Here is a 144,179-nt window from a genome sequence, read left to right on the forward strand (position 1 = left end):
TAACTAACAAATCACAACACATGATTTTTTTAGACAAAATTCAACACAACAGGCAAAATAAACAGTACGGTACAGAAATGGCAACAGCTGCATTTGAACAGAACAGTTTATAAATTGAGTTCAATCCCGACAAACAACACTGATGGTATAGAATATTCTATACACTGTACACCAAGTTTATGATCCATACAGTCTCTGTTCTACTAATATCTGCATTAACGGTTTTGATAATTAAATCAGCTGTTTCTCGGTGTACTGCATTTAAGTCAACAGTTATCTTATGCCATTTTTAAAGTGTCAAACACTGCTTCCACAAGGATTAGTTACCTACAATGAAACTTTGAGACTCGTGTAGCGGATACCTGGGAGAATTTTTCAATGTCATTATAGATGTGGCACTCTTTGATATGGTCTTCTATCACCACACAAATTTTAAAAACCATTTCCTCAGCCGTCCAAGAGGATTTCCGTGTTGACAAACGCATAAGAGACCTATAAGATCTTCTCTCCTTTTGCTCGCTCTGCTCTATACATGGTTTTACAAGGAAATTGAGCTATTTAAAATATAAACCAAAATCGGAATGCTTTTACTAGAAGAGCTATTAAATACAAATCTATCTTCCACATACTCATATATTATATCCTTATATATAATACGTGAAGGAAATTTCTACGAAACACTATTCCTCTGTTAATAATGGATGGATTTTTACAAACAATGTGTCAAAAATAAGTATTTTTTGTCCAGACACCACCTTTCACCAATTCCTACAATAAAAGTCCTCGGGATTTTCCCCACAGGCCATCAAAATCACAATGTATTTTTTATGATGAAAAGTTTTTGTTTACTTAAATAGACAAATAATTTGTATTAAATTGCATACTAAAACAGCTGTTCATAGTAAACTCATGATACACACAAGAGCGTTCGTTTTCAGAGTGAATTCGTTTTCAATTTCAATAACTGGAGTGATTGATTATATTTTCTTTGAGTTGACTTCAAGTCGTCAGAAATTATCACTTTTATTCGTTTTGAAACTAACGCCAGTAATACTTCGCAATTGCTCGAATTCGAGCAACAGGTGCATAGGCAAACATGACTTTTTATGATAATTGTTTTGAAGTTGTCACAAAACCGATCGCCATGTTCAAGGTGTCGTTGGATAGGTTGATTTGCCACCAAACACAAAATTTTGAAGTTCCTAAAGACCTCTGCCCTAATTGTCTTCTAAATTTCAATGTTATCCTTGTGGAGAAAATGTTTGATTACATTTAAACAGATAAATAGGCCAACTTCAAAATTTCTACTAATATTTTTAACAGTTGATTATATTCCTGTTAATCTTAATAGCCTACATAGGCTATTAAGATTAATTTAATTATACTTCGGTCACAATATTTTAGGCAATTAAAGAAAGAAATCCATCCCCTCCACTTGACCATTTCCTTGAAAATAATAGCTCAACTGCTGATTAAGCAACAATGTATGGGAAATACAAAAAAATGGTGGGGGAGCTTCCCCTCAAAGCGCCTTAATTGTGAACAAATTATAATTAAAAATCAAGAGATTTACTGCACTAATTGTTGTGTTTTAGCGAATTTCCCTATAGGGAAGTAGCTATAACCGTAGGTGGCACGTTAAGACCTAGACCCGGGACCGATTTGCTTTTAGCGAATTTCCCTATAGGGAAGTAGCTATTACCGTAGGTGGCACGGTAAGACCTAGACCCGGGACCGATTTACTTTTTCATTTTGATGTCCCCAGAGGCCAGAAACACTATTCGTTCAAATTTTTATATATGTATATATATATATATAGACTTATATATATATACGTCCGTGAACGCGATAACTTGAGTAATTTTTGTCCGATTTTGATGAAATTTGGTTTAAAGGTGTAAAGCGGGATAATGATTTCTCTTTAGTCCTTTTTAAAGAGCTTAAAAAAACAATTAATTTAGTATATAAAAGTATTTTTGTTTGGTTAATAGTAACGAAGAAAATTAAAAAAATGTAAATTTAAAATTCCCATGTTATTCTTATGGAGAATATTGTCAAATGTTGTAGTTTGCTTGTTTATGGATATATTTTGTATTTTGATCAAATTTATTTATTTTGTACTAAGCTATCAATATTTTATAAAAAACACACTTTATTAGTTTCCTTGTAGCAGCAAACCTAGGTACTCGTTAAACCTAATGTTATTAAAATATATTTAATTGAAAATCACTTAAGACAAATGGAAATTCGCTTAGTCGGCAGGTTTGCTGCGGCGGGGTATTTAAGATATGTTTTACTGCAGCATGACTAGCATGATCTAATTTGTTGAGGATACAATATCAAAAAACTTATGGCTTTTTATCCAGTTTCATCTATTGTAAGGGATGGCACCTGCAGTCTCCTGTGTGATTATTTATGATAGGTGCTCCAGAAACATGATCAGAAGTTCTTGATATTAGTATATTACAATATTATCCATCATTGAAAAGAATATTTGATGGAATCATATAGGTAGCGATGAATGGGTGACAAAATTGTAGGAAGTTTTCAGGGAAAATGTATTTTCAATCTTCAAAGGGGATTACATTTAGTTTGGGATTTTCTCGGGACGGGATTTGTTCCAACCATCAGCGATTTTGCGGCGTCGTGATTAATGATATGATAATGCAATCGTGGAGTACGTTCACGACTTTGACATGATGGCATTACATGTTCACGGTGGTCCCAAGATCGAGGGGGAAGTTTACGCTTTCTGTTCAATCGTTGGAGGGGTTCACACATTTGCTGTGATCCTGGGAGATTTTACTAATGTTATTGGAACACGATGATGATGTCCTCCGTGGTTGTGGGAGCTATATAAGGTACAAAATAGGATTTTAGACTCTAGCAGTATTACATCTGTTACTGGCTCACACAATTAATTAACTATGTTATTTTTCAATGAATAAATGGCAACGGCTGATTCATAGATGAAAAGTCTACTTCAGTATCGAATAGTCAATGGTGTAGCAATGTATGCTACAACTTTTGGAATCACATTAACTGTTTTTTATATCGTCCAAATAATTGGTTTTCTTGATGTCATTGGACATGGAAAAACTAAAGAAAAAGACAATCCCTATGTGGATCCACGAATCCTGTCTGTTACTTCAGGATGGTTTCTCAACTTCCTGTACAAATGATGAAAATCACCGTAAATTTCCCTTCCAAAGTTCACAGGATTACCTACTCATGGCCATCATAAAAAGTCTTTGAAGAATAACATTTTATCATTGCTCCTCGTCAAGACTTAATTATCATGAGGTGCTTCCATATTGAATGATATCACAACACAAAGCGAGTAAGCATAGAGCGAGGATGTGTCCATTCCAGTTAGGTAATCATCTTGATATAGTAATTGAGTAAGCTACCATCCTAGCTATCTGTGTACAGCCAGGCACAGCTGTTTACATATCCTAAGGCTATACACCCACTAGAGTTATCTATAAGTATAAAAGAGGATGTTTGTATATATATTTGGCAGTGATAAACTCAGACACCGCTGAACGGATTGCCACGAAACTTGGTACATACGTGTAGAATTTCATGGAATAGGTTTATACACCATCAATTTCGTGATCCGTCCAATCGGCTCCGCCCCAGTGGCTCTGGAGTTTCCCATGTTAACCTTATGAGAAATGGAATTAATGAATCTTAACAGCTGTTTCAATTAAACAAGTTGGTTCTGTTCTATGATGTTCAATAGCATTAAAGTTACAAGTTTTCAACAGGGTGCAGCACTATTATTTCTTTTACATTTATGACAACAGCTAATTTGCAACCAAAAGGTGAGTGAGCATAGCGAACGAACTTCAACCTGGAGGCGAGTTAGCGTAGTGAACGAGCTAACCTGAAGGCTAGTGAGCATAGCGAACGAGCTAACCTGAAGGCAAGTGAGCGCAAGGAACGAGCTCCAACCAAAGGTGAGTGAGCGTAGCGAACGAACTTCAACCAGGACGTGATTGAGCCATGCGAACGAGATCATCTTGAAAATTAAGAAGTTAAACGGGGCAAAGCCCGCGGGTTACAGCTAGTCTGTATATAAATTATTATTATAACTGCAACGATGTATTTTGTTTCTAGAACCAAACGCACACTGTCTGATGTCTGTAGAGAGAGAGCAGGGAATTTAACAAATACTGCCAGTTCAGCATATACAAGTTTCCGATGCATGTACAGCTATGCCGCCTAAAGAAGGTACAGTTATTTGCTTAAATATTGTATTAATAATCGAAATACTGTAAAGTTTACAAAAGGTATATTTAACACTAATTAAAAAAAAAATTAAACAAATAATCGAATAAACCAATAATAACATTTTACTTTGTGATTATGGGACCTCTACTTTAAAAAATTCTTCTCTTAGAAATTAGTTTGAATTCAAGCGATAACTATTCATTGGTAATGTAATATATCCCTTTTCTACCAAGCCTAATTATGAATAGTAAGTAAACCAGTATTAAGAAGATGAGTGGACAAAACCAATAAACTGAGGTAATTAGATTAGGCATGTGTGGATTTTCTTAGACATATCTTTGTCTAGACATTTTACTGAGCCGTACTATACTTACTTACTTACTTACTCCTGTGGCCATGTAAACCCAAGGTGGTTTTTAGCCTCGCCAACGATCCGCCTCCATTTTTCCCTGTCTTCAGTCAATTCTTCTCTTTTTTCTTATCTCCCAATTTTCTTACATTGTGAGGTGTTTATTTCGGGTAGGGGCACCTATCCTAAACTTACCTCCGATTTGCTCGGACAGCTCGAGTAGTCCAGGGTTCTCGCTAACAGTATCCGTCGCTCGCTAACCGCTTCTCGATCTTCGTAGATGGTACCTTCGTCGTCCTACACGCATGAGTATACTATGGTTGTATGTCACCACAACGACGTACTGACTAAGACTATATAGGCACTAAATACGATACTTCGATGTGAACTAAATTACTTGACCAGCTTCTAGGCCTAACAAAAGGAATCAGTTCTCAAAATAAAACTAAAATAATTTTCTCGTAATAAAAACTCTTGATCTGAATTAAAACAAAACCGCTGTGGATACCTAAAAGAAGGCGTAGGCTACTGCGACACTACACTCGGAGCGTCGGTCGATAAACTACGATATTCTATAATAAACTACGATAAACGGCCTAGAATAGCCTAATAAATAACGTAATTTCCCTCGCCAAAGTGGATATGAGGAGGGATACAACGTATACGCTAGCTATATACAGTGTACTTACGTGACACGATACTTCCAGATTTGCATCCAGATTACTCACGCCTTCGTCCGGATACTTTATTAGGTTCGCTCGCTCAGCCTAAGGAAGGTTGGTGTGCACGAACCTATCGCTCGCCGCCGACTGCCTGCTCTTGAGGGAGGGTGTTTGGCGAACAAGCGCTCGCCATAGACTGTCTCAAGAAAATACCACTGTCCGCTGGTCTCGGCTTCTCCCCACCACGTCTACGTCAGAGCCCCGAGGTCGCGGCGGCCAAGTCACGAACTATATAAGACACTGACCAAGTGGATCATTGTTGCCGTCGTGACGAATCGCCGCGCTCTAATCGTTTTCGTATATAAAACAAAAAAATTTACCCCTAACACAATTTGACCATTACAACCCCCTTTCCACTTTGGCGAGAAAAAAAAACAAACAAAAAAAAACTACCTGTCTGCAGGTGTCAACTCATCGGACTCTCGGGCGGGGAGAACACTCTCCTCCTGCCTCCTTAACGAAACGCAAAACAACTCTCGAAAACAAATCTAACATAATAGCTTCTCGCTTTAGAAGGATACATCGCTTTAATTCTGGCGGTACTCGTCCTTCAAGAACTTTCGCCGGTAGGTGGTCCCATCTTCTCGTTGGAAGCGCACCCGGTACGTCTTGCGGACTCGTTTCCTCCATGGGTTTCGGAACCACTGATGAGATTCTCGTGGATCAGTAGCGGTCGTGGGCCCTTGGGCAGACGTCGCTGGTCCCATTTCCGCCGATACGCGCTCCTCTCGATAAGGTCGGGGTTGGCCCCGTGCCACCGGGTCAAAATCCTCGCATTGATCGTGACTGGAAATGTCCGACAGTATCGGTGACCCCATTGGAATCGCGTTTACCGGGATTATCACTTGAAATCCCCCCTCACGAGAAACCGCAACCACAAGCAGTACACAGACACGTAAGTTTGGTGAACTAAATGAAGCTACTATGAGTCGAAATGCACCTCACTAAGCGATAAACGGTAAAACTGGATTAGAACTCTGACCTACTTATCATCCGCAAGGAAAGGTTTAAGGTCCTTTACATGGGCCACGGTGGTTTTCCCCGTTGCCATGTTCTTTATCACGTACAAATTATACCCTCTCCTTTTGCTCACTAGAAAAGGACCCTCGAATTTTGGCGTGAGTTTGCTCGCGATCGCGTCAACAGCTGACGACAGTACATGGGTCCGCTTTAAAACCTGTTGACCGATTTCGTATCGAACGTCACGCCTTCGTAGATTATAAGATCTAGCCTGTTGGTCAAAGGCGGCTTTAAGATTTTTCTGAGTGGTGTCATACGACCTCCGGAAACGGTCCATACGTTCCATATGTATGTCAGCCGGCGTCGGCTGTTCACCTCTCCGACTCGCGACGAACAGTGGGCCTCGAAGTGCCGCAGGGAGCCTAAGTTCACGCCCCTAACACAACATCGCGGGGGTACACTTTGTCGACTCGTGGCACGCTGTGTTCACGGCGAACGCGATCTCCTTCAGATTCGCGTCCCACGTTTGGTGATCGCCTTTCACGCACTGAGCGATAAGAGTCTTAAGAACGCGGTTACGTCGCTCGATGGGATTAGATTGCGGGCTATAGGGCGCAGCCGCCTGTAACTCGATATCCCATTCCTTCGCCATAACTTTAATTATCTTCGAGGTAAACTGAGTACCGTTGTCTGTGATGAGTACATCAGGCGCGCCAAATCGATACAAGAAGAGGTCCTTGAACTTAAGCACCACCTGAGACGCAGTCGCGTCCTTCAAAGGGGCTAGTTCAGTCCACTTACTGTATTGGTCCTGAAATGCGACAACAAAGCGATTACCCTTCTTTGAACGCGGGAGGGGACCTAATAGATCCGCGGAGACAGTATGCCACGGCCCACCAGGTGGGCGAAAGTGCATTTGGCCAGCGGGTTTCATTTCATATAACTTTATTCATTAAAGTACAATACATAGATACAGGAATGGTGTCAAGAGTAATTTAATAAAACTAACTAACTAAAACACTCATCATTATCATGCATGTCATAACAACATACCATCAATATTAATAGCTTTTCAGATCAAATAAATTAAAACAAGCAGTGCAATATGAAAGTTTATACATGAAAATATCAAAATTAAAAATATAGATAAAATTATTTTAAAACCAAAAGTTTCAATTGATATGAAACAGAGCAATTAATAACTTAAAGAACTAAAATTCTTCAAAGGAGTACATAGCCTTGTTGATAAGAAACTTTTTCAATTTTGATTTAAATTTATTTTTGGAAGTTTCTAATTTGATTTCTTTAGGAAGTTTATTATAAAATTTGGAACCGGCATATTTAGGTGTCTTCGTAAAAAGTTGCAGAGTATGTGAGCTTGTGGCCAGGTTTTCTCGATTTCTAGTGAAGTAATTGTGATAGTCTCCAATAAGTTGTAATTCATTAAATCTGTCTTTTACCGATAATACTGTTTCATAGACATACATTCCATAAACAGTCATAATATTCTCAGTTTTAAAATATTCTTTGACTGAAGTTCTGCGTTTTAAATTGCACAAAATTCTAATAGCTTTCTTTTGCTTTTTTAGAATTGATTTTAATTTTTTCTTTTTTGCTGCACCATAAAGTGAAACTCCAAATGATATGATTGAATGTATGTACGAAAAATATATAATTTTTAAAGTTTCCTTTTCACATAGGGGTTTTAATCTTGTTAGCGCATAAAGGCCAGATGAAATTTTAGAAAGTAACTGATCAATATGATGATTCCACTTCAAATTTTCATCAATATCTAATCCCAAGAATTTAATGTGGTCTTTATTTTGAATTATGTTGTTATTAACTACAATTTTTGGCAGATTTTGCGGTTTAGTTTTTCCTGCTTGGAAACACATAAAATTAGTTTTATCTGTGTTCAAACGCAAATTATTCGAATTAAAAAAACCGTTAAGTAATAATATATCAGAATTGGCCTTGGCTTCAAGTTCAGCATAGGTTCCTGCGGCTATTTTTAAATTTGCATCATCAGCATATAGGCAAAGCTTGCTAAAATCACTGAGTTGAGGAAAATTTCTCAAATAAAAGATGAATAAAAGAGGGCCTAGGATCGATCCTTGGGGCACCCCATATTTTACTTCCCGAGTACAAGAATTGTAAGAAATTTTATAATTTTTGTTATTACAGTGACTCAGTTCTACGTATTGTTTCCTATCAAAAAGATATGACTTGAACCAGTTCAAAGCAGTACTATTTAGTCCACTACTACTGAGCTTTGAAAGCAACAACTCATGAGAAATTGAATCAAAAGCTTTGCTGAGGTCTTTTGGGTTTCGTCTGTTCAACCTTGTAACGTTGACATACGGGACAGTTCCTTACATACTTACGCACATCACGTCTCCAACCGGGCCAGTAGTACTGTTCGCTTACTTTTCTAGCGGTCTTCTTAACGCCGAAATGTCCAGCCGCAGGGGAGTCGTGCACCTCTCTCATAACCACCGCTCGTTCGTCCTTAGGAACACACATTTTCCATCTCTGTTCCCGGCCATCTCCTTCCGTAGCTTGCCGACCAATCGATCGATATAACTTGCCTTCCCGAATGACATATTTGTCGTTCATTCCGGAATTGACGCTCATTTTATCCCAGAGTTTCTCGTACCACTTGTCCGACTGATTACTCGGCCTTTCTGGACCGTCTCCTGCGTCGGGACCTCCATCCAATTGAAGTGGACAGACCGCTGTCTCAATGGACGTATGCTCGGCGATAACGCCCTACGGGGTGCCGCGATAACGCATCCGCCACCCGGTTGGCGATGCCTTTCCTGTGCTGCACCTCGAAATCGTGCTGCTGGAGTTCTAACACCCAGCGAGCTAACCGGCCTGTCGGCTCCTTGAGTCGTAACAACCATTTCAACGCTATATGGTCTGTGACGGCGATGAAGTGGTACCCCTCAATATAGGGTCGGAACTTCCTCACGGCCCACACCAACGCCAAACACTCCTTCTCTGTCACGGTAAATTTACGTTCTGAGTCAGAGAGAAGTCTACTCGCATAGCCGATAACTGCTGGACTGCTTTAAGGACTGCTGGAATTAGGTATAAGTAAACCTTCACACTCCTGATGACTCAATTTTTTTGTCATGTAACAATGTTGTATTTTGGGAAGATTCAGTTGTTTTATGTAAATACAGATGTATTAGTTTTATCTATTAGTTTTAAGTCTTTATTTAACCATTGACAATATGTCCTGTTATTATAATGTAATGACATGTAACTCAATAAATAAATAAATAAATAAATAACGTTCTCCTTTCCGTCCTTCTTCTGTGTGAGCGCGGCACCGAGCCCGTCGTCCGACGCATCATCTTGCAGTAAGCTTCAGAAAGTTGTTCTATTGATTCTGAATCAATGATCAAATTGGGTTCAAGTTTCTGTTTACTTTGTTTAGTCAAAAAGGACATAAAGTTTGTCTTTGTTGTATTAAGATTCAAATTATTATTTTTTAGAAATTTTTGTATCCATCTCGACGATTTCTTTAGTAGACACGTCAGTGGAGTAGTAAGTCGCGCGAACTGGTCTATAAAGCGTCGATACCATGACGCGAGTCCTAGGAAGCTACTGAGGCTCTTTACGTTAGTTGGACGAGGAAATTTGGCGATTGCTTTAACCTTTTCTGGGTCTGTGCCAATACCGTTCGCACGACGTGGCCGAGATACTTCAGTTCAGTCCGACAGAACTGGCACTTCTCAACATTGAGCTTTAGCCCCGCCTTTCTGAGTCTACCCAGCACTTCGCATAACACATCGAGATGCTCCTCGAAGGTTTCAGAGATCATAACGAGGTCGTCCAGGTACGCGAACGCCCTAGGCTCCAATTCCGGACCAACTACCTTATCCAACAACCTTTGAAAGGTTGCGCCAGCCGAATGAAGACCGAATGGCATCGATGTGAACTGATACAGCCCGCGCCCAGGAACCGTAAAGGCAGTGAGAGGCTGGCTCGCCGCCGCCAACGGCACTGCCAATATCCATTAGCCAAGTCAAGTGTGGAAATAAATAGTGCCTTTCGCAACTTTTCAAGTATGGCATATATTCTAGTTAGGGGGTAAGCATCCTTCTCTGAACAATCATTCAGACGTCGAAAGTCTATACAGAAACGATATTTTCCACTGGGTTTCTTAATAAGAACTACAGGGGAACTCCACCCACTAGTAGATGTTTCGATTACCCCGTCACTCAGCATACGATCCACTTCAGCGTTTATCACTTCCTGCATAGCGGGATTTCGCGGGTAATACCGCTGCTTGATTGGAGTAACTCCTTTCTCTAAACGGATTTCGTGTTGGACCAGTTCCGTGCGGCCAGAAACGCTTTCAAATAAAGGCAATTCGGCCTTTAGAAATTCGCCTAATCGTTTCTTTTGGCCCTCAGTCAAGTCCGATACTGCGCTTAATTCGACAATCTCGCCGGCGACGTTCGTCCTACTAGTTTCTAACGCGACGTTATACGTCACCAAGTCCAGTCGTTCTAGAGTGTCGATACCGAGAACCACGTCACTAGTGAGAGTGGGGAGATACAATGTATAGAACTCCTCATCGCGACCTTGAATCGAACCCTTAAAACGATAGGATTGGTCCGATTTCGAACAGCTACCGTTTGCGAGTCTCACTACCGTGGGAGTCGAAACTAAATTAACAAAAAATAATGAAACTGTTTATTCAACTTGGGGGAAAGTACCATGTGGTGTGCCTCAGGGGTCGATACTGGGCCCTAGTATGTTCATAATCTATGTTAATGACCTACCTCAAGTCTCCAATATGGAACTCTTTCAGTATGCAGACGATACAATGGTGCTATGTACGGCACCCAGTATCGACTCCCTGCGACACACACTCGACAGGGAGGTGCAAGCGCTCAGAGACTGGTTCCAGGTGAATGGGTTGGTTATGAATGATGATAAAACTCAGCTTATAGAGTTTAGTTCTAATAATAATCAATATAAAACAGGTAAAATTACAACATCAAAATCTAAAATGCCACTGCAGCAAAATGTGAATTTTTTAGGTATAACTGTCAATGAAAATCTTAACTGGAAATCACAAGTTGTTAATTTGATCAAACGATTAAACCGCTGTATTTTCTCTCTTCGTGCAATCAGACAAGCTGTTGACTTGAAGACTCAGCTTATAGTTTATCATGCTTATTTTTCTTCAACAATGACATATGATATTCTGGTTTGGGGAAACTCATGCCACTCCAACAAAATATTCAAACTTCAACAAAAAGCAATTAGAATTATTGGGCGAGTTCCTCGTAGAACTCCTTGTAAAAGTCTTTTTCAAACATTTTCAGTTTTAACATTTTATGATCACTATATTTTAGAAATTTCAAATTGGGTTAAAGAAAATCTCTCCTCATTCATGAACCAACCCATTCATTCCCACCACACTAGATTTAAGAGTTATATTAAGCCTGAAACCAATAGATTAGAGAAATTTCATTTATCTCCCCAATATATAGGCCCACAAGTTTACAATAAGTTACCACTCCGCATAAAAAATATTGATAGTAAAACACAGTTCAGATCCACCCTGAAGACCAGGTTAAAAACAAAAAATTTTTTTTCTATCGAATGTTATTTAAATAGGGACGTTAAGTTAGATTAATAAAATAATTTAGTAAGACATTTTTGTTATTTCTTAGTTTTAGTATTATCCTGTAAGTTATATGACTTTATGTCCTGTCAAATGATGTAATGACATGTAGTGAATAAATAAATAAATAACAGACATAATTCCAGACTGTTCCAAGTGACGTGCCACCACCGGATCAACGTGACTACGGCACCTGTATCTATTAGCGTGGCGAACTCTCGCCCTGCTATTGTCACTGATATGTGCGGTCGTCTGTCGTTAATCTGAATCTGAGCGTTCTCGGTTTCCAGGAATTTCTTAATTTTCTCTAACCAAGCCCACCAGTCTGGGGAGGTCTTCGTAGAAGGCACTACTGAGGATTCAGGCGACCTCATTTGGTATTTTCCTCGACACCGACAATCGTGGGTTCGGATACCAACCGTTTTGCAATAAAAACACTTTAAAGTTCTCGGCATACGGCAGTCACGAAACATGTGACCTTTCTTATCGCAGTTCCAACATGTGAGATACGATTTTTCTCTCATGTAATTCGGCCATCGCGGAACTGCGCTGTTTTCTCGGGGTGAACCTTCGCGCTCACGCTTCAAGCTACGTCGTGGGTTCGTAGATGACGAGGTCCTCGTAAAATTACCCGTCCGGGGGTTCGGAGAGTTCTCTCGTGACCTACGTGGTCTTGTTTCTGACCGGAAGCCTACGCGCTTCTCGGTTAATCGTCCCGTCACGCCGTTTGACGACTGACACTCGCCAATCGTCGAAACTCCGAAATTATCTCCTGATTTATTATCGCGTCCTCGTCTCGGGTGATAAGCCATTTCGGGGACCAACGCTGCCGACGGAGGGGGAGGGGGACGGAAAAGAGATTTTCCCCTAAAATAGCTCTCAACGTGTTCCGCTTGTCTGAGCATTTCGTAGACCGAGAAAAAGTCGTGTCTCCTCATCGTCAACTTATATTCAGGTCTCATATTCGTATAAAAAATATTCAATTGTTCGTGGAGACTGAGGGTTCCCTTGCGTCGCATGAGAGTAGTTAAAGCCACAACAAAGTTTCTAAAAGCTTCGTTGTCACCTTGAGTCCGATGCCGAATTTCTTCATCTAGATTTCGCTGGTACCCCGGTGGTAGGAATTGTAGCTCAAAACTCGATCTAAATGACTCATAATTGTGCCAGGAGTCTTTATAGTTTCGATACCACAACAGTGCATTACTATGGAGTAGTTCAGGGAGTGCTTGTATAATGTCGTTCTTATTAATTTTGTAGGCTTCCATAAGCTCTTCCAGGCGTTCCAAGAAAGAAACGGGGTCTTTAGAGCCGTCAAAACAAACGTTCCACTTTTGAACTAGATTACACAACGCCGAGACGTCAACACCAACCTTACGAACTACGTTAGGATTTTCGTGAGACGAAGGCAAACCAGTACTGAATCCGTGATTCACGCTTGCTTGTGTAGGAATACCTAGTTGCTCGCTCGCGAACCCACCGTACGGTCGCTGACCGGTACCGGACACCGTAGGTCGATGAATCGAATCTGTAGGGTGGGAAGTGTCGAAAGCATAGTTGACACCTGGTCTGGAACCCCTCGGAATTTTTAAAACGATCTGATTGTGTTATATTGACTGGATAATTACTAGCCTGATTGTTGGCCTTATCAGCGTGCATCGTTAGGCTTGATAACGAACGACAGATCCCGTACTCTGTCAAGTTCCGCACTTCGTATGTCACTGTCACCCGTTCGCGAGTCGACATATCCCGTGTCATAGCCGAGTGGAAGTGCAGACACACCGTCCACGCTAACATTCACGTCCTTACCGTACACTGCTTGGGGAATGCCATGTTTCCAAAATTTACAAAAAGATTTTCGAAGTTCCTTGACTGTCCCCATATTAGGCAAACCGTATCGACTCATTTCGTAACGAAGTTCATCCTTGGTTAACGGGTGAATCCACCCAATTCGCAGGTCATCCTCTTAGGGACTCTTAGACGTCAACGTACGATCAGTCATAGTAAGTAAATTTAAAGTTGTTGGTACCATTAACTGTGACGTAGTTGTAGCTACTTGAGGCTGAGTAGCCTCTGCGGTCGTAGTGGGAAAACTTAAATTCGATGGCACAGCACAGTTGGTTGTGAAATAGTTTGTGCTACTTGAACTTGTGAAGACCCGGCAGTCGTAGTCGTGGTTGTCGCTGTCGATTCAGTCACCGCTCTGACCGTTTTAGGCGTAGTTTTTGCGCTCACACTCGATCCTACCATTTTCGCTTTTTCTTATATTCCAAAGAAAAATCACTACAAGAATCGATTCTACCGTTCGGGCGCCAATACGTGAAGTACGTATGAATATTACAATAATAAAGAAAATTTCAATGTCCCTGTTCGGAGGCGCCACTTTGTGAGGTGTTTATTTCGGGTAGGGGCACCTATCCTAAACTTACCTCCGATTTGCTCAGACAGCTCGAGTAGTCCAGGGTTCTCGCTAACAGTATCCGTCGCTTGCTAACCGCTTCTCGATCTTCGTAGATGGTACCTTCGTCGTCCTACACGCATGAGTATACTATGGTTGTATGTCACCACAACGACGTACTGACTAAGAATATATCGGCACTAAATACGATACTTCGATGTGAACTAAATTACTTGACCAGCTTCTAGGCCTAACAAAAGGAATCAGTTCTCAAAATAAAACTAAAATAATTTTCTCGTAATTAAAAGAAAACGACGCTAACTCGCGATAAGTAAATAATGAAATAAAATAAAACGTAGAAAGCTTATATGCCAATTCTTCTTGGCTTTAAGGAAAATAAATAAAAACTCTTGATCTGAAATAAAACAAAACCGCTGTGGATACCTAAAAGAAGGCGTAGGCTACTGCGACACTACACTCGCAGCGTCGGTCGATAAACTACGATATTCTATAATAAACTACGATGAACGGCCTAGAATAGCCTAATAAATAACGTAATTTCCCTTGCCAAAGTGGATACGAGGAGGGATACAACGTATACGCTAGCTATATACAGTGTACTTACGTAACACGATACTTCCAGATTTGCATCCAGGTTACTCACGCCTTCGTCCGGATACTTTATTAGGTTTGCTCGCACAGCCTAAGGAAGGTTGGTGTGCGCAAACCTATTGCTCGCCGCCGACTGCCTGCTCTTGAGGGAGGGTGTTTGGCGAACTGAACAAGCGCTCGCCATCGACTGTCTCAAGAAAAGACCACTGTCCGCTGGTCTCGGCTTCTCCCCACCACGTCTATGTCAGCGCCCCGAGGTCGCGGCGGCCAAGTCACGAATTATGTAAGACACTGACCAAGTGGATCATTGTTGCCGTCGTGATGAATCGCCGCGCTCGAATCGTTCGCGTATATAAAACAACAAAATTTACCCCTAACACAATTTGACCATTACAACATCTTTCAAGACTTGGTCTCTCCAACGCAGTCTTGGCCTTCTTTTGGGTCTTCTACCATTTGGTCTACCCATGTATACCTGTTTAACTAGACTCTTCCCTTCTTAAAACGTGGCCTAGCCACCTCAATCGTTTACTCTTTATTAAAGCAATTAGGTCTGGCTCATGATATAAGTCTCTCAGTTCACTATTTTTCCTTATCCTCCACACTCCTGCTTCATGAATAGGTCCGTATATTTTCCTTAATACTTTGTTTTCAAAAGTAATTAGCTTTCTTTCGGTACTTACGTATTATACGGAGGCCACTTATTTTACAACGCGCTGCGGCGGTTAGGTTTGGTCATCATGAAGCTTTTATGACTTGTCTGGTTCGATTCATAACGAAAGTAGGAAAGTCCTACAAACATATTTATAATAGACCAACCTAACCTAACCACCGCAGCGCGCTGTAAAATAAGTGGCCTCCGTATAATACGTAAGTACCTTTCTTTCTGAATACTTTGTTAAAGCCCAGATTTCACGGCCATATAGTAATGACGGCAGCGAATCGAACACAGAGAATGCTCTAGCGGTACATCGCGGAACCTTCTTTCAAGAAGTCAAATCGTATATAACAATCAAGCCTTTATTTCAATTGAGCTCTAAAACAAACAGCAAACCTACAAATAAGACTATTATAACTACAATGTGAGAGCCGACTACAGAACCGATCTGGAGGCAGCGCATTCGCTAATCTAGGTTCCCTGTTTTACGTTAAACCTTTGAAACCTGAATAAGAGAATGAACTTCTCCTTTTTTACTCAAAAATGATGACTAAACGACAACCCCTTTGACTCCCAAGTTATTCTGATAGAACAAAACTGAACTCTACTCATTCTCTCAAAAACATGACTTAACTTTTAAAACTCCCCGTCGGAGCTGACCCCAACAATAGTAATTACTACATACATACGTAATTACTACTTTTGTAATCATGTCAAAACATTGGTTTGAGTATGTCAATTATTCGGAAATAATAGTTAAAAACATTGTTTGTTGCAGATATCTCACTGTTAATACCTCACCTGGACGAGTTATGAACCGTAAATAAAGATCAACCGTACCATCTCAACACTAAGGTGATTCAAGACTCGATAGTGTGAAGGAAGCAGCAATCTGGATTCCCCTGTTTGCAGGTTTTTAGTTACTGTCATACTAAAAGTATTACCTTTATTTTTATACAGGGTGGGTCTTTGGCAATCACCCTTTAGATTGATTCTTAGATACACACAGAAGAAATACTGGTCAACTAGAACTGGTTGTTTGACAAATGGCTAAAAAGAATTGCAATAGCAGTTATCAAAGTTGTTAAAACACATATTATAGTGGTGATATGAACTACGAAGAAATTAAGGGGTACTTTGGTCTGGAAAGGTTATGAAATACAACAAGTAGTCAACAATTCCTTATTTACCCTGGAACGAACCGACACTTGGGACTGTGATTTATATAGTTCTATGATTCTGCAGTTTGCAAGTTATCTGGGTCCTGTCCTATCAAACTTTAACGTGCATGCTTGTGGATTTGTTACGAGGGGAACCGATTACCTGTAATCTTGTGGACTCGTAGCACTACATTTATTTCAGACTCTAAAGTCAGTTCATCCCAGAGTTCAGAAGGTCTTGAGCACCGTGTGTTTGTGTCCATTTATTGCATGTATATATTGCTTGTTATTTTTTGCATGTATATATTGCTTGCCTGTTATTGCTTGCCGTATTTATAGCTTGCATTTATAGCCTTGTCTACCCTGGAACGGACCGATACACGGGACTGTTATTTATGCAGTTCTATGATTCTGCAGTTTGCAAGTTTTCTGGGTCCTGTCCTATCAAACTTTAACGTGCATGCTTGTGGATTTGTTACGAGGGGAACCGATGACTTGTAATCTTGTGGACTCGTAGCACTACATTTATTTCAGACTCTAAAGTCAGTTCATCCCAGAGTTCAGAAGGTCTTGAGCACCGTGTGTTTGTGTCCTGTATTATTGTCTGTATTTATTTATTGCATGTTATTGCCTATTTTTTTTTGCATGTACATATTGCTTGCCTGTAGCTTGCCGTATTTATAGCTTGCATTTATAGCCTTGTCTACCCTGGAACGGACCGATACACGGGACTGTTATTTATGCAGTTCTATGATTCTGCAGTTTGCAAGTTTTCTGGGTCCTGTCCTATCAAACTTTAACGTGCATGCTTGTGGATTTGTTACGAGGGGAACCGATGACCTGTAATCTTGCAGACTCCTAGCACTACATTTATTTCAGACTCTAAAATCAGTTCATCTCAGAGTTCAGAAGGTATCGTACACCTCTTGTTGTTCCTTCATAACTCTTCTCAGCCAAATTTTCAGGTGATGAATCTCTAGCAAACACAAGTTCCAAGTATTACCATTTTATATTACTACTCTATTACATATGGAAATAGTCTGGAAAAAATCACAGACAATGTGAAATTATAGTGAAAGAAAAATTTTGGAACTCATATCTTCTGAGCCAAATTTTTAGTAGAGAAATCTACAGCAAACACTAGTAGAGTAGAGACAAAAAGTTATACAACAAAACTAAGTATGAATAAAGGAACAAAATAATTACTCTTATAGGTTCTAGTGTAATTAATATAACTCTTGCCCTCTTCTAAATCTTGTCTTTTTAGACTTTGTTTTAGATTTTCAAATTGTATTGAGCGACTTATCTATCAATGGAAATTCGTATAGTTCTTTCTGATATCTTGGAACTTTCTACACGAAGATCACATAAGCTCCACCTCTTGCAATAAGTGCTAAGGTAATTTTGTTTGATTTTTTAAATAATTAAATAAAATATAATATCAATGTTCAGTTATGATGAACAACTAAGCAATATTATAGTAATTTTTAACAAAATTGTCTTCAATATTGCAAAAATGTTTTTGTAATTTTTTTCAACAACAAGAGAAAGGACACTCTAGACTTGTTTGGTTTGATATCAAAGAATTTATTTATCTATTTATATGTACATACCAACGGCAGAGCCATTTGAATTAAAGTAATAGCATTAATAGTAGTATAATTATTTAATAGTAAGTATGTTGTACGTCTAACATTTTGACATTCCTTGTTGCAGTCATATCACTGAGGTGACAGTCAATCGTAGCAAAAGTTTATCGAGGGAAGTAACGCAACTGTAGCCTGCACTACGTCAACCTCCTCCAACACTTAAGTCGCAGGTGAATATCCTATGTTTGATAACCTATTAGAAACAAATTAATCGATGGTTGTTTCATATACTGACACTGTAAAAGGTTTCTTGAGCTAAAACATGAGGAGTTTCCTTCTTTCTAAAACATAATACAGTATACTTTTTGTCATACTGTTGCAAAATCAGCAAATTATAGCTTATTGTTTCACTCCTGTTAATAGTTCAACATATCAACAGTATAATGTACAATAACATAATATAGGTCGGCCGCTTAGAAAACAACCTGCGCAAAATTTTTAGGTAACGGCGAAGGAGGGTATGTTTGCCCTCTCCGCCAATGTCCGTTTTCACACTGCACGACATGACACCGCGGTAGGACACCGATATACAAATTGTATATTGTAATACAATTTGGAAAATTTTTGTATTTCATACAAAGTTTTCAACGATTCAATTAAAAAAACATCTTTCCTGTAGCAGCAAAGCTAAGTGTTCATTAATATTAAGGTTATTTGAAAGGTAATAAATCTGGTAATTTTAAGGTAATATTTTATTGGGAATCTAGATAGGCAAATGGAAATTGGCTTAGTCCACAGGTTTGCTGCGGCGGAGGTATAATGATATTTAAAATTATTTTTAGATTACAAATCAGTCATAAACAGAAACAAACAATCAATATTGTAGTATAAAAGTAAGTTTGGTGTTTGTCTAACCTCTGGACGTGCATTGTTGCAGGCATATCACTGTGGTGTCTGTCAATCAACGCAACTATAGCCTTCACAACGTCCATCTCCTTCAGCACTTTGGTGCCAGGTGAGTAGCCAAGGTTTCATATCCTAATAGAAACAAACAAATCAACAGCTGTTACGTACATTGGCACTGTAAAAGGTTTCTTAAGCTACATAATATTAAGGTCATTAGCTTATTTTGTAGATAGGTTCTTGCTCTGTTGAGCAGATCTGTTTCCCGTATAATGTTCAAAGACTTGATTCAGCCAACTTTACTTAAATAAATAAAAATGTCTTTCTTCTCAATAGAAGAATACATTCTTTATTCTGAATACAAATCAAAGCTTTAGGACAATAAGGCTTGTCATAGTATTCAAAATGTTGTAAAAGAAGAAGAATTACTACCTCCATGGTAGTACTTTTATATGTCAATGAATAAGTTGTTAGGTAAAAACCAAATTCACCATTTTTATTCACTATTCACTGTAAACACACCACACATTTAACTGCCTAAATAAAATTCTAAACTAGGTTGATTGTACAAGAAATGTATTAATTAGTAAATGTGGTTATTATGTCTAACCTCTTGACGTATTTTTTTGTAGGAATATCACTGCGGTATCTGCGAATGATTAGCAAGTCTTTTGATGCAGCTGTATTCTGCCCCAAAGTCAGGCTCCTTGATCTCAAAGGTGAATATCCTAATTGAAACAAAGAAATCAATTGTTAAAAGTTGTTACACACATGGACACTGTAAAATGTCTCTTAAGAATTTTTAACATTTTTGCCATATTGAGCTGATCTGTTTCCCACATAAGATTCAAGGAAACTCTTTCAGTGGTGGAGCGAAATGCTAAACTACATAAAGACTATAACCTGTTAGACGATATGGATAGAACATTTAGTTAAAAACAGATAAGAGTCATGCCCTTTTTTATGGATCGGTGACTGATATCAATAGCTGTTGACCACTGAGACCACACAAACCCAATCACAGAACAATATGAAACTGTCAATTTTTGAAACTATGTTTTTGAATACCAAACAAATACAGAATTTCCATGACTAATAATCTTATATTAGTGGGACCACAAAAAATAGTAGAATCATTTTACACTAGTAATTAGAAGTGTGTGCCGGTCAAGTTAGGATGCATGTTAATAATTCTTTGATTCTGTTTTAGATCTTTCCGACTTTTCGTGCGTGTTAAATTTTTCAAGAGGATCACACATGAACTTCCTATACGTAGATGTTGACATCAGGTGCCTTCTGTAAGAATTAGAGGTAATTTTTTTATATTTCTTGTAACTAAATAGATAAAAATCAATTGGATGAAAGATATTTAAAAAAACGCAAGTAATACGAATTCAGGTGTCTTATTTGAATTAGCCTGCTTTACTGGGACGTCAGTTCGATGGAGACTTTATCTACGAACAAAGTAATAATCTTTCATTAAATTTAAACCAACCTTTTGGTTTCATGGGATCTTCTTTCATGCATTTTGCATTGAAGTATACATGTAATTTGCAATAATATATTCTATATATAATTCAGTTTTAAAAATCTTTGTACAACTAAATCTAGAGTTCTACTGGACCGATTTTATTAATTAATGGGTCGTTGGAAAGCTTAAGTCGTGTAGATTTGCAAATAATTATGAAAGTTTGTTTTTGTTATGATTTATGGTCATAAATTAAAGAAAACGTGCTTTCCATAAGAAATACATTGAAAACGGTGTTTTTCACACTTTTTATTTGGGCGCGACTTTTAGCTGCCATTTTTGAATATTTCCAAGAAGTGCATGGTATCAATTTGTAGGAAATTTTATTCTCCTTCAGAATATCACCTTCCATTTGGTCGATTTCCTCACCATTTAAAAGTTATTTTCACCACACTATCATGTTTTTGGCTGTATTACATACGTTAATTGGTGGCCAAAAGTTACGTTTTGCTGGCGATGCCAGCTGTCCATAATTTGGGGACCGAGCAGGTTTTTACAGGCCGGGGCCGCAAAATCAGCTGTCCGCTTACTTACTTAAAACATGAATGCATTTTAAATACACAATCAAAATCCATAGCATTGCAATAGAATTGTGTTATTGTCACCGTTGCCTAGCAACTATTTATTTTTATTTTTGCTGATTCCTCAAATTATTTCTTCACATAACCTTAAAGTTGTAGTTGTGTTGACTATCAGTGTGCATTATTATAGTGGTGAATAGTGGTAATAGGGTAAAGTGTGGTGAAAAATAGTGTTCGTACCACGGACCGAAATGGTTTTGCAGCTCTCGATCGATTTAAGTTCTCGACTTCGTCTCGAACTTAAAAACTATCTCGAGCCGGCAAAACCTCATTTTCGGCCCTAGGTACGAAATATACTATTGCAAAAAAGCTAAGCAACCTCCGAATTTATAGTAATGAGAAAATATTGAGTTTGGAATATTTTTGTTAAACTTTGTACAACTAAATCTAGACTTCTACTGGACCGATTGTGTTAATTAATGGGTCATTAGGAAGCCTAACCCATGTAGATTTGAAATAATTATAAAATTGTGATTTTATTAAATATTTGTGGTGAAAAATTAAAAATAACAAAAATACATTAAAAACTGGGTTTTTCAAGTTTCTGTTTTCAAGATTCTATTTGTAGCCAGTTTTTGGCTGCCTTTATTATGTATTTTCAAGAATTGCATAGTAGTTATTTGTAGTAAATTTTATTCTCTTTCAGAATATCACATTCATTTTGGTCGATTTCCCCTCCATTTAAAAGATATTGGCAATAATCTAAGTGATCTCCAAATATATAGTGGTGAGAAAATACTGGATTAGATATGTTTTTGTTAAACTTTGTACAACTAAATCTAGACTTCTACTGGAACAAATTTGTTACTTAATCGGTTGTTGGAAAGCCTAATTTGTGTAGATTCGCAAATAATTATGAAAGTTTGATTTTATTAGACATTTAAGGTAAAAAAATAAAAAATAATACATTTAAAACTCCTTTTATTCTAGGTTTATGTTTTCAATTTTATATTTGTAGCCAACTTTAGGCTGCCTGTATTGAGTATATTCAAAAAATTCATAATAGTATTTTTGTAGGAAATTTTATTCTCTTTCAGAATATCACCTTCCACTTTGGTCGATTTCCTCGCCCATTCAAAGTTATTTGCAAAAAACGTTAAACAACCTCCAGGTTCATAGTAGTGAGAAAATACTGAATTAAAGATGTCGTTGTTAAACTTTGTACAATTAAATCTACAGTTCTACTGAACCGATTTTTTTAATTAATGGGTCATTGGATAGCCTAATTTGTGGAGATTTGCAAATAATTATGAAAGTACTGTTGAGGCTGCAAGCAAGATCGTTTGGCTATAAATCGATGATAAATAACTCCACTTTTTGAACAATTTGTGTAGGTCGTGATTTAGCTGCGTGCTTTAATGAAATGGAAGCTGGTATTTCAATGAAGGTTTTTAGGTCAAAACAAATAGAATAACGTAATTAGAATTAAGTAAATGTATCTAAAACTAAATTCCATATCCAAGATATAATCAAATTTATATTTTCTGATTGAGCGATACAGTATCTTGAACTTAACTTTAACTTAATTAAAACTATCAATATCTCAAGTGAAAGCCTTTGAAGTATTTTAAGACCAAGACATATAAAATAACTTAAATAAAATTAGAGTTACGTATCATTGATAGGTAGGTAGGTACTAAAACGATTGTATTTATTGTTGATTCGTGATTCAGCAGTGTGCTTTAGGTAGTCCGATCTTAATAATCAATAGCTCAAATGAAAGCTGGTATTTCACTAAGGTTTTTAGACCAAAATGTATAATGAAATTAGAACTGGTGGAATACATCTTTAATTGAAGAGAGAAAAAAATCTTTCGTCGAGTAATACATTAGATAAATAAATGATGATGCTTGATGACAAATATGTGCTTGCATAGCTTTAATTTAAGACCAAAATTATGAAAATCGGGCAGGTAGAAGAGCCCTCCTGTAAACCATCGCCCGCCTGCGAAACATTGAACTCGAAAAAAACCAAATTTAACTCCCATAAGAAATGTACAGGGAGGCAGTTTGTACATAACTCGAAATATACGTCAAAATGAATGCCTATGCTTGATGGCAAATCCGCAGTACGTCCATACCTTTAGTGTAAGGCCAAAATTATGAAAATCGGTCGGGTAGAAGAGCTAACCTGACTCGGAAAAGAACAACCAATTATTTTATAGATGGCAGTAATTGGTTTACCAGTATGCATAATCTAATCACGAAACATGTGTTAATAATTCAACAGCTTATTGTTATATTGTTATCTAATTAATTTTTCTTTGATAAAATGTTGTCGTTAACTGAAGTGTCTTCACCCTGACGTACCTTCGTTGACACGGTGCTATCCTTATACACTGTAACTAAGTCACTACGTCGACCTGACGTCTTACACTACGGGAATCGGGAAGTTAATAAGCACTACGGTTTAACACTGTAAACTGCTAACGACCGAACGGGCCGGAGTTACTCAGGATGGAAGCTGGCTATAACTGAGGTGTAGAGGGGTCGGTTAACATGGACTCATGGGTTGGGGAAGTGGCGTGACCCGATCGTCCAATAGCATTCGTTTATTCAAATATTATTAACTGGTAGTGGGAAATACAAACGGTTACAGTTCAACGTACATATTTAAATATTGCCAACATAGCCTTGTAAATTATTAAATAGTAAAAACTGTTATATTACTTATATAAATATATTACATTCCTCCCCTTTAAATCTGACCATAAAATGTGACCAATAATTATTTTTCAATTTCAGTATCAGTAAACAGATAGAATATAAACGCTGACAAACAAATACATAAATAAAACAACCTAACAACACACAAACACAACAACCTTTATATGACAACAAAACAAACTAATTATAAATCTATTCTCTCGACTGGTTTCCTAGCTCTCATGGGATAACGTCTCTGTGGTGTAGTGGACGTACGATGTTGTACAGGTGTACGGTGTACAGCTGGTGGTGAGTTGCGATCAGCTGTTTGTGGAACCATAGAGCGCCGCGGAGTGGTGGGAGAGAGGGACGAGCGCGTACTATGTCCCGGAAGCTCGTGCGTCATAGGACTGACGTCACGCTCAGCTGGTGTACTCTGAACAGCTGGGCGCGCGATGACTGTAGTTGCCGTGGGCCTGTTGTCTGCATCTGATGTCAACACTGGGCCACTGTCGATAGCTATCAGCTGATCAATGTGTCTTTTCCACGTAACACCCGAACTTAACTTAACTATATACATAGTTGGACTTATCTGTCTAACCACACATCCTTCAATCCACTTATCCTTAGATCAATAATCTCTAATCAATACATTTTGGTTTTCAAACAGATATCGAGTCTTACTACCCCTAGCATACATCTTTTGAGCTTGTTGTTGTCTATTTACGGTCTCAGACAAATTAGGTCTGAGTAGGTCTAATCGGGTTCTCAAAGGTCTGTTAAACATTAACATAGCAGGTGTCTCATTAGTGGTCATGTGCACAGAATTGCGATAGTCAAAAAGGATTCTACTTAAGGCTACAGAAGTATTTACATTTTCCCTAAATGCACATTTTAACTTTGACTTAGCATACTTAACCGAGTTCTCAGCCTGTCCGTTACTTTGAGCTTGGTACGGAGCCGATGTTGTGTGCTTGATACCGTTATGTTTCAAGAATGAGGCAAACTCCATTGAACTAAATGGAGGACCGTTGTCACTATGGATTGACTCTGGCAAACCAAACCGTGCAAACAAATCACGAAGGTGATTTATAGTGTGATTGGCTGAAGTCGAACTAGTTTCGAAAACTTCCAGCCACTTTGAATGTGCGTCAACTACTATCAGATACAACTTTCCCTTGAATGGGCCTAAGTGATCTACATGTAACCTAGCCCATAATTACTTGCATCTACTGTTAGTATTACTGGTGCTTGGGGGTCATAGTGTGCTAGCACAGGAGCCGTACACAATAGCTCTTTAACTTTCTTAAACGATTTCATACACTCGTCATCAAAACAAAATTCTACATCTTTCTTCAAAAGGTCATACAAAGGTCTCAAAACACCCGCAATATTAGGGACAAACTTAGAGTAATAGTTGACTAGACCCACAAATGATTTTACTTCTGTCACATTTCTTGGTACAGGGGCATCGACAATCGCTTTTATCTTGGCTTGCGAGGTGTGAAGCCCATGTTTGTCTATAGTAAACCCCAAAAACTCCAATTTTGATGCAAAAAATTTACACTTATCTTGTTTCACTGTGAAACCTACAGCCTTGAGGCGTGAACAAACTTACCTTAGTCTACTTAAATGTACTTCGTCATTAGGTCCTGATACAATTATATCGTCCAAAAAACATTTCACACCTTGCAACCCTTGCAAAGCTTGTTCGATGACTCTTTGAAAGATACCTACTGCTGATGCTATGCCATAAGGCAATCTTTTGTACGCAAACAACCCCTTGTGTGTACTGATTGTGCACAACTTTTGTGATGACTCATCTAATCTTAACTGCATATAGGCTTGACTGAGATCGATCTTACTGAAAAATTCCCCTTTTTGTAGTTCTGTAAACAAATCTTCGACCCTAGGAATGGGGTACCTATCAATTTCTAATTGTGCGTTAACATGCCTAAAGTCCCCACAAATCCTAATGCTACCATCCTTTTTAGGAACTGGCACAATAGGCGATCCATACTCTGAACTGCAAACTGGGACTACAATATCGGACTCCACCAAACGTTCTAGTTCTTTTTCTACCTTAGCCTTAAGGGTGTAGGGTAGTGATCTGGGTCGATGATATTTGGCAATGGCATTTTCTTTTACAAACAGCCTTACGGGCTTACAATTGCACTGCCCCAATCGATCTGAGAAAACTTCCGGAAACTCATTTACTAGTTCCTTAACTAAACTTTCATGTTTACTCTTTGATTCAGTTTTAGCAACAAATAATTCCTCAATATTTTTGAAAGAAATTTCTACCCCTAACTCCTTTATCCAGTCTCGTCCCATAAGGGGATGAGCTCCGTCCTTAATTACGTACAAGCTTAAAGTTCGGTTTTTATCCCTGAACTGAACATTTACCTCTAGCTTAACCACAGGGTAAATTGGTACATTAGTGTAGGAGCTTAACTTTATGTCAGTAGGAAACAATTTCAAAGTACTCAAATTATCTTTATAATAAGCCTCGCTTACTACAGTTACTGACGCACCCGTGTCAACTTCAAAAGTTACTGATTTGTTCTCAAGAATAACCTCTGTTTTGAAAGGATCAACCTTAGTTATTTTACTGGACCCTTCACTAATTTCAAACAGATTACCTATACTCTCCTCAATATCATCATTTACGCTTACATCATCAGATACCTCATCTACATAGTTATGCTGCTTATTTCTATTATATCTAAAATCACTCTTATTACTACGGAACTGAAACTGTGACTTACTGTTTTGCTGAGATCGACACACTTTTGCTAAATGATTTTTCTTACCGCACTTGTGACATGTCGAACCTTTAAAACGGCAATTCCTGCCGATGTGACCGAAGTCACCACAACAAAAACACTGCCACTGCACTCTTATCATTTGATGTTGACGCCAACGCCGCTGCAGACGATGTTGGCTGTTGCTGTTGTCTACCTCTTCCGGTGTTGTGATGCGCTGAACCTCGTGGGCGGGGTTGCTGACCTGATGGGCGTGGTGAAGCTGAAGCTGATGCCGCTGCCATGCGTTTGATCCTCCCGCCGTGACCATCGCTGCTTCCCGCCGAAAGTGACGCCGCGCTCTTCTCCGCCATCTCGAACTGTGACGTCATCTGCACTGCCTTCTCGAATGTTAAATTTGATTCCGATAAAAGTCTCTGCTTCATTGAATCACTTCTAATGCCGCTAACCAGGCGATCTCGTAGATAGTCATTTAAATTCGCGCCAAATTCGCAATGTGTCGACAAATGCTTTAATTGCGCGATATACTGGGAAACACTCTCGTTTTCTAACTGATTTCTCAAGCTGAATCTATATCGTTCCACAATGAAAGATGGCGACGAGGACAATTGGAGCAGTTTTTAACGTTCGGGAGTGAAGCGTCGGTCTACGTCCGGTACTGTACGCGTGGTGTAAATGGCTTGTTTTAGCGCCATAAAAAGATTTTCGTTAGTTTGTGTGGGGAAGGAATGAACATAGAGAAGCTATTTAGTGAAGGATTTAAGTTCGGACATAAAATGGCGGGAATTATAGGAAGTGTCGGGGAGTTCGACCAACACGAGGAAACGTGGGACTCGTATATTGAACGTTTCGAACTATTTTTAAGTTGTAATGAGGTCAGTGAAACGAAAAAGGTTAGTACGTTACTCACAGTAGTTGGTGTAAAGACGTTTAAACTTTTGCGAGATTTGTGTACACCGGACAAACCGTCTAGTAAATCGTACGCTGAATTAGTAAAATTAATTAAAGACCATTTGTACCCGATCCCATCCTCGTCGCCACTGAAGTGTCGTCACCCTGACGTACCTTCGTTGACACGGTGCCATCCTTATACACTGTAACTAAGTCACTACGTCACCCTGACGTCTTACACTACGGGAATCGGGAAGTTAATAAGCACTACGGTTTAACACTGTAAACTGCTAACGACCGAACGGGCCGGAGTTACTCAAGATGGAAGCTGGCTATAACTGAGGTGTAGAGGGGTCGGTTAACATGGACTCATGGGTTGGGGAAGTGGCGTGACCCGATCGTCCAATAGCATTCGTTTATTCAAATATTATTAACTGGTAGTGGGAAATACAAACGGTTACAGTTCAACGTACATATTTAAATATTGCCAACATAGCCTTGTAAATTATTAAATAGTAAAAACTGTTATATTACTTATATAAATATATTACATTAACAATTTGCATTTATGTTTAAAGTGTGTTCCTTATGTCAAAATGTGTGATTTTAATGTTATGTGTTTAAACTGTACCATTAATATTAATGAGTAAAGTGGTGTATGGATATCATAACCATTATTTTACTAGAGACCGTTGTATTTAACCACAACGGCACTGTTGCTAGTTACATATAATATACAACATTTCAGTTTAGTATGTAAATAGATACCAAATAGATATAATTTAAAAGGCAATATTGGAATATCTTTGTAATTATAAACTCACAAAATCTAATTTTTAGATGATGTTTGCTAACTTGGACTTTGCCATTACAGGTTTAGAGTTGCTGTCATACCAAAGGTAGGAACTTTCCTTTTGTGTGCATTATATGTTCTGCCATCATTCATCGGATTGAGTCTTCGCTTCGCTGAAGAAATCCCCGTCGTTTAGTTTTAGGTGAATACAAAGAGGTTAGGGATGGTTAGAGATATCACAGATAACTAAATTCATTTTATTAAAATTTTGATTAGATCAGGGATTTTCAGGTTTTTTCATTATACAGTGTTAGGTGAAATTTTACTTAATCTTATCATGAATTGATTAGCCATAGGCTTTTAGAACAGATTAGGGATTTTCAGGTTTATTTATTAGATAGTGTTAGGTGAAATTTTACTTTATTTTTTTCACGAATAGGTTAGCCATAGGGTTTTAGAACAGGTTAGAAATGTTTAGGTTTTTTAAAGTATATAGTGTTAGATCAAGTTTTACTATATCATCTCATGAATAGATTAGCCATAGGCTTTAGGACAGAATAGGGATTTTCAGGTTCTTTTTATCAGATAGAGGGTTAGGAAGATAATTAAGATATTATTACAGTAGCTCACAAAGGCTTTATAGCTATGATAGGTTAGTGCTAGGCCATCCTCTACGAGACATCTTCGAGAGCAGATCTTCAAATTCAAGACGCTTAATTACTTGTTTGTTTTGTGTGTGTGTGTGTGTACTTATATATTTATTTTCATGTCCAGTTTCTAATCAACTGATATTGTTGCACGAACATAGTGATAAACGTTGATTTGACGCGATTTCAGATATGAGTCATAATGTTGGATAGTTTGAGTAGATTGTTAATATTAGTTAAAAGAACCAGAAGAAGAAGAAGATTAAGGAAATCACAAATAAAAAATTAGAGGTAAGTTGCGTAGTTTTTTGTAAATTCAAATTTTATTGATTCCTTAAAAGTTGCATACTGTACATATATTTTTATTATTAGATATTGTTTTCCTTAAACTAGGTGTTATTAATACGCCTTCTTTTTAAGTTAAGGAATAATTGTAGGATATACATATATTTTGTATTAAGTTATTTATTAAGTAATTTTTCAGTAGCCTGGTAAAATTTTAAGAAGTTTAACCATGAAAAGCCATTATATAACTCTTATCTACTTAGGCAATGCCAGTAAATAGGGAATTATTGTCGCCTTCAGCAGATGGGGACATCAATTGACCAAAAAATAGATATAAAATAGATTCCTATGGGATGTTTTGCATGATTAAACCTCTAAGATTCTTACCAGGGGTGGCAAGGAGGGATAAATGGGCTTCGACCCTCAAATTATTTCAAAACTCATATCGTGCGATATATTTCATAAAATTAAAAAAAATTTTTGGAGTTTTGAAAACAGTTTTTGATTAGTAATACACTCCTTAGGCTTGTGTTACGGCCCTACCACAGTTCGGTAATATTGTGGTAGAAACAGGAGGCCCTCCAACTGAACATGGCCGAGGGGGCGCTTGTGGGTGGAGAGAAGAGGAGGATCAAAATAATTGTGTCTGGACCTCCTCTCCCTACCACGGGTGTCCTTTATCCAAAGTATCCCTTGAACCTTATTCCAACCCACTGACATGATTTCCTTACTTTCTACTCTTCATCCTGCTAGCTTCCATAAAGGCATCGTCAGAGCTGTATTCGACTACCTAAGTAAGTATCTTATCTACTCTACAAACAGAAACAATAAGGTTGTACCTTAGTGTAAGTAGATAGCAGAAATTTACTATCTCATAGAACAACTCATAGCATATTTAAAGTATCCAAGTTTTCTGGGTCCTGTCCTATAAAACGTTAACGTCCATGCTTATGGATTTGTTACGAGGGGAATTGATGACCTGTAATCCGACTGATTCCAAGCACTACATTTATTGCAGACTCTAAAGTCTGATCATTTCAGAGTTGAGATATATATTATTACTCTATTACATATGAAACTATTGAAGAAAATTTCACATATAAAGTGAAAACATAGGGTAAGGGAGAGTGGAAATTCATAGTATGCTATGATCATATTTTACTACGGTACTTGAGTTTATACAAACACAGTGCATCTCGTTGTTTCTCCATGACTCTTCTGAGACAAATTTTTCAGGAGAGCATTTTACAGCAAACACTAGTTTAGTGTAGACCAAATATTTATCATGTAGGCCAAAACTAGGCATGAATATAAAGTACAAAACATACAAAGTACAGGAACAAAAACAATTACTTGTAGGTTCTTTTTCAGTTGATATAACTCTTGCCCTCTTCTAAAAACTGTCTTTTAAGACTCTGTTTTAGATTTTACAATTCTTGTGAGCGACTAGTATGACCAGGGGAATTCGTAGAATCTGCTTCCTGACATCTTAGAACTTCCTATACAAAGGCGATGTGAGACTCTGCCTCCTCTGATAAATGCCAAGGTAATTTTGTTCGATTTTGAAGAATATTCCATTATAGAAAATTAATGAGCTATAACCTTACCCTAGGTGTCGTGGTAAGACCTGGACCAGGGGCTGATTTACCGTTTTGTTTTTAGGTCCCCAGAGGCCAAAAACACCATCTGTTCAAATTTATCTATACATATTCATGTCCATTAGTGCGATAACTTATGCAAAATGATCGGATACTTCTAAAACTAGGTACAAACTATGAAACGTATCGTGTAAACATGTTTATTCAAACGAGGTTGCAAACCAGTATGATCTGACTACAGGAACAGGAATTTATAGGTCATTTAATGGGATTAAGATAGGTTATTCCCATTTTTACCCTAAAAATGTACAATTTAGCAATTTATTTCTGATTCATTTTATAGAGCTTAAAAAAGTGCATTAAGCGTTGTTTTACGCCTTACCGTTATGGAGAAAGTAAAAAAGTGTAAATTCAACATTTCTATGCTCATTGTTATGGGGAATAAAGTAAACTGCTGTAGTTTGCTTGTTTATGGATGTATTGTAATACAATTTGACAAACCTTTGTATTTCATACTAATTAGCTATCAACGATTCAATTAAAAACACCTTCTCTGTAGCAGCAAAGCTAAGTGCTCATTAATATTAGGTATAATAATTAATATTGTAGTATAAAAGGAAGTGTGCTGTTTGTCTAACCTCTTGAAGTGCATTGTTGCAGGCATATCACTGTGGTGTCTGTCAATCAACGCAACTGTAGCCTTCACTACGTCCATCTCCTTCAGCACTTTGGTGCCAGGTGAGTAGCCAACGTTTCATATCCTAATAGAAACAAACAAATCAAAAGCTGACGTACATTGGCACTGTAAAAGGTTTCTTAAGCTATATAATATTAAGTCATTAGCTTATTTGGTAGATAGGTTCTTGCCCCGTTGAGCTGATCTGTTTCCCGTATAATGTTCAAAGACACCCTTGATTTAACCAACTTTACTTAAATAAAAATGTCTTTCTTCTCTATTCAAAGCAAAGCTTTAAGACAAAATTAAGCTTTTTATACAAAACTAGCTGTACCCGCGGGCTTTGCCCCGTTTAACTTCTTAGTTTTCAAAGATGAGCTCGTTCGCATGGCTCTATCACGTCCTGGTTGAAGTTCGTTCGCTACGCTCACTCACCTTTAGGTTGGAGCTCAATCGCTGCGCTCACTTGCCTTCATGTTAGCTCGTTCGCTACGCTAACTCGCCTCCAGGTTGAAGTTTGTTCGCTACGCTCACTCACCTTTTGGTTGCAAATTAGCTGTTGTCATAAATAAAAAAAAAATAATAGTGCTGCAACCTGTTGGTAATCCTTGTAACTTTAATGCTATTGAACATCATAGAACAGAACCAACTGGTTTAATTGAAACAGCTGATAAGATTCATTAATTCCTTTTAAATATGAAAAATCATAAGGTTAACATGGGAAACTTCAGAGCCACTGGGGCGGAGCCCGAGAATCCAATCAGAATAAAAACAACTTAGTTTTCCTACTTAATGTCTAAAGAATCGGTGTACGAAATTTCAGCCTCCTAGGTAAATGGGAAGTGGGAGAATTAGTGATGAGTGAGTGAGTGTGTCAGTGAGGGCTTTGCCTTTTATATGGGAAACTCCAGAGCCACTGGGGCGGAGCCCGAGAGTCCGACAACTTAGTTTTCCTATTTAATGCCTATAGAATCAGTGTACCAAATTTCAGCTTCCTAGATAAATGTGAAGTGGGAGAATTAGTGATGAGTGAGTGAGTCAGTGAGGGCTTTGCCTTTTATATATATAGATTGTGAAAGAATTTTATGATTATTTTGATGTATTAGTTAAAAACTTGGTTTGTTGCAGATAAATCACCGCTGTTACCTCGGTCTGGACGAGTTATGAAACATAACAGAGGATCAACCATATCATTGTAAGACTAAGGTGATTCAACAATCAATAGTGAGAAGGAAGCAGCAATCTGGATTCCCCTGTTTGCAGGTTTTTGGTTACCGTCTGTACTAAAGGATTGTTGTTATTTAGAGTGGGTGTTTGACAATCACCCTTTAGATAAAATCTCAGCACTTTTACTGAAGAAAGACAGGTTAACCAGCACTGGTTTTTATACCACAATCTTTGAACAAATGTTAAACAAGCCCATAAAATACGAACATCAAAGTGATGGGGTTGAATAAAAAAAATACAGAAGTATTTTAGCCTGGAAAGGTTGTGAACTACTACAAGTAGTCAACAACACCTTCTTTCCCTAGAACATGGGATTGTGTATCATGCAGTTGTTTTATGCTGCAGTTTTACAAAGTATGTAATTGACCATACTTTACTACAAATCTTTCTGATGAGCAACACAATTGTTCAATAGTAGAGACAGATTTATAAAGTTGGACAAAATTGGAGAGTAGTTTGCAGCAAACACTAGTTGAGTGTAGACCAAATATTTATCATGTAGGCCAAAACTAGGCATGAATATAAAGTACAAAACATACAAAGTACAGGAACAAAAACAATTACTTGTAGGTTCTTTTTCAGTTGATATAACTCTTGCCCTCTTCTAAAAACTGTCTTTTAAGACTCTGTTTTAGATTTTACAATTCTTGTGAGCGACTAGTATGACCAGGGGAATTCGTAGAATCTGCTTCCTGACATCTTAGAACTTCCTATACAAAGGCGATGTGAGACTCTGCCTCCTCTGATAAATGCCAAGGTAATTTTGTTCGATTTTGAAGAATATTCCATTATAGAAAATTAATGAGCTATAACCTTACCCTAGGTGTCGTGGTAAGACCTGGACCAGGGGCTGATTTACCGTTTTGTTTTTAGGTCCCCAGAGGCCAAAAACACCATCTGTTCAAATTTATCTATACATATTCATGTCCATTAGTGCGATAACTTATGCAAAATGATCGGATACTTCTAAAACTAGGTACAAACTATGAAACGTATCGTGTAAACATGTTTATTCAAACGAGGTTGCAAACCAGTATGATCTGACTACAGGAACAGGAATTTATAGGTCATTTAATGGGATTAAGATAGGTTATTCCCATTTTTACCCTAAAAATGTACAATTTAGCAATTTATTTCTGATTCATTTTATAGAGCTTAAAAAAATGCATTAAGCGTTGTTTTACGCCTTACTGTTATGGAGAAAGTAAAAAAGTGTAAATTCAACATTTCTATGCTCATTGTTATGGGGAATAAAGTAAACTGCTGTAGTTTGCTTGTTTATGGATATATTGTAATACAATTTGACAAATCTTTGTATTTCATACTAATTAGCTATCAACAATTCAATTAAAAACACCTTCTCTGTAGCAGCAAAGCTAAGTGCTCATTAATATTAGGTATAATAGTTAATATTGTAGTATAAAAGGAAGTGTGCTGTTTGTCTAACCTCTTGAAGTGCATTGTTGCAGGCATATCACTGTGGGGTCTGTCAATCAACGCAACTGTAGCCTTCACTACGTCCATCTCCTTCAGCACTTTGGTGCCAGGTGAGTAGCCAACGTTTCATATCCTAATAGAAACAAACAAATCAACAGCTGTTACGTACATTGACACTGTAAAAGGTTTCTTAAGCTATATAATATTAAGTCATTAGCTTATTTGGTAGATAGGTTATTATTTAATACTGCTTTAGATCTTTGTCTATAGTTTTAGAAAATTGTCTATAGTATATAAACAATAAATTAACACATTATTTGGTATTGAAAACAAACAATTAAAATTACCTGACAGTTCACTACTGTAGTATTGGCCCAGAAAAATCAGAAGAATCAATTTATGGTGAAAGAATATATGGTAAATAAAATTCTAAACTAGGTTGATTGTACAAGAAATGTATTAATTAGTAAGTGTGGTTATTATGTCTAACCTCTTGACGTATTTTTTTGTAGGAATATCACTGCGGTGTCTGCGAATGATTAGCAAGTCTTTTGATGCAGCTGTATTCTGCCCCAAAGTCAGGCTCCTTGATCTCAAAGGTGAATATCCTAATTGAAACAAAGAAATCAATTGTTAAAAGTTGTTACACACATGGACACTGTAAAATGTCTCTTAAGAATTTTTAACATTTTTGCCATATTGAGCTGATCTGCGTCAACAATATAATACAACTTAAAACTAATCTAAGGTTGAGGCAAAATAATCTTCTATTTTATAAAAACAGTTTTTTAGTAGAATTATCTTGATGGCTACTTTAAAAACATTTAATGGTAACTTTTTTTGACCAGGCCCAAAATTAAAAAATCCCTCTCTATAAAGTGCAAGAAGCATTTCATGTAACAATTGGGGAAACAACGTTTTTAGGGTATTTCGACCCTGCTGAGTACGAATCTGCCTGTTGCCAACGCGAAATTTGAACCGGAAGTGCGGTATCCAAGATGGCGACCAAAACTCTATTTGCCCCATATCTCCCTTGTTAGTTGGCCTAAAATAATGGTTTAAACGTGTATATAGGGGGTTTTCAGATGCCAAGCACATTAAAACACTCAAAATTAACTTAAATGAAGTTTTGAGGGCATATCTTCCAAAATGGCGTCCAAGATGGCCGCCAAAAACTCTAATTTACGCATATCTCCCTTGTTTTTTGGCTTAAAATAATTATTTAGACGTCTGCATAGGGGTTTTCTCCGATGCCAAACACATTGCAACACCCAAAATTTACTTACATTAAGTTATGGGGGCATATATTCCAAGATGGCACCCAAGATGGCCGCCAAAAACTCTTATTTCTGTATATATATATCCCTTGTTTGTTTGTTTAAATTAATTATTTAAACGTCTACAAAGGTATTTTCTCGCATGTTAAATCACATTGCAACACTCATTATTTACTTCCTTTGAGTTTAGATGACATATGTTTCTAAGATCGCAATAAAAACTTTATTGTGCTTACGTGAGCTCCGTTTGTATTATTGTATTTAGTGTTTAAGACCAATCAGATATCTATTAGTGGCTGAATATTTGCTACTATTTTTGAAATACCAATTGAAATTTAGCAATGTTAAAGTAGAAGGCAAATTGTTTAATGTACTCTGGTGGCACCGTAGATAACGCGTAGTATAACAGAACCTGTAATTAAGTAATTGTAGAATTAATTGTGTATGAAGTTGACGAATTTATCACTTACTTAAGGTGTCCAGTTATGTAAATAGATATTTATTGTAAAATATGACGATACCATACGTATGTTTTGTATGTTTTACGGCAATAAATAATTTGATTTGATTTGATGTTATTTGAACGTTTAGTCCAACAGAACCTGTAAAAATTATTTTTTAGACCATACCTAAAATCCGCAAGAGGTGGTGCATGTAAATTAAGTTAAACAAAGGTTCTTTATAACACATTAATAAATAATAGCCTAATAAACAATTTGGTGACAATATTAACAATGATACTGTACTGTTATATTGTATTGATCTTGTGGTACCACCCATCAATGGAGGTTTGTTTACCATGGGTCTCAATGGATGAAATAGATTTTTTTTAAGTTTTTTTTATGGCAGCATTGTGTTGGCTGCACTGATCAACATTAATCAGCAAACAATTCTTCTTTTTAATATCTTATGTAGGCCAACCGTCTATAAAAGTTAGTTTATGAAGAGAAAGTAAACAATTGTATGTGTACAAAATAGTTGTTAATAAGGTAACATCTTTTGTTTCCCAACCGTCTATAAAAGTTTGTTTGTGAAGAAAAAGTAAACATCTGTATGCATTTCTACGAAATAATTATTTGAGGTAAGTACAATTTGTAATCCTTAGTTTATTTTAACTTATCAATAAGGAGTTTTTGAACCATTTGTTAAATAATTACGGTAAACGCTATTCGTTATGTTTTCTCGTTTATTAAATGTGAAAATAACGTATTGCGTTTACCGTGATTATTTAACGAATGGTTCAAAAACTCCCTATTGCTAATTTTGAATAAACTAAGGATTTAATACAAATTATACTTACCTCAAATAATTATTTATTAGAAATTTACAAATGTTTACTTTCTCTTCACAAACAAACTTTTATAGACGGTTGGAAAACAAAAGATGTTACCTTATTAACAATTATTTTGTACACATGTATACAATTGTTTACTTTCTCTTCATAAACTAACTTTTATAGACGGTTGGCCAACATAAGATATTAAAAAGAATAAGAATTGTTTACTAATTAATGTTGATCAGTGCAGCCAACAAAATGCTGCCATAAAAAAACTTAAAAAAATCTATTTCATCCATTGAGACCCATGGTAAACAAACCTCCATTGATGGGTGGTACCACAAAATCAATACAATATTTTAGGTATGGTCTAAAAAATAATTTTTACAGATTCTGTTGGACTAAACGTTCAAATAACATCAAATCAAATCAAATAATTTATTGCCATAAAACATACAAATCATACGTATGGCATCGTTATATTTTACAATAAATATATATATTCACATAACTGGACACCTTAAATAAGTGATAAATTCGTCAACATCATACAAAATTAAATTCTACAATTACTTAATTACAGGTTCTGTTATACTACGCGTTATCTACGGTGCCACCAGAGTACATTAAACAATTTGCCTTCTACTTTACATTGCTAAATTTCAATTAGTATGTTAAAAATAGTAGCAAATATTCAGCCACTAATAGATATCTGACTGGTTTTAAAAACTAAATACAATAATACGCACGGAGATCACGTAAGCACAATAAAGTTTGTATTGCCATCTTAGAAACATCTAAATTTAAAGAAAGTAAATAATTAGTGTTGCAATGTGATTTAACATGCGAGAAAACACCTTTGTAGACGTTTAAATAATTAATTTAAACAAACAAACAAGGGATATATATATATACAGAAATAAGAGTTTTTGGCGGCCATCTTGGGTGCCATCTTGGAATATATGCCCCCATAACCTAATGTAAGTAAATTTGGGTTTTGCAAAGTGTTTGGCATCGGAGAAAACCCCAATGCAGACGTATAAATAATTATTTTAAGCCAAAAAACAAGGGAGATATGCGTAAATTAGAGTTTTTGGTGGCCATCTGGGCCCCATTTTGGAAGATATGCCCTCAAAACTTAATTTAAGTTAATTTTGAGTGTTTTAATGTGCTTGGCATCTGAAAACCCCCTATATACACGTTTAAACCATTATTTTAGGCCAACTAACAAGGGAGATATGGGGCAAACAGAGTTTTGGCCGCCATCTTGGATACCGCACTTCCGGTTCAAATTTCGCGTTGGCAACAGGCAGATTCGTACTCAGCAGGGTCGAAATACCCTAAAAACGTTGTTTCCCCAATTGTTACATGAAATGCTTCTTGCATTGCCTTTTTTTGAAAACGGGCCTAGTCTATTTAACTTTAACTCGTAACTTGTTGTACAATTTAGTAGCGGTATATTTGAAGCTAGCTTGAGTGGTGGCATAAAGGCACTGATCTATTCTTAAATTATTACAATTCCTTGTGGCATACTTGTGCACATCCTTATTACAAAGTAAAATATCACAGTTGTTTTTAATATATAACAGACATTGAAAGATATAAATACAGGTTAAGGGCATCACAGACAATTTCTTAAATATAGGCTTACAATGACTACGTGGTGGAGCATTACTTAACAGTCTAATGGCTCTTTTTTGTAAACAAATAAGATGTTGGCATGGCTACAATTAGCCCAGAGAATGGCACTATATACTAAATGACAATGAACATAACTAAAATACACAGTTAACAATACATCTGGAGAAACAATTGATTTTAAATTTCTTAAAATAAAAATTCCTTTGGAGAGTTTTGGAGCTATAAAATCAATATGGGAAAACCATTTTAGGTTGCTCTGTATCATCACACCTAAGAATTTGACTGGAGTTTGAGAATTCTTAGAGTTACCATAGGTCATTTCTAGATTTTGAGTTTGTTTATGTTAAGAGACAGCTTATTAGCCTTACACCAGTCGGACATTGTTTTAACAGACTCAGAAATTACACTGTCCTGCATACACTTAGTAGACTTGATATTCAAACACACGTCTGCATACATAAAACATGAAACATCATTACTTTGGACATTAAAAGGTCGTTTACATAAATAATGAAGAGTAGGGGGCCTAAAATGGACCCTTGTGGAACTCCGTGGGGAGTGTGTTTAAGCTCTGACAGTGAATCCTGGAAATAAACAGCCTGGAATCTGTTGCTCAGATATGACTCAATCAAAGACACAGCATTATCACAACAACCAAATGACTTTAGTTTGCCTAGTAAAACACTGTGAGACACAGTGTCAAAGGCCCTTGAGAGATAAAAATTTTTTAAGGAAACACCTTGTTTTCTTTCTATGGCCTCTAGAGTGTCCTGAATGTAATTTAAAACCGCCTCCGTAGTGGATCGGTGCTTGCGGAAACCAAATTGCGCACACAAAAGCAAACCGTTTGAATCCAGAAAGTTAATTATTTGCCATGAAAGCACCCTCTCAATGACAGAGTGGGTACCAAGGCCACAGGCCTATAATTGCTATCATCCAATCTATTACCTTTTTTTAAATATTGGAACTATCTTAGAAATTTTAAGTTTGTCTGGGAAAGTTTTCCCCGTAATACAGGAGTTAATAATGTGTGCAATGACTTCACATAAATAATCACTACCAAACTTTAGAATCTGAGAACTTAAACCAAAAATATCAAGACTGCTGCTGCTGCTTAAAGACAAAAGACGATATGGATAGAACATTTAGTTAAAAACAGATAAGAGTCATGCCCTTTTTTATGGATCGGTGACTGATATCAATAGCTGTTGACCACTGAGACCACACAAACCTAATCACAGAACAATATGAAATTGTCAATTTTTGAAACTATGTTTTTGAATACCAAACAAATACAGGATTTCCATGACTAATAATCTTATATTAGTGGGACCACAAAAAATAGTAGAATCATTTTACACTAGTAATTAGAAGTGTGTGCCGGTCAAGTTAGGATACATGTTAATAATTCTTTGATTCTGTTTTAGATCTTTCCAACTTTTCGTGCGCGTTAAATTTTTCAAGAGGATCACACATGAACTTCCTATACGTAGATGTTGACATCAGGTGCCTTCTGTAAGAATTAGAGGTAATTTTTTTATATTTCCTGTAACTAAATATGTAAAATGGTTTGATAAAAATCAATTGGATGAAAGATATTTAAAAAAACGCAAGTAATACAAATTCAGGTGTCTTATTTGAATTAGCCTGCTTTACTGGGACGTCAGTTCGATGGAGACTTTATCTACGAACAAAGTCATAATCTTTCATTAAATTTAAACCAACCTTTTGGTTTCATGGGATCTTATTTCATGCATTTTGCATTGAAGTGTACATGTAATTTGCAATAATATATTCTATATATAATTCAGTTTTAAAAATCTTTGTACAACTAAATCTAGAGTTCTACTGGACTGATTTTATTAATTAATGGGTCGATGGAAAGCTTAAGTCGTGTAGATTTGCAAATAATTATGAAAGTTTGATTTTATTAGATATTTAAGGTAAAAAAATAAAAAATAAAAAATAATATATTTAAAACTTCTTTTATTCTAGGTTTAGTCCCCTGTCAAATGTACATATACAGGCTCCCGTGTGCTCCTTAATGAGGCAGGTGTGGGAGTAGTCTTAATCTCTTCGTTTGACCTTGGAGAAATACAATTTCGATGGTGGCACTCTTGAAAATAGTGCGTTTGAACGCTGTGGGTAAAAAACAAAATGGCCGCCATCGCAAACTTGTTTTCTTACTTATATCAGTAACCGTTAGAGTTATGAAAATTGTTGATACCAAAATGTAGCTATTTTAAATCTGCACAAAAAAGATTATTACAGTTTTTATGTAGGATCAACCATTCTTTCATAAAACATAATTTTATATTTTTCATAAATAAAATTAATCAGGGTGGATGTAATGTCCCAGGACAGTTAAATATTTCAAAAAGTAATAAAGGGTGTTTCAGTAAAGCGTGATGGGCTATGCAGATTCAGATTCTATGTGCAAAAATAAGAAGAAAATGTTGTATAACATTGTTTCGATTTCGGCTTAGTTAAGCCGAATTCCGCCATTTTGTATTTTTTGAAAATAATTCATAACTCAAAAGCCCTTAGAGATATTTTTATGAAACTTGGTATAAACTTTAAGTCTACAACTATAAACATTCTCCGAAAAAATCTTTGATCAGGCTCTTGGAATTTCAAAATGGCGGCCATTAAAATTCTTTATAGTCAAATTCCATGAAAACCAGCAATTGAAACAAGACTTTGAAACACAATATGTTAAGTCCTTTTTATTACAAATCGAACGACACTTTATTTGCGAAAATCGGATTATAAATAAAAAAGTTATGTTACTTTTATTATGTTTTTGTCACTAGTTTCTATGGAATTTAACTTTGTGATTTCAAAATGACTGCCATTTTGATAACTACTATTTATAATAAAAGTTACATAACTTTTTTATTTATTATCCGATTTTCGCAAATAAAGTGTCATTCGATTTGTAATAAAAAGGACTTTAAATAATGTGTTGCAAAATTTTGTTTTAATACCTGGTTTTCATGGAATTTGACTTTAAACGTTTTAAATGGCGGCCATTTTGTTTTTACCCACAGCGTCCAAACGCACCATTTCCAAGAGTGCCACCATCGAAATTGTATTTCTTAAAGGTCAAACGAAGAGATTAAGACTACTTCCACACCTGCCTCATCAAGGAGCACACGGGTGTACATTTGACAGTGGACTAGGTTTATATTTTCAATTTTATATTTGTAGCCAACTTTAGGCTGCCTGTATTGAGTATATTCAAGAAATTCATAATAGTAATTTGTAGGAAATTTTATTCTCTTTCAGAATATCACCTTCCACTTTGGTCGATTTCCTCGCCGTTTCAAAGTTATTTGCAAAAACGTTAAACAACCTCCAGGTTTATAGTAGTGAGAAAATACTGAATTAAAGATGTCGTTGTTAAACTTTGTACAATTAAATCTACAGTTCTACTGAACTGATTTTATTAATTAATAGGTCATTGGACAGCCTTATTTGTGGAGATTTGCAAATAATTATGAAAGTACTGTTGAGGTTGCAAGCAAGATCGTTCGGCTATAAATCGATGATAAAAACTCCATTTTTTGAACAATTTGTGTAGGTCGTGATTTGGCTGCGTGCTTTAATGAAATGGAAGCTGGTATTTCAATGAAGGTTCTTAGGTCAAAACAAATAGAATAACGTAATTAGAATTAAGTAAATGTATCTAAAACTAAATTCCATATCCAAGATATAATCAAATTTATATTTTCTGATTGAGCGATACAGTATCTTGAACTTAACTTTAACTTAATTAAAACTATCAATATCTCAAGTGAAAGCCTTTGAAGTATTTTAAGACCAAGACATATAAAATAACTTAAATAAAATTAGAGTTACGTATCATTGATAGGTAGGTAGGTACTAAAACGATTGTATTTATTGTTGATTCGTGATTCAGCAGTGTGCTTTAGGTAGTCCGATCTTAATAATCAATAGCTCAAATGAAAGCTGGTATTTCACTAAGGTTTTTAGACCAAAATGTATAATGTAATTAGAACTGCTGGAATACATCTCTAATTGAAGAGAAAAAAATTCTTTCGTCGAGTAATACATTAGATAATAAAATAAATGATGATGCTTGATGACAAATATGTGCTTGCACAGCTTTATTTTAAGACCAAAATTATGAAAATCGGGCAGGTAGAAGAGCCCTCCTGTAAACCATCGCCCGCCTGCGAAACATTGAACTCGAAAAAACCAAATTTAACTCCCATAAGAAATGTACAGGGAGGCAGTTAGTGCATAACTCTAAATATACGTCAAAATGAATGCCGATGCTTGATGGCAAATCCGCGGTACGTCCATACCTTTAGTGTAAGGCCAAAATTATGAAAATCGGTCGGGTAGAAGAGCTAACCCAACTACGAAAAAAACAACCAATTATTTTTATAGATGGCAGTAATTGGTTTACCAGTATGCATAATCTAAACACGAAACATGTGTTAATAATTCAACAGTTTATTGTTATATTGTTATCTAATTAATTTTTCTTTGATTAAATGTTGTTGTTAACAATTTGCATTTATGTTTAAAGTGTGTTCCTTATGTCAAATGTGTGATTCTAATGTTATGTGTTTAAACTGTACCATTAATATTATTGAGTAAAGTGGTGTATGGATTTCATAACCATTATTTTACTAGAGACCGTTGTATTTAACCACAACGACACTGTTGCTAGTTACATATAATATACAACATTTCAGTTTAGTATGTAAATAGATACCAAATAGATATAGGGTAATTTAAAAGGCAATATTGGAATATCTTTGTAATTATAAACTCACAAAATCTAATTTTTAGATGATGTTTGCTAACTTGGACTTTGCTATTACAGGTTTAGAGTTGCTGTCATACCAAAGGTAGGAACTTTCCTTTTGTGTGCATTATATGTTCTGCCATCGTTCATCGGATTGAGTCTTCGCTTCGCTGAAGAAATCCCCGTCGTTTAGTTTTAGGTGAATACCAAAGAGGTTAGGGATGGTTAGAGTTATCACAGATAACTAAATTCATTTTATTAAAATTTTGATTGGATCAGGGATTTTCAGGTTTTTTTTATTATACAGTTTTAGGTGAAATTTTACTTAATCTTCTCGTGAACTGTATAGCCATATGCTTTTAGAACAGATTAGGGATTTTCAGGTTTATTTTTTAGATAGTGTTAGGTGAAATTTTACCATATTTTTTCATGAATAGGGTAGCCACAGGCTTTTAGAACAGATTAGATTTTTTTAGGTTTTTTAAAGTATATAGTGTTAGGTCAAGTTTTACTATATCATCTCATGAATAGAATAGCCATAAGTCCTAGGACAGAATAGATATTTTCAGGTTCTTTTTATCAGGTAGAGAGTTAGGAAGATAATTAAGATATTATTACAGTAGCCTACAAAGGCTTTATAGCTATGATAGGTTAGTGCCAGGCCATCCTCTACGAGACATCTTCGAGAGCAGATCTTCAAATTCAAGACGCTTAATTATTTGTTTGTTTTGTATGTGTGTGTACTTATATTTACTTCCATGTCCATTTTTAAATAATCTGATATTGTTGCACGAACATAGTGATGAACATCACTTTACGCGATTTCAGATATAAGTTATGAAGATGGATGTTTGTGTTGATTGTTAATATTAGTTAAAAAAAAACCAGAAGAAGAACAAGAAGAGGAAGAAAATCACACATAAAAAGTTACTGGTAAGTTGTGTAGTTATTCAAAAGTTCAAAGTTTATTGATTCCTAAAATATGTAGCATACTGTACATATATTTTTATTATTAGATATTTTTTCCTTTAACTAGGTGTTATTGATACGCCTTCTTTAAGTTTATTTTGTATTAAGTTATTTATTAAGTAATTTTTCAGTAGCCTGGTAAAAGTTTAATGTCCGGTTTCAAATCATCTGATATTGTTGCATGGACATAGTGATGAACGTTGATTTGACGCGATTTCAGATATGAGTCATAAAGTTGGATAGTTTGAGTTGATTGTTAATATTAGTTAAAAGAACCAGAAGAAGAAGATTAAGGAAATCACAAATAAAAAAACGAGGTAAGTTGTGTAGTTTTTCGTAAATTACAATTTTATTGATTCCTCAAATGTTGCATACTGTACATATATTTTTATTATTAGATATTTTTTCCTTTGAATAGGTGTTATTAATACGCCTTCTTTAAGTTAAGGAATAATTGAAAGATATACATATATTTTGTATTAAGTTATTTATTAAGTCATTTTTCAGTAGCCTGGTAAAAGTTTAATGTCCAGTTTCAAATCGTCTGATATTGTTGTACGGACATAGTGATGAACGTTGATTTGACGCGATTTCAGATATGAGTCATAAAGTTGGATAGTTTGAGTTGATTGTTAATATTAGTTAAAAGAACCAGAAGAAGAAGATTAAGGAAATCACAAATAAAAAAGTGGTAAGTTGTGTAGTTTTTCGTAAATTACAATTTTATTGATTCCTCAAATGTTGCATACTGTACATATATTTTTATTATTAGATATTTTTTCCTTTAATTAGGTGTTATTAATACACCTTCTTTAAGTTAAGGAATAATTGAAGGATATACGTATATTTTGTATTAAGTTATTTATTACCGAGTCATTTTTCAGTAGCCTGGTAAAAGTTTAATGTCCAGTTTCAAATCGTCTGATATTGTTGCACGGACATAGTGATGAACGTTGATTTGACGCGATTTCAGATATGAGTCATAAAGTTGGATAGTTTGAGTTGATTGTTAATATTAGTTATAAGAACCAGAAGAAGAAGAAGAAGATTAAGGAAATCACAAATAAAAAAGTGGTAAGTTGTGTAGTTTTTTGTAAATTCCAATTTTTTCCTCAAATGTTGCATACTGTACATATATTTTTTCCTTTAACTAGGTGTTATTAATATGCCTTCTTTAAGTTAGGGAATAATTATAGGATATACATATATTTTGTATTAAGTTATTTATTAAGTCATTTTTCAGTAGCCTGGTACAAGTTTAATGTCCAGTTTCAAATCATCTGATATTGTTGCACGGACATAGTGATGAACGTTGATTTTGCGCGATTTCAGGTATGAGTCATAAAGTTGGATAGTTTGAGTTGATTGTTAATATTAGTTATAAGAACCAGAAGAAGAAGAAGAAGATTAAGGAAATCACAAATAAAAAAGTGGTAAGTTGTGTAGTTTTTTGTAAATTCCAATTTTTTCCTCAAATGTTGCATACTGTACATATTTTTTTTCCTTTAACTAGGTGTTATTAATATGCCTTCTTTAAGTTAGGGAATAATTATAGGATATACATATATTTTGTATTAAGTTATTTATTAAGTCATTTTTCAGTAGCCTGATAAAAGTTTAATGTCCAGTTTCAAATCATCTGATATTGTTGCACGGACATAGTGATGAACGTTGATTTGACGCGATTTCAGGTATGAGTCATAAAGTTGGATAGTTTGAGTTGATTGTTAATATTAGTTAAAAGAACCAGAAGAAGAAGATTAAGGAAATCACAAATAAAAAAGTGGTAAGTTGTGTAGTTTTTCGTAAATTACAATTTTATTGATTCCTCAAATGTTGCATACTGTACATATATTTTTATTATTAGATATTTTTTCCTTTAATTAGGTGTTATTAATACACCTTCTTTAAGTTAAGGAATAATTGAAGGATATACGTATATTTTGTATTAAGTTATTTATTACCGAGTCATTTTTCAGTAGCCTGGTAAAAGTTTAATGTCCAGTTTCAAATCGTCTGATATTGTTGTACGGACATAGTGATGAACATTGATTTGACGCGATTTCAGATATGAGTCATAAAGTTGGATAGTTTGAGTTGATTGTTAATATTAGTTATAAGAACCAGAAGAAGAAGAAGAAGATTAAGGAAATCACAAATAAAAAAACGTGGTAAGTTGTGTAGTTTTTCGTAAATTACAATTTTATTGATTCCTCAAATGTTGCATACTGTACATATATTTTTATTATTAGATATTTTTTCCTTTAAATAGGTGTTATTAATACGCCTTCTTTAAGTTAAGGAATAATTGAAGGATATACGTATATTTTGTATTAAGTTATTTATTACCGAGTCATTTTTCAGTAGCCTGGTAAAAGTTTAATGTCCAGTTTCAAATCGTCTGATATTGTTGCACGGACATAGTGATGAACGTTGATTTGACGCGATTTCAGATATGAGTCATAAAGTTGGATAGTTTGAGTTGATTGTTAATATTAGTTATAAGAACCAGAAGAAGAAGAAGAAGATTAAGGAAATCACAAATAAAAAAGTGGTAAGTTGTGTAGTTTTTTGTAAATTCCAATTTTTTCCTCAAATGTTGCATACTGTACATATATTTTTTCCTTTAACTAGGTGTTATTAATACGCCTTCTTTAAGTTAGGGAATAATTGTAGGATATACATATATTTTGTATTAAGTTATTTATTAAGTCATTTTTCAGTAGCCTGGTAAAAGTTTAATGTCCAGTTTTAAATCATCTGATATTGTTGCACGGACATAGTGATGAACGTTGATTTGACGCGATTTCAGATATGAGTCATAAAGTTGGATAGTTTGAGTTGATTGTTAATATTAGTTAAAAGAACCAGAAGAAGAAGATTAAGGAAATCACAAATAAAAAAGTGGTAAGTTGTGTAGTTTTTCGTAAATTACAATTTTATTGATTCCTCAAATGTTGCATACTGTACATATATTTTTATTATTAGATATTTTTTCCTTTAAATAGGTGTTATTAATACGCCTTCTTTAAGTTAAGGAATAATTGAAGGATATACGTATATTTTGTATTAAGTTATTTATTACCGAGTCATGTTTCAGTAGCCTGGTAAAAGTTTAATGTCCAGTTTCAAATCGTCTGATATTGTTGCACGGACATAGTGATGAACGTTGATTTGACGCGATTTCAGATATGAGTCATAAAGTTGGATAGTTTGAGTTGATTGTTAATATTAGTTATAAGAACCAGAAGAAGAAGAAGAAGATTAAGGAAATCACAAATAAAAAAGTTAAGTATTTTTTTGTAAATTCCAATTTTATTGATTTCTCAAATGTTGCATACTGTAGGCCTACATATATTTTTATTATTAGATATTTTTTCCTTTAACTAGGTGTTATTAATATGCCTCCTTTAGTTAGGGAATAATTGTAGGATATACATATATTTTGTATTAAGTTATTTATTAAGTCATTTTTCAGTAGCCTGGTAAAAGTTTAATGTCCAGTTTCAAATCATCTGATATTGTTGCACGGACATAGTGATGAACGTTGATTTGACGCGATTTCAGATATGAGTCATAAAGTTGGATAGTTTGAGTTGATTGTTAATATTAGTTAAAAGAACCAGAAGAAGAAGATTAAGGAAATCACAAATAAAAAAACGAGGTAAGTTGTGTAGTTTTTCGTAAATTACAATTTTATTGATTCCTCAAATGTTGCATACTGTACATATATTTTTATTATTAGATATTTTTTCCTTTAAATAGGTGTTATTAATACGCCTTCTTTAAGTTAAGGAATAATTGAAAGATATACATATATTTTGTATTAAGTTATTTATTAAGTCATTTTTCAGTAGCCTGGTAAAAGTTTAATGTCCAGTTTTAAATCATCTGATATTGTTGCACGGACATAGTGATGAACGTTGATTTGACGCGATTTCAGATATGAGTCATAAAGTTGGATAGTTTGAGTTGATTGTTAATATTAGTTAAAAGAACCAGAAGAAGAAGATTAAGGAAATCACAAATAAAAAAGTGGTAAGTTGTGTAGTTTTTCGTAAATTACAATTTTATTGATTCCTCAAATGTTGCATACTGTACATATATTTTTATTATTAGATATTTTTTCCTTTAAATAGGTGTTATTAATACGCCTTCTTTAAGTTAAGGAATAATTGAAAGATATACATATATTTTGTATTAAGTTATTTATTAAGTCATTTTTCAGTAGCCTGGTAAAAGTTTAATGTCCAGTTTTAAATCATCTGATATTGTTGCACGGACATAGTGATGAACGTTGATTTGACGCGATTTCAGATATGAGTCATAAAGTTGGATAGTTTGAGTTGATTGTTAATATTAGTTAAAAGAACCAGAAGAAGAAGATTAAGGAAATCACAAATAAAAAAGTGGTAAGTTGTGTAGTTTTTTGTAAATTCCAATTTTTTCCTCAAATGTTGCATACTGTACATATTTTTTTTCCTTTAACTAGGTGTTATTAATATGCCTTCTTTAAGTTAGGGAATAATTATAGGATATACATATATTTTGTATTAAGTTATTTATTAAGTCATTTTTCAGTAGCCTGGTAAAAGTTTAATGTCCAGTTTCAAATCATCTGATATTGTTGCACGGACATAGTGATGAACGTTGATTTGACGCGATTTCAGGTATGAGTCATAAAGTTGGATAGTTTGAGTTGATTGTTAATATTAGTTAAAAGAACCAGAAGAAGAAGATTAAGGAAATCACAAATAAAAAAGTGGTAAGTTGTGTAGTTTTTGTAAATTACAATTTTATTGATTCCTCAAATGATGCATACTGTACATATATTTTTATTATTAGATATTTTTTCCTTTAAATAGGTGTTATTAATACGCTTTCTTTAAGTTAAGGAATAATTGAAGGATATACGTATATTTTGTATTAAGTTATTTATTACCGAGTCATTTTTCAGTAGCCTGGTAAAAGTTTAATGTCCAGTTTCAAATCGTCTGATATTGTTGTACGGACATAGTGATGAACATTGATTTGACGCGATTTCAGATATGAGTCATAAAGTTGGATAGTTTGAGTTGATTGTTAATATTAGTTATAAGAACCAGAAGAAGAAGAAGAAGATTAAGGAAATCACAAATAAAAAAACGTGGTAAGTTGTGTAGTTTTTCGTAAATTACAATTTTATTGATTCCTCAAATGTTGCATACTGTACATATATTTTTATTATTAGATATTTTTTCCTTTAAATAGGTGTTATTAATACGCCTTCTTTAAGTTAAGGAATAATTGAAGGATATACGTATATTTTGTATTAAGTTATTTATTACCGAGTCATTTTTCAGTAGCCTGGTAAAAGTTTAATGTCCAGTTTCAAATCATCTGATATTGTTGCACGGACATAGTGATGAACGTTGATTTGACGCGATTTTAGATATGAGTCATAAAGTTGGATAGTTTGAGTTGATTGTTAATATTAGTTATAAGAACCAGAAGAAGAAGAAGAAGATTAAGGAAATCACAAATAAAAAAGTGGTAAGTTGTGTAGTTTTTTGTAAATTCCAATTTTTTCCTCAAATGTTGCATACTGTACATATATTTTTTCCTTTAACTAGGTGTTATTAATACGCCTTCTTTAAGTTAGGGAATAATTGTAGGATATACATATATTTTGTATTAAGTTATTTATTAAGTCATTTTTCAGTAGCCTGGTAAAAGTTTAATGTCCAGTTTTAAATCATCTGATATTGTTGCACGGACATAGTGATGAACGTTGATTTGACGCGATTTCAGATATGAGTCATAAAGTTGGATAGTTTGAGTTGATTGTTAATATTAGTTAAAAGAACCAGAAGAAGAAGATTAAGGAAATCACAAATAAAAAAGTGGTAAGTTGTGTAGTTTTTCGTAAATTACAATTTTATTGATTCCTCAAATGTTGCATACTGTACATATATTTTTATTATTAGATATTTTTTCCTTTAAATAGGTGTTATTAATACGCCTTCTTTAAGTTAAGGAATAATTGAAGGATATACGTATATTTTGTATTAAGTTATTTATTACCGAGTCATGTTTCAGTAGCCTGGTAAAAGTTTAATGTCCAGTTTCAAATCGTCTGATATTGTTGCACGGACATAGTGATGAACGTTGATTTGACGCGATTTCAGATATGAGTCATAAAGTTGGATAGTTTGAGTTGATTGTTAATATTAGTTATAAGAACCAGAAGAAGAAGAAGAAGATTAAGGAAATCACAAATAAAAAAGTTAAGTATTTTTTTGTAAATTCCAATTTTATTGATTTCTCAAATGTTGCATACTGTAGGCCTACATATATTTTTATTATTAGATATTTTTTCCTTTAACTAGGTGTTATTAATATGCCTCCTTTAGTTAGGGAATAATTGTAGGATATACATATATTTTGTATTAAGTTATTTATTAAGTCATTTTTCAGTAGCCTGGTAAAAGTTTAATGTCCAGTTTCAAATCATCTGATATTGTTGCACGGACATAGTGATGAACGTTGATTTGACGCGATTTCAGATATGAGTCATAAAGTTGGATAGTTTGAGTTGATTGTTAATATTAGTTAAAAGAACCAGAAGAAGAAGATTAAGGAAATCACAAATAAAAAAACGAGGTAAGTTGTGTAGTTTTTCGTAAATTACAATTTTATTGATTCCTCAAATGTTGCATACTGTACATATATTTTTATTATTAGATATTTTTTCCTTTAAATAGGTGTTATTAATACGCCTTCTTTAAGTTAAGGAATAATTGAAAGATATACATATATTTTGTATTAAGTTATTTATTAAGTCATTTTTCAGTAGCCTGGTAAAAGTTTAATGTCAAGTTTTAAATCATCTGATATTGTTGCACGGACATAGTGAGTGATGAACGTTGATTTGACGCGATTTCAGATATGAGTCATAAAGTTGGATAGTTTGAGTTGATTGTTAATATTAGTTAAAAGAACCAGAAGAAGAAGATTAAGGAAATCACAAATAAAAAAGTGGTAAGTTGTGTAGTTTTTTGTAAATTCCAATTTTTTCCTCAAATGTTGCATACTGTACATATATTTTTTCCTTTAACTAGGTGTTATTAATATGCCTTCTTTAAGTTAGGGAATAATTATAGGATATACATATATTTTGTATTAAGTTATTTATTAAGTCATTTTTCAGTAGCCTGGTAAAAGTTTAATGTCCAGTTTCAAATCATCTGATATTGTTGCACGGACATAGTGATGAACGTTGATTTGACGCGATTTCAGGTATGAGTCATAAAGTTGGATAGTTTGAGTTGATTGTTAATATTAGTTAAAAGTTCCAGAAAAAGAAGAAGAAGATTAAGGAAATCACAAATAAAAAAATGAGGTAAGTTGTGTTGTTTTTCGTAAATTACAATTTTATTGATTCCTCAAATGTTGCATACTGTACATATATTTTTATTATTAGATACTTTTTCCTTTAAATAGGTTTTATTAATACGCCTGGAATAATTGAAAGATATACATATATTTTGTATTAAGTTATTTATTAAGTCATTTTTCAGTAGCCTGGTAAAAGTTTAATGTCCAGTTTTAAATCATCTGATATTGTTGTACGGACATAGTGATGAACGTTGATTTGACGCGATTTCAGATATGAGTCATAAAGTTGGATAGTTTGAGTTGATTGTTAATATTAGTTATAAGAACCAGAAGAAGAAGAAGAAGATTAAGGAAATCACAAATAAAAAAGTGGTAAGTTGTGTAGTTTTTTGTAAATTCCAATTTTTTCCTTTAACTAGGTGTTATTAATACGCCTTCTTTAAGTTAGGGAATAATTGAAGGATATACGTATATTTTGTATTAAGTTATTTATTACCGAGTCATTTTTCAGTAGCCTGGTAAAAGTTTAATGTCCAGTTTCAAATCATCTGATATTGTTGCACGGACATAGTGATGAACGTTGATTTGACGCGATTTCAGATATGAGTCATAAAGTTGGATAGTTTGAGTTGATTGTTAATATTAGTTAAAAGAACCAGAAAAAGAAGAAGAAGATTAAGGAAATCACAAATAAAAAAACGAGGTAAGTTGTGTAGTTTTTCGAAAATTACAATTTTATTGATTCCTCAAATGTTGCATACTGTACATATATTTTTATTATTAGATATTTTTTCCTTTAAATAGGTGTTATTAATACGCCTTCTTTAAGTTAAGGAATAATTGAAGGATATACGTATATTTTGTATTAAGTTATTTATTACCGAGTCATTTTTCAGTAGCCTGGTAAAAGTTTAATGTCCAGTTTCAAATCGTCTGATATTGTTGCACGGACATAGTGATGAACGTTGATTTGACGCGATTGCAGATATGAGTCATAAAGTTGGATAGTTTGAGTTGATTGTTAATATTAGTTAAAAGAACCAGAAAAAGAAGAAGAAGATTAAGGAAATCACAAATAAGACAGTGGTAAGTTGTGTAGTTTTTTGTAAATTCCAATTTTATTGATTTCTCAAATGTTGCTTACTGTACATATATTTTTATTATTAGATATTTTTTCCTTTAACTAGGTGTTATTAATATGCCTCCTTTAGTTAGGGAATAATTGTAGGATATACATATATTTTGTATTAAGTTATTTATTAAGTCATTTTTCACTAGCCTGGTAAAAGTTTAATGTCCAGTTTCAAATCATCTGATATTGTTGCACGGACATAGTGATGAACGTTGATTTGACGCGATTTCAGATATGAGTCATAAAGTTGGATAGTTTGAGTTGATTGTTAATATTAGTTAAAAGAACCAGAAAAAGAAGAAGAAGATTAAGGAAATCACAAATTAAAAAACGTGGTAAGTTGTGTAGTTTTTCGTAAATTACAATTTTATTGATTCCTCAAATGTTGCATACTGTAAATATATTTTTATTATTAGATATTTTTTCCTTTAAATAGGTGTTATTAATACGCCTTCTTTAAGTTAAGGAATAATTGTAGGATATACATATATTTTGTATTAAGTTATTTTTTAAGTAATTTTGAGTAGCCTGGTAAAAGTTTAAGAAGTTTAACCATGAAAAGCCATTATATAACTCTTATCTACTTAGGCAAAGCCAGTAAATAGGGAATCATTTACGCCTGCAGCAGAGGGGGACATCAATCGACCAAAAACTAGATTCCTATGTAAGGTTTTGCATTATTAAACTTCTAAGATTCTTACCAGGGGTGGCAAGGAGGGATAAATGGGCTTCGGCCCTCAAATTATTTCAAAACTCATATCGTAAGATATATTTGATAAAATTCAAAATTTTTTTGGAGTTTTGAAAACAGTTTCTGATTAGTAATTGACACCTCAAGCTTGTGTTATGGCCCTACCACAGTACGGTAATATTGTTGTATAAACAGGAGGCCCTTCACCTGAACATGGCCGAGGGAGCGCTTGTGTGTAGAGAGAAGAGTTAGATAAAAATAATTGTGTCTGGGCCTCTTCTCCCTACCACGGGTGTTCTTTATCCAAAGTATCCTTGAACGTATTCCAACCCACTAAAGTCAAATGCCACTAAATGAAGAATTTCAGGTAAATAGAAGTAAGTTTTGGCCAAGATAGGATTACTTTTAATAGTTTGTTGATCCTGTTTCAGATCTCTCCGATTGTAGCGGGTGAACTTTCCTGAGAAAATCTCACAGCAAGTAATTCAACTACTTCCAAGTATGAACTTCCCGCTTCGAGAAGCTGTTAATATCAGCTGTCTTTTTATCATTTGCAGGTAGTTTTTTACATATCTAATAACTAAATGGTTAAATTGATAAGAATACGATACTCAATGGATTTACGTTACGACGTACATGCTATGTAAACGTAACTACACAGCGCTCCCAGTGGTGTGTGCCATAACCTATGGTAACCGCAGCTCGGCTGACAGTTTATATTTAATTGTTTTAGTCTATGAAGATACACAATGGATTTACAGATCAGCATTACTAATTAAACAGTAAACATATATGTTGATAAATCGATGTATAATTTGGAAAAATAAACTAACAAATAAAATAGATCTCATGATAGATTTAGATTACCTAACTGAGTACTGGCGTTTGTCCAGAATAATCAGTAAATCCTATATAAATCAAAGATATAATAAATTAAATTCTAGACTTGGTTGATTTTACAAGAAACTTATAGGTATATTTAATCATAATTGTGTTAATCCTTTTAACCCCTTGATGTGCCTTGTTGCAGGAATATCACCGTGGTGTGCTGCTGTCTGCCAATCGTACCAAAAGCATAGCATGGGATTTAACACAGCTGTATATTCTGCCCCACGTCAGGCTCCTTGAACAGTTTTGTCCCTTAAGGTAACTATCTTACAAATGATTTACTACTTAAAACAAAGAAATTAATAGTTGCTAAATACATAGCCACTTTAAATGGTATCTTATATTTTTTAAGGTTCTTGCTATATTGAGCTTATCTGTTTCTATATGAGGTTCAAGAAGAATCTTGTCAGTGGTAAAGCAAAAGGCTAAACTACATAAATACTCAGGGCTATATTTCCCTAACAGCGGACACGGCAGTTGCGGGGACCTTGGCCTAGGAGGGGGCCCATCTTTTTTTTATAAATTAAGTTCACTGATATAATCTGTTTTTCCGCTGTTGAGAGAGACGTTGATAATCGATAATGTCCACATGGTCGCGGGAAAAAGATAAGAATTTCGCTTCATTTGCTGAAAACGATGATGATCTCCATATGACCGTGGGAGATGATTACCACTTTGCCGCAGTAGCGGGAGGCAATTACTATGTCCACACATTTGTCCATACGACCGTGGGCGACGATATAATGATTTCTACACAGCTGCGAGGGGTGATCAGAATTTGACCTCCCCGGCTATCGCGCAAGACAATATTAATGTCCACACGAGTGCAGAAAAAGATCAGAATTTTGCCTCATACACGGTAGACGATGATAATTTCCCCAAGACGGCGGGATTATTTCATATATTGCCATGATAATGGAAGACGATAATAATGTCTACACGGCCGTGGAAAATAGTCGGAATTTTGCCTACAGGACTGCGAGGATGATCAGAAGATTACCACAATCGCATGCAAATACAATCACTATTTTTTTATTTACAATTTTTTGTCGCTCCCCAAAAAAGCCAATTGCCTCGCACCTTATATCGGCCTGCACATTCCAATTAGTAAACCAATGGATCTTATGAGCGCTTGCCCACTGTACTACAGTCTAACAACCACATCATTCTGTCGTGGTGCATTTGTCCACTGAATCTGTGCTCGCAATGGCGTACATGATTAAATGGGCGTTCACCCACACCACAATTTTTTTGTCGGATGTCGTGCGTTCTCCTTAATATTCCTAGTTCTCGTTGCACCTTCTCTCTGTGCACTTTGCATACTGCGTTTGTTTTTTGGAGTGAATAGTGACAGTTGTGAGTGGAAATGGAATCAAATGAATTATCGTATAGATCGAAAATAGCAACTGAAGTGATAATCGACAATGATGATTTGATTTAATTAGGGGAAGCAAACCCAGTACTGTGGGATACAACTTTAAACTATTATAAGGACAGAAATTAAACGAAAGATGCGTGGAAACTAGTTTGCTCTGCTCTGAGAGAGGATTTTGAACAATTGGAGGGTAAAGAAAAAAAAGTTGTTTTTTTACTCAATTAATAACTTGATTAATTGGGTGAATCCAGTACTTCCACTCAATCCTACGCTGCCTAATTCTGCGCCACATTGCAACATCACGTAAAGGATTCATTGTTTTACTATTTTTGATATAGAACCACTGTTAATACATTGCACAATACACACTCACTCGTCCACAGCTACCGAGCAACTGGTCATTTACCCGATAAAAATACAGTAAAAAACAGTAAACATGCAATTGTACATAAATAAACTGATTTATAAATTGGAAAAATAAACTAACAATTAAATAAGATCAAATGATAAATAATTCTAGACTTGGTTGATTTCACAAGAAACGTATATAATTAATTGTAATTGTGTTAATCCTTTAACCCCGTGATGTGCCTTGTTTCAGGAATATCACAGTGGTGTGCTGGTGTCTGCCAATCAAAAGTGTAGCATGGGATTTAATGCAGCTGGATTCTGCCCCACGTCAGGCTACTCGAACACTTTTGTCCCTTGAGGTAACTATCTTACAAATGATTTACTATTTAAAACAAAGAAATTAATAGTTTTTTATTAGTTGCTATAGCCACTTTAAATGGTATCTTATATTTTTTAAGGTTCTTGCTATATTGAGCTTATCTGTTTCCTGTATGAGGTTTGAGAACAATCTTCTTGTTACAAGTAGAATTCAAAATATATTTCTAACAGTGCATTTAGAGTGGAGTCAACATTTTAGTAGCCCCAGTTACCAAGCTTTTGTGTTTTAAAAAAATACACAAATACCAGCTGCCTTGAAGCAAAACAGCTGTTAGATTAGAACCCTATTTGCGACATGCCACTTCAATGGCTGTGGCCTGGAGTTAAAGGGGAATGTAAAAGAATATTACAATAAAATTTTTAAATTACCTGTATCCGTCATGTTTGTAGTTAATTGACTACAGCCGTTTCGAGTTGTAAAAACATATCTTCAGGTCAAACGTACATTGATTTATTCCATGGTCGTGATAAGGTTTAAAGTTCACAGAAATAACACATACACATACTTGAAACATTAAACATAAATTGGTCAATACAAAAAATACAAAAACGCCTATGACCTACCTTCTACCGGCACCGTATGTGTCCGATGTCTATTACGCATTTTTCGTATTTTTTGTTTTGGCTAATTTATGTTTAATATTTCGTGTATGTCTATGTGTTATTTTTGTGAACTTTAAACCTTGTGACGACCATTCCATGGAATAAATTAATGTACATTTGACCTGAAGATGTGTTTTTACAACACAAAACGGCTGTACTCAATTAACTACAAACCAGGATCACTTGACGGATACAGGTAATTTAAACCTTTTATTGTAATATTCTTTTATCCAGAGGCTATAGGCTACCATAAAAATGAAAAGAATATTCATTAAAAGAGACTATGTACAATTAGTTAGGTCCCAGGTCCTACTATCAGAGTAGCGGTGGTTAGATATGCGACACATGTATTATGAGTGACTTATCAGTATTCTAAGTATCAGGTAGTATGTCCCTGATACTATTGATGATGTTGTCTTTCTTCTGTTAAGATGTAGGGAGAGTACTAGTTGCCGACTTGGACCTGCTCTGTGTCGCCGTCACAGGAACAGTATAACCACAGGCTGTACAGACCGACTCGCCACTCTGAACGACTTTGGAAAGCAAAGTATTGGAACATGCTCTGTTTATTTCTAATCTTTTTTGTATTAAACTCCGTTTACAAAATTTTGGTGGTTATAGGGGGTTCTTTAAATTTAACTCTAATAAAATTTAATTCAATTTAATTTAATTTATAAATTTAATTCTTTAATTTCTTTATTTTTGTCTATTGAAAATTCATTAGACTTGACTTGACGAAAAAGTATATTTTTAACTGAGATAAAACTACAATGAATGAACATTAAAAGTATAAGTGTATTTATTATTTATTTATTTATTCATGCAACAAAAGATTATAAACAAAATACATTTCATACAAAGCTTCAAACGCCTCAGTAGGCTTGTCTGCAGCTATAGATAGAGTCCAGTTCAAAGTCCATTCACAAAATGCCAGTCACTTGTCAGACAGATGTCAATAAGCTTAACCGCTTAATCAGCTGTAACATACATTAAGAGAAAAGTAGTAGGGAAACCCAGAAAAACTTCCCCTTAAACTGCCTGCATTTTGTCAACGGACTAAAGTGATGTGATTATTGTTTGTATTAAATTATTGTTTGGTACCGGTACTGTGTTGTCCATTCATGTAAGGCAAGCATATAAAAAATATGCTATACTCAAACACCGTTTGCACAGAGTGTTCCGTTTTTTGTTTGTAACAATATTTTGGTGCTAGATTTAATTAAATAGAATCGGAAAAATTCACAGATGTATGACTGGAATGGAGGAGCTACGAAAAGGTTAATACAGCGCTGTGCCTCAATAACTCCCAATACCCTTTCCTAACCCACCCGAAATAACAAGACTGGATCGTAGTCTCCTCTATTCCGAGTTAGAGCTCTGAGAGGTAAAATATAAACAATAAGTAAAATGTTTAGGGAGATAACTGGCTAAGCCTAGATTGCCTTGTTTAGAGAATAGCCGGCTCTCTAACCCAGGCTACTGAGCCAGAGTTTATGTTTTTTTCATTATTCTTTTTTTATTTTGTGTAACTTGTTACACAAGTAGTTTTGGGTTACCCATGTCTTTTATGTAAAATAATCATTTGTACGGTCTCATGTAGCACATATACTTAAAATGTATAATACAGTACTCTAGTTTTTTGTGTTATAGTGTATTTACGTATGACTGTTTTTAAGATAATCAAGTTGATACAAAAGGGACTTAGTAGACTAGCCATGCACAGGAGTTCGGTGAAAGCTCCTGCGGTGTGTGTGTTCTTCACAGAGGGAACAGATAGCTTTCAAAATATAAACTGATGCGCTCGAACGCACCCATTAAGTATATATTTTCCGACTGTTACCAAATTTCCGTTTTCCAATATAGGGGATAAGCTATTACCGTAATATCCGGACCTGGGACTGGTTGACTTATTCGTTTTGATGTCCCCAGAGAACAAAAACACCATCCGTTGAAATGCATTCATTCCATTAGGATGATAACCGATAACTTCGTAACTATAATTCGATTTTGATCATATTTGATGTAAACATTTAGTAAACCTTACGTTTATTCCAATGAAATTGCGAATCAGCATGCTTGGGCTATGAGGATGGAGTTCTAGAGAGCTGCGGTAAAAATTGGTTTTTCTTTTTCATTCCTAGAACATAAAATGTTTGAATTGTTTTTCAAACATTTTTGTAAAGCTTGGAAACCCAAATGATGATTTAGTAGATTAAAGTGTACGTACTTTATATGGTTCCGGAGAAAAACGGTAAATCTGAAATTTCCATGTTATTTTAAAAATAATAATAATCTTAAGTAATTTTCTTTTATGGCAAATTGATTTATTTCATACTCGACTTTTAGTATTTCACTAAAAACACACTTTACTGTCCTGTAGTAGCAAACCTATGCACTCACTAAACCTAATGTTTTAAATAGGAAATACATTTTACAAGGTAAATTAAATATTTTAAATATCTTTTGCCATACCAGATTTCAAGAACTTGAATTATACGCATTAGATTTACCTTTGTTGTAGTTACCTGAGTTCTTCTAAGTAAGATATTTGTGACACCCCATGAATTTCTCCACCTTGTGTTTCATCTCCAGGTGTTTTCTTGAATTCATCTTCTTATTACTACACTAATTTATATTTACACACATGGTCACTAGTATTGGGGTTGGGTCGATCGGACGGCGACGATGTACACGTGGCGGAATCATAGCGGATGGTCTTTCTTTCTCCGATTCATTTCTAGACTTAGGGATGTCGGCATTAGGGCCGATCGACGGTTGAGGGTAGTTTGACTCTCCTGGTTTATGGTCGGTGCTTTGATCTCTGTTGTTGCTGATGGTTTGGTGCCGTGTTTCCAGTTTTGTCCGTTTCAATGAGGCTGTCGTATATTAATTTGAAAATTGTAGGACTGGTGTAGTCTTCTTTTTTGTTTAGGATGGTGTTCGATCCATTTATATTTTGTAGCTTTCTTGTACTTTTGCTAAGGATTTTGTGTCGGTTTCGTTCTGAATTGTGAGGGAATTGGGAATTGTTGAATTGTAGAGCTGTTATGATGACTTGTGTCATGCTCTTTAAATCGTTGATAAACTGTTCTGTTGGTATTAGTTGTTAGATGGTGGTTATAGGAAATATTTTTGTGACTCTCCCATTTTTAAATTAGCCTGTCTTTTATATAAGGAATTGCGTAATTTGGAATGAGGTTGGTTTTCACTTTATAGGTAGGTGTGTCCAACTCTTTTGGAATTTTTAGGTTGATTTGCCCATATAGTTGGTGGATACGTACGTATCTTTTGGTTGGGTCATGTACGTCTGGTTGTTTCCTTTTCCATTTGGTTGGTTATCGTGTCAAACCTCGAATGGTCTAATGCTGACAATCCTAGTACAAGAATTGAAACAGAGGAAGAAAGACCTACTGCCATGACTACGCCACTTACTCATCGACGCGTTGTCCGATCGACCCTACCGCTATACTAGTGACCATTTATGTATCAATATTTTTGTAAATTTAGACAATAGTGTAGTGTAATAAGGAGATAAATTCAAGAAGACCCCTGAAGACGCGGCATAAGGTGGAGAAATCCATAGGGTGACACAAACATCTTACCTGAAAGAGGTCAGGCAACAACAACAAAGGTAAATGTGAAAATTTTTTGTTAAACGCCAATCAGGCAAATAAAAATGTTCTTAGTCTGCAGGTTTGCTGAGGCAGGTGGTATTTATTCCTCACAATTTCTAAGCGATTTACTGGCAAGTCTGCAGGTCCTTGTGGAATGTAATTCAATTTCTATTTGGATTTGAGGTATATATAAGTTTTTCTGTTTTTGTTAGCTGATTTTCTGTTCTGTGTACTGTAGTTATTTTTGTTATTCATTCACTATATTTAGGAGGTTTTAGGGGAAGAATCCCCTCCACTTGACCCTTATCTTTGAAATAATAGCTCAACAGCTGATTAAGCAACATAAGGTACATTAAATACAAAAAAGTGGTGGGGGAACTTCCCCTCAAACCGCTTAAATATTGTGAACGGAGTAGTAATGCAGACTCAAAAATCATGTACACCATGTAGTTATAAGTTTCTTTTCTCTTTGTATATTGTTCTGTTAACATTTTATTCTACATGATAGATAATGCTATTAAATTAGTTTGGGAAAAAGTAAAGTTTGTAAAGTCAGTAAATCTTAATGTGTTATTGTAGTCTGGTAAAATCGACATGTTAAGAAAATTTTTCTTGTAGGTTTATTTTTTGTGGTATTCAAAGAAAAGAGTAAGAGATGTAAGCTCAAAATTTGAAAGGGGTCAGATTTTTGAAAGAGGGCAGAATTGTAATCTGCCAGGAGCAGAAATCATATTCAACATATAAGTATCCAAGTGATGTTTAAAACCTTCCAGCTTAAAATTGTATATTAAAAAACGTTTGCAAGTATCATGACAGATAGCCTGACCATACTACTGGACCGAATTAAACGCGGGTTGTACCAAAAGAAAGTTTATCGGTCCTATGCAGATTTTATTTGTATTTAAAATTTTTTTTTTTGTAACTGGGTCAAATATGGGAATTAATCTTCATATGGAGATTTAATATGGGGCCAAATTTCTAAGCTTACGACAGCCACCCTGACCATACTATTGGACCTATTTACTCGTTGGTTGTACAAAAATAAAGATTATCGGTCCTAAATGTGCAGGTTTTATTTATATTTTGAGAATATGTGTGTAAATTGGGTCGAAAATGGAAATTTCTTTTTATTTTTGAGATTTAACATGGGGCTTATTGTGTATATTAATAGACAAGCGTGTTTTTTTAAACCCTTTTGTTTCTCAGCTTCTCTGCATCGCAGGGAAAACTGTTAGGAAGATATTTGCCTGTAGATGTGCAGAATACCTTTCTAAAATAAAAGAGGCACAAAAATAAGGACAAAAATGAATTTAAACTTTTAAAAAACTTACATGTGCCTTATGGGTTGCCATTTTGGTGATTAAATAACAACAAAATATATACAGAAAATTAAAGAAAATGGAAAAAATTTCAATCACATATTTTGTTTTCAGCGTGGGGTAAAAATACCGAAGGTTGCAACAATACATACTTTTGGTAGAGTTTTTGACCACGAGGTGAGCTCTAGTTCTGACCGTCATAATTGTACACAATTTATTATTTTTTTTTAGTTTATTTATTTATTTACAATCCTAACAAGACGTCATGGCCTGTGGCAGGTTATACTGTATTATAAATTTTGCTTACTCCCCAGAATGTGGTGACTTAAAACTACAGCAGCGTGAAACCCAAGCTGACCACAATTAAAGAAATAGGTTTATTATTAACAATTGAAAATATTGAAAACCAACCTACGGGTAGGTCCGTGCCGCGACTCTCTTACTTTTTCCTCCCTCTTAAACTGTATTGTATTGTAAACTATTAATGTCTGATTTTACTTTTATTTAGTTTCACTTTGTTTCAAACTGTTTTCATTAAACAAAATGTTTTTATTTTAGTTAAGTTAATAAATTGTAAATCTACTTAGTGAGTTTTTCTTAATCTTCCCACTCCCGTTGGATTAAAGAAGCCAGCTACTACTCGTAGATAGAAAAAAGTCATTTACCGTTCCTTTGGGGACAGCTTGATTTGCAAATATATATGCTGTTTTATTATGACTCATTCCAGTGATAAATTGATTGTAGTTAGAATAGTTAAAAAAAAATTAAATTATTTAGAATGCCAGTCCAGAGTATTTCCAGAGTAGGTAATGAATTAACCTAAATTTGCATAAAAAAACAGTGGCCAGTAGAGTTAAGGGTTGAGTTTGAAGATCAAATTTATTCCCGAATAACTTGGAAGAAAATACATAATGCATTGTCGCCACTTTAGCAGAGATGGTGTTATGAAAGAACTTTGTGATTTATGAGTCAGTGTCAGATGGCTGTTTTCTTGCTTCCTTGTTGCTGGAATTCAGTTTGAATTTGTCTAATGAATGATAATAAAATATTGCATTCTTGTACAAAATAAACCCATCTAAAACAAATAGTTAATTGGATTATTCATGATTACATTATAGTAGTTTATAAAGCTTGTTTGAGTAAAATTTGAGGAGCCAACTGTTTATTTTATCGTTCAGAATAATCAGATGATAACATGTTTTAAAGTATGTTTGTGGAAACTAGAAATATGTTGCATCTAAGGTCTAAGGAAATCTGGGCTTAGGCCTAATCTTTATTTGCATATAAGTATCGCAATTTTTCAAACAACTACTTCCATAAGAATGCTAATCAACTCCTTGTGTAATGTGTATAGAAAAAGAACATAATTATGTTACATCACATATATAAACAATTACAGCTGAAATACAGCCTTGAGTAACAATTACAGCTTTTTGAAACAGTGGTAGGATTGACTGCCAGTGGCTCTTGAATCAAATGTAAAATGAATTAAAATCAAACTGTCAATTTGAAAACTACAGCCATTGAACATTCTGAGTTCATATAACAGCAAAATACAAAGATAAAAAGTATTTTTTTTTTTTTTTGTTAATTATTACGTATTTTATTGCTGACAATATTCCCGTGGCGGAGCACTAGTTAATTAATTATTTGCAACTTATAACTGATGTACATTATTATAAATTATTTTTATTATCCTCCCTGGTAAAACAACTTGAGAGTTAGCAGAAATCGTAAATCTACCTCACAAAAATAAAATTAAGTCAACATCATAGTGTATTTTCAATTGTGTAATTTAGTTACTGACTAAGACCAGCTGTTTATGGCGTAGGGGTTGGCGATCCCATCGCCCGGTGGCTTTCCATCGCAACCAGCCTCCCTGTCTCCCTACTCTTCATCTGAGCAGGGGCTGTACCATTAATCCATGTTTCTTCAGCTTCCTAACACATGGATTAACTGTATTCACCTATCCATCTCCTCTTAACCTAAACTTCTGCTCCCTTTCCCCAAGTTATGTCACAGACCACCAACCTAAGATATCATGTGGACCGTGCTGAGGGGTGGATGGCACCAGGAGGATTTTTGAGTGTCTGAAATGATACCTGCAGGTGTGGGATACCAGATGACCTCACCGCAGAGCCTATGGTTTCCTAGACGCGTAATAGATGCGCTGCACTTTTCATCCATGTCTCAAAACGCAGACGCCGTCAGTGGTTTCCTAGACTGCGTATAATACATACGGTTGGTGCATAACGTAAGTTCACAGGAGAGATTACTTGCGGTTGCTATAATGTTATACGATGATTTAGATAAGCACAAGGGTATTTTGGTATTACAAGCTTCGAAGATGCGTAAGCAGTGCAGTATATCTGTACATGATTAACCCTCGAGCGGGCACTTGCGGAGTTTTCCTCCGCACTTGTAGTTTTGGTTAATATAAATATGCATAATGGGTGTCTGCAGTTGTGTCCGGCTCTCCAATTCACGCACCCCATCCTGGGAATGCCTCTAAGCTATTTATACTCCCGAATTCCTCCTCATTTTGTTGTCAGTTGCAATTCACTGACGCGGTGTCAGTTTTCGGAGGTTTACTCCGTGTGCGCCCTATCGCGTAGGTCCTTAGCGCAGAGTTCATTTCCTCATGCACTATTGTCAAACTGTGTGTATATTTTATACATACAAAATTATAAACATGTTTAAATGTATTATTTCATTTATGATTACTATCAAATATATTTTGTTCGCGTGTATATGTATAATTGCATTATTGTGGAACAAAACTCCGCACGCTCCCTCTCTCGTAACACCCACTTTATACTAGAAAATTACTCAATATGATAATTTGATATATTACTCATATTACTCATCAAAAGAATAGAATGCTAGATTTATTATATGCTCTTTTAAAATGTTCTTGAATTTAGATAGGTTCGTTTCTTTTTTTATGAGTTTAGAGACAAATTTTAGAAAATCGTTACCAGCGTATGAGGATAAAAAAAAAACATAAATCTATAGAGTGACGTCACTAACAAGTGATTAGTTGGGATAGAGACAAGAGTGTTAAAATGTAGAGGGCGATAAGTCTGATGGGTGGTTACATGGTAATTAAACTATTCCAGCTTTGAAATGTTGTCTTGTTAACATTTTTATTCCATCAAAGTTGGTTTTTCTCCCATGAGGTTAATATGAAGGAATCTATTTAATTGGAAACATTGTCTCCAATAATTTGAGAAAACTGCTTGGCTTAGAAGCTTGGTAGGGATGCCCAAAGAAAGGACTCGGTCTGTAGATAAGCCATCTAAAGAAAAACAAAGTAAATTAATTAACTCGGGGCTCTGCCATCTGAGCCTTAAAAGTCCACTCCCCAGATTTGTTTATATTATGGCCATATTCATAATTTTCACTACATTTTAATGAAACAGCTGTTAATATTTAAATTGTATTTTAAACATCACACATAGTTCGGGAAACTTAGAAAACGACCTGCGCGCTAATGCTAAACCAATGCTGGAGGAGGTCGCTTTCTAAGTGGCCAAACTATAATAAGGAGTTACTGAATTATTCAAAAAGAAGTACAGTATTTGCAATGTTATTTTCTGATTTTAGCGAATTTCCCATATAGGGAATAAGCTATTACCGTAGTACTCATGGTAAGACCTGGACGCGGGACCGATTTTTTTTTTCGTTTTGAGGTCCCTAGAGGCCAAAAACACCATCCGTTCAAATTCATATATATATATTTATATATATATATATATATATATATGTATATGTGTCCGTCAGCACGATAACTCGAGCAAAAATGATCCGATTTTGATGAAATTTGGTACAAACGTGTAAACGTACGTTTATTCTAACGAGTTCGCGATCCAGCATGATCGGACCATGGGAACGGGGGTTTACGGGGGGTTTTATGGGGTAAAAATAGGGTTTTCCCATTTTTGACCCAAAAAACATAAAATTTAGCAATTTCTTTCCAAACCATTTTGTAGAGCTTAAAAAAACAAATAATTTAGTATATTGAAGCGTTATTATGCGCCTAATGGTTACGGAGAAAATACCAAAAAATTGTACATTTAAAATTCCCATGTTATTCTTATGGAGAATAAGTAAACTGTTGTAGTTTGCTTGTTTGTGAACATATTTTGATCAAATTTGGAAAATGTTTTAATTTCTTACTAACTATTCACATTTTACAAAAAAAAAAAAAAAAAACAGTTTTACCCTCCCTGATGCAGCAAACCTAAGTACTTGTTAAACTAATTCTATTTAAATCAAGAATAAATGTTATATTTTTAAGTAGACATTTCAGTGTAAATCCAATCAGTCAAATGGAAATTCGCTTAGTCTGCAGGTTTGCTGCGGCGGTATTTAAATTTATTTTCTTCTGCATCATGTCATGTTTTGCAATAAAACGTACCATTACGAAATCAGTGGAAAATCTTAATACGGTATCACACTAAGTCTTAAAATTATTTCTTTTTGAAATTATCATACATCTATATCTATTGCTTATATTTTATCATATTATTCAAGACAGATCATCATAAGTTCATGAGATTATTGTCATACATGTTTTCAATCATTGGAAACATATTCGGTTGTGTAATACAATACAAAATAAAACAAGTGCAGAAGAGCACATTGCCCATATGAGCCGAGTCCATATTTTGTTAAATCAATAGTGGTTTACAGCACCTGAATAAATCTTTTAATAATTATTGAGTAGAAATAATATGTACACGATTTAGAAAGTCTTTAAGCTAGAATACGTACTGTGTATTTCCATGTCCCGTTGAAAGAGGTAGCCTACAAATGTACCACATTTCGTTGCACAATCGCGATTTCAAGTACACACAAATTTGGGTTTGTTATATTAGTTTGAACGTTTGAAGAAGCAAAACCGCCAAAATACACACAAAATAGGGGTAATTTGTGTAATCTAATTGTTAATACAAATTTCATTTATTTATTCCTCTAACATAAGTCATAAGTATTTTATTGCATAAAACATTCTTCATTACAAAGGCAATACATTCATAGTTAATATACATTTCTATTATTTGATATTGGTTTCTTATAAGTAGGGATTGAGGTTTTAAGGGGTAGTTTAGGATAGACAGTGATTTTGTGTTTTAAGTTATTCTTAACTCATTTTTCAGTAGTCTGGTAAAAGTCTCAGAAGTTTAATCACGAAAGGCCACTATACTATACATCAAGGGTTATCTACAGGGACAACCTTGTTAACCCTTTCAGTGCTATGAAACGATATATCGTTGTTTTAAAAAATCTCTAAGGGATATAGAGAGGAAGGTTATTTAAAAAAAATAGCAAAACGGCCATGTTCATAGGATACACTAACAACCACTTAGCTAAAAGATTCGCCCAATCCGATGATTTCGAGGTGTATGTCTAAACCAAGGATTTTGAACACCTCACTATGCCCCAGTGGTTGTAGTATATCGCTACAAACACACAGGTCACCAATTATTTGCCACACAGGACGGGATTCGAACCCGAGCAGACTGCCACTGGCCAAGTGACACACGCCCTGGCCTTCTCGGCTATCTGTGCTTGAAGACTGAGGAGTCAAAAACCGGTATTTAAGCTGTCGCCACCGATTGCGAACACATAGCGCTACAGATGGTTGTTCAATGCGTTACTAGGTAGCAGCACCAGTTAGTTACGGACTATTTAGATGAAATTTTTTAGTTGAAACACAACACTGATCATAAATGTGTTCCTGAGACTTTGCTGCAAATTATTAGTTTTCCTAAAATTGTTATATTATGATAACCCCGTCCAACTAAATCAAAGTTAAATTCAATATTACATTGTAAACTATATGTCTTTTGATTTTATGAGATTTTGGTTTCAAACAATGCTATCAGAACATAAAGATTTATAGGAAAACCAGGAAAATTACAACAAAACTAAGTTTTATTTAATGATTACTACAAATACCGGGATTTATCTTTGTTATATATTTTTTATTGTGTGATTATTCAAAATTAGCCTAATTAATAAAATAGTAACAACATGACAGTTAAAATTCAACAACAGGTAATGGCATTAAAAGGCAAACAAAAAATTCTAACGAAATATGAATTATTGGCCTAGCACTGAAAGGGGTAAGTAATTAGAAACTCCTCCCCTCACCCAAAACAGCATAATTTTAATTGTGGGCATAACTCCTAAACAAAATTCACTAACTTTTCCAGATTTCCTGATAGAAAACCGGGTTTTCCCAGTCGTGATTACTAGTCAACCAGTGTATCTTTTACTAGTTTTCTGCGAGTACTCCATATTTTTGGATCTGGTCGGCCCTCGGACCAACGGTTTGCACGAGAGGTCTGTACGGACTGAAAACAATTATCAGGTCAAGCTTGGATCAAGTCGAGCCGAGCGTAAATTTCTGTGACCACTGAAAGCGTTTTGAAGATACACGTTCAAAAATTAATAATTTTACCCTGATCGTGGGGGACGAAGTAATGTCCAAGATTTTTTCTTAAACTCAAGAGTTGTGAATGATTTTGCTAAGTCCATGTATGAAGTTCTCAATTTCGCCATGACGGCAGAAGATGTTTTCGATTTTGTAATGATCGTATACAATGATCTTGATTATACTGTGACGGTGGAAGATGTTTACAGTTTCGCCGAGATCGCAGATTATGTTCTTTATTTTGCCATGACTAAAAAGATGTTTCAATTTTTCTGCGACCATGAAAAAAGTTGATAGTTAAGCCGAATTCCCGTATTAGCAGATGTTCTTATTTTGCCATTACCATGGAAGATGTTCTTGATTTTGCCGTGACCTTGGAAGATGTTCTTGATTTTGCCGTGACCTTGAGAGGTGCTAACGATTTTGCCATGACCACGGATGACAATCACAATTTTAACGAGACTGCAGACTAAAACGGGTTTCCCCAGTGCAAATTTAAAATTCCCGTATAGTTCCAGATTCAACATGAATTTACACAAACTTCCTCAAACTCTCGGTCCGTATGGTCACCCTGGTGGGGTCTCATAGGGGGGCGGGCTCCTCGCCCATATCGATGGAGGCGCATGAATACATTAAATGGTAAGTTTAAATAAACTCTTTAAGTATGGTTTTGCATGATTAAACTTCTAAGATTCTTGCCAGGGGTGGTAAGGAGGGATAAGTGGGCTTCGGCCCATAAAAAATTCAAAACTCATAAACCGCGATAGACATTTGATAAAATTCAAAATTTTGTTTACAGTTTTTAAACCAGGATTTATTTTTTACCTACTAAGTAGTAATAAAACATTTGTTTTAGGTACTTTGCGTAATCTTGAAGCAGACAATGCGGTTTCGGTTAAACTACTTGGAATATCCATAGACTCTAAACTCTAACTCTAAACTAAATAAATGGTAGAACCACAAACAATAAAAAAATCAATAGTTTTACAGGTAATAAAAGTTATAATAATGTTCACACAAAAAACACTGTAACAATTTATCACCAAAATTGTCAAAGCCTTCTGAATAAAGTCAATACATTGGAATTGATAGCAAAAGAAATGAATTTAGATTTTCTTTGTGTAACTGAACACTGGTTAAAAGTTAATGAAATTAACATATGTTCAATTAGCGACCTTCATCATGTAACTAGCTATTGCCGAACTTCTAGAATTCATGGGGGCTCAGCAATTTTTTCTCGCTATGACCCATCATGTATCAAAGTAATGGATGATATGAATAAATTATCTGTTGATTTAGACTGTGAAATAGCAGCTGTTGAAATAATAAACATGAATTTATTGCTAGTAACCATATATCGTAGTCCTAATGGAAATGTGCAAAATTTTTTTACCATCTTAGAAAAGTTACTAAGCCAAATCAATCGGCAGAAAAAACAGTCAATTGTATGTGGCGACTTTAACATTAACTTTCTTAGTAATGATAGTGACTCTGTAAACCTTTTAAACCTTTTTAGTATGTATGGGTTGCATATGACAATTTATGAGCCTACGCGAGGTAATAATTGTTTGGACAACATATTCACCTCATTAGAAAATAATTATACAGCCTCTGTGGTTAATAAACATGTTAGTGATCACCTTGCTCAAGTTTTTACTTATAATTATAGGGTGGAAGAGAAGGATTACTTTCCTGTATGTAAAGGTAAAACGGTCACAAAAATAACTGAGGCTGGTATAAGAGAACTTAAGTATTATTTAAGAAAAGAAAATTGGAAAGAGGTATTTTACATTAACGATGTTAACTTAGCATTTAGTAGTTTTATAAATATTTTGTGTTTTTATTTTAACCCTAGTTTTGTAAAACATGTAAAAAAATGTCAAAGGAAAAAGAAGACCTCCAACAAATGTTCTTGGTATAATTCAGAGCTACAAAAACTTAAAGAAAGATTGGATTCTCTCTACCATTTATATAAAGACACAAATGTTGTTTGGTATAGAAATGAGTACAAAAAACTTAAAAATGTGTATAGATGTAAGATTAAAAATGCCAAAAAAAGGGAAAATGCTAATGCCATAGAAAACGCCAAAAATAAAACAAAAGCTTTATGGAATATTGTAAATAAACATAAAAATAAGTCAAGCAAATGTAGAGTAGATAATTATTTTAAGTCAGATGAATTTAATGAATATTTTGTGAATACTGCCTGTGGTAATGTAAATTCTAGTCAAAATGTAGGAATAAGTAATTGTTGTAACTTTACTCATTATTTAAGGAAAAAAGTAGTACCTGATAGTGTTAGAGATTTAGTTTTTAAATATGTGACGGAAAATGATGTTTTAGATGTAGTAAAACAGTTAGCTCCAAAAAAAAGCACGGATCATTTTGGAATGACAAATGCTCTCATTAAGGAGACCATACCTTACTTAGTAACCCCATTAACAATTTTGATTAACAACTGTATGGCTCAAGGTGTGTTTCCTGATATCATTAAAATAAGTTAAGTTCATCCTATTTACAAAAAAGGAAAAAAAGATGAAATAGGTAACTATAGGCCTGTTGCCATTGTTCCTGTTCTGTCTAAAGTTCTTGAAATAGTTATTGGTAAACAGTTAATGCAATACTTAGAATCAAATCAACTCCTTTGTACAGAACAGTTTGGATTTCGTAAAGGGCTTTCAACGACACATGCCATTACTTCCTTGGTTGATGAAATTCTCGACTGTTATGAAAATAAGGATTTTGCTGCAATTACATTCTGTGATCTTAGTAAAGCTTTCGATCGAGTATCACATGAAATTTTGTTAAAAAAATTAGAGTATTATAACATTAAAGGTAAAGTGTTAGATTTATTTAGATCTTATTTGTCAAACAGAACACAGTATGTAGTTTTGGGAGAGGATGCATCATCTATTAAGCCTGTGTATTGTGGAGTTCCCCAAGGATCTGTGCTTGGGCCTCTGTTGTTTTTGGTAGTAGTTAATGATTTAAGTGTTAATATCCCTGCAAATATTGTATTATATGCCGACGACACAACCATCATTACTAGACATGCAGATCATGAACAACTTTTGGTTGACTCTATGCATAATCTAAAGCTAGCTGAAAACTGGTTAATTTCTAATAATCTTGTTCTAAATAATGATAAGACAAAAACTGTTTTGTTTAACCTTCGTGAAGTACACAGTAGGCCAATGGATGAGAGAAATCCAAAATTTTTAGGATTAACTTTTGATTCTACTTTGACCTGGCATGACCATGTTATAGTTTTAAAAAATAAACTGAGTTCAAGTATATTTGCTCTTAAACAATTATGTGGCGAACTAGAACGGCCTTCTCTCATACAGGCATACTATGGACTTTTTCATAGCCATATAAGCTATGGGTTGCTTGTTTGGGGGTCTTCTGCTCATGCAAAAGAAATTTTCAATTTGCAGCAAAAGGCAATAAGGGTAATAGCTGCTGTAGATAGGCACCATGATTGCACTGAATTTTTTAAAGAATACCAAATATTAACACTGTTTTCTCTATTTATTAAGCAATGCCTGTTATACTTAAGACCACAATTAGATAAGTTAGATTATAGGAGAGATATACACTGCCATAATACTCGCCATAAATGTAATATAAATCTTCCTTATGTTAGACTTGCTAAAACTGATAAAAAACCATTAATTTTAAGCAGTAAATTTTATAATAAGTTACCAATAGCCATAAGATTACTTAATGATAAGGATTTCAAGATTAAAATAAATAACTTTCTTTGTAATCAGCCATTATATTCAATAGAAGATTATATGTCAAGAACACTGACTCCACTAGATTTTAATTAATGTTATATCTTATGACTAATTTGACGTGCCAATGTATTTGTATGGAATATTAACTGGCAAATAAAAATCTCATTCTCATTCTCATCTCATTCTCATCTCATTCTCATTCTCATTCTCACTTGGGAAATACATACCAATAATATCATTTCAAAATTGTCAAGAGTATGTTGTTTGATAAGATAACTTAAAAATTGTGTTTCTAAACCAACACTTTTAATTGTTTAGGTACCACAGTTTATTTCACTCACACTTGCTGTATGGCTATATACTGTGGGGTAATATAAAATGAGGTTACTGACCTGTCGTCAATCAGTCCTCTATTGTCTTCGATAACAATAGTTTCGGGGTTAAAACCCCATTTTCAAATCTTCTCTTCAGTCGTCAAATGTCAAACATATTCTCTTGCATAAGCCATCGTCAAAATTATTTCACACATACACATAAACACACACGAAAACATTTATAATTACAAATCATGTACATGCCCGTGAGGCCGGCCAAGGACAAAACCAGACTGCGGGGTTTGATAAGAGTGTGCGAAACCCCGCAGTCTGGTTTTGTCCTTGGCCGGCCTCACGCGCATGTATATGATTTGTAATTATAAATGTTTTCGTGTGTGTTTATGTGTATGTGTGAAATAATTTTGACGATGGCTTATGCAAGAGAATATGTTTGACATTTGACGACTGAAGAGAAGATTTGAAAATGGGGTTTTAGCCCGGGAACTATAGTCATCGAAGACAATAGAGGACTGATTGACGACAGGTTAGTAACCTCATTTTATGTCAATAGCCTGGAGGCAAATTATGAATAAAATGTGGGGTAATAGCTCAGGAGCTCACCGGGTCTTTACATGGCAAAAGAAGGCTCTCAGAATTATGTTTGAAATTCTAGATAGGGTTAGTTGCAAAGCATTTTTTGCTGAAAATAGAATCATGACACTCTCTAATATTTCAATTTTTAACAATTTAGTTTCCGTTAAAGACAATCTAAATACATTTGTTCCTTGCAACTCAATCCATGGGTATATCACCAGACAATCAAAAGATTTATATATTCCTCAAGCCAGGCAAACAAAATTTATCAAAAGTTATAAATATTTGCAAATAAAACTATTTAATAAACTTCCAATATATTTTAGAAATCAGGAAATACACCATGTTTCTCTTTTGATGGCTCATCTACAGACCAAACCCTTTCTTTAGACACCTCTACCAAGTTTATACGCCCAGCAGTTCTCTCAAATTAACTGTCACAAAGAAAAACAGTTTCAAATTAATATATAGATTCATTTGTAGGCTATTAATAGGTCAAAATTATGAGACTGGCTTACAAGTCGTGCTTTTTATTCAGTCGATTAGTTTTTGCAGAATGTAGATTTTTCAACTCTTAAATGTGAGGCCAAGTAGTCTTGACGATTCTTTGTTCTTGTTAAGTTTTTTTCCCAGTTAATTTCAAAGTTTTTTATTATTATTGATGCTTTATCCTTTTAAGATTCATTTAACTTTATTTTAACACTAGCTGTAACCCGCGGGCTTTGCCCCGTTTAACTTCTTAATTTTCAAGATTATCTCGTTCGCATGGCTCAATCACGTCCTGGTTGAAGTTTGTTCGCTACGCTCACTCACCTTTAGGTTGGAGCTCGTTCGCTACGCTCACTCACCTTTAGGTTGGAGCTTGTTCGCTGCGCTCACTTGCCTTCGGGTTAGCTCGTTCGCTACGCTAACTCGCCTCATTGTAATTACATCAGATTGTAATTTTTATATTACCAAATGACAATAAAGATTTATTATTGTTATTAATATACGCATTAAGCTTGTGTTACGGCCCTGCCATAGTACGGTAATGTTGTGGTAGAAACGGGAGGCCCTCCAACCCAACATGGCCGAGGGAGCCCTAGTGGTAGAGAGCGGAGGTAGATAATTGTGTCTGGACCTCCTCTCTCTATCTTAGTTGTCCTTTATCCAAAGTATACCTTAAACCTTTTTCCAACCCACTGGCCTGGTTTCCTTACTATCTTCCCATCATCCAGCTGGCTGTTATCAACGCTTCATCAGAGAAGAAGAGCTGTATTCTACTAACTATGTAAGTATCTATTCAAGGAATAACAGTCATAGGGAGTAGAACCTTAGTGTTAGCTAGAAACTACACTAAATATAGTGGAGCCACAACACGTTACATGAACATCATTAGATCTTGAAGAAGACAAAAAAGGCTATATTTTACAAGGTTGTTTGATTGCTATGGGAAGATTTGTTATGTTAGGATCTAAACCTTTTTAAGTCCAAAACGTGTAATATCCGCACTTAACACTTACGGCTGAACTGAACCACAATTGCATATTTTAGAGCTCAAGGAGAGTAAACCCATAGAAAAAATGTTCAGCGAATAAGGTTTTAAGTGAAATATCCTAATTATATTTTTAACTGCTATTTAGTGAAAGTACAAAGATAACTGTCTCTTCAGGATTTGGAAGAAGCTACAAAGACTGGCTTTTTACACACATATTACTGTTTTAAGAATTAAACTATTGATCATTGACAAACTATGTTAACCAATTCTACAACTTAAAACAGGTTGCACTCAGTGACATAGCCAGGGGGGGGGTCCTGGGGGTCGCCCCCCCCCCCTTCCGGTCTTATAATATTTTTTTGTTAAATTAAATGTAAAATTATATAATCATACTATATTCACGTTGGGGTTGATTATTTTCAATGCCAAGAGAGCTTAAAAGGACCGTTTTAGGGCCTTAATTTTTAAAATTTTTCCCGGATCTCCCGGCCCCCGGTCGGTCGACCCCCCCTATTTTGAAATCCTGGCTACGTCACTGTTGCACTGTCTAAAATAGGTAATTAGAAGTAAGTTTCGGTCAAGTTGGTATACCATTTAAGAATTCTTTGATACTGTTTCAGATCTTTTAATGAGTGTCAACTTTAGCAAGAATCTACTTAAGCGAGAGTCTACATTAGTGAGATGATTGCATAGCGGTAGTACAAAGTCTGGCCTTTCTTTGAACTTCCTTTGCAAACATGTTGTCATCAGCTGGCATGTCTTCTGTAATTCTAAGGTAATTTTTAGCATTTCTTGTAGGTAGCTGAATGTGTAAATCATTTATGTTTACAATAAGTAACAGTTAAAATAGAAAATATTTTAAAAATGTAAATCCATAGGTTTTTAGATAGATTTACTTGAGCGACAGAACCAAATGATAATTTTGGTCAGATATAAGACCGCACGCGGACATCGGTTTGCGCTATGTTTTGATGAGGTATTTGGTATTAATTAAATAATTAGCCGAGCAACATTTAAGTTACCAGTAGTTGCAATGAAATTCTCTATACCATAAGAATCCCTAGAAACTGTTAGAGTAACTGGAATGCACTGTTTCTAATATGAAAGAAAAATATTGAAAAATTCGTATAGTCCTACTAGTAAATTATATCAAATCAAATTACCATTTATATCGCAAAAAGGAACTAGGCCTTTGCGAAATTATCACCCACAAAGGAGAATTTATTTACTCCTGTGTGTGGAAGAGCTAGTCGTTATATTTTTTAAGATTTTTTAAAATTTAGGGATGAAAAATTAGATTTTTGAACAGTTAAGAAGCTACGCTGGAGGGCTGAGTGATTGGTGGCAGACATGACAACTGAATAAAATGCAAAAATTTTCTCTCCTCCCCCTCCATCCTTTCCCGAAAAGACAAATTAGCTATGTAAAAATTGAATCCCAGTGATCAAAAGCATACCTTGATTTGGTTTCTATAGTTCTTGTATTTGTTTCTCTTTGCAGTATATATTAGTAGAGATTACATCTGTTTAGTATCATGATTATTTGTTGTTTTATATATGTTCTTAGTGTAAATAATATTGTAAGTAAATAGTTAACCAATTCATGTCACATTTAAATTCAACGGTCTTCCTGCTAGGCTATACTTGTCGGCTTTTAGCACAGAGTCATAAACCTAGTCCTTCTGCGAAATGACGGGCCCTTCCTCACCAGTTCTTAGAAAGTTGTAACCCCAATCTGAATGAGGGAGGTGCCTTTTGTGAGTGCATCGACGAGCAGGACATTGTTCGGTTAGCATAGCTTCATATAGGACGTGTGAGGCAGTTCCTTCCACGTATTTCACATTTAGTTAAAACCGCATTAGTTCATTATAGCAATTTATTTCATCACAGTTCAATTATACAGTCCACTAATATCATTTGTTCATTTCTACATCAATAAAAGCATAGTTCATTTTCAAAGTGTTAGTTTTTTATTATTACCAAAACATTGGCGAAACACGCGCCGCAACAACATCATTATAGATAACGTCAGTTTGTAAACAAATCGGCATATTAATCGAAAATGTAAACCAACAATTAAATAGAAGCCATGATAAATTAAAATTACCAAGAACTGTACAAGAATCAGGAGGAAACTGTACAAGGAAATCACTGTACAGTGTGTAAATTAAGTCTTGAAACAAATCTGTATTTTTAAAACCGAAATAGTTAGAAATATTCTGTTTGTGGCGTTGATTGCTAACAAAGGTTCCGTAATTTTTTACATCAAAAATATTTTTTAACCTCCCTAAAAGGGGAAGGGGGTAGGGGGTGACTTATTTTTTCAAAAAGCAACCCCTATTGAGTGACCAATCATTTTGAAGGATTTGTCAAAAGAAACACTATGACGGAAACCCGATGTGGATATCTCACCCCTAGGCAAAATGGCAGGTATTCCAAAATTTAATTTAGGCCTACTGTATGTGAAAATCACCAATTTCACAAATAATGGAAACAAATCTGTGTAGGCCTATTTTTAAAACCGAAATAAATAGAAATATTCTGTTTGTGGAATTGATTTTTAACATAAGTTCCACAATTTTTTACATCAACAATATTTTTTAACCTCTTTAACAACGGGGTGGGGGTGACTTATTCTTTAAATAACAACCCCTACTGAGTGACCCCTCATTTTGAAGGGTTTGTCAAAAGAAAAACAACGACGCAAAGCCGAGGTAGATATTTCACCCCAAGCCTAAATAGCAGGTATTCCAAAATTTAATCTAGGCCTAAATGTGAAAAAGCACCCATATTGGAATACCCGCCATTTTAGCTAGGGGTGAGATATCTACCTCGGATTTGCGTAGTTGTGTTTCTTTTGACAAACCCTTTAAAATTAAGGGTCACTCAATATGAGTTGCTTTTTTGAAAAAAATTAGTCCCCTCACCCTGTTAGGGGGGTTAAAAAATATTTTTGATGTAAAAAATTGCTGAACCTTTGTTAACAATAATTATTGCCACAAACAGAAAACTTCTATCTATTTTGGTTTTAAAACTACAGATTTGTTTCAAGACTTAATTTACACACTGTGCAAATCGTATGTAGGCTATATTAAATATAATTCCAGATCTAGTTGACATAAAAGATTATATAGATGAAAGTGGAAAGTGTATAATATATTTAATTTGTCTAACCTCTTGACTTGCATTGTTGAAGGCACATCACTTTGGTGTCCCAATCACAGCAAAGTGTATCAAGGGATGATGCCACTGTATGCTGTACCACTTCGACCTCCTCCAACACTTCAGTCAATCAGGTGGATATCCAACGTTTATTCTAATTGAAACAAAATAATCAACAGTTTAACGAGGTTTATATAGCTACCTATTTTAAATTATTACTTTTGATGCCATCAGAATGTATAATGTATATTGTTTTGACAGAAGTATCTGTAGGCTACGGTAATTCTATGACAGTTTGAATTATTCAAGCAGTGTGCTATTCACAACTCGACTGAAAAATCAACAACCCAACACATTTTATTGTACAGTACAGTAATATGTTTTTACCAATTTCGCAAATTTGAATAAGAGTTTTCTTTATGACTTGAGTAAATGATTGTACATAAAATGCACTGGTATATTGCACATGTCCATTTGATTACTGAACACGTTTTAAAATTATTTATAAAATTCACCGATAATTAGGTATTTTACATTAAGTTAAACCAAAATGGCCCTTTTCAGCAAAATCGGTCATTTAAATATGGTTGAAAATCTGATTGAAATGCTGAAAGCCCAAGTAAAAAAAAATAGAGCACCCGCATTTTAACCTGAGGAGTTGCCTGGAATCTCCCAGTATGGGTTAAACAATGAATTGGGGGGGGGGGAGGGATTCTGCGACATGGGCCTGGGGGGGGGCACCCCTGGTTAGGGCATTAGGCTAGTTGAACATTAAGAGCTTCATTTTCATTGAAATTGTTTGAAAATTATCTAAAGATAGATAATGATAGCCAGTAAAGATAGGTAATGATTTGATCAAATGTAAAGTAGGCTTTGTCTTCAAGTGAACTTTGGAAGTACTGATCAAATGTTTATCAACAATAAGGGATAAGCTATGAACTTGTTTTTGTGGATAGTAGCCTAGTAAGTTACCTACTATCAAAACAGTTCATTTACAAAAATCATGTTTTGAGACTGTGTCACGGTTGAAGGACATCAGTTCTAGCTTAGGCAATTTTTCAATAGGCTCTAGGAGTAGCTAAAACTATAGGGTTGGTTTGAGGTTGTTGAAGTGTTCATCTTTAGAGTTCTGAACCTAAAGAGATTTCAATCGGAATATTTACTATTGAGAGTTCTGATAGTTCTTCCTGACTCCTGAGGCTTCAAAATAGCTTCTTTTTTGCCAGAAAAACGTCAGTGTCATCATAAAAAGTAAGAAGTATAAGTAGGCCTAGCTCAAATTAGAAGATACCTAGTGTTGGCTGTTCGCTCCATCTAAGTTAAGTTTAAGTTTGGCGTTTGAGCCGCGGTTATTTCTGAAGGACATGATTGAATTTAAGTTTAGTCACTGATAGCATTCAATGTTTCAGAATATTTTGAAAAACTCATTTATAAAGCTAGGTCTACTCAAAGAGTAGTCTACCATACCTCAGCAAGTTATTATAGGCTAGGCTATTGTAAATAGTTTGAGTTAGAGCATTGACTATGTTGGAGGTATTAGAGAAGGACAGATCAGGGTTAAATAGAGGTTTCTTACAAACTTAATTTCTGATAATATATTGAATAAACTTACGATGAGATGCGATGAGTTTTTTTCATTGACTTTGAGATATAAACATAACCCTACTTTACAGTTTAGAATAAATTTACAGTACATGACTTGTATCATCATTGACCACATCATTGACTAAAGAAAACAAGAGCTGAAAAATATGAAGCAATGAATATGGAATAGCAGAAAGAGAATGGGTGAAGCAAAGCGATGATAAAATTATTGTGTACAACGAGGAATAACAACAGGACCTAAGTGTGTTGTACGACGACAATATTATTCCAATTCCGTGTGCACATAGCGTCCACACTCCACACTACCACACTAGTGAGTTTTATGACTATCCGCACCGTCGTGAAGTTAGCGGCTCTTTTCATCGGCGCTTTTTCGGATTGTAATAGATATGGGTTGGTACGCCTGCGGACGCCAAAAACGTGTTTTTCCTACTGTCACCCGACAAAGTTGGCTTCCTAGTACTGTTTAATAGTACAGAAAGCTGCTAATTACTGCATATTTATACTTTGCCGTACGGTTTATACTTTGTCGTACGGTTTATACTTTGCCGCACATCAGGATTCCAACGAAACAACACAAAACAGCGTGGTTCTATTATACACGTAATCCGTGTACGCTTGGAAATAGGTTTTTTTTTAGGGAGAGGTGGGAAAATAAATTTATGCATACAGGTGGCTAGCCTGTAGTGTGGGACTCCAACGGGCTTAAGGCCCAGAGACTACCCACTAAAAACCTCCTCTACTCTTCGGACATTAGCCTGGGAACACTTGTCGCACTTCATCAGAACTAGGCCGAGTTTGCCTACGCCCGAGGGGCTTACGCCGTGTCTAGCCGTTTATTTCTTATAAAATCTAGACTGTGATCCGATCTATATCGTTCTTTTTAGCCTGAAGGACATTCCGGACAAAGTGCGACCAACAGTCCCAGTTGTCCTCACCCTTCAGCAAGGTCTCACAAATCGATTCAATCGACAGCACCCCAAGATGTTGAATGGCCACCTGGCGAAGCATATCCCATCGTGGACAGCGGAAAAAAGTGTGTTCCGCGTCGTCAGGAATGCATGGGCAGTAAATGCAGTCAGGTGAATTCGTTTTGGCCATCAAGTGCAGGTACGACTGAAAATAGCCGTGACCTGACAAGAACTGCGTGAGGTAATAGTCAACCTCACCGTGCCGCCGTTCCACCCACGGTTGGACCTGTCTGATGAGTCTGGCATTCCAACGTCCTCGAGTCTCCCTTTCCCAGCTATCTTGCCACATCTGAAAAGTGCGGGAGCGCTATTCCGTTCTTGCAGCGTCCTTTCCGATGTAGCCTTGTCTCTGGTAGATTGCCTTCCTCTCCGCTGCCAAGAGTTTGACAGGGATAACTCCAGCAATCACCAAAATGGCCGGTTCGGACACCGTACGGTACGCGGAAGCGACCCTGAGTGCCGCCTGACGCTGCACTCGTGCGAGCCTCGACCTGTACGCCTCCTTGTTAAGCGCGTCTGCCCACACCTCAGAGCCGTAGAGAAGCACAGACTGGACTGCAGACATCAATAGTCTTCTACGGCTGGACCGGGGACCACCGACATTGGCCATAAGCCTACTAAGAGCAGCGACACTCCTAGCAGCCTTGTCCGCCGTACGGAAGATCTGGTCCCTCCAGCTCAACTTGTTGTCCACCATGACACCGAGGTACTTGGCGGTTCGCGTGGTTTGGACAACTACGTTCCCAACGCGTAGTGGAACGATGGTTTCAATCCGTTTTTTCGTGAGGATGACGATCTCTGTCTTGCTCAGAGCTAGTGTCAGACCATGATCAGCCATCTAGGCATTTACAACGCGCATGACTTGGTTCAGTTTCAGTTGGGCTAGCTCAACGTTGCGTGCAGCAATGAGGGCTGCAACGTCATCGGCGTACCCAACTAAAACGGTCTCCTCTGGCATCTCAGATCTCAGAAGGCTGTCGTAGGCAGCGTTCCACAAATCTGGGCCGAGTATCGAACCTTGCGCGGCACCGGAAGTAACATCCATCGTCCGCAAACCATCTTTAGTTTCGTAATTAAGAGTTCTACAGCGCAGGTGTAGTCCTCGATCAGCCTCAACAGATATGCTGGTACGCGGAAGCTGTTCCTCAACGCGCTCAACATATCGACCCATATCGCCGAGTTAAAAGCATTCTTGACATCTAGCGTAACAAGAAGCACGACACGGCGAGAGTAATGATTGAAGCTCTCGGCACGCTCTACCGCTCTGTGTACCTCGGATATCGCGTCGATTGTTGACCGACCCTTTCTGAAGCCTTCTGACGAGGAGACAAATCTCCGGCAGCTTCCACGGCAGACGTCAGTCGGCAGCGGATCAGTTTCTCGGAAAGTTTTTGGAAATAGGTTGGCAACACCATAGACTTAGGTTGGCAACCATATAGACTTGGCCTTATAGCTTCGTAATTTAAGGGACTGTCTCAATCATACTCATACTGATTATTGTACACGCTTTATTTTACTATTTTAATAGCTCAAAGTTGATGTGACGGGCTTAGGAAAAAGATTGTGCACTTCTTCCTGGCGCAAAATTCCTATCAACCATATAGATTTTGCCATATAGCTTCGTAATTTACTGGACTGCCTCAGTCATATTTAAACTGAGTATTCTACACATTGTATATTACCATTAGAATAGCTCAAAGTTGATGTGATGGGCTTAGGAAAAAGATTATGCACTTTTTTATGTTCGGAGTTTTAATTAAGGTATGCGTTAAGCTATCAAGAGTCCTCCATCTCCTTAGAAAACTTAGGCCTGAAATTCCCGAAAATTCTCTTCTGACAGTGTAATATGCATTATTCCACAGCCATGTAACATGGGCTAGTACTGTGGGGGCACTCCTCAGCGGCTGAAGATGTGCTGCTCTTGCAAAAGGCAGCCTTGAGGATCATAACATCTGCTGGCTACTTAGAACACTTCAAGGACCTGGGAGTCCTTACAGTATACAGCCAATATGTGCTGGATATACTGACCCTATTGAAGAGCAACTTAAAGGCTCACCTTAGGAGAGAGGAGGTACATGCACACCACACTAGGAGGGCCCAAAACATAGATTTTCCCCGCTGTCGTCTCAGCCATACCTCGAGTAGATATCCACGCTCAGCCATAAGAATTTTCAATACGCTGCCTACTCGAGTGCGGGAGATGGATGCGCCCTCTTTTAAGAAGTTATTAAAAGATGTATTGATCAAAAGGCCGATGTACTCCTTAAAGGAACTTGAGGATGAGCCCCTTTGTTAGATAAGTTTCTGTCCGCCTTGCCAATAGTAAACGGCCAAGTTAAGTTTAGTGACTCAGTATAATTACTGTAAATAATGTACATAGTTTTTATTTTTATCAGTAACAATATAACGCAATCTATCAGACTAGTTCTGTCAAGGATGAAGAATTCAAGTATACAAGTAAGTAAGTAAGTAATTGATCGCGTTATGTTAAGCTATAGCTACGTATAATGTACAGTACGGTCTCAAATATGCCTTTTAAAATACGTCAATTAATTAGTTTTAACGTGTATACACGTTTTATAAAGGTATAATTGGCATTATATAAATGTAAAAACATTATTTCGCGCCGTATTGTCATTAAATTGCGTTTCCGACATCCCTGCAAAACACGTTTGTGGCGTCCGCAGGCGTACCAACCCATTTCTATTACAACCCGAAAAAGCGCCGATGAAAAGGAAAAGAGCCTCTGCCGCTAACTTCACGACGGATTTAGGAGGCATTGCATCGGCAGTATCTATCTATCATTTTGCTCAATGAGTCCATAATAGTGATCGTGATCAAGAAAGACGAAATAAGAAACTTGAGCAAATAGACATTATCTTATAAGTTTTTCATGTGATTAAATGGTGTTTGAAATTTCCAGTTAGCATTTGAAGTGGCATTATAAACTTGTACAAAATGATAACCCGGAACAGTCTCCTCCACAGAATTTAAAACGTTTCATTAGTGGTAGGCTATGTTTTCGGAAGGTGCGGCCATGTTAACTTGTGCTAAAACATATTAGAACCCGTCGAACTCGATTTTGGATAATTAATTGAAGTTCAGAATGCCATGCAATTTGAAAACAAGATATTTGCCAGCTACCTTTGCCTGGACGCTATTGCTTGGGACCACAGCAGCATTCTTTTACTTCCCGTAAGTGTTATAAATTTACTACTGATAATGCCCTACTTTAGCATACAATTGCATTATACGTATAAATTATTAGATTTGAAGGCCAAGTTCAAACTCAGTTTACTAATACTCCTTTAACAACAACATAAGAATAGGCTGGCTATATGATTGAACTGTACCTATAAGTTAAGTTTAAGAATATCTTAGCTAGGCCTAAGTAGACCTCTCTCCAAACTTGCACAAAATCCATTAGGCCTAGGCCTAAGCTACAACCCATGATCTGTGTTCTAAATTTTATGAGGATAAATTAATAGGCTAATTAAATAAGTTAGGCATCAGGGTGAAAAGTACACTTTGCACATTTAAGTTAGCGATATCTAAGAATGAATAGTCTAAGTTAGCTTAACAATAGCTAGGAATCTGAAGGATAATTTACACCTTCTTCTCCAGGATCATCAACAAGCCCTTCATCATCACTTAAATCTTGGCTATATTACCTTGTATCTAGGCTTACAGTTTATTTTTATCACTAAAAACAATAGTTAATAAGTTAAACGTAATAAAACACATCAGTCATTAATGTGAAGTTAACCAAGCTGTTTACAAATACCCACGTCATCTGTCCTGCTACACTATGATTGGCACGAAAATGAAAAGTGTCTAGAAACAGACATACGGTATGCAGAAAGCTTAGAATCTTCCGAAAACAGTTATAATAAATAGGCCTTCCAATCTTAATCTTGTACAATCTGATTCAGTCAGTCCCAGAGCCTATGCTGTAAACAATTTCATTTCGTTTAATTTATTTCAACGGCAAAAGTGCCAATTTATACATGGACAATTAAAATAACATTATACTGTGCAACAAGTTTAACAAGCAAAGGCAAAGAACAATAATATAACAATCAACAAAGGAAACAATAACAGATCAGCCAACGAGAAATATCAATACCGGTAACAACAATATAACAATGAAAAAAATTTAACAAGAACAAAAATAGAACAATAAATAGGCCTACAATAAATTAATTTACAATGTGATAACAAACACTAGCAAGATCTAAGCAAACAGTAAATAGTGAGTTTTTCCAATCTGGGCAGAAACAATAAGTATTAGTAATGATAGGACAAGTATAAACATGGGAGAGAAATTGCAAGTTTTGACTAAAAATACTTAAGCTACAAGGAAACAGATATTGCACTAACAAACAATGCCTTATAATTTATGATCAATTTAACAAAGAAAACCATTACATCCAGAATGTTTGTGAGTCAATGTAACACCGCAGTGTGTCACTATTGTGACGCTTAACACTCATAGGGCTAATATGGCCTAGGTAACTTACATTTAAATATTAGAAACTTAAGTAAACTTAGGCCTAGGTTTATAAAGAGTGATAGCCACAACACTTTACAATTTCAGACTAATGATAAACAAAACTATTAAGTGTGCATTTAAATGTGAGCTGCAAAAATTCAAGTCTCAAGGTCAAGTACGTTCAACTTGTAAACGTGCAACCCTTTCAGTTCTAGGCCTAATTCGTATTTTGTAAGTCCAGGTATTTGTAGTAGGTAAACATGAAATAAAACTTTGTTTGAAACCAAAATTTAAAATCGAAGGACTTCTAGTTTACAATGTAGGCCTAATATTGAATTTAGCCTTGTTTTTGTTGGATAAGCTTATTATAATATCTAAGCTAGTAATTTTAGGAAAAATACTTTTTTGCAGCCAAGTCTCAGTACCTAACACAACCTATGATCACTGTTGTGGTTCAACTGAAAAATATCATCTAAATAGTCCGTGACTAACTAGTACTGACCTAGTAACGCATTGAACAACTTGCTGTGTAGCGCCATCTGTTTGCAATCGTTGGCGTCAGCTTAGATACCGGTTTTTGACTCCTCAGTCTCCAAGCACAGATAGCCGATGTGGCTAGGGCGTGTGTCACTTGGCCAGTGGCATTCGTTTGCTCAGGTTCGATTCCCGTTCTGTGTGGCAAACAATTGGTGACATGTGTGTTTGTAGCGAAATACCACTGGGACATAGTGAGATGTTCTCAATCCTTGGCTTAGACATAGGCTAAACCTCGAATCATTGGATTGGGCGGATCTTTTAGCTACCGGTAAGTGGTTGTTAGTGTATCCAATGAACATGCAGGTGGCCAATGGCTGTTTTGCTACTTTTTGTTAAAATGACCTTCCTCTCTATACTGTATCTCTTAGAGATTTTAGTAAACGCCGATATATCGTCGCATAGGCTAGCACTCAAAGGTTTAACAACCTTTTTGTTGGATTAAGTTAGGACGTGGAAAGAAATTCAAACAAACTTGTTAAAAATGTGAAATCAGTTTGGAAGTGAAGGCTTACATGTATTGTTATGTGTGTTTTAGGTGCCGTTTCTACCTCTTCCACTACCCATGGGTTCCAGCCGTGCAAGGGGTCATAACGTTCTTCGTTTTAGCCAATTTCACCCTTGCAACATTTATGGATCCAGGAGTGATTCCCAAAGGTAGCCTACATTTACTAATTACTAATAATATCAGTTAACTACCGTACCTATTTAGTTTTCGTCATATAAAATCACAGTGTTGAAAGCCGGAGTACTATTTCTGTATCCAACATTGTCTAAATGTTGAAACTGCAATTAATTGAATAAAGATATAAAAGATTAAACTAATGTGCTTACATAGGCTAATGGTTAAATTCTGGTTTTGATGGTTTAAGGTTTTTTTTAGGTAGGTACACTGCAATAGCTGTCCACACTAGCCTACTACCAATATTTGGTTTTTTAACCACAGAGATACTGTTTGTTAATGCTGTTCATACTGTTCAATGAAATGGCGACCATAGGCTACATAGTAGGTATTTTAAGCCAAGTATGAAGATAGAAGATGTAATGTTTTTGCCATCATTAAGTTGAGCACGTACCTACGGGTCAATGTCACATAATGATGAATTTTCAGGAAAGTCAAAAAATTTTTTTTTACTTTTAAAATCGATATACTACTAGCCTATTACAATCAGTATTTACCAAGGAATAATGTATACTAATCAGCAGAGCTGAATTTTGTATACCTTAATTTATAACTCTATTTTTAGCTTGAAGGTCACACAAAAAATGCCAGTCGGTCACGCTGATGAATTTGCAAAAATAAAATAGTAAAAATGATATTAAATTAAAAATGTCATCATAAATGTTACTTATACCCCTCAAAATTCAAATAAACGAAACCAAAATATTTAATTTCGTTCAATTTGAGGAAATTTTAACAATTTGAGCTAACCTAAAATGAATTGGCTCTACTTTGCAGACGAAACTTTAGTATGAATGACAAATATTTCAACAGTGAATTGCAGTAAATTGTTGTTTGTACTGAAATATGATTGCCGGTATGGCATGTATCAGAAAACACATAAACATCATAATATAGACCCGATAAAGTGAAGTTTTTGTTTTTTTATATACAAACGAATAAAATAAAGTTTCGCCTTCGGGACCCACTAAGTAATTCTTCCTTGCAAGTTGCTAAGAAATCACTGAGAAACAAAGGATTCTTAAAACATTACCAAAAGACACCACTAACCTACACAAGATCCAGGCAATTGATGGCACACATAAGAGTCGCTGCTCAATTAATTTGATTTTGTCCTTACAATAGCTGTGTACTTTTTTGTTCGTGTCAACTGCCTGGGATTCATTTCTTGGATAGCTTAGAGGCTTACCCATTCCTTTTTTCTTAATGAACGCTTAATTCAAGAGCTGTCTGCTCCAAAAATAGACTCCACAATTTTCTTGTTAAACTTAATTTCTACTCCTGTGGCCACTCAGATCCAAGTTGAGTTTTGGCCACCCCAACAAGTTCCTTCCTGACTCCTTCATCCTCCGCTATGTCCGCTTCTCACCCAATTCTTCTTATCTCCAGCCACTTGGTCGCTCCATGATCTTAATCTTGGTCTCCTTCCTAGTGTGGGTGCCTTCTGGTCGACCTATCCACACCCTTCTTATTGTTGCATCCTCTCTTCTTCTTTTTACATGACCAAGCCACCTACTTCTTAACATCGCCACAATATCTGGCCTTATGTACAGGTTCCTGAGTTCTCCATTTTACAGTACCGTATTCTCCAAGGCCCGCCTTCGAATATTGGTCCATATTCTTCTCAATGTTTCATTTCCAAACGTTAAACTTTTCTTTTTCTTTAAGATACCCTCAGAAAGAGTCCTATATTATGAAGAAATAATGGTGATATGTTTTGTGGTGTTTTATTATGTATCTATTAAGATAGCCTACTTTCATTTTCTCAGGTAATTTCCTAACTCTAATTTATAGAAAAAAATTCTAACAAGACGTTAATGAGTATTTTTGTTGTTGCAGCATCTCCTGACGAAGACCGAGAAGATGACTTTAGGTCTCCATTGTACAAGAACACAGAGATAAATGGTATCACTGTCCGCATGAAGTGGTGTGTGACGTGTAAGTTCTACCGACCGCCACGCTGCTCGCACTGCAGTGTCTGCAACCATTGTATAGAGGTAGGCCATATAGAAAAACATATGTGTCTTGTTAACTTTAATATCTAGTCTTGTTAATGATTAAGACAAAAACTGTAGCTCTCTCCCATATTGCTGATCAAGTTTATTTAGCCCAGTTGATTGGGCCTATTACTACAACATGTTTTGTTAAATTTAAACCAACATTGAACACATAGGCACAAACCATCATAAAACCGGGCATAGATTGGATAGCCTAAAAAGTAACTGTTGAAAAATCCCTATTTTTGAAGTAACAACTTATGCATGTTAAAAGTATGCAATGTACTTAATATCAGTTGATGTCACCATCGAAAGACTATCGCTCACTTCTATGCTAGAGTAATACATGTTTTACTTTTTAAAATGAGAATACTTAACGTGTACTGTCAGGAAAAAACACACAAAGTGGAATTTCAACCACGGTGATAACTGAATTTCTTTTGACATACACATTAAGTGGCCTACCATAAATCCAAATTTCACTTTGGTTCATAATTAAACAAGACCTGCGTGGACACGATTCTATATGTATGCAATAGGGATGGGAACAGAAGTCTCTATATTCCTAGAGAAGCTCTGTTGTACCAACCAGAGGGAATAAACCGACCTGTTATTTTTGCCTTTGTAGAGGAAGTTAATTTTAGTGGCGACTAATTCAGCATTGGTTAAGAGAAGTTATTTTTTTATGGTTATCTGTTTATCATTTAATTTGCTAAGGGGGTCAATAATTACTACTATTTCAAGAAGTTACTAACTAACACATCTTTGTTCCAGACATTTGACCACCACTGTCCGTGGGTTAACAACTGCATAGGACGTCGCAACTACCGCTATTTCTTCTTCTTCCTGATGACCTTGAGTGTTCATATGGCCAGCATCTTCTCTCTGTGCTTATTTTACGTTCTTCTTCATAAAGAACAGCTCACCGAGACCACGTCAATAGTGTCGTATCCTTTAAAAACATGGTTTTAGAATTATGTTCCTTAAGAAAAGTGTTAATTTTTAAATTTAAGTTATTGATACTAAAGCCTTGCGGAATTGATGGAGCCTTCTCTATATCTTACAATATCCATCTGGGTCTCTCCCCTCTATGGAAATTTGTTCAACAAAAACAGTTTAACAATATATTTGGGAATTTTTCTTGAAAGTATTTTAATTTTGTAGACACTTTTTAGAGAGGCTTTATGCTGTCCTTTCTTAAATCAAGCCCTTATCTAGCACAATATCAAAACTCAACTTTAGTAAAGTAGTTTTAATGTCAAGTGGCCTAATTTAGTTTTTATGCCCAAAAATATGTACTTGGACATCTAACAAAAGAAAAGTGATCCCCCCTCAATAAATGATTTAATTTGAATGATCACTCTTGCTGACTTCTACGTTGTCCTTAACACATGTCCAGGCTATGTATAATAGGTACGATCACATTGCTATTCATCCCTATCTTTGGGCTGACGGGGTTCCACATGGTGTTAGTGGCTCGAGGACGCACCACCAACGAGCAGGTGACTGGCAAGTTCAAGGGAGGTTACAACCCTTTCTCTCAGGGCTGTTGGCACAACTGCTTCTACGGACTGTGTGGTCCGCAGTTCCCGAGGTAAGTCCAGTTAAACACTTTTGAAAAAATGAATGAATTGCAAAACAGAGTGAATTTCAGTGGAGTTATAACTTTGTTCCAGCCCCATAAATCCAGTATACAACACTGGCTTACGCAATAAAAGAAATATGTGAAATTAATTATTTAAAACAGGCTAAGTCAAATTAACTGTTAAACATTACTTCTGACATTGAATAGTAAATTAAATGTTTTAGCAAAGTATATGAAACAGCTTATAGGTCGTAATAAGCCAACATGGACAGCAAGCCTGTGCGTGTGCATCGACAAAAAGTTCTATAAACCATGGTATTTTCCATTCTTATAAGCATCTAGATCTCTGAAAAGAACTAAATTATTTTTTTTTATGTAAAATGCATTTTTTATAATTTAACTTCATTCATCTTCTATTTACAATTTACCAAAATTCTTTCATAAAATAGTTTTCCTTTTGAATCTACTCTCTGGGGTCCTATTTGAGGATGAAAAATAAGTGTTAGCGTATGGAACCTCAGGTCACTTAGTTAACTATTGCTTTTCAAAACATTTCGTCTGAAAAGGTTTGTTTTTGAAGGAAAAGACAGTTTAGGATTAGTTAAAAAGAGAAAGTATATGACACAGTCAATTTACACAAGAAAGGAATTCAGACAGATAAAACTTGGCACAAAATCAGTTCACAACACAGTTAATTTGTTTGGCTATTTAGTCTCTTTGGACATTCTTCACCCTTCCCGTACGGGTGGCGGATATATCCGCCTAGAAGTCTTTGGCGATAAAGGACGGGTGGCGGATATAATATTTCTGCTTATGGTTTTTGATGTTCCGGACGGGAAGCGGATCTTCTCTTCAGACAGACTGGCAGGTGCTTGAGCAGTAACCAGGTGTTTTACGGTACGAAGGCGCCACTTTCCTGCTCTCTCGTTGGCTGCGCTCTCTCCCGCACTCCCCCCTCTGTCCAACGCCTACCCCTCTCCCCCGCCTACCGTGCATCTCCTACCCCTCCTACGCTCCACACACCCTTTCCCCCCTCCCCCCCCCTCCCTCCCTCCCTTCGACGTTTCACGCTCAACACTACATTGTCTTTATTTATTGTTTACATATTGTTCTTTATTTATTGCCTAACGTTGTCATGATCATATCTTCTAAGACGGGTGGCGGATATATCCGCTGCTTTTCTACTCATCCGCGGACGGGTAGCGGATATATAAAAACATAACAAGCAAAAAATGATTTTAACAGTATGAAGGGTTCCATTGTGTTTATTTTATGTATATACTTGTATAACAAAACACAAATAAGGAAAATTAATTTTTATTTTTTCCCGTTTTATGTCACGATTTTGCACGTCCGAGAAGGGTTAAGAAAGCAGTTGAATGTGCTATTACTTCCTTCTGAAGAGAAAAGTCCTTTAAAATGACAAAATGGCAAATTTATTATGTTTTGAAGCTTTTTTGTGCCATCAACTACCTCAAACCCCTTATGATTTAATTTAGTATAGTAAAATAGACATCCCATCTATATTGACCAGCTGTTGCCAATTTTTAATTTAAAAAGACCATAGTTGTGAAAGCCAGTAACAGAGAGTGCTAGTGTCTAAAATTCTATTTTCTACCAAATCTTTTGTTACTGAAGTAGTTGGCGTGGCATAAAAGATGCTATGCAGCTTATAATTAGTCATCTTAACAATTTGACTTTGGAAACTCCACACATGCAACAGACATTGTTAATGTACTTCAGTACAATCTGTTGGTGGCTCACTTCTACTATGTCCATTTTGATTAAACACTGGTGGCAACTTCAACATGGGGATGAAATGTCTAGCTCTATGAATAGTCAAAGTGCTAATTCATAATTCTTCTACAAATAAACTAGTCTTAATTTTTACAAGACCATAAGCAAAAAGTTGAAACCAAAATATGTCCTACAGCCTTCTACATCCAAACAAGTACGGTGGAAAGCGAAAAGACAAATCGAATATAGCGACAATAACGAACAGCGAAAGTCAGCAAGTGAAGACATACATGGATAATAGCAACGGAGTTCGAAGTGCCAACCCTAATGCCTACAACAAGGTACATAGAACTTACATTCCTCTGAATGTCACAAAGCATGCTTTAAACGTTCAACATTATAATGTATAATAAAAACCAACACGCTAAAACTGTGTTTCATTGTTAGATTTGTTGAGGTTAGGAATGTATTCAAGAATTATTATTTTGGTGCTGAAAATTGATTGACGATATTAGATTCAGATTGTTTTTCAGAGATAGCTTTTTGATCAAATGTAATAACTGTCTTAAAAAAGATTATACAGTCTGTGATTAGCAGTTTTATTGAAAAAATGTTGCCAAATGAGCAATTGAGCTACCAGCGAGGAATACGATCGAGGCATTTTTTAAGTAAGGGCCGTTGTACTCTGTGACGAGACATAATTTTGTGAACAGAGTGGTATCATTTGCAGCTCTGTAGCTGATAGGTACGCTTCGCTGTGTGTTTAGAACATTTTTTCAACCATTGAATCTTCGCTCCCGTCGCAGACCATTTTTAATAATTTTTAACCACAAGGTCCACAAGAAGCATTTCCTATGCTGACATTCATCGGTAATGGCCCTAATGCAATGCAATTAAGTGCGGAAATGGGTTATGGAATGTAAAATTGGCTGTGAAAACCTTTTTCCTGTATGATATTTTGTGAAAAATCTGGGTGTACCCACCAGGAACACAATTCCTTGTGAAATGGACATAAATAACTTCTTGATCAGCATTGTACGTGTTATTTACTTTCTGTATGGACATATTCACGGCCATTTTAAAACTCCCTAACCCATTTCTGCACTTAACCATAACTAATTGCATTAGGGCCATAAACTTCATTTGGCCATTTGGTGATGAATGTCTGCAGCCGATATGTTCCTCACTATCAAAAACTTATCAATGACCTTATTTCGCATGTTTTTATAATTTAAAAAAAATTTAAGACACGGAGAAGACGTTAGCTGCAGAGCTGCAAATTGGGCTGTTTTGTTCCAAAATGATACCAGTTAAGGGTGAATAGCCTCAATTAGCTGTAAACACAAAATAAGAAGCTATGTACAAACAGCTCTTACTTAAAATACAACCCTTGTAAAAATACCTGCATAATGAATCAAGACTTTCTTTTGACCTTTTTATTTCAGAATGTGTGAGTGGTTAACAAATAATTCAGTTAACAAAGGGGTTTTACCTGTGGAATTGCACCCCCATTGGTCTAGTCTTTATGGAAGACACTTGTCTAAAAATTACTTGAAGGCTTATAGTAAAATGTTATGTATATTTTAGTGATTTTGGTCCCTCTCGTATTTTCTGTACATACACCACTTTTTAGAGGTTGTGATCATTTGAGCTCATGCTGTACATGCTCCTTAACTGTACGTACCACCTTTTGTACTATTTTTGTAATTTTCTACATACTAGTTTTTGTTTTGTTTTTTACTCAGTCTTTGCTCATTTATCACAGTTTTATAAATCTGCACGAGTTCAACATTTCAAGTTCTTTATACTAAGAGCATGAAGTTCAAACAGAATTATAGTCTACCTTTGTAATTTTAGGATCCCAATGCTTATCTGTTTTTTTTCTTCCCTCTAGGTTTTCAGTTTCAGCCATATAAATTGGACACTTTTTATTGAATCCAGACAACATACTAAAACTTCTTAATCTGGAATAATCATCAAAAAACTAATCCAAAGTATTTACTAAAACTTTATCACTCCAAATTTACACTTAGTCATTGATAGTTTACTGTTATGCAAAAGTAATTTGCAACGAAAAACAACAATTTTACTAATCTTAGCAATTGAATTAAGTGCTGTAAAGCCCCCCACACACTATCGAACATGCCACCCGACCTGACAACCTGACCTGACGACGGACCCATCATCCAACCTGACTTATGTCGGGTGTTTCCCACACACTGTCGAGCATGTCACCCAACAAGTCAGGTGAAATATTAGTTCTGAGATAGATTTTGAGACGACTGTAGCTGTTTGTGGGGGGATTTTTAGTGATGAATTTATGGATTTTTAGAGCCTACGGAAAGACGGCTCTTAAATTTTCAATTTGATTTTTAACGAACTTTAAATCACACTCTGGATACAGTTCCTTGCACTTTTCCATCAGGATATCGTGCTCCTCTTTACGTGCATGCTTGTTGCAATAGAGTTTACTTTTGACATCCCACAACGCCTTCTGGTCTCTGTAGAGTTAAATAAATTCAGACCAGAACTGTTTATTATCATTAAATTACATTATGGAAAAATGGGACGGTTATCACGCACAACTCGCTAAATACAAGTCAACTGGAAACTGTGGCTAGTCGGGCGAGGACGGTTTCCCACTCACGGTCCAACATGTCAGGCGGACGGCTCGAGTCGGGTGGTGCTACCGGACCGAGCATCCAACCTGACATATCCGTCGAGCATGTCGGGTCGGAACCCACACACTGTCCAATATGTTCGACAAGACGTCGGATCCCGACATGTCCGTCCAACATGTTGGATAGTGTATGGGGGGCTTAAGACTACTACAACGTCTTTTCACTTTTCATTATGATATTTGAACCAAAACTGTCCCGGTCTTAATTTGGTATTATGTTTAACATTTGTAGCCTAATCAAAGAAATGTTTTGTTTTTGCACCAAATCATATTAGTAGAGTTGTAATTTAATACCTTGAAAAACCAAACTGTAATAATTTTTAAATGTTGAATGTTCTGAGTGCATATTACAACTACAACTAAGTTTTCCTTACAACCATTTTTCACCTGCAAGCATGTAGCCTTAAGCTCTGAGATTCTAGGGACAAATGATTATACAGGGTGTATACCAACCGGGAAAACCGGGAGAACCGGGAAATAACCTTGAATTTGAAGGGACCTGGAAAAAACCGGGAAAAAGCCGGGATTTTTGGACCGAAACCGGGATTTTTATTTTAGCCCCGGTAGAAGATTGTAGTCGTAAAATGCGTCTTGCCGCGATTGACGACGATGACGTTTCCGTGACCGCGGGAGACGACGATGACGTTTCCGTGACCGCGGGAGACGACGATGACGTTTCCGTGACCGCGGGAGACGACGATGACGTTTCCGTGACCGCGGGATCAACGATGATTTTTACACGGCCACGTGAAATACTCATGATTTTGCCGCGATTGTGACCTACGACGATGACGTTTCCGTGACCGTGGGAGACTACGATGACGTTTCCGTGACCGCGGGAGACGACGATGACGTTTCCGTGACCGTGGGAGACGACGATGACGTTTCCGTGACCGCGGACGACGACGATGACGTTTCCGTGACCGCGGGAGACGACGATGATTATAACTACGCGGCCGCAGATGTTTATGATTTTGCCGAGATCGTGGACGACGGCGATGACGTTTTCATATCTGCGAGAGGCAATAATGATGTCTACACGGCCGCGGAAGATTTTCGTGATTTGCAGTGTCCGCGAAAGACGACGATGATGATTTCTACACGGCCGCGTGATATGCTCATGATTTTGCCGTGATTGCGGCCGACGACGATGATGTTTCCGTGACCGTGGGAAACGACGATGACGTTTCCGTGACCGCGGGAGACGACGATGACGTTTCCGTGACCGCGGGAGACGACGATGATGTAGACACGGCCGCGGGAAATATTCATGATTTTACCGAGATCGCGGACGATGACGTTTCCGTGACTGCGGGAGGCTATGATGATGTCCACACGGCCGCGGAAGATATTCGTGATTTGCCGTGACCGCGAAAGACGACGATGATTTTGTCTACACGGCTGCAGATGTTCATGATTTAGCCACGATCGCGGACAACGACGATGACGTTTACGTGACCGCAGGATCAACGATGATGTTTACACTGCCGCCGGAAACATTCATGATTTTGCCGAGATCGCGCACGACAACGATGACGTTCCCGTGACCGCGGGAGTCAATGATGGTGTCTACACGGCCTCGGAACATTTTCGTTTTTTTGCCGTGATCGCGGTTGATGACGATGACGTTTACGTGACCGTGGGAGTCAATGATGATGTCCACACGGCCGCGGAAGATTTTCGTGATTTTGCCGCGATCGTGGATGACGATGATTACGTTTCCGTGATCGCGAGAGACGGCGATCATGTATACATACCGCGGAAGATGTCCAGGATTTTTCTATGGTAACGTAAGACTGTGATGATGTTTACGTCACCGTGGGAAGCGACCACACGACCGAAGGAAATATTCAGGATTTAGCCGCCGTTGATAATGTGTTCATAAAAAGTGAAGATAATATTCATGATTTTGCTGCTATCGAGAGAGACGATGTTTCCGTGGACTTAAGTAATGATGATAATGAAAATTATTATTATAATAAGGATTATTACTTTTTCAACACTAGCTCACTGGACTTTGAAACAAATTTAATGCAAGTTTATATTGTATACTTAGGCTGCAAGTCTTAAATTGATTATAGTTTAAGTGGAACCAAAAAAATACGTGGGAACCTGGAAAAACTTCGAAAAACCAGGAAAAAACCTGGAATTTCACTCTAATAAAATAGTATACACCCTGTTATATTATTGGTTATGCGGACTATATTGAATTGCACAGATTGGTTGGTAATCTAATACCACTAGTATTCCAAGTCCTACGGTTAGATCCTTCAACATCATCAAGTAATCTAATACCACTAGTATTCCAAGTCCTACGGTTAGATCCTTCAACATCATCAACTTTGGGTAGTTTTTCATTCAAGGACAACCAAACACAGATTAAACACACTCTCTTTTAGGTGTTAGGATTATTTTAGGATAGCTCACTGTTTTTCCGTTAAAAATACTAGAACCTAGAAACAGCGAAAATGTTGAAACAAGCTGAATATTAACATCTAAAAACAAGCTTCAAATTTTTTTACTAAACATCTTTAATTTGTTACATACAATGCATATTAACCAGCTTTGTACTAGCACTGTAATACAACATAAGATTTAAAGATTGTGTCAATATAATGAGGACGGTGTATTGGGGTAGTACGAGAGACGGAAAACTTCCTCCACCACTCTTCCCCTTCTCTGAAGACGAATATCTGAACTTATAACAACAATATTTAAACGACTGTAAAAATAACAAAAGTGGCTGAGGCCGAAAGGTCCTAAACTGCTCACCACTAAACGATTGTATATTCCGACTAACCAATAAGTATCACAATAAGTATAGCTAAGTATCACCGAGTGATTACCTTACAACTCAACTGTGTGTCACTATTTGTATTTGTATGTTTGCACCGAACATGCAGCAAGGAATGGGGAATGCAGACAGATCACAGGACAGAGATGTATGTTACCCCTCCTTACCCCACCTGCTTGTTGCTTGGTCGTTGCTTGAAACAATGCCTTCTGGATGCTCAAATATTGTCTTACTCCACAGAGAAGTAAGGTACATAGGATACACGTTTATGGGACAACCGTGCGCTTTCAGCTCTGGTATGTTGTGCCGAAATATACTTGTGGCAAGCGAGAGAGTCCAAACGGTGAGCACTGTGTGGACATTCCTATTGTACAGAGAGAGCGTTGTAGTACTTGAGGGCAGGGTGGAAGTGTTAGATTTTCCCCTAGACACCAGCACTATTGCTAGACACCACTTAAGAGTGTATCCTCTGTCCCATACTTCTCTGTGGTACTCTGAAGTGTCTACGCCAGTGGCACTTTGAATGAAATATTGACAAACACTTTAGGGAAAGCGTTCCAAATTACTTAAATATTGTGGATTTATCTGGATTTAATCCTTCTCACTTGCACCAAAGTTTGCCGCTAAAACCTAGGCTAGCAACACATCCACCAGATTTTTTTACCGTTTGCTCCTTTGAAAAATTGATTGTAAAAATATATTTTTGAGTCTACGCCATTAACTCTTTGTATTATACAATCTGAAACGCCCTAGAGAAAAGTTCAAAACCCTCAAATGTTTTTGAATATGTTGGGGATCAAACCCATCCCTCTTTTGCACTGAATTTAGACAATGCCTAAAACAATAAATTAGTTTAAGATTTTGTTTAGAAAATTTGAAGTTGGCATGTTGTGTTTACTAATAGTGTCCATAAGGTGTTGTTGCCATTATACAGATGCAATTGATTTTTTTTTGTTCTTGTTTTACCTTATTTTTAGTGTTCACCGTTTTGCTATGAGATATTTTTTATAATTTGTAAATGTTATGGATTGTATACTTTAGTAATTTTTTTCAGAAATATTAGTTTATTTAGAAATGTTGTTTTGCCTACTGGCCAGTTTGTTAGGACGTTAATGACTATTCAAGCTACATGTTGTAGCAAATGGTGGTGTTGTTGGGGGGTTGGTGATTGAGTAATTAGGAAATGTGTGACTTGAGAGACTAATTTAAGCGTGCTGAATCTGCTACCAAATGATTTACATGAAAGACATACTGGGGACCAGAGGACGGAGATCTTTTACCCAGACCGTAAATCTATGCATAGCCAGCTTTGATTTACCTTATAGAACTAATTTACTTAAACTATCCTTCCAAAACTTGTGAGCTAGAAAATGACTATGTGGAGATAATTAGGTTGGAATTGGAATTTAACTACCTAAATCCGAAATAACTCTGAATTTACTGGGATAAACTGTGGAAACCAACTGGGGAAAACGAGTTAATTTTGGCATGTTGAAAATGATCGAAGCTGAAGGCCTCAACCGGTAATTAATTTAATTCCTACATATCCAAATGTCGGGGCGACCCTTGCAGGTCTTCCCCTTGAGTTTGCTGACTAGCCTGACATTTTAATTTTAATATCTAAACATATAATTAACATAAACACTTATCCATTTTATGAAGAATATTTCCAGATTATCAAATTGGGTCTACGACGTTTCCAGAGGATGTTTTGGTTTAGTGATGGTCAAAACCAGAAATTTCTAATCTCATTACCGAAACCGAAACTTCAAAAAAATCGAATCACAAAACCTAATTGAAAAACCTTTTTACTTAGCTGGTTACAAAGGTTAAGGTTACAGGAAAAAAATACAGGTAATAATAAAATTGTAAGTATGAAATCAAAACTGAAATAGGACTCCTGACACTGACATAATAACATCAATATGTAACTCATAAACCCATACCAAAATATATTTTAATTAAAATAAATTAAACTCCTGACACCAACATAAACATGAATATTAGACTAATTAGAACATTTCCTGGCTAATATATCGTTTTGTACTGAGTTGTTTCAGTTACAGTATTTAAGATACCTTTCTAAGTTCAGAATACAATTTACTGTGTTTGCTCTATTGTAGAAGAAGTTTGCAGCTAGTGTAGAAACAGTAATAATAATAATAATAATAATAATGCAAAAAATGTCAGTAGATTCAAGAATAAAACTGTCAAAATATCCAATTCCGAAACTTTTGAATCTTGAAACTCGGTGATCGAATCTCGAAACCGAAACTATTCCAAAGTTTTGATGGTTTTGAGATTTGGTTTTGACACATCACTAGTTTGGATTAAGATCTATAAACAATTTGCTTTCGATCCATTCTCTATAATAGCTTCCAAGAGCCAAAAAAGTAATATAGGATAATGAGTGTAGTGGTAGTGACATAGAATTGTCTAAGTTTGTCTAGAATAGTAGAAGCAACCACCGAACATTTGAAAATCTTATACATTTTATTCTATACAATAATTGCTAGAGATGATTTACAGAAATAAACTCTAATAATTTTAAAATTCTGGCCGCCTCCTGATTTCTCAGGTTAAATATGACTTTGTGGCTACTGAATTAGCAAAACAACAAGCAAATCATATGCAACAATGATAGCAGATATGAGTAGGGAGTAGCGCTCTACTGCTATCAGCTGTTCATGTCTAAGCTACAGCCCTCGTGTTTGACAACCTCAAAACAAATTTTGGGGGCAACACAGCACCCAATAGTGCCAGAGGAAAAGAGTGCCTAGAATTGCCTAATTTAGCTGAAGAGTCCAAAAGTTTGTCAAAATCGCATGATTAGCCTTAGTTCATAATAACCTTAAATTTTCTTGCGACGTTTAAACGTACTTGAGGAGATCTAGATAGAGAAATAAGTCCTAAAGGGTGTAAATTAAATAAAAACGGTGTAGCTGCACAAAAACTTAGTACACAATAAAAATTAACGTAATATTGCAAATTATTATGTTTCCAACTATGTAAATATTTTATTTTGACAGATTCAGTAAATTCTTATAAAATGTTATCAGTTGTTTCATTAAAAAGTAGTATTAAATTATCCATATGGTTGTTATGTTAACAAATCTGGAGAGGGAACTTTAAAGGCCACTGGGGCAGAGCCCCAAGGGAATTGACCTGGTTTCTCTTTTGATGGTTCATCTACAGACCGAGACCTTTCTACACCTCTACCAAGTTTCTACGGCCAGCCGTTTTCTCAAATTAGTGGAGACAACATTGACAACATGGAAAAACATTTTCAAATTAATATATAGATTTACTAGGAAGTATAAAGGTTATGCACACCCTGTTCAATTAACTACTATCTACTATCTGAGGAAAAGGCTGAGCTATTATTGCTGTTCTCATCGACGGTTGGAACCCAAGAGCGAATAACAGCACAGTTCCGACGTAAACAGGCTCACTAGAAAGCACTTCTTTACTATCAACACATTGCTAGGAGGGCAACTTGTATCTCTAATTACAGCTCTAACTTGAATACCCTTAAACAAAGCTTTAAGTGCAATCTTGGTGTGTTGCTGGTCTGGTGTTGCTAAGAGTTATTTGTACTCCCACGCCTGTTTGTGTGCGTGTGTGTTTGCTTTATTGTATGTGTGTATTTCATCTCTGCAAACACTCCCTTGTTTTGTCAACACAAAAATTGCAAGCTCAAATATAGTGGTTAGTTTGGCCTATCATATGTGGACACTTGTATCTCAAATATTACCTTTGAACCACTGTCACACACTTCAGTGCAGTTTTGCAGATTGCAGAGAACAATGATAATTTTTTTGATATTGTCGGGACAATGATGATATTTACAAGACCCCAGAAGACATTCTCGCTTTTTCCGATCGTTGAAGATGATGATCTATACACATCTGCAAGAGATGTTCAGTGTCTTTCCGTTCTTCTGTCTGTTTTTAATAACAATTCATTTCTTATTGTAGTCACAGGGTTTTTAATACTCTCTATAAGTGATTTGGATAATCGGTCATTCGGATGGCTGGATTTTGGATAATTTGGAATTCTACTGCAGTAAGAATTCTTACACAATCAGAATACTTATCTTCACTGAGCAATTCACTCTACAACAGTTTTCTGTATGACAGATAATATAATATATAACAAAAACACCAAGCTTTTTATGCCGGCTCAATACCTTATAATGCGTCAGTCTGCCTCTTCGGGGCCTCTTTAGGTCGTCTTGATTCACGTTCCAATATTGAATCTTAAATGCTTTTGTTTACTTTTAACAGAGTTAAATTTTAAACAAAGAAAACAATGGTGATTAATTTGAATTCACAATAAATGCAAAAAAAGTTGTTAGTGCCTCAAGAACCCTTTGATTTGACTTTTTCTTTACTCTTTTTACTATTAATTTTGACCATAATATAAGTTAAAACCCAAATTATGAAGTCAAAATATTAATATATCTTATAAAGCATGTAGTAATAAGGGAAATGTACTTTGGTACCTACACAAATGTAGCAAGAAATTTAGATGCAACATGCATGATTATGATGTATCCAGAAATGTTAGCTCAACTATCTCCCATAAGACCTGTACTGACTGCACGGCCAACATGGAACTGAAAGGAAGATGATATCAGTCTGTGGTCGTATGTGCTCTGGTTAGTGAAAATATAATTTGAACAGTTTTAGTTTTGTCTAATATAAACAACATCACTAAACAGCTGTTGGATCTGTTGCAGCTGTCGCCAGGCAGGGACGGCTCGGACACTGACATGGAGCCTACTGCATCTCAGTCTCAGGACTGTGAGCCGACACCGCCACTGCAGAGACACGGCAGCAAGACCAACTTTTATCTTCCACCTGTAGATAGCAGCGACTCGCCACGCAACTACACAGGCCACGGCCGACCTAGTCCACATCCTAGAAACAGGTGATTACTTTGCCAATTAGGTACAGTAGTCTTTAACTAGACATCGGTTTAACCGGACTGTATCGGTAGGAAGTGGGCGGTACTGAAACAACTTTTCTCATGGGGAAAGATTTGAGACCAGTGATCACGTGTCTAAATGCTCTCTCAAATTAAAGTTAAATATTTGGGTTAGTTTTCGAGAGATTCCTATGGTGTGCACATGTATCATTAATATTTAAAAGGTACAAAGCCTTGACACTGGTGTTTTGTGTTTACTTTAATTAACCCAAAGTGTCTAGTTCTACTAGTAATCATTATTGGCTCAGGCCTATGTAGTATGCATTAGAAGAAAGGCTATCCTGACTGGCCTTGGTCCCAAGGACCCCAGATAATAGGGAGCCTACTATAGAAAATTATAAGGAGTAATTTTTAATGGGATGGGACAGTTATAACTTTTTAGACTTTTAGGCAGTGATATTATTAGCTATTGGATGTTTTGTAATATCTTATTTCAAACAATTGTTTAGTTGTTGTCAAGTAGAAGCTTAGTTATGTTTGTCCAATTCATCTACCATTGGTGCTCTTTAATCAACTTTAATTTTAACAAATGTGAAAAAAGCCCAACCAAATACTATGCACCCGACATACTACTAGTAACAAACAATCCACTTGATGGAATCCGGTTGATGACAATATCATTTCCCTCGTGATTGGCAAAACCTCTTCTCGGTCTCGTAAACCCTCGGTCTCGTACAATTGCATCAGCATCTATCACCCGCTACTGTCATGGTACTTTGTTTTCTCTTGTTCCGATAATGTTTTTGCACACATTCCTAGTGTTTTAACTGTCTGATGTTTACAGCAGTAGGCTGGAGGTGTCGCGAAGTCACACACCTGATATGGAGAGAGGCGTGGTCGGCCCGTCACCCACAATGCAACAGAGGATCAAAGCTATCGGAGTGCCGACACCACTGGCCATGTCAAGTCCACTACGCAGGTGAGCCTTCGCTACAACACACTCGCAACTATCACTCACGTCTCGCATGGCCGCTGCATGAGCTGTCAGCTTACATTGTCATAGCTGTTTTATGTTCCAAAAATACTTCCTTGGAAAATCACAAATGTTCACTAAAGTTTTTGAGTTGGTGTGAGGATTTGAGGTGTGTTTTGTTATTGCAACTAGTGAAACAGATTGGCTTATTTACTCGGTAAAAATGTTGAGTATACAAGAGGTATTTTACCTCTTGGAAGGAAGGCAACACATCAAATATGTAAATGCTGAGGTTTGAATTCTTATGGTGGAAAAATAGATACAGTCCAAAATTAATACTTTGAGGAAAACCTCTTAAAAAATTTGAGAGTAAAACAAGATGTCTTGACTATGACAAGAAAACACTAAACAGCACAACACATCGAAATTTTAAAATTCAAAACATGTCTTAAGAAATAAAGAGGAATTATATTTATAGGAAGAATACACAACAACTGGACGGGTTGACTCCAGATTGTTTCACTTCTGATTCTGATCCCCTTAAACTCTGTATGAATTTTATTGATTTAATCCACTGAAATTGGAAGAAATGCTAGTCTTTATGCTAGCAATTGCCAAAAGAACCAGAGATGATTCCAGTTTCATAAAGAAAAATTGTGTTAACACCTGCGACTGTCAGAGAGGCTAGTCCGATGTTGGTTTTGTAAGAGGAACTAAACCTTGACACGTTTTATCATCCATGATGCTTGGCTATACATTAACCATGACACCACAAACATAGAAGAGGCTAATATAGAGGTTTGCAAAAACATTGCAACCATTTAAGAAATAGCCATGACAGTCTACGATTTTTGAAAAATATTGTAAAAATGCACAGGGTTTACAAAAGCTCTTACTTTGGTATTTTTGTAATTTCTTTTATTGCAATTAATCACATAAAAAAGTACATTTTAAAATTTTGATTCTTGTAAAATTAGCCAATCCTGAAATTCTACAAAACTCTTCTGAAAAATGTTATCCAATTTAAAACTGTTTAAATAAACTGTAGAAGCAAACAGTTTCTATTCTTTAATCAACTGATAGTAGATGCTTTTTATTATTTTTGGTTGACAGATTTTGCTACCAAACTATTCATAAACTAGATAAAAAATAATTTTTAGCAGTTCTAATTTTTCAAAGTTCTATTTATTATGATATATTTGGTGAAAATGTAGGACTATAAGATACTCTAGTTTAGCTTTGGTAATATGACACCACGAGTTTTAACTTCAAAAGAGGTAATTAAAATTGGAACTTCCGCTTGAATTGTTGATACACTATAATGTAAAATATAGTTGTAAAAAGTTTAACAGCACGTGAGAAGCAATTGTTATGATATGATATTCATTTGCAATACTTACAGTTACTTTCTGTGTAAATAATGTTGTAGAACGTTATTTTTTGTAAATATTTTCTATATCAGAATGAGTAAGCCTGCATCGTACAGAGGTAAGTAGATGGAGTTAAGGAATTGTGATATTTGTTTGCTGGTTAACTTATATTATTGTATAAATATTTCAGCCATTTGTCCCTTTGTTTATTGAGTTTATTTATATTAATTTGTTGTTAATGCAAATAATTATAATTATACTTCTTTGGTAAATTTGAAAGTGTGTTTAGTTAACTGAATGAAAAATGATCTATATGTTCTGCTGCTAATAACTTATCTATTACGGAATTCTTTATATATTTTTTAGAAAAATCATCCAACATTCTAGGACCAGATGGTTATTTCTATCTGTCTCTTGAAACAGAATCCTTTGTGGATTTTGTTTTTCATTTTGATACCTAAAAAACTATACAGTTAAATTTATTGCTATATTACCTGTAATTATACCCTCGTGTACAAGCATACCTCACTTGATACAATTTTAAGTAGTTTTTTTATAAAATGGTAAGTTCAGCTAGCTTATTTGACCAAAGTTAAGGAGAAACATATTTATTGTTGGATCATCAATGCCCTTAGGCCTGACAGACTTTTTATGGCCCCACTCAATAACGATCTTGTATTTTATTTCCCGCAGTTATTATCCTGAACTCGCTGAACTCAACCCATTTCCAAGAAAAACAGTCCCTCAACTTTCCTATAAAATATGTATTACTTTTACCGCAATCAACTCTTCAGCTTCTACTATTTTTGGCTTATAGCATTTACAGATTATTTTTATTCTTACGACTTTTCTGGCAAGGAGTTACTTTGAAAACCTGATGATTTTTATTCTAACTAGTCTTGGAAGACTGTGGTTTTGTGTATATAACACCGATGCTGTTAACCATACATTTGCATGCAGCTTCAACAGTTTAAGAGCATGGATCACCTTTTGGGAAAATGTAAATGTTCACCAGTTCACCATTTTATCACCATTATATCAGATCTTGTTCCATACTTTTGTAAGACGGACTCAGTTGCTGAAGTATTTGATATTTTCATGTAGGTTTCCCCACTAGGACGAGAGAGACGAAGGTACGCAACATTTAGTCACATGCACTGTGCCAATCGCTTTTTAGCTTTTTTGAGTTGTACAAAAAGAAGTTGAGCCACTTTCGTATAAAAAGTTAATCCTAAAATCAATGTATAGAAATATACACCTTTAAAGACCTGCTAGTGTTATGTAGTTATTCATGGTTTGCTACGGTGGATCCATGTAATTCAAATTTAGAACTACTGTAATAATTGGAATTAGTTAAGTTGTTGTTTTACGTTTTTAAAATATTTTTACAGGAAATTTAATAGTTATTAATTTGTATAAAAAAATAAATATGTAAAGTAAATACATAAAAAATTAAATATTATAATTGGAAAAAATACCATCAAGCTAGGTAGAAATCCTTTTAATTTTCTCTTAAATTCATACGTTTAAACATGTTAAGCCTCTGGATTGTGTTTTTTACAAATAAGAAAAAGCTTAAATACCTTTTGTACTGTCGGTGATCTGTATTTAGTCAGCGACCAAGGTTTCAAAACTTAAAGTTCATTTTCAATCTTACAACCAAGCAAACATCCTCTCCATCCCTGAGGCTGTAAAGAGTCGTCAAATAACAGTTATACGAACACGAAAACATAACATAGATTTGGCCAGATTACAATACTGTCAGCGGTCGCGTGGTGTAGCTGGCAAAAGATGAGTCATGACTGCAAGGTGTCATGTAATTTAAGGTTTGAAATCTTGGTCGCTGACTAAATACGGATGAACGACAGTTCAACAAGTATTTAATCTTTTTTTTATTATTACATTTTTAAATGGCCATATTACATAGTGAAAATACATAATCTTTGAAAAAAATACTCTTATCCAACTTACAAACAAAACTGTAAATATTAAATTCAATAGAAATTCAACCATCTCAAAGATACCGGTAATAGTCTCATACTATCCTGTTGGACTTTCTTTCCTGATACAATGTTAACAATCGGTTATAACTAAACCATATAATTTCATCTATAATTTAACTTGATTAATAAGCAAATGTAAATTATTATTTACCAAAATTATAAAACTGCTTAAATTCCTGATTTATAACTTTTATGCATTAGTTTTTCGATTGTATTTTCCATTCCAGAGAATAAATTATATTTATTACTTTTGTTTAAAACACCAGATTTAAAAATATATATAAAATTAAAATTAACTCTCGGGAAATAAATTTATGCTAGCTATTGTATTGAGTTAAAATTCTTTCATAAGCTACTCATGTACCTGTATATACAGTTGTGGCCGGTTATAAAATACTTTTGATTGTTAGTATAAGCAATAAGATTCCAAAGCCTCTAGATCGGTAAGGTTTTAGCGTTTAATTCCCTAAAAAAAGAATTTTATAAAGTTACTCCTGTAGATGTAATAATTTGTGTTAAAAAAGATTCCTAAAACTCCCTTTGATTGTTGATTACATTTAAGTCGCTAAAAAAATTCTATACATTTGTGGGTGGTGAGTTAAGTGTTCCGATATTCCAAGTAAAAACTTTGCTTGTAGTGTTGACAGCAGAAAATGTTTTAAACATTTCTTTATTGAGTTTTTTTCATCCCATAGGATATGCTTTTAGGCTGCTGCTTGCTTAGCTATGCTCTTCCCTATTATGTTTTTAATTTTGTATATTGTTATAACATTAGCATTTGTTATTTCAATTGAATACTGCAAGTAAGAGTTACAATATTTTCTGTTTAGTCACCTTAATATATGTTATTATTAGTGGTATTGTTGATGGTGTACTTTTATACCATGAATGTAAATTATTTTGCGATTGGTGAGGCTTCAAATGTACACAAAAGATAATGTTTGGATTCTCGTGTTAAAATTGATAGCTTGACCAAAATACTGAAATACTTATGCTCCTAATCAGTGTTAATTGTGAGGAAGTTATAAAGTTAACTTGACAGACCAAATGTGTGTGTAATGTTTGTCCAATGTTAGCTTAAGTCTTGAAAAAGATTAATATTTAGTAATTTTTCCCTTAAAAAGATGTTTTTATTGTAAAACACTATTACTTTTGATTTTGGCTTTACCTAACAAAATTATAGGTAATTTTAGTTGCATTTAGGAATAAAGTTATTGAGTTGAATGTACGATAATTCAATTTACGGTATAAATCACATACCTACTTAAATTAAATTATTGTTTTTTTTTTCTTTTCAACATTTTACTGTCTATTTATATAATTGAATATAATATTTTCAGATCAAATCCTGGGACGCCAACACAACCTAGAAGGCCCGATTTCATAGGAGTATCGGGCAGCAACCACCCAAACCCTTACTACGAGTTTCAGGGGAGAGGGAATCCTGGTCCGGAAGCAAGTCCTCAACGACGATTCCTCTCCGAGGGGGAATTGCTACGGGGCGGCGATCTCCCTCCGGTCTACCCTCGTACGAATAACACGGTAGACAATATCCGGGAACTGGCGGGCTCACCGCAGCGAGGGGTGTACACTTGGAAAGACACCAGTCCCAACGCCTACTGCCAACAACCACCGCGTCCGGGGTACGATCACTACAGATCTAACCCTACAAGCCCCACGCAGCGAGGCGTGTACTACCCCGCACTCAGGGGGGGCGTGCCTGTTTACCCCCCGCCACAGTCACCTCAGGTGAAGCGGAAAAACTTAGTGACTCCAGTGACGCCTTGTGACGGACGGAGACGTCCCATGTCGTTTGTGCGGGCGTTAGAAATGTCGGACTCGATGGAGATGACTGGAAACAACCAAGAGCCGAGGCGAGGAACGACACCCACCCCGGATAGACAAAGTGTTTACGATATGAATTACGAAATTTCTGTATAGCTTTAAAACAAATTTTCAGTCCTTAGACTCGGATCATTTTAATTTTTATCAAAATAATTTATGTACTTTAGTCTATTTGAGCATTCTCCCTTTAGCTGGTGTTTAAACAATAGAATTTTCAATATAAGTTACATTCCTCTATTTTTTACACTTTGATCTCATACACCCGTTTGATTCTAGTTTGCTATACAGTTTAACCAATCGTCACATATGCGAGTTTCCTCTGCTGAAAATTTAGGTCGGTAAAAATTCCAAGTTATTACTATTATTTTTCTCAACATTAGCTCTTGATGGTAATTTTTAAGCATTATATTCTACCCTTGAATCATTTGTACAAGAGGTATCATAAGTTCTTGAAACATTTTCTTATTTTACTTTTTTAATTTACTCTTTGATAACAATGCTTATCTTATTTGATGCTAGATATCAAATATTGAATTGCTCAGGGATTCACCGTTACTTCTTGTTTCAGGAATATTATCAAAACAATGTTGATGGAATTGTTTGACTTCCTAGCCCTATATTTTGCCTACTTTCTGTGATTGTTTTTTTATATTTCAATATTTTGGCTGAACAATATATGTCAACATTATTAAAATCCCCTCCATTATTTTTTTTTTAATTTTCAGCTTTTAAAATGTTACCCTCTAGATCATAGATAAAAATGCAATACAGTCTTAACTGTTCAGTTTTTGTGTCACACTGTCATCTTTGTATATTTACAGCCTTGAAGGTTCTCACAAAAATATTTAAATATCCCCCCCCCCTTATTTTTTGGAGTAATTTTATGAAAATTTTACACAACCATTACAATGTGAGAGCTATTTAAACTTAAAAAATGTTAATAAACATTAACATATTGTTTGATTTTACAAAAAAATTGCTAAATTTTGTCTTTGTTTTAGAAGATTTGTATTTGATCTAAAATCTGAATACTGCTAAAAAAATTTAATTCTATGTAAATTTGTTTTAAATTTTGTTAATTACATTCGTAATGATAAATCACGGGATTGAAAGATTGTGATTACACTAAATAGTCATTTACAAATCTCAGAGATTTTAAAATTACCCTTTACTGCTTGAAAGTTTAATTAGAAGAAAGTTTATTTAATCTAAAACCTAAAACTGTATACACCAATTATTGGTCATAGGCAGTTCAGATTTATTAAACATTTTTCAAAAATCTTATTCCTGTGATTATAAAATAATAACTTACTTTTTCTTAAAATTTTCCAATTAAAAAATTAAAGGCAAACATTTACTTAATCTAGCCACTTTTTATCATGAATTACTTACCTACAAGTCATAAGACTGTATGATGACAAAAACTGGACTCATGGAGAATATGGTGTTACTGTTATATTTTTATTATTGTTAAATCCGTATAAATACTTAGTTATTGTTATTTTTATTTACTTAAAAGTTATTGTGTGCGATTTAGTGTTTGAAGGTGCTATCTAAGTTCCTTATTATTCCACTAGTGAACTGAGTTACAGTTTTAATTAAGTTTCTAACATGACCTCGGTAATTTCTCTGAAAATATTTTACTTGTAAACTATTTTTTGTAGATTTCAAGCAAAATATTTATGTTTCCAATAGGTAAGGTAATTGTTTGTCAATACTTCGATTTGGTTTTGCTTGACTTTGAACTCACAATTCAAGTGATAAATCTATCAATGTTGAAACTTTTATCTGATTTGTTTGAAAGGTAATTATTTGATATATGGAATATGGAGGATGAACAGCTTTTTTTTAGACCCATAAACATATTCATGCTAAACATTATTTTCTTTGTGTCAGTGCTTGATTACTAATAAACTTCCAAAACAAGCTGCTAAATTATTTTAAATCGTTAAAAAAAGTATAGTGTACTACTTTCCTTGTTCTTAAGGTTTGATTGTTGATTAGATTTTCCAATGAAAAACGTTCTATCATAACTTAAAGTAAAAACAATTTTTTCAAACATTGCTTGCATAAGGACTCAAATTATTTTTGCAAGTGGCTCCTAAATCGTTGGTGCTGGTACAATTTGTTACAATTTTAACAATTATTTTTTGTTTGTACCAGGACGCTAGGCACGAGCCTGGGATTGTTTTTCACATTACTTCAGGCTAGACCTAGGGGCTGCGGCATTATCACCTTAGGTAAAATCCGTTGGTGATTAGGCGGGATTTGAGCTCTAACCACTGAAACTAAACAAATTTATGACACTTAAATCCAATCTTACTACAATTGTGGACTTTTTCGAATTTTGAGATCATTGTAAGCAAAATACATCCGATGTGCTATTATTTTATTGAATGTTAAGCAACGATTTAAAATGTGTACAGATATCTTATAAACCTTTAAATTGTATGGAGGAATTATTTTTCTCTTATCTCAAATAGTTAGAACATCACATTATTTTTAAAGTTGACTAGTGGAATATGATTATATTTTAGGTTAGATTATTTATAGGTTCTATCATAACCTTATTATTTTTTCACGATGCTGACTTGAGGGCTTTTTAATGCAACTTTTACATGACTTAAACATATATCGATGTTGCATTATTTCAAATGTATGTTCTTTTTGTTTTGAAAAAACTCAACATGTTTACTTTCAGAAATGTGTGGTGGTGAGCTAAAGGATTATTGGTGTATGTTTAAATATCAGTATAGATAGGGTATTTTATACGAAAAATAAGGAAAAAGAATATTAGTACCAAACATGTCATTACATGAAGGTTGGCTTAAAGTTCTTATGCAAATTGATTTTTTTTCTTTTACTATTTGAAGGCTTCTTTTACTGATTCTCACTTTTTCGAATATGATAAGTTACTTATCACTTTTTTGTAAACTTAACTTCTTGGTAAAAGTATTTTATGATCATCAAAATAATATTTCCCCCATTGTATTTTAATCACTGTTCAGTACTGTAAGCTTACCCTTAGATGTTTTTTTCTACAGTTTTTTAGTTTCTTTTTGTGTAAATTGGCAATATTAAATTTGGTATTTAATTAAAATAGCCAATCCTAATGTTTACATGGATGTAAAAGCTACTATTCGAATGTTATCACTGTTCGTTAAAGATTGTTTTCATTTAAGTGGAGTTATAAGTGGTATACAGTGTTGAAAGATGTCATTTGTGCCAACCTATCATACATCCATGCTGCCTTGTGTACATACACACTTACATCATGTAGCTAGCCAGTTGTTATACTAATTTGTACATTTTACTGTTATTTTTTAGTCAATTGATGTAGAGAACTTATAAGAGTAATATCGGTTATTAGATGGATTTTCTCAATGTAAATTTATATTTTTATAAATATAAATGTAATATTGTAAATGTAAAGAGTTTTGTATAAAAGTTTATGTCGCGGTAGAGTTGGAGGTTTCCGCATTTAGTTGAATCGTGTTCATATTAATGTGATTTTCGCATTTAACCTATTCTCGGTCTACCAAAGCGAGTTACGTGTGCAAATGTATTAAACGTTTAGTTTTTCACAATTTAAAAAAATATTCTCAATTTATTTTTACTGAATACAGTTTTATTTGGGAATTTTTGGATGGTTCCAGGTATACGAATACGAAGCAATAGTAAAACTATGCATTACTAAAACAAAAATTTAAATTAGTTGAGTTCAATGTATTTTGATTGCAACTGTGATAAACTATATTTTGCATTTGCACATTGTTTATAGTTATTGTGTTTTAATGATCAAAAATACTTGTACCTAATCGGTACGATGGTATATTGTATCATATGAATTGTACAGAGCCTTATAAATTATGTAACCTGTAAATAATTTACCTGACGAACAAATTCTCACCCGATGTATAGACCATGTTATTTTACGTATATATTTATTGTGTTGTTAATGTAACGGGAGACGTCAAAGCGATACAAATATTTCTCTACGTGTGGGCGTGTGATGTAAATTTGTGTACCTTGTATAGTTCAAAATATAAAATGGATTTTGAAAACCTCTCTAAAAATGAGTTATTTCTACCACCCCTTTTGGCATAGAAAACACTTCTTTAAATTATGTTCTAGCAAAAAAGTATCAAAGTATGTGCAGGGCCGTGTTAAGGGTCAGTGGAGCCCTGGGCAAACCCAAAAGCAGGTGGGCGGTGGTTGGGGGTGCCCCCCATATAGACAGTTCCTATGTAGACAGCCCTTAGGCGTATGCCCAGTCTGCCCGTCTATAAAAGCGAGCCTCAGTATGTGGTGATAGTAAGCTTGACCCATTGAAACTTTTAAATAGTATGGCAAAAGGGATCAACCACCTTTCTTCTTAGAAATACAGAAATTTATGCACAGAGCAAATAAAAGTTGAATTAATTAGTTTCTGATTCCCATCACAATTAATAGCATGAGTAAAGCTTTGTCAATGTTAACTTAATAAATATATTTTTAGTATAGCTATTTTTTGTAATTAAGCTTATTAAAAAATCAGCAATTAAAGTATACCTAAGAAAATCTGCATGAATGTAGCTTTGTCAATAATATCTGTTTACTATTTTCATTCTTTCCTTGTCTTGCTTTTCACCTTGACAGAATGTCTAGCCAAGTTTTTGTGGATATGGAACTGTTCTTAACATGATTTAATTAATGTTACCATTTTCTTCGCATTTCACAATTTTAACCCTTTCGTGCCCAATGATAACTTTTTTACTCATGACATTTATACTGGAGTCTGGGAAATTTGTCATGAAGTAGGGAATTTTAACTTCCTTCACTATACCCTATGATGTTTTCAAATGTTATTGGCAGCACTGGAATTCCTGATCAACTGTCTGGTTCAACTTAAAGTCTGTTTGTTTTGTGCCATGCTCTGTTCTGCCTGCTTTCTTCAGAAGCTCAACTTTGGATATTTTTTTAGGTAAGTTCCTTCATTTTTAGTGAAATAAAAAAATATGTTTCTTGTTAAATATTTCATAGATATTAGTTTAATGTAATTTACCACGAGTTATAAATGTTTATAAAAATGTTATGATGTAAAAATCCCATGAGTAAAATTTTACTCATTGGGCAGTTGTGGCTCAGGTCTAATGAATACAATTTTACTCATTGGGCAGTTGCGGCTCAGTTCTAATGAAGATGTCTTATATTTTGATATTTTCACTTCCAGCATTATAAAAAATATAATATTGTATTAACACCTATATTTTTATAACGTACTAAATTTAATGTATTATATTTATGTTTTAGATCGTGAATATGGATAAACAATACCATACACACTCTGAAATAGAAGAATTGCTGCGAGGGGATTTGTCTGATTCTGATATCGAGGAATTAGAAGATTTGGAGGGTTAAGAATATTACAAATAATATTCTTTTGATTAGATTAGTAAACAATCTGGACAGTGAACAGTTGTATTTTTACATATTTTTACTTGAACATGTGAAGTAAATATTATAAAATGTATTTTAAAAAATCTCCCTGTGGACAAAAATTTTCTTTAGCAATTTAAAAATTTTGTATTAACATTAGCAAGCATTTGTATTATTATTTGCTATATAATTTTTGGTGTGAATATCACTCTCTATATTTTAATTTAACAAATAAAATCTTGATAAAAACACAATTCTTGTCGATTTAATTTGCTTTTTTTAAGACCTTCACTGCCCAATGAGTATTATTTTCCTCATAATTTTTTTAACTTTTTATTAAACCTCAAAAATGTTAAAACTTATATTTTTCTAATATGTTAGCCACCAAAGAGTGTAGTTATCAACAATAAAAAATATTTTCTTATCTACATCCATGTTTGGGCATCAAAGGGTTATTTACTGAACCTACTATAGTCATCAGGTACAGTGGTACAGTTAGTTAATGCAATGTATGCTATTTAATTTCACACCTCTATGTGCCATGCCCTCTTTCACTGCCGTGTCAGTTAGGTTTTTTTTAATAAGCTACGGTACCACAACATATCCAGGATTTAAAAACTTTTGAGGCAGTGTTTCGTCAAGAAAAACCTCTTTCACAAGAGCCAGGCCTATTAAGACATCTCAGAACATCTAAGAGATAAATAAATAACGTCTTTATTAGAAAGCGTTTCTCTGATAAATATCAGTTTTTCAGAACAACTTTTGTTATTAAACTACTACAACTACACATTTATATCTTTTAAAAACTTTTTAAACTTAATATTTAAGGTATTGTTGGATGCATCGGTTTTTAGGCTCTCGGGTAGTCCGTTGTACAATGCGGGTCCGAAATATGAGAAACTTTTCTTTCCCAATTCCAAGGTGACCCTTTAATAATTTATTTTAGGCGTATAGACACAGAGGTTGAGCGTCAAAACAAAAGGGAATAACATTACATTACTAGTAAATTATGCTTTTTGCCAATAAATTTTTAATTTTCAGAAATTAGAGAACCAAGAAATTAAGAAAAAAATCTATGAGTGTCGCAGCTGCATACTTAAAATAAAAGCTGATCTGTATTGAAATTAAGGAAGATGGATCTGTACTGGACTGAACCTGCTGGCTATAATTGGATTGAAGAAGTCAAGTGGTTGGTGAAGAAACATAAGAAGACGAGAGCAAAGAAAAAACAATTAACAAACATAACCTAAATGTCTGGTTAGCTGTCAGGTGACTAATTTCTTTGAAGTGTAAATATTTTGTTCTAAATTACATTACAATTAGAACTTTTCAAAATGAAACATAAATATTTTTTCGTTTGTGCTGGATTGTTTTTCTCTTTGAGTGTGGGCCTATTTACTTTAGTTTATTCTGCCCAGACTAAACCGTTTATAGATGAAATATTCCACATCCCACAAACTATCAAATATTGCCGTGGACAATTTGATGAGGTAAATTTTACTCTGTAATATTCTTTATAATGAATTAGCATTTAGCAAGTTACATAGTAAGTTAGGTGTTGTTATTATTTCTAGTTAAGTGTTAGCTTATTTTCATCATTTTTTTTGTAACTTAGTAGGCACCGGTAGCTTATTGATCCCTAATTTTTGTTTTAAAACTTAAGTTAAATAATAAGTTAAGTTATAGCTAAGTTGGTAATATGCCTAGGCCTAAGCTCTCCCTTATTTAATTAATTTTGAACTTATCAGACCTTAGTTAGGCCAAGTGTGGTTTTGTGTTTGGGTTTAAATTGTGTTAACTTAAGTAACTTATGCAACTTTTCTTAATAACATTAGGTCTACAGAAGTCGGTGAAATTTGTTAACATTGAATTTGCTTGTATAAGTACTTGGCAATGGTATCGAAAGCCTGTGTTGTGTGACCGTATGACGCGCTACTTATTGACTGAGCCACCAACTCACCAAATTTAAGTTATGCCAAGTAGACCTACAGTAAGGTAAGTTACTCTAGGGATATTTGATACCGCACTTGATTTTATAGGACAACTACAACAACAAAGTCCAACAAAAAATATCTCGAAATAGTGCTACCGTACTGAAACTAAAAACCTCACTAGGTGGGCCGGACAGATAGCGACCTGCGCGAGGATTTGTTGCGCATGTAAGAGGAGGTCGCTTTCTAATCGGCCAACCTATAACTCTTCAATTTGTGTAGGTACCCCCCCAGAGGTTGTCGAATTGACTTTGAAACCTTTTTAATTGGTTCTAATAAATTAATAGGCCTGCATAACAGCATAATTTTTACTTAACTTAGGTCTAAGTAGGCTATACATTTGTTTACCTAGGGATCTACATGAGTATTTTTAAAAATTGAGTAGCCTAAACAATTTTAAAATAAATGTTGATTGAACAATTAAAACTAAAAATTCTGAATAAAACTGCTTTTTACTTGCGCCTTGTCAGGTTTAGTTGACTGTCAAATTACACAGACTGTAGAGTTAGTGAGGTTTTACTGTTTATGTGATTGCTGTCTTAAGAAACGTAGACCAAAAAACAACCAAGTGCTGCGCTAATTGTAATGAAAGCATCTGCTAGGTCCGTGAATTAAAAACATGTAGGCCTATTGACTATTTTAATGTATAAAAATCAACTTTCACATTACGGTACATTTTTTTACATAAATTTAAATACAGTTTACATGTTTATATTGTTAACGTTAACATTTGTTTAGTTCCGAATAGATTGCTTGTCGTTTTATTGATCAAATCCAATCAAACATGACGGGGTGAGTATTTACCCCAAGCTCCTACAATATTGCGATAGGCGTGGGCAATTCAGGGTTGAAAATCATAAAATTTTTTCAGGTTATAAAAAACAACTTATTAATTTTAAATACCGTAGGTAATATTCTTACAAAACAATTTGTACGTTTTCAGTGGGACCCTAAAATCACCACTTTGCCTGGGCTCTACTTCGTGTCTGTTGGTGTGCTAATGCCTCTGTCTGCCGTCACAGGCCTAGATCTCTGCTGTGTCTTTGGTCTACGAGCCATCAACTTGGTTGTCTCTGTCGTCAATTTCTACTTGATTTATAAAATAACGAAGCTTCTGCATCCTAATGTGACGGTATTTCATTCAGACTATTTTGTAGCCCCTGTCACTTTAGATGTTTAAGCGATAAGTTTATAAAGTACCCCAATACTTGTGGCTGGATGTTTTTCTAAGACCTTGACAAACCAAAGCTGTTTGTTTTTAATTGAATTTGAATCAAAATTCAGTATAGAAAAAATATGATGCTTTTCAAGCACAATTTTATAAACTTATATTCTAGCCAGGATTGTGGATCAAAACCCCAAAAAGTTCAATGTTGGTTTTGAAAAAGATCTTTTACAAAAGGAATCTTCATCTATCGCTATGTAAAATTTTGTACCAATTTTAGTCTATTGAATTTATAGACATATCTAACATGTCTATTGAATAAATACAGTACCTATCTTACATACCCTTGAATAATTTAAGATTCATGGAGCATCAAACAATTGGTCATGTTAACCTTACAATCACATTTCAATGAATTGTAGGGCTAACTCCCTTATCAAAATATAGGCTTGGATGGAGATTAAAGAAAGTGATGAACATGTTACAAGATGCTAAGTGTGCTAAAGTTATTTAAAGGAAGAAATCAAGCAAAATACGGGATTTTTTACCTATGTACTTAGGGTACCTATGTAGGGAGGTGTAGGGGTGTTACCTTTGTAACAACTTATTTCATTTGTTGTACCTATGTATAATATAATTTTTACCCTTTGAGCCCTTTGATTACTGACATAAAGAAGGTTACTAACCTGTCATCAATTAATTATTTGTCGTAGAATACTATAGTTTTCGGGTTAAACCTTATTTTCAAATCTTTCTCTTCAGCCGTCAATGTCAAACATAAATCTTCTTGCATTTGCCGTTGTCTAAAATAACTTAAACACATAAACACATACAGAATCATTTAGTTTACAAAATGATATACAAGAGCGTGAGGTTGGACTAGGAAGAAAACCATACTGCAACAATCCTTAGCCGGCCTCGCGCTTGTATATAATTTTGTAAACTAAATGTCTGTGTATGTGTGAAATAACTTATTTTTTATAACAGCAAATACAAGAAGATATGTTTGACATCACCGAAGACTGAAGAGCGAGATTTGAAAATGGGGGTTTAACCCCGAAACTATAGTCATCTACGAAAAATATAGGATCGATGTCAATAAATCAATCCTGGAGGCAAATTATGTAATAATATGTTTGATTACTGTATTTTTTGATTTTATGTTCATAACAGGAAAAACAGTATGAATGGATTTAGTTTATCAAAATTCAATTCAATCAATTATCAATCATTGAGATGGGGACGCAACCTAGGTGCGTATTTAGTCGCTAAAACATGTAAAGAGAATCACAACAGCTGTTTCTAGTTTTACCACTCAGGTTTGCCACAGGAGGAGTGGAAGGTTCTGATGACCGCAGCTAACCTCGCTCTGCTACCACCTCTGTACTTCTTCACATTCCTGTATTACACCGACACAGTGTCCACATGTCTGGTGTTGTTGTGTTACCTGCTTCATCTCAGGAAGAGACCGTGGCTGTCAGCTATAGCAGGTACAGGGAACAGTGAAACTCGGATAGGCCAATAATCCAGTGATATTTTAAAAGGGATCATTTACACTGAATAAACCTTCTATTTTCGTTTGAGTTGATCTTTTTTCAGTGCTATATTAGGTGTAGTGGTGTTTTTCTGTGAATATTCTTGTACAATATTGTGCAATTGTGTCATATTGTGCTCGGCCTACATAAAAATATATTGTATTTTGTGAAAACATTTTTTATTAGTTATGATTATGGGAACTTAGAATATTAGAGGAACTTAATCACAAATGGCCCTTTAGCACTTTCAACTTTCTGTTTGGGCAGGATGGCTATTTGTGCCATCCTCACAAAAATTGCTTTTGTTAGACTTACTTGTAGTTTAAATATCTGGCATTTCTCGGAAATGTTGCACAACCCAAATCCAGATTGTGCTGGATAAAAGTGTTCTGCTGCAAAAATGAATATCAGCGCTCTGCTCTAACTCTACCATTTAGTATTTTACTAGGCTAACAACTGAAGATGAGGACACGACTGGGTGTAGGCTTATTTTTACCCAAATTTGAGTGAAGGACGAGTGTGGAATCGAGTAACACCACTTGTGTATTGTTGTGTTGAGTGTTTTAATGACTAACACAAGCTGTTTTTTTAGCAATGGTAATTCATAAAAAACCCAATAAAAAAAACCTAAGTAGAACTAATTTCAAACCATACAAATTTGCAGACTTCTCAGGACTGAATCATTCACCTCCTGATTATTAGGTAGTCACTATAATCAGTCAGTTATCCATCTAAATCATTAACTACTCAATAGTAGGTGTAACATTGAATCTTCTCTAACTTGACACGTTTACAGGTTTTATGTCAGTGGTGACCAGGCAAACCAATATTATTTGGGTTGCGTTTTTCACTTTGGAAGCGATTGTGGAATTCTTGAAAGACGAAGCAGTCTGGAGGAGGAAGAAGAAAATTACAAATGCTGTTGAGTCAAGCTTCAAGTATTTACAGGTTTGAATTTTTGTAAGAAATAAAATTTACTAGTGAATGTTTCTTAGTTTACACTCTTGTTAGGCCATCTTGTTATTAGACCTTTGTTTTGAATAGTGTTATTAGTCTATTTAAATTTCATAATCAAACATGAATGATTTTCTGTGTTAATTAATATAGGCCTGATTAAAAAAATATTTGATTTTAACTAGATTACTAGCTCATGTCCCTATAAATATTTTGTTGGTATTTTCTTACTGTGTGTGGTCTGGTAGGTGTATTCTGTTAATCGGTTAGGTAAATGACTAATTTAGTAAAGTTAATGTTGTTTTAAAATTACTTATTCCCATGTTCTACTGTTTTAATAGGGTTAAACTGGTCTTTTTTACTTACATTTTGGCGTCTACATGAGCTACAGAGGCAGGTGGGTGGAACTTACCCAGCAAAGCAAGGGTTGAGCCAGCACAGTACAAGGCTGAATTGAAATGATAAGAATAGTGGCAGGCACCTGCCTTGGGCCCGAAGTTCGTGGGGCTACCAACTGAGCCACCAACTCACTGTCCTTGCCTTATTGTACATAATTATTGTACAACAACAATTATTGTATAACAAACAATTATCATACTTCATACTAATATTATAAATGTGAAAGTTTGTGTGTTTGTTTGTTTATTTGTTTGTTTGTTTGTTTGTTTGTTTGAAGTTCAATCACACATTAACTACTGGTCGAATTGTGTTGAAATTTGGTATGATGATAGCTCACCTTCCCGATTAACATATAGACATATTCTTGCCCCAAAAATCCTTTCGGGCTCCGCCTCAGCGGCTTTAAAGTTTCCCATGTTAACCTTATGAGTATTCATATTTAAAAGGAATTAAATAATTTTGCCAGCTGTTTCAACTACACAATTTGTTTCTATGATGTTCAATAGCATTTAAAGGTTACACGGTTTTCCAACAGGGTGCAGCATCATTAGTTCTTTATACATTTATGACAACAGCTAATTTGAACCAAGCAGCAACAAAACCTGAGTGTGTGAACTTTACTTCTTTCTTTTGTTTAGGTGAAGTGGTAGAACATTATGGCTATGGTAGATGTTCTATATACTATAGTATACCGTAGATTATAGTAAACCAAATTTTCTCAAAACGTGTCCTCTCTCATTGCAAATGCAAAGCACGAGTATTTAACTGCAATAAGCATTGTATACCAACCCCGTACAAAGGACGGGTACTCAGCTAGTTGTACATAATTGTTGAAATGGTTTGTTATATTTTCTGTTATAATAACTTGATTCCTGATAGGTTATATTTTGCCGCAGGTGTTAAACTTTGCCGCCTCCGAGCTGATGAGACAAGACTCCTACCGCATTGGACACTTTATCGGCCGCGTTCTGGCCGATGTAATCGGTTATGTATTCGTCGGACTATCCTTTCTCATCTTTGTCGCGTACAACCGGAGTATCGTGGTCGGAGACAAATCCGCTCATTCTGTCACTTTACATTTCCCGCAGCTCCTTTATTTCGCCCTCTTTGCCTCTATATTCGCTTGGCCACTTTTTATCGTAAAAGTGAGGCAGTTTTTCCAAGCAGTGCTTATAAGACGTATGTACTACGTTGTCGCACTTGGTTTGTGTGTTTTAGCAATCCATTTCAACTCTATGGCTCACCCTTACTTGCTTGCGGACAACAGGCATTACACTTTCTACATTTGGAAACGTTTATTGTCGAAAGATAAACTGCGGGATTTGGTCATACCTTGGTATATTTTCGGATTGTATTGTATACAAGATTGTATCAAGCATAAAAGTATAATATTTCAAATTGCCTATTGGGGTTGTATAGTTTTGAACTTGGTGCCTCAAAAGCTGTTGGAATTCAGGTACTTTATTGTGCCATACTTGATGTTCAGGTTACAGGCCAAGCCGGGGCTGTTTTGGCAATTGTTGTTTGAAATGCTGCTCGCTCTCGCGATCAATATTGCAACAGTTGTTTTATTCGTTACCAAAACTTTCTATTGGACTGATAGTGCAGAACCGCAAAGGTTTATTTGGTGATTTTCAATATTTGAAAATTTTGTTATTGCCTTAAAATTTGTAATATACAGAGTAAAGTGTGAGATGCAAGACTGCTTTAAAACTATGGGTCTCTAAATCAGTACCTTTCTCTAGTAACACTTTACTCAAAATCTAAAATGACACTGTGTATATTTTTAAATCTATTGATCAGGTTGGTTTGCACTGTAAGAACGTATGCTAATAACTTCATCATTTGGATTTCCATATAATCAAAATAATTTCCAATTATAAATCAAACAATCTTATTAGATATCAATGTGTTACTAGTCTTGTTACAACTTTTAAGGCAGTTATTAGTGTTACAATATTTGTAACGTTAGTATTTTAGAACGGTTTTATAGCCAACTGTGGTTCTGTTTTGTGAACCATAGTTTGGCGTTTTGGGTTTATTCAAAGTATTTTATTGCAGTTTCTACATTCGCACAAGCATGTTCTTACTCTTGTACATTCTAGTTAAATTATTTAGCTTAACCCTAGAGAAAAACCGTGAGCGTTATTATGAATGAATTGAATAAAGTAGTCAAGTCTTATGGAACATTTTTGAAATAACGTAGAAAACTAGTTGAAAATAAACCCCATTCTGAGAGGGGCTAGTAGGGTAGTGAATATTTAGAAATTTGCTTCAACAATTTTGTTTTTTGCAGACGATAAAAAATTATTTCTGATTTAGAATAGTTTCATATCTTTTCTACGTTAACAAACAGTAGTCAATAGAAAACATTTTACTTAGTTTCATAAAAGTAGCTATAGCTAATGATGAATTCTATAGTTATTTATGTAACTAGTGCACTTTGCTCTCGCGTCAAACATTATATTTTTCCTACAGTTACTATAAAGCATATAAATAACTAGTCTTTCAAACACTAACACACGTTTTAGGTTAGGTTAAATTCAAGCGTTGAATGAAAATAGAACGTTAAAACGAAACAACAGGTTAAGTCGTAGTATCAAAATTCTAAAGGCTGTGAATCACTGCACCAGCTGATTGTAGTCGTATGTTTAAGTTTTGCCTACTTACTTCCAAGCGTATACGTATTACGTGCCTAATAAAACCACACTGTTTTGTGCTTTTCGGTTGGAATACTGGTGTGAGGCAAAAAAGTTAGTGTAGAAAAGTAAGTAAATACAGCAATTAGCAACTTTGCGTGCTATAATCAGTGCAAGGAAGCCTGCTTTGTCAGGTAACTGTGGGAAAAACATTTTTTATATTCATTTTAAACAGAATAATATTTTTTGTAACATACATTCAATGAGAAGCATTAATTTAAATAAGAATAACTGTACAGATACAAAATCAATAGATTAGATTTTTAAATTCTAGCTGTTATGATGGGTTGTCTTTAAAATTCCCACTATAATGTCTTGGATGAATCGGTTCAATGAAAGGCCCAAAGAAACAGCTGATCTCATGTCAGGAAAAAACCTACAAAGTTAATCTCACTCCAACATACATTCTTGCAATCATTTTCAGCTTAAAAAGTAGGCGACTTCGCTGTTTCAAAAGCCCTAATAATGTTAATAAAATAGATATACAGTTTTTTTTTTCAGCTAGTGCTCCCTCTTATCCAGACACCTTTTAACCGGACATCGGTTTAACCGGACTACAACTCGGCAGAAATGACATCTCTTTAACCGGGCAATTTTTATCAGCACATTGGTTTAACCGGACTGGATCGGCAGGAAGTGGGCAGTACTGAAACGACTGTTCTCGTGGGAAAGATTTGAGACCAGTGATCACGTGTCTAAATACAATGCTCTCCTAAATTTAAGTTGAATATCACAGTAAACAGTCCGTTTTAATGAGTTTTTGGGGACGTCGGTTTAACCAGAAAACCCGTTATCCGGACTGGCCTCGGTCCTGAGGAGTCCGGATAAGAGGGAGTCTACTGTAAGTAATTGAAGAATTTAAGTATTTTATTATTTTTACATCAATTTTGTTAAATTACAATTTATTTCACCTTAGTCTTGGCTTTATTGAAAACAAATACTGGGAGTTCGCCTGCACACTTTATAATTTTATGCCTTATGGAATTGCATCTTATTTTTTGTACTATTTACTATCTTTGCCTGTATACTATTATCACTATACAGCTTTGTGTAATTTGAAAATAATTTACTGAGATTTCAAACAATTAATACTGTTATGGATTATTTGTTGCTATAAATGTATAGATCTCATATAGTTTAGTCTCTACTTTTGTTTGAAAATATATTTAAATTTGTTAAGTGGATTCTTAAACAAAGATTTTAATTGTAAAATAGTTTAAACTTAAGGGATTTTTATATAATTCTGCACAATTAGGAAATAAAATACTTTGAACTTATGGTTGAAATTTTCTTACCTATTTGTATGTGTTAATTAATAACATAAACATAGAAAAATTTAATTCAATAATATTTTTAAAAAGGTTTAAATACCTGCTATCAAGCAATCCATTTAATTGCAGTTGCAACTAGTTTCGACTCCTATGTGAAGTCATCATCAGGCAGTACAAGGACTTCTTCTTTCTTCATATGAAGAGCGTCATATTTAATACGTAAAAATAAATAAACATTTACACACGACACAAAACACGTTACGGACACAAAACATTTACTGATCAGTTACGACAACAGACGACGCTAACCCGACGGAGTTTAAGTCCAGACTGCGGGTGGTCATTGCAGTGGTGTACGCCCGTTATCTTATCACCTCAGGTTACGTCCGAGTCCTGTCTAACACTCTTCCACTCTCCAGTATCCTTATGGCTGTGTCATATATAAAATTGGACGAAAACGTTAGTTGGTCATTTAACACATTTTCGTGGTCGGATGTTACTGCCTTATAAATCTCAAACTCTTCTAAGGTGTTTAATTTCAATTTGTCTCTAGAGAAATGTAAAATATTCATGTTGTTACTAATACTGGTATAATTGTGGCCTTGAGAAATTAAATGTTCTGCAAAAGATGATGTCTGGTGTACTCTTGACGCTTTTGGGAGATGTTCCTTGAAACGTTTTGTAAAGGAGCGTGCCGTCTGGCCGATGTAAAACTTAGTACAATCGGTACAATTGATCTTGTATACGCCGGATCTGTCTAAGGGTTGCGTCAATGAAGGACTGCGCTCTTTTAACAATGCGCCAAGTTTGTTTTCTGTTCTGAAGGAAATTGTAATATTGTTTTTTGTCATAAGATTTTTAAATTTGTTACTCATGAAGGTGCCATATTTTGCAGAGATGTAGTTTTTCTGTTTTTTAGTTCCTGTTTTATTTTTATGTTTGAAGATAAGTTTATCAATAATAATGCTTGGATAACCATTTGCTACAGCTATGTATTTTATTGTATTTAATTCTTCATTGATATTATAATAATATTAACTAAATCATTTATTTAAAGTGAGTATCTCTTAGCACAGAGATATCTTGGATCTGTTGGGGCACTGAAATATCTGCCTCTAAAGTGATGGTTGGTATTTTGGCGATGACAGAAACAGAACAAGCATTTCTTACTCAGCTGACAGTTGTCAGTTCATTTTCCAGCTGTAATCTTATCTGAATTAATTCTGGCAGTGAAAATGTCAAAAGCAATTTTGAAATTTACTCAGCGGTTAAATAAGTTTATTGATGTTTGATCATTATTGTTTGCGGACATAGTTGAAATAAAATCATTGCATGTTTGTAAATAGAAATTTCTGGAATAGAATGAAAGGTAAAAACTATTATACAAATAATATAAAGCTCGTCCGATGGTCGAAAACTCGTCCAAAAGGATGTATTGTTAAACTAATCGACTGACCTATTTCAGAATCGAACTGGAAACCTTAGGATTATTTTTGGTACTATAATTACCAAAATATTTTGAATTGCACCGTTTAAAGTACCAGTTCAACTAATTTAAAGTTATGAAAATGTTTAATTACATAGGCCTTATAAATAGTATGTTTACTTTTGTAACATAAAAACTTGCATAAAAGTTTTTATACCGTTTGCGGTATAATAACTCAACACATTTCCTCAAAACATAAATCATTACTTTGAATAATCCGAGTGGAAACTAGTTACATTTCTCTTCAAATGCAATTAAATTTCATTGTCTAAACGAACATTAGAACGTGATTACAATTCCCTATTCCACTCGAGCTCAGACTCAGACTGGGTTTGCTAAGGGAAGTGTATTGTTAATTACTGCAAAGTTGTCACTATAACGCAATGTTGTGGAGGGGTGTAGTATTAATTTAAATTAATTATTGTTTGTAATTGAAATTAATCTAAGACAAACTCATTCAAAACTTAGATTTTAGAATTCCTACAATAATGTTGTGTTGTATGAAAAACTAAAAACTAAAACTAACTGACTGGGTTGGAAATTTTACACATGGTTGATCATGAACAAGGCTATCGTGTATGCATATTTACATCCTTAAAATTACATTGGGCTACGACTTGTGAATGTAAAACGTTTGAAATAAAATTTGGTCTCAATTTATTTTATCACGAGCAAAAGTGTATTTTCGATCTTACCTCATTTAACAACTTTGATGATCAAACTAGAACCAAAAACATTTGTATTTGTCATTTATATAGTGTGAAAAAGAATTTATGCTCTGGTGATGAAAAATAAATAAAATTCTGCATTAAATGGACTAACTTCCTTAGAGCAATCCAACCTTCACAGGATTTAAACATTTTTGTGATTGGCAGAATTTGATTCTGGCTTATAAACGCATAGCTTGTATGATAGCTTATGGCTTGTGGAATAGAAGTAGCCTTCTTTAACAACTAAACTAGCTACGTAAAGTTATTATTCTAGGCAATGTGCTAAAAGGTAGTACACTTCAACCTAATGAAACATTTTAAAACACAAATAAATTATTTGTAACCTTGCAACAATTGACAAACAATTATATATAACAGCTTAAAATCGTAAAATATTAGCTTGATAAAAATAAACACTTGTGTTTTGGTAACAATATGAAGTGGTATTGATGTAGAGCTTCACCGCTCACCCCCTCCCCAACCCTACTGACGTCACTGTCCTGTAAAACAACAAATGATTAAAACTTTCTGCCACAAAAACTCCGAAACATGAAGTTCATTTGCATTGAACTCAAACTCTGTACAAACGACAATAATAAAATTCTTGTACTTGATGTCGCCACAAGGTTGTTTGAAGAGTAAAAACCAACAATATTTAATTTATTTAAAATTTTTAAGGTATGCGGTGTAGTAAACAGGGGCAAATATAAAAAAATGATAGTTGTTTAAAGATTTAAAAAAGTGTTTTAATTTAAAGAAATTGGCTAATTTTGAAAATCTTTGAACATCTGCCATTTTGCGCAGGATCAACCTTTTGAAGTGCGGTTTGCGGCATTGTTTTCAGTTGAAGTAGACCTTTAAAATGATGTACAACTCAACATAGGCTGTCATTAAAGATTTTCTTCTGACCCCCGACGGGCCGTCCCCCAAAGGTGATATCCGACTACCATGTACACAGAAAAGTAGCTTACAATTTCCAGTAACGGTATACCAAATGTGGTTGTGATATCGTTTGTCGTTAAAAAATTATAAAGTCGTCCTAAGACTTAACGGTCACCCTGTATATTTTTTATGATTTAATGTCAACAATGAAAAGGCGAGATCTTGGTAAAGTAAAAGTGGCATTCATCGCAAATAACACTTTGAATATGAACAGCACTGAGAGATAAAGTATGTGTGTATTTAAAATTACTTACCAACCTTAAGCTGGGTTTTCCTAGGCGCGTAGTCGGCCAGCGGAGAGAGGAACGCGGAGAGCGGACTCAGCTTGTCTTAGGCAATTTAATGTTACTGTTTTCCTAGAAGCGGAGCGGAATGCCATGTTAATTTCAATTCCGCTCTCCGCTGTCCGCTCTCCGCTGGCCGACTACGCGCCTAGGAAAACCCAGCTTTATATTAATCTTTGCCCCCCCAAAAAATTTTTGATTGATTCACCAATGATAGAATATAAAAAAAAAACCATTATCTACTAGGTACTTTGCAATGGACGAGGAAGCATAAAGAATAATAAAAATAAAATTACTCTAGAAAACATTAACCCACCATTAATGTGAGAAACAAAACTCAATTGAACCACTTAGTTTAATAATACTCTCGAAATTCAATTTTATCAAATTGGGACAGAATTGAATTAAATTAAAACATACTATCTACATGCTTGCACACAAAGTGAATAAAAAAATAGATCAATTTTAAACATTGTGGGTTCTGTTTTGACCAAGCTTTTAAAGAAACAATCAAAACATCGATCTTATTAGTATTTATTTAACCCTCTTTAGCAAATGTCCGAATAAAGAAGAAGCTACAGTACTACTATAGGTGGCGCGGTAAGACCTAGACCCGGGACCGATTTAATTTGTATGCATTTCGTGAACCTTAAATGTGTTCGCGAAACAGCAAGATCAGTTAATGGGAACGGGATATTATGAAATGTTTATATATTCAAAAATTGTTTTTTCTTCAAAATTATCATTAAAACAGAGAAATGCCAAATTGTCATTACAACCATCACATGCAAACACAAGAAAACTAAAACACATAACAACATAAGTTTGGGTAAGGGAATGTAGAAAAAAAACTCATAACTTGGTTGTTTGTCATCCGATTTTAACAAACAAGGTCTCATTTGATTTGGATTTAAATTCTTTATCTTTTTGATCTGAAGAACAATTTTATTACAATTTACGGTTTTCATGAAATTTGGCATTAAAGATTTTAAATAGCCGCCATGTTGAAACGCCTTGAGATATTGGAACGAAACTTTGTAAGCTCTTTTTACCTAAAAACCTTTACTAAAATACACATTTATACCAATTTTGAAATTTCTATCTCGAAAAATGCCCAAGATATAAAATCATTCTTAAAGATCACAAACAGACTGACAAACAGAAATCTAGGCATTTTAGAGCATACTTATGTGGCATTTTATGTTTGTCTTAGCCCAGTGGTGGATCCAGAGGGGGGGGGGGGGGGGCGAAGGGGGTGACCCCCCCCCCCTCGGGCATACATATATGTATGTTTTTACTGCATGTAATACAGTAGTGAACTAATACACATTAACACATTGCGTAAAATAATTTGTCACACTAACTTTGGACAATGAAATGGTATAAAACTGCCATTTTGGAAACTTAGTTTACACAAATTTTTCAGGTGGGTACCCGAAACCCCCCCCCCAGACTCCCCGTTTCGCCCCCCCCCCCCTTGTGACTGTTCTGGATCCGCCACTGTACACTTAGCCTAAGGAACAAGTCCAGAAAATATGGAAACAGCCTGTATAGTCTACATACAATACAAGTTTAATAATTGGTTCATTGGCCTCTGGGATACACCAAAACAAAAAAGTTAATCAGTCCTGGGTCGATAGTTGTCAGGATCACGCTAACCTTTTCACTCTCGGATGGGGCTGACTCCAGAACTCCCTAATACCCCTCTGCGCATGTAGAAGGTCCAGGTACTGTGGCACTATATGGGCTCGAAAAATAATTGTACACCCTTTCCCCCTTCATTTTAGGGAAAATTTTCTTCCTTTCACCCCCAACAAACCTAAAACCTCTTCTGTCCCTGGGCCCATCGGCCCCTGAGAAGGTCAGATTATGATATGTGTTTCAATGCCAGTTTATAAAATAGTTAGTTTATTATTAGTTTTTTTCTTCAAACTTTTAAATATATTTCAAAACAAACATCTCTTTAAAAAAATTTCTTCCCACTTTAGGGGATTGTTAATATTCATTTTGAGTTATTTTTTGTTCATTTTGTCACTACTTTTCTAATAGGAACTTTGTGTTTTATATTTTTAAGTTACATTTTGTGATTTGAGTTTTATTCCTAGTTTAAAGACTTTTATCCATGTCCACATTTTCCCTCCTCCTCCCTCTCCAATAGTACAAACATTTTCTTTTCTCAAACTTGAAATTACCCTTTGAAAATGTTTATTCCATCAGGAGAGGTCCCGGGCTGGGGACCGGCGTAGCGGAGTTAAAAATGTGTTGGCCCTGAAAAGGGCCGTTTGGCCAAGAGCTCGTACGTCACTTGGCGGAAGGGGGCCCACAACCCATAGCCCAAATGAATCTACTCGATAAAAGTGGTATGATAATACCGTTTAGCGTAAGACGCTGACAATTTAAATCGAACAAACTGAAGCGTATAGGTTGAGCCCGGTTTGGTCAACTCTCGAAGTCTTGGCTGCGGTGTTTCTTGAGCCTCCTCCGCGTCCTCCACCGAGGGGTCAAGAACTTCACAATAGTCAAGCGCTTCCAGAGCGACCTCATCAGGTAAAGGCAACCCTTCCCTTACGTTTACAGCAAACGGGTTCCTCAACATACTGCCACAAAGTAAGTTACGTGTTTACAGTGTGAAAGTTATTGAGAAACAGAATTTTTGGTTTCCATGGTTAAATATTTATTTTTCACTGTTGAAATGGTGTTGCTAAAACAATGCTATGATACATCACACTATGGGTTTAAATCAATCCTTGTGTGTCTTAGGGCTTATAGTTTAATTCAAAATTGAAATACTGACAAGAATTTAATGTTAGTCAACTCACTAAGATTTTAAATTAATTGTGTGGAGCTTTGTTTTAGCGATGTTTATAATACAGAGAATAGATGCATTTTTAAATACATGTTTTGTGATTAAAGGTTAAGGTGAAAATTAAATAAAACTGTGAATTTAAAATTTTAACATGCTCGTCTCATAGAGAACAGGAGACGGTTTTAGTTTGCTTGTTTATGTATTTACTGTATGTTGGTCAAATTTGTTTATTTCATCCTATACTTTCAACATTTTGTAAAGAAAAACAGATTTTACCTACCCTGTAGCAGAAAACCTAGGTACTCTTTAAATATAATGTTTATGGAATGTCTTGCTTATGGAAAATCTTAGTAAAAATTAAATTAAAAAAATTGAAATTCGCTTAGTGCAGGTTTGTTGCAGCAGGGGATTTTTATATAGCACCATAATTTGTGTTTATTATTAATGACAAAAGACATCTAGGATAAAAAATTATCCAACCTGTATTCTAACCAGCAACCTCTGAAGGCTAGGGCTAGGACCCCATGGCTAAGTTTAATTTAATAATGTTAACCCCTAAACCGAATATCAGGGAAAACACATTGCAAAAGAACAACATTAGGAAAAACACAACTTTTCCAAACATAATACATTTGAGGAAAATTTGTATTTAAAGTAGCCTAATGAAACTATTTACATTTTAAAGTAGGTTTTAAGAAACGAGTGGCAGTCCTTCCCTATTCTTAACCCTGAAAAGTAAAGCGTTATACAAACACAGTGGCCTGGATCTGGCAGTAATGAAATGTCAAAGGAAGAGAGAGAGATAGAAAAGATCAATATTGCAACTAGGGTGTCAAGTTCAAGGTCAGGAAATGCTGATGCACTTGTTATTGCAATCAGCTGATGCAAATAAAACCTCCGCTTTGCACGAATGTTGAGTGAAAAAGATAGTTAAAAAGTTAAGTTTGAGTTTATCAAACTTGGTATTTTTTGTAACCTTGATTAATTTATATATTTGCTCTAGTTTTTTGTGAATTTCCCTATAGGGAAGTAGCTATTACCGTAGGTGGCACGGTAAGACTTAGGCCCGGGACCGATTTACTTTTTTGTTTTGAGGTCCCCAGAGGCCAAAAGCAACATCAGTTCAAATTCACATATATATACAGTATATGTGTGTCTGTAAGCGCGATAACTCGAGCAAAAATGATGCGATTTTTACGAAATTTGGTACAAACATGTAAACCTACATTTATTCAAACGAGTTCGCGAACCAGCATGATCAGGTTTATGGGGTAAAAATTTATTTTTCCCATTTTTGACCCTAAAAACACAAAATTTAATAATTTTTTAAAACCAGTTTGTAGAGCTTAAAAAAGAAATAATTTTGTATATTGAAGGGTTGTTGTATGCCCAACGGTTACAAAGATAATAAAAAAATGTAAATTTAAAATTCCCATGTTATTCTTATAGAGAATAAATGAACTGTTGTAGTTTGCTTGTTTATGGATATATTTAACCAAATTTGGACATTTGGCTTGTTTCGTACTAAGCTATAACATTGCAATAAAAAAACACACCTCAATATCTTCCCTATAGCAGCAAACCTATGTGCTTACCGGTACTAAAACTAATGTTATTTAAACTAGCTGTTACCCACGGGATTCGACCCGTTTGACTTCATAAATATCAATAAAATTATTGATTGGTTAAGTTAAGCTGAAATAAACAATATTCTCAATACTCTTAAACAGAATACAGTAATACAAACAAATAAGTACAGCTGAGGTATTTTTAACATTAGGTATATGAAAAGTTCCCTTTAGAAAGGAATTACGACCTTAAAGGGCAATTTATGAAATAATGGTTAGTTTTGCGCAAGGTTTCTCATCATGACGAACATTTTAAGTATATGGTTTATGGGGGTGTGACTTGTAGATTTCTCAAAAGTTCATGGGTACTTTTGGCTTTATATATAGATAGGAAATAAATCTGACAATTTTTAGCGAATATTTTAGTAGAAATCCAGCTAGGTTTCTTCGCTAGTCTGCAGGTTTGTTGCGGCCCGGGGGTATGTTTTACTAATACTTTTTACTTTTGTCAATATGACATAGAACATTCTATAGTCAGCAGGAAGAGATTCTTTTTAAGCTTGGCTTGCTTAAAACGTTAGCGGATTCGAAAGCAATCAGTAATTTAGCACTCTGTTGGTGGCTTTACTAACTACAAAAAAATGTATAAAATTTGTTTATAAAAAATTGTACTTAAATTTTCATTCTGAAACTGGCAACAACTTTAACATGAGGATGAAAGGGGGCTGGTCTAGTGGTAGAGCGTGGGACTTCGGTCCCTAACGTCCCGGGTTCAAATCCCGCCAGATCACCAATGGATTGTATCTAAGTGATAATGCCGCAACCTCTAGGTCTAGCCTGAAGTACTGTGAAAAACTATTCCGAGCTATAGCCTACTACCTATTGCAAGACTTGGGGAGGAATGTATAGTACTAGCAGTATTCAAAGATACCACCCTCTCAACAACGTTGTTTAGTTGTCCGATTCAAACTCTGGGTCCAGAAAATTTCCAAACTCTGCGCAGCCGTACAACTAACAGGTCAATGCTTCCACACAAACAACACAGTGGCAATGTCCTATCACGTAACAAAGTTTTCATATCCATTTGTCTTTCCCCGGATGAAGACTTACTTTACAATTGAGATTGTTGTTTTCGTCCCCAGCCTCCATCTCAATTGTAGATTGCAGAGTGCAACACGTCTAAACCTGCATGTTTTGTCGCCGTTTACGAATACGTCGTGCTTGTGTGATGAGGTCATGTATGATTTATTTTTGGAATTGTTGTTTATTTACGTATTCAATGACTTACGTTTTCAATGTCTTTGACCCCGGTGAACCCTTATGGAACTGTTTTGTATTGGAATTATTCGATTGTATTATCAACAAAGCTTGTTGGACCGATAATTTGCAACGAGGGTGACTTGTTTTCAATTCACATTTTTGAAAATTTCCTTAAATGCAAACTGCCTAGATGGCCCATGTTTCACGTAATTAAACACTTTTTTCAACAACCAACGATTACTGTGCTTTGAGTAGTGACTCATAACTTAATGGCACTGGTATCTAACGTACTGTTAAGTACAGTATCAAGTATCCTACACCATAGCAAACACGTATCTTTTATGGTGTAATATAGAAAACCAATGATAAGGACCCCAAGAAAAATAAACAAAACAGCACCTATACCTACACCTTGAAGCGCGCCGTGTTCATTAGTTGTATATGTATGTACAGTATGTCTTCGTAATTATGATTGTTTATCTTTGTGTCTCGTGACGACCTCATAGGAGCGACAACCACAAGTCTAGGGGTTGACAATGACACCTAGTGTCGAAACCGGTCACCATTGGACGACCAACATTTGCAACAAGGTCTGGAACAGAATAGTTCGTGTTCCTCATGGATGTTATATACAAGATAGATATTAGTACAATAATTTCTATGCATACATCACACTGTTGCCCGGTGCCGGGTACAGTCCCGGTTGTTCTGTATTGATCGCCAACTTTGACATTTTGGCTGAGCCGACGCCTACAGTTCGCCTCCGCAATGTTCTCTTTGTTGTCTGTTCAATTACTGTTTAACTTTAAGCTCACTTTAGCTTATAGACAGAGAAGCCCGCGAGAGCTGATGATTAAAATTACGATTTAACTTTTCAGTGGATACCAAATGTCATTGACTTTTGGTGAAGTAAACTTTGCGGCCTGTTGCAAAAAAGTTTTATTGTAACGTTTGAGAGAGATTATAATGACTCGTTTCTCTAATATGTTTTTCAATTTTTTTTTCAGTGTGAGTCTTATGGTCTAATAACAAATGACACAATTAGTTAACAAATGGATGGTTCTAGTTATTCAGAACATTTTTAAAGTTAAAGTAATTAAAAGTAAAATAGGCTAATATCAAAGAGAATAGGGCCTACATCAAAAACTATGACATTTTCATTAAATCATCAATTTGACGACGCTGGTTTGAGGCAATGTAATCCTTGTTTCAAAAACACGTGTATTATTACGTTGTAGTTATACTAGCTATATAACTAGAGGTCGTCCAGTGGTCGAAAACACGACCAAAAATAGATATGTAAGATGCAGACTATTTTAACCCCACGCTGAAAAAACATGTGATTGGAATCTCTTTAATTTTTTTGATTTTCTGTTTATTTTTCGTTGTTATTTTGTCACCAGCATGGCAACCCATAAGGTCCATTTAAAATTTTTCAAACTTTTAAATTCTTTTTGTGTGCTTATTTTTGGGACTATTTTAATTTGTACAAGTATTCTTCACAACTACAGGAATATATCTTTCTAACAGTGTGCGTGAATTTCCCCTGCGATGCACACAAGCTGAGAGAAAAGGTTTTGTAGAAACATGCTTGCCTATTAATATATAGATAGAAGATAGATTCTATTAGATTTCGGTGCTTCAATTAAAAAAAAAATACCCTCCCCACAGCAAACCTGCAGACTAAGCGGATTTCCAGCAACATATTGTATGCCACCGTATGCGAATTTCCATACATAACACATTTAAACTTAAAAACATTAGGCAATAGAGCCGGCAGGTGAAGACTTCTAGTCGAAAAACAAGCCTAGGAAAACACTCAATTTTTTAAAAAGCCTTCTACATTTTCTCCAACAGACGATTTAGTTATTTTGAACGCCCTAAAAAGTACTTTGACTTGATAGAGTGTCTTTCAATGATCTTCCATAGTCATATTTTTGTATGTAGACCTTGCCAGATGTTTCCTACTAAACTTGGATTGAGGCTAGACTTGAACCCTGGTTCTGTAACAATACGGGTTTAATATAGGTCAGGGACGAAGATATGGTGGTCTGATAGTACAAGGAAACACCTTCCAGTGGATGCTATCCAAGTAGCAACATTTAGACAGCTATATGCAATCTAAAATTTATTTAGGCCATAAACTTCAGAAATGAAGTGGCCTAAAAGAACCGCTAATTGATACTATGAAATATGTTGCTAGGAAAGATTTCGTTGTAGACTTTAGTGCAAGAGGGAAGGATTTGATTTGTAAGATACCTTCATGTCTAACGCACGTAAAAACGGCCCAATTTTAATGAAATTTGGTACATACGTGTATACCTACGTTTATTCTAAATAATTCGCGAACAGCTTAAAGCTTTACATAGATAAACATTTAAAATGACACATTAAACTCCCACGTGCTCACTTAATTCAATTTCATATCTCATGCTATGTTTGTTGTTTGTCATGTTTTATTTGCTTCTTTCGTTCCGTATTATGATATCAGCTATACAGCAAGATTATGCGCACTCACGCGCAGGTACGAGCATTATTGCGGCGCGCGTGACTTAGCGTACAAACGACTCCTATTCAATGTACTTCGCAATTAATTATCTTTATTTTGCTTTCACCTTCACGTTTAACACTGACCCGAAAACATGTGATGGGAATTTTAAACAGTGATATCATTTTTATTTGTGTACTAAACTTCGTTACAACGAACAACAATCAAAACAAAAGTTTGCATTTTGTTTTACGTTGTATATTATGTAGAAATTAACACACTATTCAGTGCCGGATTTAGGGTACTTGCGGCCCTAGGCCAAATTACTTGAGCGGCCCTCCCCCTGTGGTGAAAATTCCTTGCGATCGCGGAAGTAATAGTGACTATCTCCAATACATCAAGGGGACATCATCATCGACACCCGTGATCCTGGATGAAATCGTGGACATCTCTCCTAAACCAAGTCAAAGCCATCATAGTTATCCGGGACCGCAGTAAAATCGTGAACATCTCCCGCGGGCCGCAATCACGGGGACATCATAATTGAAACTTGCGATCGCGGCAAAGTCGTGTTAAAAAACCTCTCCCGTCGACTGCGATCATGACGACTTCATCATTGTCACCCGCGGCCGTGCCGAAATCTTAAACATCCCGCTCGGGAAGCCATCACGGGAACGTCCTCATTGACACCCCGAGCCGCGGCGAAATCGTTAACAACTCCCGTGAACCACGATCACAGGGACATCATCATCAACACTCACAGCCGCGGTGAAATCATGAACATCTGCCGCGGACCGCAATCACGGGGACATCATCATCGACACTTGCGATCGCGGCAAATTCGTGTTAAAAACATCTCCCGTGGACTGCGATCATGAGGACTTCATCATTGTCACCCACGGCCGTGCCGAAATCGTAAACATCCTCCTCGGTAAGCCACCACGGGGACATCCAAATTGACACCCCCAGCCGCGGCGAAATCGTTAACATGACGCCATTGTATTATTCTTAATGAAATTACAAAATAAAGAATGAAAAAAAACATCTCCCGTGGGCCGCAATCACGGGGATGCATCATCAACACTCACAGCCACGGTGAAATCATGAACATCTGCCGCGGACCGCAATCACGGGGACATTATCATCGACACTTGTGACCGCGGCGAAATCGTGAACATCTCCCGCACACGGGCCGCAATCACGGGGACATCATCATTGACAACTCGATAAAGCATCTAATTCGTGAACGTCTCCTGCGGGCTGTGATCATAAAGAGACATCCCCGTCACCCACGGCCGCGGCTAAATCGTGAACGTCTCCCGCGGGCCGCAATCACGGGACATCATCACAGGCACCCGAGGCCGCGGCAAAATCGTGAACATCTCCCTCGGTCCGTGGAGACATCATTATGGTCACCTGTGATCGCGGCAAACTGGTGGTTTAAAATAAATATTATTTGTTATTAATTTTATCTAAAAAATGTTTTTCCCAATCCTCTGCGGCCCCCTTTTGCTTGCGGCCCTAGGCCGCGGCCTAATCGGCCTAGTGGTAAATCCGGCACTGACACTATTTCATTAATTTAATCCATTTCACCAGTTTCATCCGTTTTGTCCGTTTCATCCATTTAATCAGATTCATCCATTTCATCTGTTTGATCGTTTCATTATTTACATTCGTTTCACCCATTTCATCCGTTTCACCCGTTTCATCCGTTCATCCGTTTCATCGTGTCATTCGTTTCATCCGTTTCACCAGTTTAATTCATTTTATCAGTTTTATCGTTTCATTCGTTTTATCAGTTTCACCCATTTCATTCTTTTCACCCGTTTCCTCCGTTTCGTCCGTTTCAACAGTTTCATCCGTTTCTTCCGTTTCATTTGTTTCACCCGTTTCATCCATTTCATCCGTTTCATCAGTTTCATTCTTTCATCCGTTTCATCAGTTTCACCCATTTCATAAGTTTCATCTATTTCACCCGTTTTTCAGTTTCATTCGTTCCTTTCTTTTAATTAATTAATTCAGCCTAGACAGGAGAAGCCTAGTTAAAGGTGACCTGTGTCACACCTTAAGTACAGGGCCTTATGTATGTTGTGTTTTACGTGAAACACCAATGTTTGTTGACGCTATCCATCCCTGTGTGGAAAAATTAATAAGACTTGTAAAAGGCAATAAACTAATAATACCCGAAGCCTTTTCTCATAAATTAAAATCTACGTTCACGTACAAAATACGTACAAACCATTTAGTGAATTATTGTATCTTTGTCGTATTATAAAATTGTAAAAATATTTCAATCTTTTGATAAAATCGTTGAATGAATGATTTTATCTGTACACCATTGGTTTCAAGGTCACACACCATATCTTGACAGTTCGGTGAGTGCAACTTGCTGTGTGGTTGCATAAACAATTCCTACGCCTCGCTCTGACAGCTGATTAGATACTTGGATGAGTGATAAGGTATAAAGTAGTGCAATTACGTCTAAAGTGGCTCTTCACGGCCGGATACATGATTTACTATAACACTCTTGTTTGTGTTTTGTGTTTTTCAATGGAACCGTTTTAATTCGCGATTGTACTAAAAATGATTAGGAGTTTGGAATTTATCTGCATACCGGGTGTATGATTTCAATTATTAAGTGATGCCAAAATATCTAAAAAGTAAAGAGTTAAATAATGTATTTTTAAATGATTAGACCTATTCTGACAAAATGTTGTACTGTACCACAGATAATATAACCCCTACTAGTAGGGTTCTATTATCTGTGACTGTACTACGTTGTCGAATTCGAATATCCAGAATCATAATTATAAGAAATTTACTTTTAGACCAAACTTTGTACATACTGTATATTAAAACAATAGCTTATTTCATATCTGGTAATAACGTTTAAATATATGTTTGTAAATAAAGACTTAAGGGATTAAATTTTACAGCATGTAAGAATTCGGAAACGATGACGTATACATTTAATCCAAATGTCCTTACGCAAATGCATATCTATAAAGCTATAACAAAGGTTCAAATCAAAACTTAATATGTCGGTCAACTAGCTTGTCGATAAAGTAGCATATCGACAAAGTGGTTTCTTTTATTTAATTTTAAATGTCGGTCAACTGTCATCGACAAAGTTGCATGTCGGTCAACAGGTGGATTTTCAAAACACGTTGCTCAAACTTATTAAACAATTAATTATACTAACGAAAATTAAGTTCCTGTGGACAATTTTTTGTCCCCGCAGGGGGCCCACGCTTGCGTGGGTACGTGGCCTAGCGACCACGCGGACCCTAGCTCTCCCAGAGGGGAGGTAATTGTCCGGTGTTTGAACCGGCACTTCAGGTAGGCCACAGTTATGGACGACTGGTAAGCGCCAGCCCCTTAGGGGGAGCCTCCAGTGACACTCCCTTCATTCAGGGTGGTGGGGTGTTTAGCTCTCAGTGACGCCGTTAATTCCGCCTCTCCTCATCTACCTGTAACTGTGGTTGTGACTTGAGTTCTTCGGGCTCGTCCTACCTTTTGTGTTCGACTGACATTTTGTGAGGCATATCCTCGGCTCTGGAAGTAGCCTCGTCCTGGGAGGTGAAAAACCTAGCCCCCAAAGGGGAGGTAACTGCTCGGTGTTGGTATCGGCTTTTCAAGTAGGCCATAGTCATGGACGTCTGGTAAGCGCCAGCCCCTTAGGGGGAGCCTCCAGTGACATTCTTCCATCCAGGTTGGTGGGGTGTTTAGTTCTCGGAGAGGTGGAATTGCGCCATCAATCTCCCATCTACCTGTGACTATGGTTCTTTGGGCTTCGGCCTGCTTGATTTGTGCGACCAGCATTCTGTGGGCAAATCCTCGACTTTGGAAGTAGCCTTTCCTGGAGGTGAAATCGGGAAAGTACCCGTAAACTCACGGGGACACTCTAGGGGAGCGTAACTTTCCGCAGTGTGAGGGCAACGGCTGGGCGCACTCCATCAGCCAATCCCTGTCTCTGAGACCGGAAGGTATGGTTATCTAGAGTGTGGGGAGTTCTCCCTGGAACTTCAATTGAACAAAGGGTGTCACCACCTATGGTGGATAGGTTCATCCGGGTGGGACCCACTTCTATTCCTGCCTCCTTTTGGGAAACCCTGATGGCCTGGCAGTGATGTTGGGCTTGACGGGTAAACGAAGTAGATCGGGTGCTGAGTTCAAGCCCGCTGGGGGTGTTCGGGGATCTATCGCCTTGGTCACCTCTGGTTTCCCAGCAACTGGGTAAGGCCTCGATCGGGTAGTGGTGTAAATAGGTGGTTGGGGTTCCCCCCATCAGCTTGCTGTTGGTCCCCTTCTTCCTGGCTTTGATGGCGGGTTCCGCCCGTCAGGGATTGGATAGGTCCCGAGTGTTGCTTGCACTAAATGCGTCAGGGCATTCCACTATGGTCCTTCTGGGTTTCGTACCTGGGGGAACCCAGGTGGAGTGACGCTTAAACAAGTAGCCGGTATCCCTGTTTAGGATTGAGGGGCAACCCTCTCTCCGAAGGGTTGCTTCGGCAGCCGGTGAGCCTGATGACCTTAAGTCATCCACCCATGGTGTGCCAAAGGTCGGTGCGTATGCTTCGGCCTACATCATGGGGCCCGGGTATGTTTAATTATAGGTACCGGGTTTGCAGTCAGGGAGCTTCTTGCTCTTATGACAAAACAAAATGGAAAAATGGAGAAAAATGGACAATTTTTGTAGCTTTGTTTTTAACTATACAAAAGAGATTACTAATGTAGATATATTTCTATAATACCCTTGCCCATTGATACATCTACCTATTACATCCCAATGTGAAAGTTGCCACTATTTTTAAAGTCAGAATGGATGTAATTGATGTGAGCCACCGACAAATTGTTGATATAAATTACTGATTTCTGTCGAATACACGAACATTTTTACCAAGTCAACCCGATGGAACGACTTATTATGAGCTATAGTGACCTTTTGACTCATCAGTCATGTCAGCAACGGCATATAAGGTAGAAAATCTAGTTTTAGACACTGGTACATTCAGTAACTGGCTCACACAAATATGTTTTTTTTTTAGTAAAACATGGACAACATCCAATAGTTATCCACATACACACACACACACATAGTTATCCATTTGACATTGACGGTCCATATAGATGGGATGTCTACTTCAGTATCCAATAGTCAATACGTAACACGGTTATGTCCGATTTTGATCTCAAACTTACTTTTAGCTACTAAAAATAGTCCCACAGTGTATTCGTGAACGGCTGATTATTATACAGCTGGCCGCGTCATCAGCTGTGAGCTATGGGATGTCAGATCAGCTGATCGTAGAACATATGACAGACTCATCACCATTGGAGATGACTTTGGCGCGGCTGTAATAAGGGAGGGAACCCGTGAGATGACAAGGTCAATAACCTCATTTTGATCTGTTATTTTTGTGTTTCTTTCTTCAGGGAGGAGTTTGAAATTTCTCTCCCTTTTGGGGATCTACAGTACAGGTTCATTGACGAAAAATCTCCCTTAATGTGTTTCAAGACAGGTGTAGGTTTAGTTTATTGCTTGAGTGAAGATTCGAACCATAAAGCAAAACATTTTGGATAACTGATGGCAATAACTAGACAAGATCACTGGTTCATAAAAAATCATTCCTGAATAATGTAGTTAAATAAAGTAGCCATTTGAGTGTGCCTAATTAAATTGCACTTCAATTTAGTTTTTTATTTAATAAACTACATTGAGTTATTTATGACCCTTTCATGATCAAAATTACAATTTCGCATGGTGCATTTTAGCAACTGAACTAATTTTCTATTATGCATTGATTTAATAGTTTCAAAATCCTTTTACACTATTAAAAAAAAATATTTAACAGATAAATTCTAATATTTGGTTGTCAAAACGTATATTTTGGTTCGTTACAGGTAGTAAATGACCTTGACAAACAATATATGCAATGGAGTTTGATTTAAAATCTAATTTAGTCTGAAGACTTACAATAAGTTCACATAATAATAGTATTTTGTATAACAGCTTTAAATGCTCCCATTTCACAGTTACCACTGTTCATAACATTTTCAGCCGATAAGGTTATGTAATATGAAATGCAATTTGAATTGCAAAATTGTTCTTATATAAGCGACAAATCTAGCACTATATGAGTTTATATACCCGAAATTTAATTGAACAAATCATAATACTGTATATCAATAAAATGATAAGTGAATATATACAGGTCATGTAATTCATAAAATCATTATATTATTTTTGACCTACTATTATGTAAGTAACGTATAGTATAAGAAACTTTGAAGAGTGTTCGTATTAAGAAACAACAAAACTGTAATATTTATTATCAATCGTGCGATATAGTAATTCGTTGACAAGTTTTCAGAGTTATTGAGGATTATGAATTATATTGTCAGGTGATTGATAACAACCCAACAATTGATATTGTACAGGGGTCAGGGATTGTGAGTTTGTTGAGCGGAGCGAGCGAAGCTCTTATATTTAATTCTTTTAGATACCAATAGATTAATAGTTGTAGTGCTATTCGATTTTATTATTTGTTTCGGCTACTATTAGAAGACTCAAGTTATTTTCAAATCGTTGGATTATTAGGTTGAAATATGATGTGTTGGTAACGTATTAGATACATAGTAAAGGCATTTAATACATTTATAATATTATTTGATATATTAATCACTGTATTTACGAATTTTTCTCCAAATTTATTGATTTCATATTAGACTTTATCTGGGGTCACTTTATGATATTCGTAATCCTAGAATACCTTAAAGGTGTATGTAGCAAATTAAATGTAACGGCGTAAGTACATTTCTTCACACCATGTTACTACTCTATGTCTTTTTACGCTTTGTTTGGCCTTGCTCTTTGGCACATAACATTAACACTAAAACACCCTCCGTTGAGTTAGTTAGCAGCCCTCGCGAGGACGCTTCTGTTAGCGATACGTTTCCTATTGGGCGATAATTGACCAATGTCTTCTAAGCAGATTAGCGTCATCACTACACCAGCTGGTCGTAATTGTTGGGCAAACAGCTGGTGGAGAAATTGAGATGTACACAGTTTACTTTAGTGGCGAATTTGACTGAATGTAGCTCTAATCTGGAGTTTATGTTTGTTCTAGGACGCTGGGCTTAGCCCGAGATTTTCTTTCTAATTTTTTGTATTAGGGGTTGCGGCATTATCACTTAGATAAAATCCATTGGTGATTTGGTGGGATTTGAACCCGGGAACTGAGGGATTAAAGGCCCGCGCTCTAGAACTTGACCTGCTCACTCCCTCCAATGGAAAAAATCCCGTTTTTGGGACGATTTTATTTAGTTAAATTACATTCCACAATGATAGTTTTGTACCATCGTACTCCTGATTAAAATAAATCGGACAAGATAATAATGCAAAAGCAAGTACAATTTTTATTGATTTTAATCGAAATTCCGAGATTTTTCTTTAATGTAGGTTAACATATTACGAGATGTTAAAAATATATAGCATTTTAATACCAATAAACATTTTTGTATACATATATTTATATTGCCTTTGTGACACGTATCTTACGTTTTACAAAGGTAATCTAAAAATTTAGAATATTTTGTATAGATATTTATTGGACTTGTACATCAAATAAACGTTTATTGTACGGTATACAAGAAACAAATCGTATCTACTTTATCTTCTTTTTGGTGAAAAACACTCACCTAATATGTAAAAACAACATTGTAAACAATAACAACAACAATATGCATGTGAACACTCTGGGATGTTATGTTATGGTTATACGCAGTTTCCGAGTATATTAAACTATATTAGAGGTCGTCCAGTGTCGAAAACTCCACCAAAAATATGTAATGTAGAGTATCACCCCACGCTGTAAATAAAACATGTGATTGGAACTTCTTCCATTTGTTTTGATTTTCTGTTTATATTACGTTGTTATTTCGTCACCGGCAACCCATAACGCCCATGTTAATTTGTTTGAATGTTTAATCCATTTTTTGTGCCTATTTTAATTTATAAAGGGATTCTGCACATCTACACGAACATATCTTTCCAACAGTATGCGTAGATTTTCCCTGCGATGCACACGAGCTGAGAAAAAATGTTTTAAATAAATATGCTTGGCTAAAGATAAAAATTAGATTTGTTAATATGTTTATATTTAGGATTTGTTATTATATTTACTTTTGTTGTTATATCTAACGTGTATAGTTAAATTTGCTCAGTACTTTTCTTAGTAATATGTTAACGTAACATATTATTATGTATGCAAATATTTTTTATCCAACTACTTTCGATTTTATCCTAAAACTAAACAATTTTAACATGGAAATGGACTGTCTTTAACTTAATACAATAATCGGGTTTTCTCTGCAAAATCCCTTTTTCACCCGTCCCACTTAGCAGATTTTTATGATTTAGGTGTAATTTGAAAGTTTATGCTAGGCAATAAATTAGTCGGAGAGACTAATTGTAACTAAAAACCTAATTTCATTTAGAGCTTCGAACCTTTCAAGTTTGATTTATTAAGAGTTCATCTTCAAAGACCCAGTAATGACCAACTTTCTTTGTAAAGGGTTTAAAATGTTAATTGTAATCTTTAACAGCTGAATTGTAATCTTTAACAGCTGATTCTTCAGTTGGATCTTTAACCATAGTGAAGACGAAACAGTTAATGGAATTGGATTTTCAGTAGTATAGGCTACTTTTAGTGATACTCATAACAGTATACAAATCACTCTTTATGGTGTAGATCTACAATGAACCATACAATTTACTGTAAAGTATTAGTTTTATTCGGCTAATAACTGTCCTAAAATTCATCTTTAAAAGGTAAGGAGGTATTGCAATATTAGTTTTAACTCGGAATCCACTTTTGAACACTGATTAAATGAGCTATTTGCTCATTGACCCTCGTATATTTGTAAGACCATAAACAAAAATAATTAAATATAGAATGATAGCCGTGCATGGGTTACCATGGTTACCATAGGTTCTGGCGTACACCGCTGGGAGCGCTGTGTAATTACGTAGCGCGTAGGCAGTAACAACATGGCGCTCCCAGCGGTGTGTGCCAGAATCTATGGTAACTGCAACACAGCTGACGGTCTGTATTTAATTCTTTTTGTCTATGAAGACATAACCTAGCCATTCACAAATTTATGTTTTATTTAAGAACCCTGATTATTCAGCCTTGCATAGTGGCGTTGCTGACGAGGCTTCTAAGGTCGTTCACAGCTGTTATCTCTGTTTTAACTTCTCCAGTTATCAGTGTAATGTAGCCGTGTTGACGTGTCGTG

General features: G+C 35.5%; 3 protein-coding genes and 2 long non-coding RNA genes across 12 annotated transcripts; 3 read left to right on the plus strand and 2 right to left on the minus strand.

Moving 5' to 3' along the window:
- Positions 1 to 18,362: 18,362 nt before the first annotated feature.
- Positions 18,363 to 79,531, minus strand: LOC128993952 (uncharacterized). 6 transcript variants are annotated; one of them, XR_008490853.1, is made up of 8 exons: positions 79,319 to 79,531; positions 77,719 to 77,860; positions 34,798 to 34,915; positions 34,318 to 34,440; positions 31,606 to 31,728; positions 19,845 to 19,962; positions 19,247 to 19,369; positions 18,363 to 18,584 (listed from the first exon to the last, which is right to left on the minus strand). It is a non-coding gene; the product is annotated as an uncharacterized LOC128993952 (long non-coding RNA). The 6 variants fall into 6 exon arrangements; XR_008490852.1 differs by lacking the exon at positions 18,363 to 18,584 and having other exon boundaries at positions 19,083 to 19,369; positions 79,319 to 79,527; XR_008490858.1 differs by lacking the exons at positions 18,363 to 18,584; positions 79,319 to 79,531 and adding an exon at positions 78,998 to 79,099 and having other exon boundaries at positions 19,083 to 19,369.
- On the plus strand, positions 53,915 to 56,385 carry LOC128993972 (uncharacterized). Its single transcript, XR_008490859.1, has 3 exons — positions 53,915 to 54,007; positions 54,481 to 54,596; positions 56,315 to 56,385. It is a non-coding gene; the product is annotated as an uncharacterized LOC128993972 (long non-coding RNA).
- A 1,058-nt stretch (positions 79,532 to 80,589) lies between the features above and the next one.
- On the minus strand, positions 80,590 to 81,120 carry LOC129003849 (uncharacterized). Its single transcript, XM_054432177.1, has one exon. The coding sequence runs from the start codon at positions 81,118 to 81,120 to the stop codon at positions 80,590 to 80,592; it is 531 nt and encodes a 176-aa protein (XP_054288152.1).
- A 1,966-nt stretch (positions 81,121 to 83,086) lies between these two features.
- Positions 83,087 to 111,984, plus strand: LOC128993977 (palmitoyltransferase ZDHHC8). 3 transcript variants are annotated; one of them, XM_054418132.1, is made up of 10 exons: positions 83,087 to 83,477; positions 85,847 to 85,965; positions 87,830 to 87,987; positions 88,762 to 88,934; positions 89,387 to 89,581; positions 91,506 to 91,650; positions 96,893 to 96,931; positions 101,525 to 101,715; positions 102,557 to 102,691; positions 107,399 to 111,984. In XM_054418132.1, exons 1-10 carry the CDS (start codon positions 83,389 to 83,391, stop codon positions 107,997 to 107,999), a joined length of 1,845 nt encoding a protein of 614 aa, XP_054274107.1. In that variant the 5' UTR covers positions 83,087 to 83,388; the 3' UTR covers positions 108,000 to 111,984. The 3 variants fall into 3 exon arrangements, with proteins under 3 accessions (XP_054274107.1, XP_054274116.1, XP_054274125.1); XM_054418141.1 differs by having other exon boundaries at positions 102,560 to 102,691; XM_054418150.1 differs by lacking the exon at positions 96,893 to 96,931.
- A 2,581-nt stretch (positions 111,985 to 114,565) lies between these two features.
- Positions 114,566 to 123,314, plus strand: LOC128993990 (putative Dol-P-Glc:Glc(2)Man(9)GlcNAc(2)-PP-Dol alpha-1,2-glucosyltransferase). The gene is made up of 5 exons (XM_054418163.1): positions 114,566 to 114,811; positions 116,256 to 116,444; positions 117,808 to 117,967; positions 118,809 to 118,960; positions 120,262 to 123,314. The coding sequence occupies exons 1-5, from the start codon at positions 114,656 to 114,658 to the stop codon at positions 120,994 to 120,996; spliced, it is 1,392 nt and encodes a 463-aa protein (XP_054274138.1). The 5' UTR covers positions 114,566 to 114,655; the 3' UTR covers positions 120,997 to 123,314.
- The last annotated feature ends 20,865 nt before the right edge of the window (positions 123,315 to 144,179 follow it).

This window comes from Macrosteles quadrilineatus, unplaced genomic scaffold (assembly GCF_028750875.1).
Source record: "Macrosteles quadrilineatus isolate MER2022 unplaced genomic scaffold, UCM_ALF_1.0 Scaffold_1__1_contigs__length_201487025, whole genome shotgun sequence".
Taxonomy (NCBI): Eukaryota; Metazoa; Arthropoda; class Insecta; order Hemiptera; family Cicadellidae; genus Macrosteles; species Macrosteles quadrilineatus.

Bases quoted from the DNA above. Each gene is read 5' to 3' on its own strand.
- LOC129003849 (XM_054432177.1), bottom strand. From the start codon at position 81,120: ATGGCTGATCATGGTCTGACACTAGCTCTGAGCAAGACAGAGATCGTC.
- LOC128993977 (XM_054418132.1), top strand. From the start codon at position 83,389: ATGCCATGCAATTTGAAAACAAGATATTTGCCAGCTACCTTTGCCTGG. The intron at 83,478-85,846 runs GTAAGTGTTATA...TGTGTGTTTTAG, and splicing joins GCAGCATTCTTTTACTTCCC to GTGCCGTTTCTACCTCTTCC. The intron at 101,716-102,556 runs GTGATTACTTTG...TGATGTTTACAG, and splicing joins AGTCCACATCCTAGAAACAG to CAGTAGGCTGGAGGTGTCGC.
- LOC128993990 (XM_054418163.1), top strand. From the start codon at position 114,656: ATGAAACATAAATATTTTTTCGTTTGTGCTGGATTGTTTTTCTCTTTG. The intron at 114,812-116,255 runs GTAAATTTTACT...GTACGTTTTCAG, and splicing joins GCCGTGGACAATTTGATGAG to TGGGACCCTAAAATCACCAC. The intron at 117,968-118,808 runs GTACAGGGAACA...ACACGTTTACAG, and splicing joins GTGGCTGTCAGCTATAGCAG to GTTTTATGTCAGTGGTGACC.